We start from the raw sequence: 121,896 nt of genomic DNA on the forward strand, positions 1-121,896 counted from the left end.
TGGAGAACCTGGATACTTGGAAACACCAAGAAAAACATGGCATGAGCACCACAGTGGTTGTACACAAAGCCAGCTCAGGTTCATCACTTTGCCAGTCCAAGCTGGGCACTGATCCTCTTAGACCTGGACTATCTCCACAAGCCTCAGTGTTGTCTCTGGCCCAGGTTACTTAGCTTCTCTACATTCTAGCAAAGCCCATCAGTCTATGCATGGCACTGGATGAGGCCCTTAGCTAACTGGCAAAAAAGGCAGCCCAGCACGAAGAAGGGAGAACTCTCTTCTATACTACTAGGCAAGTAATTATGGTAACTAAACAGTTAATTTGGATTGGAGCTCACTAAAATTTTGGGTGGCTTCTGACGGCTAAAGAGAAATATCTTGGGGTTTTGATTTTTTTTCCCTGAGCTTCCTCTTTTTAATAAATAATTCACTTCTTGGACAATGTTCAGCAGAAATTAATCTTTAATTAGAATTTAACAAAATACATTCCTTATGCTGGCTGGCTGGACTTCCCTCAACAGTCTCATTATTCTTCCTTGGTGGAGCAAACAGTACAGCTACAATTTTCAGGAGCAATTTAATATTTTTCCTTTTACTGCTTAAGACACCTTCATATTCATTTCCTAGCTTGGAATCAATGCCTGCACCATGTAGACAATGCAGCTTTCCTGTAATAAGGTTAGTTGTGCCTGTGATGAATTATTTTTGGGTCTTAATGATCCTCAGCATGGTGTTCCTTTTCCTCTTGCTTCATTGCTTGGAATATTTGAGTTATTTTTTTCCCTTTCAACTGATGTCAAATATCACTGGTTTGGATCTTAATTAAAGCACTTTAATTGTTAATCTGATTTTGTTTCTTGCTAAGATGGGAGAAGACACTGTTAGCCTGTATTATTTCTCTCTTCCTTTTTTTTTTCTCTATCTTATGCCTTTTAAGAAAGAACTTTCTCATTGCATTCATTTAACTAGGATTTTTTCCTACTAGGAGTGGGTTTCTCTTTTTTGTCACATGCTCTTTTCAGTCATTCCAAATATAATGTCTCTAATCTACTATCTGGCATGTCTCAGTCCTCTGTTCAAATTACTTCAAAAAGGATTCCAAGCAGAATATTCAATTAGAATGACATGACTGAAAAATAAAAATGAAAGTTTAATGATCTAGTTATAGTCCATAGCTACCTCAGCCAGGTTATCTTCAGTTCTGCTTTCATGAGTCCAACTGTATTCAGTCATTTGGGCCACAAGCTGTTCTTGCTGTCATATCTTCATCAATGAAAAAAAACCTCAAACAAAATCCAAACCAAAACAAACAAACAAACAAAAAGAAATAGGAGGAGAGAAAATCAAAAGCAGGATGTCTGATCATTTATTTAGAAGAATCTGTCCTATAGAAGCAACACACCCAGACATAAGAAATTACAGTGACATGGAGGAAGGAGACTTCACATTGATTAGTGTTTATGAGATGAAGGAGAGTTAATTCCTCACTTTTCACCGTACTGGCTCTTTTAAATCAGCACAAATGAATAGCTCAATAGTCCCTGTCCTAGCACATGAGGCACTACATGGATTCTAGCTGTGCTTAAGAATACGGGGGATGAAACACAGATCACCAAAATTAAAATGGAGGGACCACGTCTCACAAATTATTTTCATTTTGTAACCAGGAGCCTCAGAAGACATAACACAAAGACACCCTGACTGGCTTATCATACAGACTTTCATTTTGCAAGGTGGTTATGATTATCTACCAGGCTATACTCTGGCAAGTAATTGGAATGCAGAGCTGTACATCTACAGGGCTTCTGGCAACAGTTTGCAATGGGATCCCTAGGGAGAATAAAAGAACACAGAATTGAAAAAAGAATTTTCTCCCATAACTAACTACATACCTTACAAATATCCAGCTATCAGTAGTAACTATAAATATGACTACTCAAAAAAAAAAAAAGGGCAAAAAGTTCAATGAAAACAAGAAAAAAATCTGTTCAATGTGTTGGTAATTAGAAGACAGACCAAATCCCAAAATTAAATATGGGGGTAAGGGAAAATTCATTAAATGTCTGAAACAGGCAAGTCATCAAGTCTGTGCTATGCTTCTGAGGTTTCACGAGCAAGGCAGAAAAAAATCTTAGCTAAAATGAAGTACCACTGGAGCCTTCTGCCAAATATAACAAACAGTGAAGGCAACAGTGGGAAAAGCACTCCTCAACAACAGGATACGGGTAAAATGTCCAGGGCATGATACCAAAAAAATCTCTATGCATCAGGAAAACCACAGGAAGTAAAACAATCTACCTTGCTAGAAGATGTTAAAATATCAGCCTTGACAGAAACTGAAGGAGAACAATTATCATTAAGGACACGAGAAACTGCCTACAAGGAAATTACCTAGCTTACCTCGCTTCTGCTTTTTAATCACACTGGTTATTAAAATGCTATTTAATGCATTGCAAGGATAAGGGTTAAAGGATACAACATGGGTACATAGGACAAGTCCAAAAAAGCCAATGTGTTGCCAGAAGGACTGTGGAACCACAGTCGGGAGAACCGAAGGTATGGTAAGTAGTGAGAAAGTACAAGGCTATGTCATAGGCATTACCAGTTCTCAGTACATCTCTGCATTATGTAAGCTCACTTGAGCTTCCAAAGAGTTTACATCAAGGGGATGACACTCAGCACTGAAGGAGGAGTTAGACAATTAGGCTACAGTGAGCAAGTAACCTGGAAATCTTTGATTTTAGCACTACAGTGGCAGAATATATTGTATGTGCTATGGCAGAAGCCGTTCGTAAGCTTAGGAACTTGATGGAATGAAAGCAAGAAGTACTTACAACGAAAAGAACTTCAAAACATGGTTTTGCTGAGGTGATAGTGGTGTGATGGACTTCATTAGGAAAAAACAAACAAACAAAAAACCCAAAAAAAAACCCAACCAAAACCAGAAGACAAAACCCCCCAAAACAAACACAAACAAACAAACAAACAACAAAAAAAATTATTTAAATGCTATGTGATTTCTCCAGAGGTTTTTTACATGGACATAAGACAGCTACATCACTAAATTATGAGAGAGGAAATATGAAAGAATTTGAAGGCCTCTGGCACTCATGAAAGAAGTCATTTGGGATCATATATGTTTCTACCAGAATATTACCCATTTTGCAGACAATACAGTAATTTCTACCATCAGGTTCAACAACCAGTCACTGACTGGGACAATTTACCAGCAGCTTCAGACTGCAGCATGCAACATTTTGTATGTATTTGTCATCTTTTGCTATACAAATTTTGTCCATTTGGGTTTTTTAACCCAAAAAGTACTATTTAGAAGAGGAGGGCAAAAATAGTTTTAAAGAGCTCCCACTGAATATGAGATCTAGTTTTCACCAAGAGAGGGGAAGAAATACTGTCTGAGCTTAGTTTCCATAATGAAACCACAGCACAGATGAAAATTTGGTCAGAATGGTTCTAGGTAGGTTTACCTGCCAGCAAGGTTTCGTGCTTTCCATGTTAGTGACACTCTGAACTCAGTTATGCCTTCAGAAATAAGCCTTTATCGTGGTAAGATCTAGGCTACTTCTATTTCAACTAAAATACGTAATTTAAAACATACATTTGACTTTTCTTGTGAATTCTATCCTTGGCATCTTTTTCCATTTTGCTGCAGACCAAGGAAGCCTCTCAGGCAGCCTGAGTGGCAAAATACTTCTGATTTCTCTACTCCTTGTATTCAGAGGGGAGAGGTCACACTGTAATGATAAAAATGTGCTGACACGTACAAAGCCAGCTATCCTAGAATTAGATTAGAATTCATGCTCATTCTCTCTGGAACAACCTGATGGCTTCTTTCCTCCTTCATTAGCAGAAAGAGGCTGAGAAGGGAATGTACATATGCAATGGTATAATTTAAACAGCAAATTTGAAGGGAAAGGAATGCGATAATCACAAGTAACCATTACAAAAGGTGACTATATGGAAAATGCCAGCATACAGAAATTTTATTTTCACACATTTCCCTTAAGGAAAATAATATAAAAATTAGATGTTCAAAGAACTTGCAGTTACAGAAAACAAAATGCCTCTTAGAGTAGTCACTGAACAAGGACCATGCAACAGCAAAAGTAATCTCACATTAACTTTCAACTTTTACTCTCTCTGCACCTAAGGAAAACTTGGAAAAATAACAGACACTTCTTCCTGTCTAAATCACTTAAGAAATCAAGACATACGGCAGGGAATGTCTAGGGAACGTAACCACACATCTATCTAATGAGAGCTTATCCATGAGGAAAAGGGCACATTTCTAGATTATATTTTATTGTGAATTTTGGGCATCTCTGATCCATTTCGGTGTATGACAAGTTGTTTTCTGTGAACACAGAAGATTGTTTTCAAATGGAGAAAAATTAATTTACACACAGATCTGAACACAAAATGGTGAAGCCCAACAAAGAACATATCCTGAAGAAATTCTTGGGAGTCTATTAAATAGCCAACAGCCTCTTTAGAACCTTCTCCTTGTTCTCCATAGGGAACTTCGATGTCTGCTGGCAAATACTGTTGAAGGCCAAGTCTCACAGTTGGAAGCTGTGGGCTTCCTACAGATCCATTGGAATTTGTCCCCAAGCTTGATAAGTGCTGCACAAAAGGCCATCAGCTCTCTGCGCAGCACATGGGTCACAGGGACTTCTCATTTTGGGAGGAGAATAAAATTAAATTTTAAAATGGGATCTGCCACAAGGCTTTTGAGGAAACAGTTTCTCTGATGTGAAAATGAGAACTAAAAGGACAGCTCTTGTTTGTCCGTCTCCTGTTCTTTTTGAGAGGGCAGATTGTGAAAGGAATAGGAAAAGTTTTGTAAAATATTATCAGTATATTCCCATCTGTCATTAGTTTTCAACACCAGTGATCTAAGGCTAACCAAAGGGATGAGCTACTTCATAAGGGATAATTACATACACTTTTCAGGTATGAGTATAAAACATTTCCCACTGGAAGGATGGCTACTTCCTTCAGAAATGTCATAGATGCAGTGAATTGAAACCTCTATTGTAAAAGCTGAATAGCTCTGTTGCACTCTCTCTTCTTCTCCACACTTACATGTATGTGTGTGTATGTATATGCCACATATGTTTTTATATCATATACCTATCTATGTTGCTTTGTTGTGGAATAGCTATGGTTGCTTTTGCCTCACAGTATTTCTTGGACAACAGATGGGATCATTCTCTGTATTTTACAGGCAAGCTAAGCATCTGCCCAAGGTCATGCATAACCTATGGCAGGGCTGAGAACTGAACTCTGTGCATAAAAGCACCTTTTTCCTGTTGAGTCCAAACCCAGAACATTCATTTTTCCAATTCTTAGTGAAGAATAAATGTTTCATTGTAGTTTTGATAGACCAATCTATGACATGAATCACAATAAGATTCAGATCCAGGCCAGGACAGATCATGTCCTCTCTACAGTTGTCAGGGTAACAGCAGTCTTAGGCATTGCAGCAGCAGAAGACCTTTAGTAGCTCCAAACTCTTCCCTTCAGGAAGTACTTCTTGGCTGGCCTGTGGTCACACTGTGATATACCCACTAATCCTGCTCTGAACACACTAAGCACGTCCAATTTGCCGAATAATGGAAGCACTGTCAGAAAACAATTCACAGACCCTACAGTATAACTCAAATATCCTACAAATATATTGTCTGAAGCTGAGAGTTACATGTATATTTGGGCAGAAACACGAGCGAGTTCACATCTTGCTAGAAAAAGCCTCTAGTCCTTTTCTACGTATGAAGTGCCAGGGAAGGATAACAAAACTGACAGAAACGTTACAAGCCTAGCACCCTCTGCAATGAAAGAAGAGAGACAGCTTTCTTCAGAGTGTCAGTTGGAGGTGAAGGCAGACACTGATGAAATAGAAAAATGAAAAAAAGGGTAGCAGTACCAGGACACCATGAATAGCCATCCCTCACAGTTATCAATATAGACCTAGTACCATTACCAAATCTCTCAGCTCTTTAAAATGGAAAATTACAGTCATGGTGTCTTTCAAAGCTTTATTCACCTAAAAGAGATGGGACAATTTGCTGGGGGAAGAAACCCTCAGGTAAATGTTAGGACGCAAGATGGTAAAAGGGACACATTACTAAGCAGTGAATAAGGGGCATACTGTATCCTCAAAGGATCTCCTTGACCCTGGATTTTGAGTGGAGATACCTAGTCCTCAGGTTGCTCTGTGGTCAATTCCTCATCCCATGACCAGGCAAAGCTGTTCAGCAGAACACAGATCTAACAGCAACTAGCACAGAGCTGATCTACAGCACTGCTATTGACCTTGCATCAGGATAAAACCAGACCAGGGCTCACTGTGGGATGATGACGCTTGTGCACAACATCTGGCTCATCCGAACCAGATAGAATATGGGAGAGGTCTACACCACTGATAGGACAACTCATAGGAAACAGATTTTTATTCATAAGCTGCCGTATTCCACATTCTCTGATACCTGTACAGTGAGGCAGGACTGTGAAACTACTGCAGAGTAGCAGTGGTGTTCAAGGCCTGTTACTCACCAAAAGGAAATATTTCCTCTTTTTTTTTTCTTTTCAAACTAACTGCATTTCTTTCAGCACAGATAGAAAATTCATTTCACTTCTGTTTGACACTTACTGTCAACACAGAGTCAGTCCTTTGTGCTTTGGATTTTCACACAGTTCAGAGAAATGCCTGCATTTGTTTATTTTAGAAAGAGAAGATTTTTTTCTCCCCTATCAGGCATAGTATTTTTTACAGCTTATTTATACAAGATGTTAACGATGGGTGAGATTTAAGCTGACAATGTCTCCTTAAGTTAAGGCTAGTTAATTCTACAATCTAATAAATCTCAACGTTCCTATAAATACATGAACTTCTCCTGCATGCCAGACCTAGCTTGACTTTGACAGTCTTTGAGAGAAGGTCATCAGATCCCTTTGCAAAGCTGATACAGGAATGGGGAGCCATCCAAAAGCTGGACCATGGTTTGAAGTGTATCTCACTAATATGATGAAAAGGAGCTTATTTCCAGCTAGCATCAGTATGAATGTCCCCTTTTCTCTTGCCAATAAAATGGTTAGTAATATATCATTCTTTAAATGGAGATAATTAAGCAGGTTAACAATGCTAAAAAAGGGAAAAAAAGTGGCTTAAGAGCAAGTGTGAATGACCGAATAGGCAGACCAAGTTACTAAGATACAGCTAATGTTTAAATGTGGCTGAAGAACAGGGAGTACTTTTTTGCCGCTTTAATGTTAACAGACTCTCTTAATTGTTTACTGCCATCATCACTAGCAATGGCACTATTGCATTCCTCCTTCATCCATGGATCTTTGACAGAGGAAGAAATTGAGACACATAGGTCATGCGAGGCCAGCATCAGCAATGCAAACAACCCAATCACCTTTTCTCCCCACTCTGTTCTCCATCTGCCTGGTACACTTCATGCCTCAGGTAAGAGCAAAGAGGGGTCTGAATTGGTTACAGAGCAGTTTGCCTTTCTTTGCATCCAGTCACACAGAGCAAAAAGACTACCACTGCCTGTTACTTCTCGGCATGTAGGTATTGAGATGCTGTCCTTGGTTAATTGAGTGTAAACTGTTCAGGTGACAGTGCCCTTTGGCTGAGTCTTCATGTTTTTGCATTCAAATCTGTCATTCCGCTCTAAATCTTACATGCAGCTGCCTACATCACAATGAATGAATTATTTTAACTTTCCAAAAATAAGTATTCACATCCTTTAAAAACATCTATGCTATTTGCACTGCCAAGGTCTTTCCCTATCTCCTTGACATCTCTTCCTGCATTGGGATGTAAAATGGAATTTTCTGCTCCTTGGAAAGAACTGGAAAGAGCTAAAATGCAAAGAGAGGAAGGAGAAATGCTTCTTGCTGCTTTAAAGGAGTGCTCCCCGAGTGTCCGTAATTTGTCCTTGTGTCTGTCCTTGCTCTTTTCTTCCAGTCCCCTCTGGCTTTAGCCAAGCTCTGCTGGAGAGCTTCCAGTCATTTACAGGAATGAAAAGTTTAAAAATAAAATAGGAGCTTTGATCAAGAAAGAAGTTCAGCTAGGAAGGAAAAAGGGAAATACAAGTGCTGACAACTCAGGCGGAAAGCAAGGCAAAAGCAGGTTCATTATGAGCTGACAGACATGTCTATGTCTGCTTGCAAAGCCAAAACCTTCCCTGCTGCTCATTCTTCTTTAAAATGCTCTGAATTAACAATGAAAAATATGTTTTGTTTTCACCTCTGGCTTTCCTCCATGTGCCAGCATTCTTTGCTTTTTTCAATTGCAAAAAAGTTATTTTGCAGGAGCCATCAACTGTAGTGACCTCTGTGCTTGTGCATCCACATGTACATGGCATGTACACGGCATGCACCTACAATCATTAGTTCTTTCATTTTTATTTATTCATAGCCCATTCTTCCTCCCTCTTCTCCATATGCTTATGTCTTAGTTTGCAATGGCCCTTTCAGCTGCTGTTAACAGAGAGATCTCTTCACTATTTTTTTATTATAAAGAAAGCAACAAAACGAACATGGAAAGTACCAGGCTCCTCCCGAACTTTTCATCATCATGCACACAACCTAGCACATTTTGGATTACATTGAAAAATATAATTCTAAAATATATTCTAAATATATTCTAAAATATTTCAAAATATAATTCCCCTAAATTCTAAACATCCAAAGCAAACTCCACACAAACACCTCGTTTGCATTTGTGAAAAAGACTGAAAAAGCCTGCTGGATACCTGCAGTCTGCATCATTCAAGACCTCCAAAAACATCAGTGCTCAGGGTATACCCTAAAATGCAGACAGGATGAAGAACAGAGCAGTTCTGGAGAGTGCATTTCCAGTAGTCGGGGTAGTTACACTGTGTTCACAACACTGGTGGGTTACCCAGCCGTTGCTGGGAAGATGGTGAACGTCTGCAGAACAGGTCTGATGGAGAAACCTCCAGGCAACCAGTAAAAGCACTCCTATCAGTTTATATTATTAACAACAAAAGTAGAACCAAGGTTGTTGCAGTTTTAATAGTTGCAATTTCTTAGCTTAAACCAAAAATCTGCAAATGAACTCCGGGTGCCCCTTCTTGAGCCCTTACATTTTTTTTTAAAACAGCACAATAAAGTCACTGACACATTATTAAAAGCACAAGTGAATCAGAGGAAGATTATTCTCAAAATCATAAAACTACAGGGCTCATGTGACTAATTCTTTTGTTTATTACACTCTCAGATCATGTTTTGATATTGAAAGAAAGAAAGTGCCCATAATCTAAAATGAATACACTGTTTGCCCTTCAGAGTCCTAGTCTTGAGACACTAAAAGGATGCCCTTTCTTCAAATTAAAATCCATGTTTTGACTTCTGATTATTTTTTTGCTTGGTTTTGTTTATCATGAGAAATCTAATTTGCAAAAAAGAAAAAATTACAGAAAAAATATCAATGAAAGCAACTATAGATGCTGGAAACCCAGGTATTTCTGAGTAATATCACATTTAGATTTTGACAACTACCTTTATACTCAAAAGTAAATTCTTTTTACTATATATGTAAATTAAATCAATAAAAATTGCATGTCTGCTCTGTACTGTGTATTTTGGAAAAAATGTTAAATATTGCAGAAATATAATCCACTCATATAGCTCAGTATTTACTATTTTAAAATAACTGCATGCATACATATGGATGAAGGAACCTGTTATGCGCACAGAACTCTGTGTTTTAAAATCAGAAATGACTACTAGACCATTTACTTCAATCTGCTATACAATAAAAGCCTGTCAATCCTGCTTTAATGTGACAATTTATATTTTGCTACAGTGCATCTTGCAACAAGGCATCACTTTCTTTTTTGAAAACTTCAAGAGTTTGTCAGTTTATCCCAGCAGTTAACCACTGCCCCTGTTAAAAACAAATGCATTGTTCCCCAAAATCACCTGTTTCTCTTTTAAGCAGAGTTTGTCTGGCTTTAACTCCCAGACCTTGCTTCTTGTTATGTTTCTCTCTGGAAGAGAAAAGGTCTTTTTAAGAACTCAGCATTTTCTTATAAAAGTACTTGTGAAATTCACTCATCTAGTCTGTGCAATAAAGCTAAACAAATGGAGTTCTGTAAGATGTATCTGGAAGATATATCTTACTTTTTCCAGTCATGCTTTACAACCCTATCTCCACTTTTTCAATGTCATTTTGGGAGCGTACGCAGGAAAGCCAAGCATGCTGTAACAATTATCTGAGTATGAAGCCCTTATAATCCTCAATATGTCAATAAACTCCGACCTATTTTAAAATTCCAAAACTGAGGCAGCGAAAAGGATTGGTTCAACTCTTGGAAGAGCAAGTATTAGAAACAGGATAGAAGTACAAGAATAATCTGCTCACAGACCTAATTTTTCATGCCTTATAGGTGCCTTTACTGCAGAAGCTCCTGGGTAACCTGGTACAGTTTTTCTTTCCCATATGAAGTTTAACAAGGGTAAGTGTTGGATTCTGCACATGGGATGGAGGGACCCTCGTTGTGTGTATAGACTGGGGAGCAGGAGGCTGGAGAGCAGCGCTGCACAAAGGGGTCTGGGGGTCCTGGTCAATGGCGTGTTGAATATGAGTCAGCAGTGCCCTGGCAGCCAGGAGGGCCAACCGTGTCCGGGGGGGCATCAAGCAAAGCGTCACCAGCCGGTCAAGGGAGGGGATTGTCTCCCTCTGCTCTGCACTGAGATGGTCTCACCTTGAATATTGTGTGCAGTTTTGGGCACCACAGTATGAAAAAGGTAATAAACTATTAGAGGGCATCCAAAGGAGGGCCATGAGGATGGTGAAGGGTCTGGAGGGGAAGCTGTTTGAGGAGTGGCTGAGGTCACGTGCTTTGTTCAGCCTGAAGAAGAGGAGACTGAGGGGAGACTTTGTTGTGATCTGCAACTTCTTCATGAGGGAAAACAGAGGGGCAAGTACCAATCTCTTTACTCTCATGACCAGTGACAGGACTCGAGGAAATAGAATGAAGCTGAGTCAGGGGAAGTTAAGGTTAGATTTTCACCCAGAAGGTGGTTGCGTGCTGGAACAGGCTCCCCGGGGAAGTGGTCACAGCACCAAGCCTGCCTGAGTTCAAGAAGCATTTGGACAATGCTCTCAGACACATGGTGTGACTCTTGGGGATGTCCTATACAGGGTCAGGAGTTGGACTTGATGATCTTGATGGGTTCCTTCCATCTCAGGACATTATATGACTTGATGAGCTGTATTATAGACAGTGGTAGAACTATGTTACAGAACTGGAGTGAAGGACTTTCCCTCCTCCTTGCTACGCTGCCCAAAAAGTGGGAGACTAGGTACATTGGGCTGGAGTTCAGGAGCAGTTAAGACAGGTGGTTGATAATAGCAGCCCATTCCAGACTCCAGCAGGTGCCAGCCCCCAGCCTTCCTCCTCTTGTGCACTTCTGAGGAGATCCTTAGCATCTTCACCTTCATGCATCACAAAGCAGCATGAGACACACCAACCTGCCTCATTTACCTTCATGCCTAGACCCCATCAGATTCAGTTATCTATATCTAATCAAGATGCAACCTCAAAATGCAAGAACAGGACACTTTCGAGGAGTTTTAAATGGCAGTCATTCAAATTTCAGTCTTGTCTAGATTTACATACAGTACAGAGGAAGTTTTCCTAATTAAAAAAAAAAATATATCTGAACTCCTTAAAATTCAAATATGAGAAAAATACCAAGTAGAAGGATCAAATTGTGAATGGGAAAACTCCAGCCTAACTAATTATCCATTATAAATAAAAGTGAAATAGTCATAAAGCACCTCACAGACTGGCATTAGACTCATATTGGTTGTGTCTAATTAAGGTTAAGGTTACAAGGAAACTTGTTGCATGTAACCCTGTTTACTGCCTGCCTGTGACCATCCAAGACCTGGTCACATGCACATTTTGTTTGCATTCAGATCAGATGGTTTCTACAGGAGACTGAAGAGCTGGTAGAGAAAGTTCTCACAGCCGAGGGACAGCACCTGCACGGAGTTATAGAGGGTCACAAGTGCAGCACTTCAGATTCCTAGGGCAATCACTCTGGATTTTTCATGTCTTTCCTTCAGCATAAAGTGATATTGCCAGGTAACAGTGCCCTGGTGAAGGAATAGCCAGTACATCCACACTGTTGCTCTCCAGTTATCTGACAGAAATGCTCACATTAACTAACAAAAATTAGTTGACTGCCAAGTATATGCGTGCCAGATATAGTCTATTAATTCCTCAAGATGAACAGTCCTAATACTGGGGGTGTGTCTGATTTATTTTTAAAAGAAAACCAATACTTGGAAAAGTTTTCATTCCATAACCAACAGAATAAGAATGTACATAATATTCTCACTACCTTTTTGCTACACAGCCTGCATAGTTGTGGTTGTAGCCCAGAAATTGCTCCTCCAGTTTAACAACCATCCAGCTCCATGGAAAACTGATACTCAATTTTCTTTTAGTCCATTCTGTTTGATTATTTACTCATAGCTAGGGTAATTGCTGTTCAAAATCTAGAACGAATCTTGTTTTCCCTAGTTTTCTACTCTACCCTTTTCTCCCCAGTCCATCACATCCCTCTAGCACACAGAGAACATGGTTGAACTTTACAATTCATGAAAGCTTATGAAATGGGCTGTAGGGTTTGTTTTGTGAAAGGGGTGGAGAAAAAGACATTTAGAAAATCACTAGATTCCTCTTCCTTTTAGAAATCACAGGGTCATAACACAGAATCTTGAAAGCTTACTACTTACAACCCAGTGATGGGACCGTGCCCCAGGACAATGACACACATCTTTGTAAGGCAGGGCAAGCCCTTTGTAAGGTGGGATGAGCCACAGAAAATCAACCTTCTGCCAAAGGGTATGTGAGAAATATATTTTTACAGGTTTTCAGGGAAGAAAATAAAGCATAAAGAAGAATGTGTCAAAGCAACATGCTGTTCAGCCTCTGGGAAGCAAAAGATGATCAGTTAGAAAGATAAGAGTCGTTACAATAACGACCTCTTGAAGTTCTCCACTTTTAGTTGAAAGATAGTTATTCAAGAGCTCACCATGGATGTTCTGCCCTCACTGGTATTTGTTTACAGGGTTCAATAATCATAATACTTAATGGAAGAAAGCAACATTTTTCAGAAATATTTGAAATTATTTCCTAAAATAACTGCCTCCAGCCTGGGGAGGAAGCCAAGTATTGTTGCCCAGTGTACACAACGGACCTGTATAAAGACCTCTGCACAGCTCATGGCACCTACAAATGAGGGCTTTTATCTCCCTCTGCGGTGGTGTCTCACTGATTTTCCCACTCAGATAAGAGACATGTTGCCCAAAGGCGCTCCAAGCATACTGGAGACTGAAATGAAACTACAGTCTAATTACTTTTGCCATATTACTTTCAGAACACACCAAGCCTACAGACCTGCATATGCTGCAGGTCCCTGTGTAAGCACTGCTCCAGCCACCATGCTACACCTTGCCAGAAAATGAAACTAGTGTTTATGAAACAGTGTTGAAAAATACACTGGCTACCAGAACCCCTGACCTTAGAGCTAAAGTTTAGCAATACATCCTCTGCAGGCACCCCATACGTGAGACAGAAACCCTGATTTTTTACCATGGTTATGTTAGTTCATGTGATAGAAGCCTAGCACAGATAGATCATGGAAAACATGGTATGTTCTCCTAAAACTAAAGGCTGCGACTATGCAAGTTGATCCATGTTTGTAAAAGGACTGCACAAGTAACCCTTCCTCTTGCATTCCATGTTCAACTCTACAATTTCAGCATTCTTTGAAAAGTTACTGGCGTTGTCCCAAGTGCACAGCTAATCACCTCTAAGCCAACTGTGTGTGCTTTGCCTGCTGGTCAGGATTAAATGCTGTGTCCATTTAGGCCAGTTAGTGGCAGGTGGATACAATATATTTTGTCTGTCTCGAAACTAGCTCATCTTTGCACTTCGCAGTAATTAGCAGACTGAGTAGAAGGGACCAGACCTACATGGATCATGGAGATTAAACTAATTACTGTTCCTAAGAAAATTCCTTCAACTTCCCTCTCCCAAAATTTATGTATGACAGTCACCTTTTCTAGTTAATCTTCTTCCACAGTGCTATCAAGAGGACATCTCTTAGCAGCACTACATCCATACTATTAAATAAAAAGGACAAAGAGTGCATGAGAGGATTATCATTAGTGCAAGAAGGGTATAATCATCTGATTTTTGTACTGTTTCACACACAGAGCTGCACATTAGCTGGCAGCCAAATTACTCCAGGAGTATTATTTTGGGGCTTGCGGTTAAATAAAGAGGTTCCCAAGAGTTCTAGAGATCTCCCCAAGCAGCTTCAGAGAAGTTTTGATGAGATCTGATCAGCCAGAACCAAAAAAGAGAGGCCATAAGAGGATACAACACTCAGAAAATACATCACCTAGTAAAGATACATGCTGGTGTTGCAGGTTCACCTTACCTGTAAAATTACTGTTTAAAAAAAAAAAAAAACAAACAGAAAACCGCCTCACCCACATCAAGTGTTGTTTCCTCCATAAGATCAACATAAGACAGGTCACAGCATTGCAAATATATTCATCTTTCTTTCCAGAAAGTTGGATATAATGGAAAAAGAACCCAGAAACAAACAAAAAAAAAAACCAAAACAAAACAAAAAACACAAACAAAAACAAACCATGAAAACCTGTAGATTGTAAAGAAAATTTCTAAGAACTGCCACATTTTAACCTAATTTATTTTTATGGACCCTAACCATAAATTAGACTATTGGCCATCCCACCAGTGATCTTTATTCAGCCTGAAATACTCCAAAACCTCCAGAAACACATGGTGTTCCTTTTTTATTTAGTTTTTAATCTATCATTTAAGCTGCAAGGTGGCTGCGAAAACAGAGAAGTTACATTTCAACTTACAGGTAAAAAATTGCTTAAATATGTCACAACACTTCCAGTACATTCATAACTGCTCTCAGGTAGATCTCATTTAGAGATGAAGTTCATTCTCTCATTTCCCTTCAACCAAAAGTAAGTGTGTGGGAAAAATTAATGTCTCTCAATGGATGATTGGTGAGCAGTTCACTAAGGATTGTTGTAGTTGAATTGCAAAAGCTTAGACTTAAATTTACACCCAATAATTGAGAAAGTAAACAATATTGATTTTAGCTCAAGTATCTTCTTTCCATCAAAGGCCAGAGAGAAGCAAGACTTGAAATGTTCTGACCAAATCAATGTAATGCAATTACCCTTGAAACATGACTTCTCCATCATGATTGTGTCATGATAATGGGAAAATAAGACTGTCAACCCAAGGCATATTATAAAAGAAGTTTATCATGCAATACAGATCATCATCACAACTAGTTACAACACTTATGCATGCACTTTTTAACAACCACAGTTATCTCATCAACCCCTCAATCCTCCCCAGAAGGATGTCACAAATAACTTTAAAAATAGTAAAAGCCGATCTACAGAGAGCATTTCTGAAAGTTGGTGGCTCACCTGCCAATTCGCCAACCCTCAGAAACAGATACATTTTTACACCTCTTTAAATATGTATAATAAGACAATAATCTGTGTCCCTCATTCTGATCTTGGGAGGAAGTCAATAGTGTCACAGAGTATTATTTTCATGGCAATTAAGCCTTACATAAATGTAAGTACAAGCAACTTGTGAAGCAAGTTTTTTCTTTTTCTTTTTTATTTTAAAGGAAAGAAACCAGAGCATTTAAGCCAAACTTGTCAGAGAAAGCCAAAACAAAATCTTCCCTGATCATGCCAAAATTTTTGTCTAAATAAAATACTACCCAAATCTAAATCAAGTGTGAGGAAATGAATACCCATCTTCAGAGTTATCCACCATGTAACAAAATATCCAAGAGTGATGTTTCTGAAGGTAACTTTGTGGCAAATTTATCTGGAATTTCCAAAAACTTTTGACAATGATTCTCACAGAAGCTTTATTTGGAAAAGTCAGCCAGTCAAACCTCTTGTCATTAGCTCACAGTATGGGGAAAAAGGCAGGAGACTAACAGAAACCAACCAATCAAAACTGAACCTGAGCAAAGTCATAGCAAGGCACACCAGGATGGTTGCAGTGACAAGAGGTAGTTCACAAAGAACACCAAAATAAATTTTTGGATGACATCAATGTTTTCTAGTTGTTAAACAGAAGTTTTGGAAAAAAAAAAAAAAAACACATTATATTAAAGTGAGCAGCAAAAGGGCAGAAAAAATGCTTTTTTATACATTTGTAGTAAATAGAGTTCTAACAAAAAATAGGCATTCTCCTCACAAATGTTGACATGCTTGGAATCCTCTGACAATCTTCAAGAAATGGCTGCGATAGCACTGGTAGGTCAAGAAGAACATTTCAGTGATAACCATGGACAACTTTGCAGCAGCAGATGAACACAACTTTAGCCTGAAAGCAACTGGGACCTTTAGGCTGGATAAGTGGACAATCAATGCAGAATCAGAAACAGTGACCAGAGCAATGAAAGAGTTGTCACAAAACGTGTTTCAGAGGGTTTGTCACAGTGAGCTAACCCTCACTAGAAGAGTGAGATAAAAATTGTGAATAAATTGCAAAGGTGAACAAGTACTGTTTCAACATTTTCATTCATTCATGGCTAGGCTTCGCGAACGAAGATTTGGGAAGGCTCTATCCACATTTGCTGCAGGCACGCTGGTGGCTTATGAGGCCAATACGTGACAGACAAATCCGATTGCAAAAGGCACAGCAGAAAGACTCCTTAGATGGGGTATTCTGCAATACACGGTTCTTTCTGTGTTGCCTTTTTTCCTCGAGGGTGATCCTGCGTGTGTTCTCAAAGGAGACAGCTGCGTTATAGATGGTGTGTCTCCAGGCCTCCCGATTTGAGGCCAGAGTAGACCAGTTATGGTGATCAATATGGCCAAGGCTGAGATGTTGCTTCAGGGAGTCCTTGTATCTTTTCTTCGGGGCTCCTCTCATGCGGCAGCCAGTGGCAAGTTCACCGTAAAGCAAGATCTTAGGGAGGCGGTGGTCCTTCATCCTTGAGACATGACCTGCCCAACGCAGCTGTGTTCTCATCAGCATGGCCTCGATACTTGTGATAGCTGCTTGCTCTAGAACAGATGTATTGGTCACATAGTCTGACCAGTGGATGTTTAGAATTGTACGGAGGCAGCGTTGATGGAAGCGTTCTAAGAGACGCAGGTGGTGGCGGTAGATGACCCATGATTCAGATCCGTATAAGAGAGTAGACAACACTATGGCTCTGTAAACACTGATCTTGGTGCTTTTCTTCAAGTGTTTATTACGCCATACTCTTTTATGGAGTTTTCCAAAAGCACTATATGCCTTTGCTAATCTGTTGTCTATCTCTCCGTCAATCTTACCATCCGAGGAGATGAGGCTACCGAGGTAATTAAACTGTTGGACTGATTTGAGCTCTGATTGACCAATGGTGATGTGGGGATGATGGGGGACATCCTGAGGTGCAGGCTGATGGAGGACCTCTGTCTTCTTTAAGCTGACCTCCAGACCAAAGAGCTCAGCAGCATCTGCAAAGCAGGATGTTAAACGCTGCAGAGCTGCTTCTGTGTGGGCAACAAGGGCGGCATCATCAGCATAAAGCAGCTCCCGGACAAGATGGTTTAAGGTCTTAGTGTGGGCCTTCAGTCACCTTAGATTGAATAGACTTCCATCAGTACGGTATCGAATGTAGATACCGTCCTGATCATTGAGGTCTGCTGTGGCCCTTTGGAGCATCATGCTAAAGAAGACGGTGAATAGGGTAGGAGCGAGAACGCAGCCTTGTTTCACACCATTCTTAATTAAAAAGGGCTCAGAAAGTGCATTGCCCTATCTGACTTGGCCATGCTGATCCTCATGGAGTGAGATAATCATTTTGAGGAATTTAGGGGGACAACCTAAACGTTCCAAAATCTGCCACAGACCTTTTCTGCTCACAGTGTCAAAAGCCTTGGTGAGGTCGACAAAGGTTACATAGAGACCTTTGTTCTGTTCCCTACACTTCTCTTGCAGTTGTCTGAGGACAAATACCATGTCTGTGGTGCTCCTGTTGGCTCTGAAACCACACTGACTTTCAGGAAGGATACCTTCTGCTATAGTGGGTATTAGTCTGTTCAAGAGTATTCTTGCCAGGATTTTGCCAGCAATGGAGAGCAGAGTAATACCACGATAGTTTGAGCAGTCAGATTTAATTCCTTTCTTCTTATACAAGGTGATGATGACTGCATCACGAAGGTCAGATGGTAGTTCGCCGAGTTCCCAACAGCGCACCACGAACTCATGGAATTTGGTGTGGAGTGCAGGGCCCCCATGTTTCCAGATTTCAGGTGGAATTCCATCAATCCCAGCTGCCTTGCCGATTTTCACCTGTTGTATGGCCTTGAGGGTTTCTCCTAAAGTGGGGGCAGTATCCAATTCATACTTTACTGGTTGTTGTGTGATGGACTGAATTGCTGAGTCTTGGACTGTGCGGTTGGTACTGAATAGAGTCTGAAAGTGTTCAGCCCATCGATTCAGAATGGAGGTTTTATCTGTCAGAAGTGTTTGACCATCAGCACTGAGTAGAGGGCTTTGTACCTGGTATGTAGGCCCGTATGCTGTTTTCAAGGCCTCATAGAAACCTCTGTGATCACCTGTATCTGCGCATAATTGAGTTTTTTCAGCTAGATCAATCCACCATTTGTTCTGGATGTCACGGAGTTTCTGTTGGAGTTTGCTGCACGCAAGACGAAAGGCTGTTTTTCTTGCCTGACAGGATGGCAGTGCAAGGTGTGCTTGGTTTCAACATTTATAGACTTACTGAATTAGAACAGGTTCATACCTAGGTGGTACACATAATGGAGGGGCAAAGAATAGTCTAAGGAAGTCTGTCAGGAGAAAATAAAGCCTCTGAGCACCAGAAGTTCTGAACAGTAAGAATGATGCTTGCACTGGGAGCTGCTGGCATTTTGTTCACTAGGAAATAAGAATGTACTGTGAGAAACACATTAGGGTACTACAAGCATTCAAGACAAAATAAACAAGCAAGAGAAAAGCAAGCCACTATAATTTGGAGCCCCAAGAGCTGCCACCAAGTCAGGTAAGTAATACTGTGCACAACTTGCAGAGAAAACAGCAGTTATTAGGGAGAAAAAAAAAAAAAAAGCCAGTCAACTAGAGCACCTGTGAAGTTATCATCAAAAAGGGCATGTCTGGAGAATCAGGTTACAACCCAAGAAGAAAACTAGACTCTAAAAAGTCTCAAACAAGCAACAGCCTGATCTTGTGAGCTTGTAATCAAAGAGAAACAAGGAAAGCTCAACTGATCCATGGAAAAGCACATGAGCCGTGTACAGATTGCAATATGATGATTAATTTAAGGACTGCTCAATAAAATACCTGATTTTATTAATTTCAATGTTGTTTGTGAATTCTTATTATTATCATTTTCAAACATACTTCCAAAAATTTTTGTTTGTTTCTTTTCAGATGATGTTAAAAAACAGTGACATAGCAATCACAAGAACAGGTAATGATGCCAGCCTTAGGAATGGAAGAAGTACAATTGCTTGGTTTGCATCTTTCTTTATTGACTTTTTTTTTTAACCTCCTATCTGTTACATTCTACTTCCATGACTATCTTTATTTCTGTCAACTTTCTATTACAAGCTCTATTACGGAGCTTTTGTACATACCAGATTTTTTTTATTATAAGGTCACAGAATCAATCTGCTTGTGTAACATCAAAGAACAGTGTCACAAATGCTCACAGGTCTCACCCATCCCAAGCTAGTGCTGCCACCTTTGAAAAGGTGTATAAAATCTCATCTCACAGCATTCCTCAAGGCATCCAAGTCCTGTGCAAAAATGGAAGACTGAGACGCTGATCACTCTCTATTGCAAATAGAATCCTGCAGGCAAGGACTAACCCCAAATCATACCACCTCTCTTTCTCCTTCTCCCATCAGCATCTTTTGTATATTCCAAGTTGGATAGAGTAGTTGCTAATGGATCTACAATACCTTCTCTCTCCTTTTTTTTCCCAGCAGCAACATAGTTGCATCCAGTCCTCTCTGCTTATTGAAATGCTCTCAAATATTGTATTTGGTACTATCAGAGGAAAAGGTACCACAATTGATGAGAAGTTTTGTCATATAAAACAGAGAATTGCAAAAGGCAAGTTCTTCTTAGCAAGGTGCTTTCTACTAATGATCAACTTATGCTGTTGACAAAGATATGAGGCAGCTGCTTCCCTAATAAGATTGACATATACCTCTACCCTAGATGCAGCATGTAAACTATTCATGTTTAACTCCTATTTCAAGGTTGACAATTCTTCTTTCTTTCCCTCTTTAAAACACATTAAATTTAAGTGATTTGAAACATATGGTCAGTCTTCCACTTTTCTCCACAGTCCTCCTAAAAAATTCAGGAACCTGGAAGCTGAGACATTCACCATACATATATCTTAAAAAAGTGAAATATTCTATTCCAAAGGATATAAAACATCCCACAAACTTTGCCTCTGTTCTTCAATTCTGAGGGTAACTCAGAAATGGTCTGGAATTACAAAATCCACTCATTTTCCATTTTTCCACCCCTAAATTCTGTATTTGTCTCTCACTCTGTATCTGTTTCCTCTTTTCCAGTCTCCACACCTGTTCCATTTCTCTCTCATCTGGCTGACATGCTGAAAATAATCACATATTGTCCCCTGCCATTGCTGCCACATCACTTTATCCCTTAACTCCATTATCAAACTACTTTTGCAATATGCCAGGCCTTAACTACTCATACAAGGCTCTCTGGTTACACCAGTAATGTACCAAAACTCATCTTTCAGAATTTTTCTTACACTCCACTGCATTCCCATTTTACTTACCCCTTTCAGTCACAATTCCATGGGGTTTTCCCAACTGGGCCCTTGGGCAGTGCTCCCACCAAGCTCCAGTTTCCTCACATCCTACATACTCAGACTCTTTTAAGTCACCTTGATCTGAATAGGGGCCCTCACAGCACCTGGCCCATCAGTAGGTTTGGAATGCAAAGCAAAAGGAAGGAGTGTGGAATTAAATAAAAGAGCCCATGTTCAGGTGACTGAGTAATAGCAAACGAGTACTGAATTAAAGAAATGCTTCCACCCGAGTTTGGCTCTATCTCTGCCTTCAATGACACTGTCCTTACCCTCCTCAGATACATCATCTCCTTATTCCAGCTGCACAAAGCTGACTGCAGAGGCCTCAGGGGTAGTGATCATCTTGCATCTGAAAAATACCAAGCAGATCTGGATTGCAATAAAACGTGAGAGGGGACAGAAAAAAAGATGTTCTTTTATTTAGCTCTAAGTCAAGTGTCTCAAGACCAAACTAGCACGGAAGTCCAAATAAACAGGCATGACAACCTGATAAGTCACTCTTCTTCATAAGAAAGTCTGTCACTGATCACCTGTCTTCCCTTTCACTTGCTAATACCTCTCCTCAGCACACATTTAAAACATGCTTGTTATCCCAGCATACAAGCATAAATGCAGCATGCAAAGAACCTGATCCTGATGGTTGATGTGGCAGAAGCTGGGCTGCTGAACAAGGCAGCCTAAACTTGAGACAAGCTCTGTCCATAAAGATTCCTAATTTTTACCACACATCTTCAGAGCAGTGGCAGGCTGAACCTTTAGACTTGAAGGTCTGGGGGTGCTATAAGAACCTGACACATAGTTCCTGCCATTGGGCATGTTACTCTCTTGCAGAGCTGTTCTCTGACTCCATGCCCTCACAGCCCCCATGCACAGAGGCAGAACTCTTCTGAAGAACAGCCATTATAGCCCTGAGTTTATACACAGACTAACATGCTCTTCTTGCTCTCCCAGATGAGCTCATGAAGCTGAATTTGCGCTCACACGTGAACAGCAGCAGCCTTTCTCCTGACAAGGGCAGAATCACCCTGAGAGCAGCAGTGCTTGCAGACTCCAGGGGAGGAAATCAAACACTTCAGATGCTACAGCACAACTGAAACATTTTAGAAACACAACTGAAAACAGAGATTGTTGTTTGGTTAAATATTCTCTTTCTCCTCATTCACTGCAGTGCAAAATCACTTCCCCTTGCCTTAAGCTCTTTTATCAAGTGTTTCCCTAAGGAAATATTTCTTATTATCCAAATCAATATGCACTGAAGTGGATTTAAGAACTTTAAAGGCCTTGATGCTTGCTATTAACATCAACTTGGATAGCTACTCTGTTAAACACATGCTTTCAGTGGTGATTCATTTGCAAGAGTCTGTGTGCCATGGGAAGTGAATTTATTTTTTGTCAGAATATTCTGTACCAGCTTCTAGAAGGCATCACTGGGTTGTCACTGCTTCTGACAGAGATTGTTTTATTAGAAACTAAAGTATTTGCCTGAAAACATTAGGCTTCTTCCATCTATCCTGTACCATCATCCTGAGACTCCTACTTACTTTTGAGATGTTGCCAAGAGCAAATCATTTGCAGTGCTTATTGGATCATCATGAAGCATTCAGAATAGCGAAGAAAGTCACAAATGCTTTACATAAGGTAAATATCACATTTCTTCACATTTCAAATGACGAAATACCTCATAGTTTTATGAAAATGTACAGTTGTTTTCTTTGTAAGCTTTTGTTCACCCAGCAAACTGGATTTGTGCCTGCATTTTCTCAAAGATTAAACAGGGTTTTATATGAAGTTATAGTGCCTCAGCTCCTGCAATTAGAATGTCTGTTAACTATGCACACTTATGTTAATAATGCCCAATATGACACATACCTTAACTCTTAAATAGCTTTGCATTGTATGCATACTGCTTCATCCCATTCATGCATCTTTCTTCATCAGTGAGAAGACGCAGCCACAGAGGGCTTGACTTCCTGAAAGGAGGAAAATACTCCTGGCTGCTATGGATTGCTCGGAGCTGCAGGTGCTCAACATTTCCCAGAACTGAGATCCTAAATCTAACAGCTTGGATTGATTCCAAGGAAAATATTATTAAAATTGAATCTTATTTCCACCGTCATATATACCTCCTCCTTCAGAATGTATAGGAAATCAAGGCAGTAAGACTATAAATGCAATTAACCTCATTTCACCTATTTATTCTGGGAAACTGAAGTGGTCTGTTGAGCTGAACATATTTAAATTGGTGGACTCCTCTCTGGGTTTAATCTTTTAAAATTTGCTAAGTTGTTCTTAAATGGTAGATGAATCATTTACTTCAATCTTTATACAAATTCCTGTCTGACAAGTAGATGTATAGAAGAAACTGAAGTTTTAAAGTTAAGGAATCTGATAATCCATCTCATGTGAAACATTCCAGTTGCAGAATGTGTTCACCATGTATCATACATGCAGCCACAACAGAGTTTCTAACTTGGTTAAAATTTGTAGAATTTCACATCCTTATGTTTTATGGTGGGGGTTTTGGTAGCTTTTTGTTTCTTTGTGGGCTTTATTTTTTTTTTCATTATTACTTACTTGAATCTTGCAAACTCTTATTGAATGCTTCCTTATTTAAATTTTACTGAACGTTTTAAAATCAAATATGAAATAATAATCACGTTGTATCTAATTAGGGAAAATGCACCAAATTCTTTTACACTAAGAGAAAAATGTCTTTAAATAAAAAAAACTAGTGTATTTACTTAGCCTTAACTATACTTTGCACTTGTATAAAAAAACAATTTCTAAAGGAAGTTTAACTCTTCATGACAGACATATTGAACAGTAATTTGGTTTTCTTCCACACAATCTTGTAGAAAATCCATTCAATCTGTTCACAAAAGTGTGGCACGAAATGTTTTGGGATACTTTTTTTTCTTTGTTTGCTTGGTTTGGTTTTGGTTTTTGTACTGGAGCACTGCTTTTGCACGATTTTTCAGCCTGAAGTACCTTCTAGTTGACATTTCATCAGGCAGTATGTGACTCAGTATTAGTTTCACAATAGCAAATGGCATGCCTATGCTCTAAAAATCTCAGCTCTTCATGACACTGACTCAGAGGGATGATTACAAATAACCAGTGGGAGGCACTAGCTGCGTTCAACCAAAACGGAAAAATTTGCAGATGTTTGGTAAACACACAGATGTAATTTTCACTTAAGATTTTTCAGCTAAAGCTGAATAAATTCTTTAGTCTTTCTGCAATGCAGGCACAAATACAGAATGGCTATGATATTCCTTAGACACTGCTCTCCAGCTACGTGCACATCCAATATAGAAAATTGCTTTAACTATTATTTTGGATAAACATATGTAATATTTATAAAATATTTTCATATTTATGTCACTGCTAAGAATGCAAAAAAAACCCATCTCATCACTGTTGTCCTTAGATCTCTTGTAGTAGGAGAGGCATAGGGAAACCAAGACAAATTAACATGTAATTCAGTTGGGCTCCCCTTTCTCCTGGACTTCAGAACTTCCCTTTGCTGAAGTACAGGCTGCATTTCATCTTTTCTGACAACATTACTGAGACCTCAAGACTATCATACACAAAGGATATCTTAGCAGCTCTAAGTCAGCTCTCACAGGGCATATCATATAGTTTCGAAATAACAGCATTTAGCCTTCATAGGGTACATTGCAAACAGTATTTAAACAAGTCAGACATTTGAAACTTCTACACTTTTAAAACCTAACTATTACAAAGTAAATCCAGTAATTTCTTAACTTTTCACCATTATTCCCGATAGAATAGAAATTAAAATGTCAAGTTTTAGTATATTTCTGTGCTTTGCTACACATGCAAGATTTATTTTTTCCCCTGTCTTTTCCAGAGGTGACACTCGAACATGCAACCAAGTTACCATGGGTCCTATAAGCACTAAAAATAGCTGATGGGCATGTTCTCATACCAGGGAAAAGGCAAGGTAAGGCAACTCTGCTGAGACACACTTTATTAAATCAACTTCCCTTGCATTTGCCCTGGGCTAAGACCACACACAGAAGCAGGTAGAACTGTTGTATCTCAGTCCCAAGCCTGAATGCTTGGCCTTGACAGTGTGACTGTGACTATCAGACATCTCCATGTTAACTGGAGTGGGAGACTGTGGAAAAAGGCAAAAATATCTCTGTCCCTGCACCCTCCACCTAAAACCTGCCATTAAAGAGGCTGAGGCCTCTGCAGCTACAGCAGTTCTCTGCAGCCTAAGTTGATAGAGACAAAAGCAGCTGATAGAGACAAAAACCTGTAGCCTGTAACTAAAGCAAAGAGCTGCACTACCCACCTGCACAAGAACTTCTCCCCCACTGATAGGCTCAAGCATAGGCCAGAGCTCTGCTCAAGGTTAGGAAATGCAGTGGTTGAAGACCACTGTTGTCTCAGGTGGATCTTTCTTCAAGGATACAAATAAACATGCAGTCAATGTTGTCTTTGTATTTTCATTTTATAGATCCAACTAAATCACATTTGGACACATACGATCACGCTCTGACTCATCTATAGCCTATGGATTCCTCACTTGTCTTCCTTGAGATGTAGCTAAGCTCTCCAAAGGTAGTACACTACTCAAAATTAAACTTTCCTATACAATTTCAAAAACGCCTACCAAGCAGTTTGAGTGCCTGCTCTCCTTTGTAGCTTTTCCTTTCCTTTGGCCAAAGACAAGACAAACAACATAAAACAGAGCAGCAAAATGTTACAGCAAGACCTGAAAATCCAATGGAAACTTCAACATCTAAGTACCCTTTCTTTGGCAGACTTCAGAGTGAAACTGGCAGCAGTGTCATATTTTCTATGAAAAAATGTACACTTGAGGTAGAAATGTTCAGCTGTCAAGGGAAAATTTATGAAAAGTTGTATAAGAATAGACTGAATAGCTGCCAGCTACATTATGTACTTGAAAGCCATAGTTTCAATTTTTTAAATATTTTTATTAAGACAAGAAATAAAAAATTATTCAAATGCATGCCAGCATTATCTGTTTAATGCTAAAGCTTTCAAATTACCTTTGCTTTCAGATGTTAATTATGCATCAGACAACACAGACTTCCAAGCTCCAGCTAAGAGAAAACCAATCAATAGATACTTTCTCCAAGAAATAACAGCCTTACTTTACAACAGTGAAGTCTGTTGACAGCATTGCATACTAAATTCTGAAATAATCCACTGGAAGTAGCAGTTTCTCCGGTACTGTTGGCTTAAGTGTTAGCCAGTATTGCACCTGATACTAAGCTGTTCCCAGGATGAAACTATTTGCTGACTCTGAAGATCATGAGATTGTTATTATTTATCAAGTATCAATGAGATAAAACTGTAATATATGCAAATACAACACATCTCTCCCAAGGTACTTACAGTACACATTAGAAAGATAATACAATTTATCACACCACAGAGGGTAATTAGATAAATGCACTGCAAATCAGGATCTTTTCCCTGGGAGTCACTGTTTGTTTTAACGGTGCAAATAGACCAGTTTTGCAAACCACACTTCTCCTGAACCAAAGGAACTACTTTTATTTTCTAAGGTCACTACTGAGATCCTGTTTTACAAAAGCTTTTGGATTAAAGAAGTATATCAAATATATAGTAGACTTGGAAAATCCTAACTTGGTAAACTACTACAACAAACAGTACATTCTAATTCTGTTTGTTTTTTTTTTTTAAATTATCTATTTCTAAGGTAAGGAAAGGATCAGTAACAGTGTCTTTATGCAAAAACGCTTCCATTTACAAAGTTCAAAGCCTATTTGTTGCTTGCTGATCTAGTATGTTTTCCCTTACAAGATGATGTTGTTCTCCCCAGAAGCACTGTTCTTTTAAGAAGAAAAATATACCACAGTTGCAAACTAATTTGCTTAACATTATCAGAAAGTGGCAATATTGACTGGCAGTAAGGACTGTGCATGTTAAACACAAGCCTTAAGAGAATTCTTATGATATCACTTGTACCTGCTTTTATTTACTGAAGTCTGTGCCTATTTCTCAAATACACATTTCTATAATCAATCATATTATACTCTTTCATATCAACCATGGCACTCATCACGTGCTGTGCCTACAATTTTGCTTACAAGTAACTCCATGTAACACGCGTAACTATTCATATTTAATTTCTATATTTTTTTAGCAGTTAACGTAAATACTTATTTAAGCTGCCGTTCCAGGCTGTTCTGAAAAGGAAGGTATTCTTGAATGAATTTGTGGGTTCATAATAGATAGGTGTTCCTCCCTACTGCTCACCACATTCTTTACCAGCATACTTTAACTCTCTCCTGACCACACAATCTTAGTCCAGGTCAAAATTATCAGGGTGGAGTAAAGAAAGCATAGAGTCTTGAAACTTCTTTCTTCAGAGTCTGATTTAGACTGTCCTCTAAGTATGAAGCTGCATACAGAGCATCTCTCCCATGGTCACCACCCACTACAGCAATAAAGATATGAGTAAAGTTGCTTGGGGCTGGTATTGTGCCTACAGGAACATTCCCCTAACGGAGTCATCATAAGAACATACAAAGTACCCTGAAGGTCAGTGGACCCAGCACAATCCCTAGGATCTGCCTTATCAGAAAGGACTTTTCAGAGCACAGTCAATGAGAGTTTTCACTTTTTGCTTCATAAAATGTGAAATGAGAAGCCTACTAAGAAAACATTCTTCCACATCTTTTATCTGTTGTTGAAGATAAGATGAAATTTATATTTTAATCTGGTGTGCCCCATAACTTGCCAGCAGTAAATTTTTCTCTGCTGGACTTCTTTGCTTATTCTCACATATCCTATGAACCTGGGACAACCAAAAATTTTCCATAAGTAATCCTTCTCTCAGAAGTTGTTAATGGATTTTTTCCCCCTACAGGAACATGACAATTCCCAGCAAACATTTCAGATAACTGATGAGGAATATTCAAGTGATAATTATGGATTCAATGCAAATATTGCTCAATACTGGGAAAAAATTTATTTGAAACTTGGTCAATGACAGGTGAAAGCAACTCTAGTTTTCAGGAAAACTATATTTTTAATTTACCATGTCAGGTGGGGAATGTTTGCATTTTCATTTTATGCTATTTTTCTATGGATTCATTTCCTGTTTTAATTAAAACTTCATTCTGAAACATCAAAATTCTTTGCAAAATGATAATTTTTCTAAAGAACTGCAGCTCTTAGAAATAGCATGATCATTAGCACAGCAGCAAACAGGAACATCAGAACCTGCTAAGTACAAAGATCTTGACAAGTTTCTATAATGTAAGCTGCCAAGTAGATCTTAGTTTTTAACTGTGCCCTCTCACCCTGCTGTAAGATGGCTTACTCCTCCATGAAAATGGTGTATACTACACAGCCAATACTAAGATGCCTTCGCTTTTTGGCAAAATGGGTATAATTCAAATAGCAGCGCCTGCATTTCATGAAGTTCTAACCCATTCAGGAACCTACTAAGTAGATGTTCTGGAAATGACAAGTTAAGCAGACAAGTCCTACAGAATTCAGAATCATACCCTCAGGGTTTTTTTCCTTCCATTCTCCTCCCAAACAGACAACAATACTCTGAGCACTACTTGCTGGGCATTTATGGCAAAGATGTGCTTTACGTTCATATTCATTGGTGCCTATGTTGGCACCGTTGGGGGACCACTGCCTTAGGACAAGAAGCGTGGGACCTTCTCCCAAAAGTATGTTTCTGACGGACACGAGCAAGGAATAATTCTTTTCTTAACGAGCAGCCAAAATGACGAGGGTTGCATCCAGCCTGTTTTTTACCAAATTATCAAGTGTTTGAACATCTGCCTAAGAGGGTTCAATTCTCTCTTCTACCTAAGAGACTAAAACATTACACCTTCCTCCTCATTGCTTTACCCATCTAGAGCTGGAATGGTGATTTCTTTCCTCAACTGAAGCTGTTCTCTTGCACACTGAATATTCAAAAATCTGAGTGAGCAGCAGCCTCTAGCCTAGGTATAAAAATAAATTCACTTACTTCACATGAAGTCCCTACCAGAGCAGCAGCAAGGAATTAGGATCCTCTTCCACACAGGCTGCTTTCAGGAAGAAGAGTAAGCTGATGTTGCATTCCCAATTAGTATTTAAGCCACCAGGCTAACTTAAAAGGGGAAAAATATCCCATATAGAATGCTTATATTGGCTGTGCTTTACAATACAGAGGCAGTAGGTTCTCCGTTGTGCCAAGAGCCCAAATTCAAACATGCAGAGTAGTTTTACTGAGAGTATGTGCAGCTCACAGAAGCAGAGGAACAACATCTAGTTATGGGTTCGAGACAGCTCAGGTGTGTGTCTGTTACTGAGTTGCTCAGCTCTTCCAAGCTGATAGGCTTCTAGGCTTATCTGAAACCAGATTTTGGGGAACACAATAATAAAAGCAGCAATCCTACACACTTTAGTTTCCTCGAGGATTAAAACAAACTCCATAGTTAATCATAGAAGTTATGATATTGGGCATATAAATCCCAATTCCCTTGCCAGATCTGACCTTTAGCCTGTGCTCCTACTCTGTGTCTCTGCATAGACATATAGTAACACACAAAACCCAGCTTCCCTTGCTTGTCAATATTTTATAATAGCTGGCACAATAAAGCAAAGGGTTGCCTGGAAAGAAAAAAAGGAATGAAACCCAAAAGACAATTAACACCCTCAGTGGTCAGAATGAGAGCCCAAAACTTTAAGTGTGAGAGAGTCTGAGGAAACCCTGACACAGCAACACTGCCAGAACCATGATTGTTTTTTAGCCTTTCAGCAGGGAAGAGGCAGCTGTAACTCCAATCTGCCATGGGCAACAAAGAAGATCCAACAGTTTACAATTGACATGAACTTTAAACAAGCCCACGGAAAAGTTACGAGAGTGCCCACTGAGTCAAAAGATGGCTACAGACCAGGTACAGGAGGGGGGTAGTCACTTCCCACGGGCTGTTCCTGCGTCACAGAGTGGAATGCCACCAGGAAACAGGCAACCAGGAGGCAGCCACATGCCGTCACCCCACACGCAGCCTCACTCCTCCAGTATTTCCCTTCCTGTGGATCCCACCTGAGGCATGGCTTCATCCAGTTACACCTATGGGGCTCCTTCCCCCATGTAAGACATCGACCCACATCACTCAGCTTCATCTTTACATAAACCCAGGTTGTCTGCTGGCGAGGTAACATCCCGAAGTCTGTTTCAGATAAAGCAGCTTTGGTGGTGGCAGGTATGCATAGATGTAGCAGATGCATGATTTATTCTGTGTACAGGTAGAGCACACAGGAATACGAAATCCCTGATCCCTTCTACTGCTGCTGACTTCCTCCACCTTCAAAGTAAACTATGCAGAGTGGGATTTTTCAAAATCACTTAGTATATGGGTTTGACTCTGATGCCTCTGAAGTATCTGATTAATCTCCCACTGTTTGTAATGAAAGCTGTTACATCAACGCTGTTTATCCCACCAAGAATTTCTCACTTCCTCATTTTATCTGTGAATAATAAACACTTAACCACAGTCTCCTGCTTCTCAATAGGCTGAGATCTGCTATTAACAAGATACCCAACCAAGTAGGATACTCTGGAAAGAAGCAAAAGAAAAAGAACTGTCTAGCATTAGGAATATCCATCTTTTTCTACAAAGGACTCCATGCATCAGCAAAAATATTCCACTAGCTTTTTGGTTTGGTTTGGTTTAGGTTTGTTTTTTTTTTTATTATGAGGGGGAAAATGGTTTTAAAGATAAAAATTAGTCATGAGAAAACAGTACATGAAAATGGTCTGTCTCTTTATAAAAATAGAACCAATGCCTCAGTATCACTTAACTGTGATAAAGAGGCTGCAGCCAGCAACAGTTTACCCAGTTCATCTTCTGAACTGGATTTCATAGGTATCAAAAAACAAAGCCAGCAAAAAAAACCCAGTCAGTGCCAGTGGGACTTTTCTATACTTTTACCAACTCAGCAAAGCTACAAGGTACACTAAAACACTATGAATTAGATTGCTCCTTCGCTAAAGAGCAATTAATACTTGGAGGATAGATAGTAACCATATGCCATTCCAGAAAAGGTACTGACTCTGGAAGAAAATGGAGCAGCACCTAAGCAAACCAGAAAACTTGACAGCATTTTCAAGCACCTCAAGCAGCAAATGTTACTGTTATGAGAGATCAAGCCAAGGCACCGTTTTTTTTGAAAACAAGACAAAACCCCCAGAATGTTTTGTCATTCAACATCACAGGTATTTCTTTGGAAAACATGAAAGTCAACAAGATAACATCAAAGTAAAACCATGCAGAGCTGAAAAATTTATCTGGCTTCAGCATGACTCATGAACCCAGTTCCATTCCTAAATCCCCAGTAAAAATGCCCTTGTGCAGCCACCATTTTTGTGTTATAATAAAATGATACATTAAAGTACAGAGATCAGTAGCATGTAACAAATTATCTTGAAATTTCAGATGCTGATCTCGCAGCTGGCAAGACAGCAGTACTTGCTTATCTTTTCAGACAACTATGCTTTAAATACAAAAGGGAGCTTAGCTGAATGAAACATTCCTTATTCCAAGTGTTCACAGAATTTTGTGATAAAATTATTCTTCTAGGCCTTATTTTCCAACCTATAAAACAGAGACCATAGGATTTCTTTCATTCAGAATCTCATTTGTCCTATATGGTGTAACAAGTGATTTTAAATCCTCAATGATGATTAATAGCTTCATCAGTTAGATTTTTTCCATTGATTAATTAGTGTTAAAAGACATGCTTTAATTCTGGTCCAAATTTGCTCGGAATAAATTTCCAGCCACCTGATATTGACAATTTTTCCTACTCGAAAGGAGGCCCATTTGATTTTTCAATTTGCTTTTCCTTAGAGTTTGATCAATCCAATGTCAATAACCTCTTTCTTGGCTAAACTCCAAGGATGAAGTTTCTTTAATCTCACATTAGTAGGAAAAATAGCCAGGACTGAATTACTCTTTTCTCATTTCAGAACTTTTTTTACTACTCAACATCCTTTTCAGTGCAAGAGCCTCAGGACTAGCCCGATTATTTTCTCTTATTGCCATAGACATACCTGGTGCTACCTTTTTTACAGACCCAAGGATCATAATTCACAGAATCACAGACTCAATTACATTGGAAAAGACCTCTGAGATCACTGAGTCCAACCTATGACCCAACACCACCATGTCAACTAGACCATGGCACCAAGTGCCACATCCAATCATTTCTTAAACACCTCCAGGGATGGTGACTCCATCACCTCCCTGGGCAGCCCATTCTAATATGTAATCAACTTTTCTGCAAAGGAATTCTTTCTAATGTCCAACCTAAACCTCCCCTGGTGCTGCTTAAGACTCTGTCCTCTTGTCCTGTCGCTGGTTGCCTGGGAGAAGAGGCCAACCCCCTCCTTGATACAACCTCTCTTCAGGTAGTTGTAGAGTGTGATAAGGTCACCCCTGAACCTCCTCTTCTCCAGGATGAACACCCCCAGCTCCCTCAGCCACTCTTCACAGGAAGTGCTCTCCAGACTCTTCACCAGCTGCGTTGACCTTCTCTGGACCTGCTCCAGCACCTCAATATCCTTCCTGAACTGAGGGGCCCAGAACTGGACACAGTACTCCAGGTGTGACCTCACCAGTGCTGAGCACAGAGGAAGAATCACTTCCCTGATCCTGCTGGCCACACTATTCCAGATATAGGCCAGGTGCCATTGGCCTTCTTGGCCACCTGGGCACACTGCTGGCTCGTGTTCAGCCTGCTGTCCATCAGTACCCCAGACCACTTTCTGCCTGGCTGCTCTCCAGCCACTCTGTGCCCAGCCTATAGCGCTGCATGGGGTTGCTGTGGCCAAAGTGTAGAACCTGGCACCTGGTCCTGTTGAACCTCACACCTTTGGTCTCAGCCTATCAATCCAGCCTGTCCAAGTCCCACTGCAGAGCATTCCTACCCTCCAGCAGATCGACACCTCAACCCAACTTGGTATCGTCCATGAATTTGCTAATAGTACACTCAATTCCCTCATCCAGATCATCAGTAAAGATATTAAACAGGACTGGGCCCAGCACTGATCCCTGGGGGACACCACTAGTGACCAGCTGCCAACTGGATGCAGCCCCATTCACCAGCACTCTCTGGGCCCGGCCCTCCAGCCAGCTCCTGACCCAGCACAGAGTGCCCCTGTCCAAGCCGTGGGCTGCCAGCTTTTTCAGGAGTACGCTGTGGGAGACAGTGTCAAAGGCTTTGCTGAAGTCCAGATAGACCACATCCACAGCCTTCCCTCATCCACTAAGCAGGTCCCCTGGTTATAAACCAGGTTGGTCAGGCAAAACCTGCCTTTTCTAAGGTTGGGTCTGATCCCTTGGTTGTCCTGTAGGTGCTCTGTGATTGTACTCAAGATGATCTACTCTGTAACCTTGCTGGGCACCTAGATCAGGCTGCAAGCCTGTAGTTTCCTGGATCTTCCTTCTAGCCCTTCTAGTACCCCTCAGTACCCCTGGATGAATCCCATTCGGTCCCATAGACTTGTGAGCATCTAAGTAGCTCAGTATGTCACTAACTGCTTCCTCCTGGATTATAGGGGGTCCAATCTGCTCCCCATCTCTCTCTATCAGCTCAGGAGGTCAGTTGTCCTGAGGATAACAAATCTTACTGTTGAAGAATGAGGAAAAGAAGGTGTTAAATACCTCAGCCTTTTCCTCGTCTTGGGTGACTATATTCCCCCCCATGTCCAATAAAAAATAGAAGTTTTCCTTGGTCCTCCTTTTGCTATTAATGTATTTACAAAAACACCTTTTATTATCCTTTACAGAGGTGACTGGGTTAAGTTCTAACTGAGCTTTTGCCTCCCTAATTTTCTTTCTGCATGACCTAACGACATCCTTAAACGCTTCCTGAGTTGCCAGCCTCTTTTCCTAAGGTGATTCACCCTCTTTTTTAGCATGAGTTCCTGCAAAAGCTCCCTGCTCAGTAAGACCAGTCTTCTTCGCTGCCAGCTTATCTTTAGGCACATAGGAGAGCCTGCTCCTGCGCCTTCAAGATTTCTTTCTTACAGTATGTCCAGCCTTCCCTGGCCCCTTTGTTTTTAAGGGCTGCTTCCCAAGGAACTTTCTGAATCAATGTCCTGAATAAACCAAAGTCCACCTTCTGGAAGCCCAGGGTAGAGGTTTTTTTGATGCCTCTCCTTACTTCACTGAGTATTGAAAACTCTCATTTCATGGTCACTGTACCCCAGACGGCCTCCAACCACCACATCCCCCACTAGCCCTTCTCTGTTTGCAAACTGCAGGTCTAGCAGGGCCTCAGTCCTGGTAAGCTCATTTGCCAGCTGTGTTAGGAAGTTATCTTACACACACTCCAGGACCCTTCTGGACTGCTTCCTCTCTGCTGTGTTCCCAGCAGACATCCGGTAGGTTAAAGTCTCTGGCAAGAACAAGGGCTGGTGATTCTGAATCATCAGCCAGCCACTTATAGAATGATTTGTTTTAAAATAGGATGATTTTTTTAAAATCTTCATCCAACACTAGTTTTCATCCTGTTAGATGTTTAAACTGAACACTAAACGGTTTAAGGGGATTGGCATCCAAAATATAATCCTCATAATTCTGAATGCATCACCTTGCATCTGGCTCTATTAATATATACATTGTTAGAATGAAAACAGTTTGATAAGTAACCAAGATTTATCAGAAATTGCAAATGCTGACAATTATTACATTTAACCTTCAAATAGTTACAATGTTTCTTCCTGTCTTGAAATACATCAACAATATTGTGATAGACCAAGCACAGTTTTTCACAGGAACCTACCACAAAGCTTTCTAGAACAAGTATTCTCATTTATTATTTCTACAGTCACTTGACTATTTTATAATCCATTTAGTTTCATGTGTGTTATCAATTTTTTAATCTTGATGTTATTTTGACATGGTATTTGTCCAGGTTTACAGGAGCCTACTAGGTCAACATAATTCTTCACAGTCAATCAAAATGAAAGTATTTCCTTAGGCAAGACTTGTCATGTGAATGACTGCCCAGAAGACAGGAATCCCCTTTATCATTAAAGTTTAGTCATAGTTTTTCGTATTTTAATTGAATTTCATTTTATTATATTTAATACAGAGTACTGCTATTTTGAAAGATAGGACACGGAAAACAAGCTGCAGTATCTAGGAAGAAGCAGCTGTCTTTGCTCTATGGCCATGGTGAATTTCTTCCAGCTGAGAGAACTTAAACTCAGAATAATTTTCTTTAAATATTTATTCCTGAGAGAGAAAGAGAATAGAGATATTTGAAAATGCACAGGCATATCTGATGTTCTTGTACAGATACTGAGAAATATCTGTTTTACTACTTACTATGTACTAGGGCGAGGTAGATCATTCTGACTAGAAAATTAAATATATCGGAAGCTTTTGTCACCACAGGACATTCATTTGTTCTCATAAGAGAGCAGAAGTGCTTTGAAGGCAAGGTTTTTAATGCTTGTAAACCAGTGGTGATGATAAGCAGAGAGTTCAAATCAGCTGAACTTTCCCAGGTAAATATGGCTAGGAAAACATATAGGACTCATTGGCAATACTCCAAAGAGAGAATCAAATTTATTTCATCTTTGAGGCAAAAAAAGTCTGCAGTTTAAACCTCCACGAAGAAATAGGCTTTACAGTGTACAGGCAGTTTATGGTTTGTTAGGATGTATTGAAAAATGGGAGTAGAATAACCACCATTGCAATAGTACAGCAATGACAGTCTAATTACACTTACCAACAGTATTTCATAAAGCAAAAAAATAACTTATTATATGTCAGATACAAACCATTGAGAAGCACAAGAAAATGCTTGACATTCCCAGTGTGTAAGCTGCTGAATTCCCCTGTCACTGACTCAGTTCTTGAATGTCTTCAGCAAAAACAGCATTTGACAAAAGCCAGTAGCCTTTGGTCTTCACAGAAGAGGATTTGTTTGAAAAAGTCTGTAGATTATTAACTTAAAAAAATATCTAAAGAAAACCTGACATGAAGAGAATATATACTGGTTTTAGGCTTTCCATCAGATATCTGAAGAGGAAGCTGTGACTTTAACCTGGTTGAATTGAGTAGAACTGAACTGTCTTGACCAAGAAAAAGTTCCAGAACGTCTCAGGGGAAGATGATTTTTTAGGACCTTTCTTTGACATAGATCTAAGCAACTATTTGCTTCGATAAAAATCAGATCTAGATTCCCTTTCTGAATTGCACAGACTGGTTTTGGGGTTTTCTTGAAATACACCACATTTAAGCAAAATCTTATAACAGAAGTCCACATCACAGTCCTCTCGCAGTTTCATATTGTTCTCACTGCAAGACTGATATCCCTATTGTCACAAAAAAACCCTGCAGCTGACTTCCAACCAGCAAATATAAAATAATCAAGTTATCCTTTAACTGTCAATCAATATTATTCAACTGTTTTGTTCTATTTTTGGACATCCACAGGCTTGTAACCTGTATGTGCACAGTGTTTGGTAACAGCTTGACATGTGTCATCTCAACATCTAGTATAAAAGCCTTCAAATCACCACTGCCAAAATCCCTGGGATGGTTCTGGCTGGTGGAACTGCCATTTTCTAAGTTTGCCACCATTAATTTGAGCAAGATAATGTATGATTTTCCGTAAAATCTGTCAGACAACTTCAGCTGAAAGATACTCATCAAAAAATTATGAAAGCCCCAAAGGTTCTCAAAGTTTTATCACAATGATCTTCTCTCTGCTGTTTGTCTTCTAAAGTAAACAAAAGCAGGTGTTTGCTCAAGATAATCTTGGTTTTATTTTTTATTTATAAAAAAGATTAGATTCTAGTAAGAAAGGTAAAATCAAAGCAAAGAGCCTGTTTTAGTTATGTAAGGCACAAGGATTCGATTCCACCTGTGAATTGGGCATGCAAATGTGTGCATGGCTGTAGGTCTGCAAAGAAAAAAACCAAAAAAAAACCACAAATACCACCCCACACAGCTCTTGGTATATACTTGGACACAAGCTTTCACCTGCATGCATTGCAAGTACCTTCAGTGTTTAAAACCACGTTACACTGAAGGGAGGAGGAATTAGCTGAGGGAATGGATGGAGATTTTTTACAGCTATTACTACAACACAAAGAATGGTGTAGAAACAGTGGAAGAGTCTGGTGTGCTTAATTTTGGTTAGGCATTGCACAGGGGACTGACACAGTATTCCTGCCAAGCAGACCAAGCTCTGTGGCATATGGCCACAAACAGTTTCAGACGGGGTGACAATCAGGACAATATCTACATGAGCAGCTTTCAGTAACTCTTGCTGCTTCCATGCATAGCTCCTATCCATCTTCTCGGCTCCAGGACAGCAGGTACCCATGTAACATATTACAGGAGAGTGCTCTGGAGGATCTAGAACAGTTAGGGCTTTATTTGCTTGAGGCCGACAGTTTCACCCTTATATAATTATACAGGTTGTAATTTCCAGGAACACCCCCATCTTTAGTTCAGTGGAGCCATGAATTAGCTGTTTCCTACCATTGCACACCTCCTAAATGCTTTTCTTACCTCTTCCTTAAACCATCATGCACCTACCAAACTGACCAAAACACTGAGCAAGTGTGCATGCTCAGAAATTTAGGGAACTGGATCCTCAAAGAAGTTGTCAGGGCCCATCACAGCACAGATAACTGCAGCATTAATACTCTAATATCAAGGATTACCTCATATAAAGAAGAAAAAAAAGGAACTACTTGTAATGATGTGAAATATGAACTTCCTTGCGAAAAGTAGCTAGCACAGAGTAACTTCTGATTTGGGACAGTAGACAAAAACTGTTAATTGTTTGATACAAAGCTATGTCAGCTGGTATAAACATCCTTCAGTCAAAGGTATAGAAGCTGAATTCTTTTTACATTTGATATGATTACATATTACAATTCAGTTGCAGCATGAAATTTTATACACACCATGAGATAGATACTATCTCAGTGCTTTTCTGAATGGTTTTCAACTTTGTTATCATCCACTGTGTGTATGGATTTATGTCAACTAGATGTATTTGAATGTCTAGGGTTTATTTTCTCTCAAAATGCCAATTGTTATTTTATAAATGGTAAAGCCAAAAGACTGAAATCTTTCAAATTGTATCTCCGGTCAAGCTCAAAAATATGTTGTTAATTAGCACATTTTTTGCATATGTATCTGCATGATAACTCTTCCATTTTCTTTACTCTCCCACCCAGAAAATATTGGACATATACCTTCTGAACTATTTTGAAGAAATAGTTGACAATGAGCAAAGAGGTTGTGCTACATCATTATAAAACTTTATCTGCGATGGGTATTGAACAGAACTTCTTATTATCTTTTTATAAAAGCACTATTATCTGCACATTAAAATCACTGAAGAAATATAAGAGCTAAGGAGTTCCCACAGAAGGGCATGTGCTTTGGGCTGCCTGATTGCAGATGTATTTGTCTTGGTTCTAACTTAAAAGAATTCTGAGCATCTGGAAAACTCACCCCAATTAAAAAAAAAAAATCATAATTACGTTACTAATATCAACTGCTAAAAAAACCCCACCTTGTATGCACTAAACTAAACAAGGTTTGATCCCTTCAGAAAACTAAAGAGATACTAGCTAAAACTGACTCTCCTATATGAATTACTTGAAGGGAATGAGTCTGGTCACAGAACACTGAGAGGGATGAAAACTGGAACATCAGCCATATCTCATTTTAAAAGGTGTGAGCAGTCACGCAAGGAGAATTTGACCACTTTTGCTTTATAGTCAATAGAATAATCTAAAATTCTGCTTAGACACTAAACAACCATTTCCAGTTCAGAGAGCAAGCCATATGGAAGTAACTTGAATTACCTAGAGCTGCCGAATGCAAGCTTTTGTAGGGTCTGGACATGTGGTTGTGTTACTTCAGGCAGTGCAGCAAATTGCCAGGTGCCAGCTGACCCGTAGTTACTCCTGAGGCACATGTCCTTCCTTACCCCACAGAAAACGTGAAAAAAACCCCAGAAGTACGGCTTCTCTCAGTGACATAAGTCATATACAAGGACTGCAGATCCAGCTCCAGCAAACCTGTTATTTCATCAGATTAACTGTGGCCTTTGTGGCTGATTCCAAAGAGCCCATCATTCAAATCAAACTCAGTTTTCTTTACGTTAACGGCATTTTATTTCAAAATATATTAACCATTCTGTGCTTACAAAGGACCGTGGTGTGAATACAGTATTAAGTTAAAAGCATCTTAAACCTGCTACAAAAAACATTTTTATTAGGATGAGCACTGGTGCATACAATCAAAATTATTTAGTTTAAATACCTCTGCAGTCTACACAAGTACTTCTCAATTTTAACTTACACATTTTATTCTGCCACAGGTGGACACAGGGGTTACATTTTCAATATTATACATGCAAAACCAGGTACTGTACCAAACCCAATTTTGATAACATTAGTTCCATTCTGAAGATGTATCACATGTACATTTACAGACAAAATTTGTGTCAACAGACAATAGAAGTTATTGCTCCAAATCCCCACGGGGCCTGGGTAGGAATGCATGTTTTAGAACAACCCATGCTCTGTAATGCAAAAGATCTGCTGTTAGGTTTGAGTAGGGTGTAGCCAGTCTTAGGATTCGATGTCAAAAGTTTCTTTGGATTTGTTTTGGTGAAATTTCCCAAAGGAGGAAAAAAACCCCCTGCCTTCCGAACCAACCTTCCCTAGTGTTCTGAGCAAAACATCAAACACTAGTTAGCATATATAAGTATAGGTAAGCACCTAACTATTGGTATAAAAAGTTGGTTTCCAACCATCACTGAAGCACAGAAAAATCTGTTTTTAAAGGCAACAATCTGAACAAATTGTACGCTTGCAGAATAAACCAGTCATGACAGATGACAGAAACTAAAAACATTGATCTACAGAGCCAGTAAGTTATGTACAACACAAAAATAGTTATTATTGACACTTTTTGAAAAAGCTCCTGTTTTAGGTTGAGACTGGCAGAACGTGAGTGAAATATTTGGGTTTTGTTTTTCCAGTCTTATGTCATCCTTTCCAGTCTGGATGTCAGTTCTTAAGCCTAATGAACTTTTGTTCTGTGGCTACTTTTTAGCTTTGTGATACATCTTACATTTAATCTATACCAATACCATGAAAAGTTTCTTTGATTTTAGGTCCTCATTGGATCACTGTGTATGACAGTCTGGTGGTAAAAAGTGAGGTCAGGAAAAGAAATCAACTTTTTGCTTTAAAATCATTATGAAAATTCTTCACACACACACACACACACACACACACACACATATGGATGTTAGAGCACTCACTCTGCTTTATCAGCTTGCAGATGAATCCTGCTGCAAGCAAATACGCCCTGCTTCTCACTCAAACATGGCTTTGGTGTCACCACATAGCACTTATAGTCAAAAAATAATCTCTAATTCAATGCAACACGAATTATAATTTTCCAAGTCCATCCATATGCAGAGCAGATCAAGGATGCAATTACTTCCAATTAGCAATTCCTTCCTGAGTGGGACATATTATTTCAGTATGGACATTCAAAGCATGCCCTTCAGGCCCTGGAATTGATTCCCAAAAGGGGATGAAGCAATACTCTCATGTACTAAACCATATTCAAAATAAGATACCAGATGAGGTGTGGAAGAGATTAAGAGTCTGGGGAACTGAAGACATACTTCATGACCTATTAATTTTGGCAGCTCTTTAGAGGATGTGTGCAAATACTTCCAGAAACAGTAATCTCTCAGCAGTGCATTCCTAGCAGCTTTTCCCTACTTTATATGAACTAACAATAAAACAGTTGTAGTTATCCTACCAGTATTTGCTTCGCTCTTCCTCAATCTGTAAGAAGTAAACATAAATTCTAGAAAATGTTGCTTGTTTTCACTATCTACAGGCACAAGTTAGTTCTCAGATATCATTAAAAAAAAAAAAGATAGCAAAAAATTTCAATTGAAGTCTGAATAAGACAGAAACTGCTCATATTTATTTAATGCTGCATACCAATATATACATTTAAAAATCCAGCGTAGAATCCCTGAATATGCTCATCACTTCTGGCATTGTTTCGGGTTTCAAAACACCAAATTAAGTTTCCACATTGCTGCTTTTTTAACTTAATTTTTTTTTAATCTCCAATCACTTAAAAGCAATTTTTGAAAATTTTACCACAAAGCACTAAGGTACTTTAGTAAAAGTGACAGATAAATGGTACCAGGTTAAAGATCAAGCCTCCTTTAAATTTGTAAGAGTTTTAGACAACCCTAGTTTTGTAGAAATAGAAATAAGGGAATTGCCAAAGTTTGCTTCAGCAAAAAATGTAAGAAATAATAGTAAGAAGAAACCCTTTGAAAAACAAGTTAATATATTGAGTTTAAAAAGTTGATGTATCCATGGACTTAAGAGATGCCAGTTGTCACTCAACAAATATTATTTGGGAAATCAATTTTCTCTTGTAAAATTGCAAACTTCAAGGCAAACAACAGCATCTCTAGAAGAATGCTACCTCTCTTATTAAACCTAATGAACACTAACTCCAATCCAAACACCTTTCAACACCTTCTGAAGGAAACTGTAGCCATTTCCAGAGGTAGTATCCAATAGAGGTGGTACTATCTGCAGTGACAAATTCAAGTCAATATAATATAAACACAATGTTTGAACAAAGGCAGTTGTGGAAGCATCTTCTGCCAGTGATGCAAAGCTATGGAGTCTCAGTAGAATAAGAGTATTTTCCCATCCTTACTTTATCAGGTCCACAGGAAGGGCGGCACCATTTGCAGTATTCTGTTGCCAGGACTAGGGATCAGCAGCACAGCAATTCAGCTGCTGCTTTTACTGAGTAACAATTTCGTTCAGTTTTGTATTTTCAGGTTTTCTGAAAAATGATGTTTAACATTGCAGCCATACATCTATTTCAGAAGTTACGCTGATACCCCCAAAGTATAAGAGTGGAAAGAGAATCTGATTTTCCCTGAACAATGCTTTTTTCTTATTGTGTTTAATTAAACATATTATGGATTTCCCATTCCAATAATTACTGACAAAATACACATCTCCAGTGCATCCTCCCCCCAAAAGTCCTTGAGAGAAGCCACATAGTCCTTGAAATCAGACATGCCTAAGTGTACCCTAGATAAACTGCACATACACACCATTGTGCACAGAATTATCTGACTGCTGGTTTCATTATTAGTTAGATATATGCTTAGCAAATTAATTTCTGAAAAATGTGTATTGTATGTATTAATCTGATGCTAATTTTTTTTTTAAGCAGTGTTTCAAAATAAGTCATTCCTGCTCCCAGCTGGTCACAGTACATCCATGCTGAAAGCCACTGTATTGTAGTAAGGCTGGCAAAATGAATGTGTGCCAGGTCCTTGCACATTGCAGTTTGTTGCTCTGTGCATCCAATTAAGCCAGTATTTACAGTGACTTGAAGTTAACATGCTGGGCTATAAACTGGCACACAGTCACTTCTGCTAACTCTGCCACAGCACAATAACATTCAGCTAAGGTATGGCAAGGGGTGGAAGGGCTAACTCAGACTCAAGTGCCAGAAACAGTCAGCATCAGCGTTTTTGCACTACACTTAATTGCAACAAGCCTGATTTGCTAGAAGAGAATGATAAAAATCCACCACAGTTGAATTTCACAATACCATGAGACCACACTGTCTTGGATTACTACAAGCATTCCCTTCAAAACTCTAAATTTTTTGTTCAAATTTAACACTACATGTACTAAATACATTTAGTAAATACCTACTTCTGTAATGAGTGTTTACAGTACAGCTAAAAGCCATCAACTTCTTCCCAATAAGCATTATGGAGAAGATAGTCTCTCCTAAGAAAATTGTAGAAAACTGCAGAAAAGTAAGATTTTGGTTTGATTTGTTGCCATTTGGTTATGTTTGTTTTTTATTTTTGGTTTTTTTTTTTACAAACTCCACAAGCCATCTACTAAAAGCTTATCCCATTGAGCCGCAGGTTGTTTTTGCAGATGAGGAAATATAACCATGAATAGGCTCTTTACTACAGTGACCAGAAGTCAAAATGACCAGTTTGATTATTTTCACATTAATGTGAGACTGATCTAAACTAAACCACTCTTAAAGAGGCTGAGTCCTCTCAGAAAACAATATAGATTGCTAAATATGCAAGAACTAGGTCTTCTATTTCTACTGTTAATTAGCCACTTACTAAACACAAAACCCATATAATCAAAGTACGCTCTTTCGTAATGTGGTGTTTTGTGTTTCTTTTCTAAACATGGTGACAATCAGTGAATATTTTCTATTCTAAGAAGGTAGAGGTTTTGTCTCTTATTTTGTTGTTGGGTTTTTTTTGGCAATATACTGTCACTGCACCACTACTGAACCATATAATTGGTTCCTCAATCAGGCACAGCCCACAGCATCAGCTCCTACAGTTACACTTACTAAGACACTACTATGGATGGTTCTTCATGGCGAGTCTCAGCTGACTTTGAAACAGGAAGCATCAATACAAAGCCTCATTTTAAAAGAGGGCAAACTAACAAGACTATAGCAGATATGAATTCTCTATACAAAATAATTTCTTTTGCGTTGGGAAAGCAATATTGCAAAATAGCTATGTCTCATCTCAGATGATTTTACTCATTTGCCATTATGGAAGATAACTGTGTCTGAAACATGATTTTAATCTTCCTAAGAGACTCCTCTTGGATCTAAGGTGGTCAGGCAAAGGGGGAGAAGGAAGAAATCTTAAAAGCAAACAATATGACTCTTTAGAATTACTTATATTGAGTACCATATGAATATGAAAGATTGTCTCAGAAAACGGGATAGCAAATGTGGACAATAAAATATCTTGACCAATGAGCACAGAGGTGCAATGGAAAACTGGAAATACATTAAAGATGCATTCTTTTTTTTGCTACTAATCTTCTTTATATGTTGTCTACAAAAAGCTACAACAAGAACACAACAATTCAGTGCAAAATGTGAACTAAACAAAAAGTGATATAATAAGGAAGTTTCCTAAGTAAAATGGTGTTCTTATTCAAACCGGTTAGAATGTTGCAGGAATACTTAGTGACACCTTCAAGCTTTTCATCATCCTCCACCCTAGCCAGTAAAAATTATAAAAATATGTTTTATTAAAGATTTTTCATGAGCCAAAAAGTCAAGGAAATAAAACCACAGGACACATACTTGAGTCAAGCAATACATTCTTCTTATTCAGTTAGTTGGAACTAAGGTGTAGATCTTTCAGAATTTAAAATATTAAATGGGATGTTTCCATATTTCGATGAACTCGAGTCAACCTACCAAATTAAGCCCGAGTCTGTCCTTCACACACATACCTGCAAGTGTGCAAACAGCACACTCAACCATTCTACTTAAATACAAAATTTCATCAGTAAAATTGCAGCAGTAAATTTTGAGAATCTGAGGAGCAAGGCTATTTGTGTCTTAATAGGCAGCCTGTTTATTGCAAACCTATAGCAGGACTTTCTTGCTTACTAAGTATCAGAGTACTTTCCAATCACTTTCCATGGAAATGTATTTTTAGAAACAATGTAAAATACATACAACCACGAAAGCAAGAACCTTCCATATCTATCAGCACTCCTGCAACTCAAGTAAAACAAACATCTTATTACTGACAGCTATTTGTACACACATCTCAGACATCCCTGGATAAGAATGGATTTTTGCTTCATCCATCACATTACTGTCAATAAATACACAGCATGCCTGTATTTTGTACAACTTATTATCAATCAAACTGAAATAAATTCAAGAGAAGTTACTAGAAACTGAAAGGTGGTTCTTTGGTTAAGCAAGTGCATCTGCTACTTAGTACCCAGGGCCTCATTGTATTTGTGGAAAAGCTGTGCAACTATGAAAAATATCTACCAAAAAGCCCACTTCCCTTTTACAAAAAGGATCCATTTATAAAGATCCATTGTGTCAAAATATTTCAACAATCAATACAAAAGGCCTTAAATGTCACCAAAACTGCAATTTAAGCAAAATTATGTATGGAAGAAAAACACTAGAGGATTTCATGCTGTGACCTAGGCAACACTTCATTTCAGAAATTTAAGAACTTTATTAATAAGATATACCTTAAGATATATCTTATGTCTTAGAAAGACATTTAGCCAGAGGCTTACAGGCTTAAAAAAACCCAAACTAAACTAAACCAAAATCTATGCTATCTCCCCTTTCTCTCTGGAAATAAAATTTGTTTGAAAAGTTAACTGAACTTAGTCACAGCATTTGAAAACCAACAATCCCCATTCAACTTCTTCCTATTACTGGAAGTACACATTACTACTGCCTGAAAACACTTAAGGCCTTGGATTAAATTTAGTTGACAAGATGACTCCACTGAGAGGGTGGGTAAGCAGCAAAATCTTATCAGATTTCACTGCAAATGAGGGCAAGATTTAAACTATTTAAACAAGTCCTCCTATTTCAGTAAGAGGAAAACCCACATCTAACAGTTTGCATTTCTGCCCATTTCAGGATGATATTAGAAAGACCAGTCTCCAAAACCACTAAATTTCGGTGCATATAAGAGGATAACATTTAAGTGTTATTATGAGTTACATATGATGGTTGAAGCCTATAAAGAAACACTTTGAGGAGCAGCAAATACTTATACTTTCATTTCACAATGAGTGGTTTACACTTCTTTCACCACCATATTTTGGAATTACAGCTTTCTTTAAAGCTACTACAATTTAATAAGACAAATAATCCAATAAATAAAAGCTAAGTTAGTAATTTCAGCAGATAACATAATGATTCCAGTGGATGTACCTGTCCCTCTTAATCATTCTTTTTATGAAGATAGAAGGTCTTCAAAGTCTTCAACAAGATAGTTGAACTGTGTGTTGGTATGCAAAGCCTTGGGAAGTAGACATTCTCTCTTGAAGAGGCAAAGTGCACAATAATGTAAGGCCAGCAGATGTTTGAGAAATACTTTCTCCTAAAACCCAAGCTATGCTTCCCTGTGAGCTGCCCCCAGGCACAGCTGGGAAAGGACAGAAGGCCATGGCTGTTGTGAACTCAAGATAGAAGACAGTGATTCCCTCACATTGTATAGGTGCAGGACAGCACCTTCATCACTCTGAAGACGGTTTCATCTCCTCAGGACTCTCTCGAGATGACCTGAGGGCAGGGGAGGGGAGTGGGAAAGAAAAGTGAAAAGTAAGACTCAAATCTGCCCAGTGGTTACAAATAACCAGTTTCCTACAAATTAAACAGGAAACAAACACATACAAATTTTTGTGCGTATTGTGGAAAACTCTGTCTATGGCATATATGGTAAGTCTTGGAATGCAACTTCTACAAGTCAGAGAGTACAGACAGGTCCAATTAGTGTTTTTTCTCCTAAGCTGCCCAGATGAAAGACAACATTATTCATGTGAATAAGGCAAAGGATTATTTCTCACAAGCAGAGAATCCCCTTTAAGATATATGTATAATGATTTAAACCTGTATAATTTAATAAGACAGTAGAGACATTTAAATGGCTACTGTCATTAACACCATCACTATGTGATTTTCAGCTGTAATTAGTTATTCAATTAGGAGTTTATTCATCCCATTCCTTAATGGTACAGTTTAAAGATGCATTTCTACATTCCACATTCAGTAACTTCAGTGATGACATTTACAGGATCATACTTTTAATGGTATAATGGTACAGAATATTATCACGTTTTTTAAAATCTAGGTATGTTTATTTATATTTTGCAGTATTGTAAATTAACACATAAAAATACAGTATTTTCTGGCAGGCCCTTTATTAAGGACAATGAACTCCATTAGATAGCCATAAAAATAGTTTTACATGAAAAAAAGGGTGTTCAATCATCTCCTAGCACACTAGCAACACATAAATTATAAGACACAAAAGTACTATCCGTGAATTTTCTAAAAGAGCCTTCTCTAAGAGGCTGAGAGACGTTAAACACTTCAAGTATACAAGTTCCAGTGAGTGTTTTACTTTACCATAATTTTCATTTCTAGAATATAGGATAGTTGAATCCTCTCCAAATACTCCAGTACTCATGAAGATGTGAATGCATGCTCTTATATAAAACTCATGCATTCATTCTCTATACTTATGCAGACATAACTGAATTGTGTAAAAACATAATGCATACAAGTAAGACGTTTATAGCTCACCGGTAAATCTGTAATGGCCACGTTGCTTGTGAGGGAGTGGGCACTGAATTTGTTGGACTCACCAACATGGCACTATATATGTTGGAAGCTACCACAAGTATACAAAGTAGAATTGGTCCTATGATGGCTCCTTCCAGTCCCAGGTAGTATGCTCCACCAGCTACCGCAAGACCTGTCAGGTAAGGATGACCACCTCTGGCACAAGAAGAATAAAATTAAATTAAGAACAACACAGTATTATCAATTATGAAATGTGAATTAATAATAAAGTTTTATTAAGCTTAGAAAATGACACAGCTAGCTACAGATATCCATATTTACACTATAAACTGCTGTTTGAATGACTGCGCAAATGTTCCAATCTGTATTCTGTGCTGTATTTGCACAACAGATCAAATGCTACCGTAGCATGTAATGCTGCAAATACCCAAAACGGAGTAGTTACTTAACAGACATCTGCTGAAGAATGTCTGAAGGAGTTAATGGCAAAAACATTTCCATTTTGGGAATGGAAAGATGCTTGCTTACAAAGACTGTTCATGCTTTATGGTCAAGAACTGCTAAATTTCAACACAATTAGCAACATGTACTATGAGCACCCCTGAGCAAAGACATTAATTTACACAATGATGGCAACTTGGATTACATCTTTCAAAGAACAGTTAGTATACAGCCTTTAAATAAATAGCCATGTCCTCTCATTTTGTTATTAAAAAAACCTTTCAGATGGAGTGCTTGTTATCATCAGCTTCTAATGTTTTCAGATGACAAACAAAACCAGATTTGCATGAACATATCAATATTTATTGGAAAGTTGGGTCATTTGATAAGCTTTTGATAAGAGCTATCGATAAGCTTTTGATAAAGCTTTTTGATAAGCTTTTGATAAGCTTTTGGTAAGAGCTATTATGGCAGCAACTAAACCAGGCCATTTTTATTTTCCATGTCTCAATTCGGGTGCAAAATGTGAATCCTACCAACAGCATTTACACAAAACCTGTTCACCGTCCTTCATTCTTTATAGTTAAAATAATGCTGGCAATATGGAATTGTATAAGAAAAACTACAGTTGATACTTAGCAAGCAATTTTCAGGAAGTTCCTCTAAATTTTGAGTGTAATGCATTGAAAATACCAGCTAGTCAGTTCAGAGCCCCAACAGTTTCTGAGGTTTCTACTGTGGAGCTGACTTCTACTCAACTTCCACATTTTAAGTCTTTGCCTTCATCACAACTGCGTGCAAAACAAGACCATGAAACATGACCTATTAAATCATACACACCTCAATCATGTCTCACCTAGACCAAACTTAACCTACTGGCAGGGTCACATTGTTTTTCTGGGGGGACAAACTTGACCTTAAAGGTTTATGTTTCTCCAACATGATTCATTTCTAAATCTTTAAAAACTTCAAATATTTTTTCCCCCAGCATTTGCAATGGTTTAAAGATTCTTCTGGCTAGTTTGCTAAATTAAACAACAGATCACCTGATGAAATATGAAGTTAATCCATTTAGAAAACCCTGCATAACCTAATTATAGCTATTTCAAATAGGTTTAATCTAATCTGCAAGGCAGCATGATGCTTACTGTTCTATTTAATGGGAAGAATACAATTTTGCTCCACTGTCAGAAAATCTATTCCTCCCCCCTGTATTTTCTGGATGGTAAACAGAGTCTGTATCCCCTACAGTCAAAAAAAAGCATTCTAGTAAGTAGAAGAATTATTGGCTGTTTAAATAGCTACTAGCCTTAAATTTATCCATGATTTACTGTTGGGAAAAAATGTAATTTGATTATACCTCACTTGGTAGCTCAAATTAATGCAAAATAATTATAGTAATAATCTTTGAAAATTAGTATTAATACTGGGCATATTGTCATTAGGTACTCTCTGTTCAGTGTAATTATATTTGGTGAACAAAAATATTAATTTCTAACAACACAGAACTTAAACATCTTATGTCCTTATTCTACATTAATTCTTCTGTAATAAAGATCAACACAAATGAGGGACTAGCACCAGCACATAACTAAGTCTGGACCATGAAGTCCTGGATTCAGACAGTAACTAGAGAAGTACACCTTTATATCCATATTGTACATGTTTGTGAACATGTCTTGTATGTGGAAAACTTGACAGTTCATATCTTTGCCAGCTCTGTTTAACTGTGTTGTTTTATCTTCTAGTCTGAGTTGAATAAAGGGATTCACAGACAATTCAGCTGCAGAAAATGTCAGTGAACATTTCTGTTGCATTCCACACACACAACTGCAAATGTTGACTTTGTCTTCATCATTTGGAGTTTGTTTCTCTGTGTACAAACTCAAACCTGAAAACAGGTGACATTTCAAGTCAAAAGAGGCAGCCAAACATCTACCAAGTTTTTTCAAGAAATCTGTGCCTACCCCCTACAATAGGAAAACAGCACTGGCTACTGTCTCAGGAGAAGCCTATCTCCAGTTTTGCAATTTCAATAGACTTTTGCACTGGACTATGGTAACACAACACAAAGGCTGGCTTCAAAAAAATCCTCAAAATTCTCACAATCCATTCAGAAAAATTAAAGTGTTTTTTTTTCAGGTCCCTAACTAGCTCATGGTTTTATTTGTTCTGCAGCATCATCTGACATTAGGGGATATAAAGTAAAATGCTAGACGCACCTTTAGTCAATGATTAGGTAAACAGAAAAGGTAAACTAATTCTAAGAATCCCAACTGAAACTGTTAATTTTGCTGATGCTGAGATCAAGACCTCTGAGATGTCAAAGTTCACAGAAAAGAGGCCTGGGAAAATAAAAGCACTTAGGCTAGTAAGACTTCTTACTGTGAGTTGATATCACTACACTTACTCCTATGTTTGAAGATACTGTTTTGCATGCTTCAGAAAAATTAGTTTAATTAAAGGCATCAGTGATTGTCAATAATTTTTACAATGCTAACTTTAAGAGGTCTTCAATGTACTTACCCTGATATGTCTGAATAAATTGCTGTATCTACAAAGTAAGTTGGCAAGAGGTGAAAAACCAAGAGCAAAATGGCTTTGCATCCCTGTCCTTGCACAAGCCACAAATCTAGGACTGCAGGGACCGCTGCCCAGTACGTCCCCAGAAATGGCACTGCTCCAAGGATTGCTGCTAATGCTAGAGCACACAGAAGCAGAAGTGAGAAAAAGACCAGAGAAACATATTTCAAAAATATATTTACAGTTAATTTCTGACACTTTTGCCACACCAGTAAGTCCCACTTCTATCAACTGCTCTAAATAAGACATTGAAAAAATACCACATGAGGCTCTTGGTGTTTTATAGCTGTGGTTTAGGAAAAAAGAAAATGACACTATTTCCCAGACACAAGAGCTTCAGCAACAGTCAGTCACAAGGAGTTACTTCCAAAAGAGGCACCAACTCAGACAAATTTGACATTATACCCATCATGCATACTTCAAACTGTTACAAAACTTCAAAGAAGTGTGTAAGAAAGTACATGAGCCCAAGTCTCACTCTAACTTAATCTCCTGCAGTCAACCACAATAACCAGGCAAACACAAAATGTATTACTTACATATTTCTGTATGCAAACATGCACACACAGGCATACACCCATCTGAAATACCTGTTGTAATCTAAAGCGATACAGTACTGCTGTCATTCTAATTTAACAGATTATAAAACACAATAAAGTGCATTTTTTCCCTCTTTTTTTTTGTTTCATTTACCAGAAAGCAAAAATTTTTAAGATTTTGCATGTAGTTGAAAGAAAAGGACTGATTACCTTCTAAGTATGTCTAATGTCAACCAATGCCTTTAAGGCAGTTGCACTTTATAATACAGCCATTTCCTGTTATATTGGGGTTTCTTGCTTTATGCTCCCCTTATGTTTCCTTGTAGACAAACATTTTAAAATTACTATTATTTTTAGAGGAAGGGAGTCAAAAGAGGAAAAGGGAAGAACATTTTTCATTGGCTATTTCCAAAGCAAAGATTAAAGAATAAAAGAAAACCAGAGGCTGGTAATACAGTCAGGCAACAGTACTGAGAATAAGGAGCATGCCTCTATCATGCATTTTCATGATACCACATCTTCCTGCATTTAGGCATCTTGAAAAATCAGCACCTGTCAACTACAAAAGAAATAGAAGCCAAGACAGGCAGAATGAAGCTAAAACCTGAAAAGACTTGGACTGAATACAAGGGAGAAAGAATTACATCCAGGAAAAGAAACAGACAGAAGCAGTAAAATAGCTGGCAGGGAGTGTGTTGTGAAAACAGGAAAAGGCAAGGCTCAGAGATAAGACAGCAATCATGGCCTTCTTTCCATCCTACCCATGGTCACATTCTCTAAGACTAGACTAAGCTTGTCAGCAACATTTAATCCTTCTAATTTTGTACAATAAATAATTATGTAATATTATTTATAAATAGGTTATAATTGTCCAAATTCTTACCAGATGGTATGAAGACTATGTTAATACCAAATATAGTATGAGTCAGCCAAGTGTAGAGTCCATAGAACCCAGCCATTTTGAGGGAAGCATCAAATACACCTCTAAAACAACCAAAGAAACTCTGTTAATTTTTATTGGCAATAGGATTTTGGGAACTATGAAGATATACACACAAGCTGCTTTGAAAAACTGAAAAGCCATTAGTGCCACAAATAACACAACTAAAAACGTAACATTGAACCCTTTATGCATTTGTTTCCTCTGAGAAGAATAAACATCCTTCACATCTGTCATTCAAGGCATTCAGACACAAAAAAACCTCATAAGACTGTTCTTTACTATACAGTAGGTTCCAGGGATAAATTCCTTGAAAGAAACTGCTCAGGCATCAGACCACATCCTCTATCAAAAATAACCTTTTATCTATCAGAAGCAGTACATAAAAACTACTCACTACTTTTTCTTTGCCTTTTTCCACTTCTACAGCTTCATTGATTTTCTTTATCTGCTTAAATTTCTGTATCTGCTCATTCTCATCGGATTAAACCCACTGATATGTGAAGTGAAATAGGCTATTTAAACTCTTACTACTTTCCTACATACTTACATGTCCTTCTGGATGAAAATAATTGAGCATCTCATATTCATTGCTAGATTTTAGCCTCAGTATCTTGAAATTCCTAACTTTTAGGCTGCTTACTAGGTTACATTACTGAAAACCAAATAGCAAGTCTAGTAATCTAATTCAGTCCTGCTGAATCTACATCCAACATGCTGGACACAAAGTGAAGTTCCCCTCTATTAAGTGTGACCAGAGCTTTATGAGAAAGCAAAGTGTTGTAATATTTTGCAGCCCTAGGGCACGTACATGTGTATCCCATGTGAACTGAAAACCCATGCCTTAGGCCTCCAATTACAAAAATCATAATTTCCAACTGGCATATCTCACCACTGCATTATGTCGGTTTTCCACTCGTATTTGAGACAGGCATGAAGTTTCCCAAGATTACTATTTTACCTTGTCCAAATAACTGAACTACCCCTGAGTTCCTCATTTCAAAGCAATCCTAAGAGTTACATCATTGCAGAAGTGGTAGCATATGCACCCTGTGAAGTTTGCTGATGTTAAGTTATGAATTTATAATTCATGCTTTTTATTACATTGATTGTGTCTTTGCAGTTTTGGGAACTCTGGCAGGAGGACAAAGAGGACGGGATAACATACAACAGGAATCATAGAGCCAGATGATATGAGAAGATTACCACTGTGCTTTGAAGGGCAACACAGTCTGCACAGAAAAACAGACCTTTCTGGATCTAAAGTCTTTGAGACCACAGTTTCTTTCCTCTCTTGAGTCCATAAAGCCTTCTAGGAAAGAAACCTTCTCTGATATTAAACTACTATAGGTAGTATAAATATATAAGTATATAAGTATATAAATACAATAGAATCTCTTCTGAACTACCATCAAGAATTCCAAGACTCCCAGTTTTTGCTTCTTTGGCTACTATCCTCATTATTTCTGTGGGCAGCGTGCACATTTTTGCCCTCCTTTCCTACCTAAAGGCTCATATAGATTTCCAAATGACTTCTGAATCAAAATTATCTTATTTAAAATTCACTCACTGGAAGTTATGAGTGCATGATAAACCTCACACATCAACACTCCTGTGAGATTCTCCTAACAGATTAACTAGGAACAACTGTCGTCAGCCGTTTCTTCCCCCAAAAGAGGGAAAGGGAAAAGATGGAAAACTGTATCCAAAATTGCCATTCTAATTTACACAGTTTTCACATTTTGGTTCAGACAAGCACATTTTTTATCCTCAGATTAATTTAATTCAAATTTAAATTCAAGTTCTGTCATGTCTTTTGCTTATGTAGTTATGCTTTAAGATAATTTTGCCCTGTTAAATCCAGTATTCATTCCAGATGCACTAGCAGAATAACAGAAAAGTTAGTCATGGACTAACAGGTATGTCTTGGTCTGATGTCATTCTGCAAGTTGACATGTAATATATTTCAATGGCAAAATAGCGCATCCCTCTAAAATTAGACTGCAGAACAGTACAGCATCTCTAGCTCCTTGGATCTGGCACTAATAAGCTGAAAGGAGAAGGCATCAGACAGTTCCAAGAAGTTGTGAAGCACCAGTGGCCAAGCAGGAAGCGAGAGCAAGCTACACCTAATTTCATTATCCTCCTCTCCTTCACCTGGGTTTCTGTCTGCATAAACTAGTCATAAAAAAAAGCACAGGCGATCCTACTCGGTGGCAAGTGTGGCCCAGAAGAACTTTAAAGTCTCTGAAAACTCATGTTTGTTACTTCTGTCACAAAAACTAAAAATCATACCTTAAGGTGTCTAGAAATTCATATCTATTTGGCTTCATGGTTAAGGCAGCAAAAAAATAATTCTGAAAACACTAACCAAAATCTTCATCAGCAGTTTGCTTCAGCTACTCTGCATCTGGGATATCAGATCTTAAATATGATGTGGTCTGCTAGAACAAAAGCTGAATGAATTAATAATCATCTGTAAAAGGCAGATCTTCCTGGTATAATGATGACAGTAAATAAATTTCATCTCTTAATACGTTATTGGCACACATACAGCTTCCTTTTATATACAGGAGTAATTGCATGCTTCAGACATCAGAAAATCCAATTGCTGCTCATGTCTCACGTTGGCACTGTAGCAAGATGAACCACTCTACTTGCAAGAGTTGCCATCTGCAAATGTGTAATTTATGAGCACTTCACGGCAATTTGGTGTAAGGCATACTTAGACATACATATTCCACTTTACTGAGCTTGGAAAAGCATGTTAAAAACAAAAAAAATCAGAGGACGTGGGTCATGCTTCACAATAAGCAGATTAAAGATGAAGAAATTTCTGTCAAATGTTTCTGCATAGCTGGCCTAATTTTTTTTGTTGTTATCAAAGTCCTTTTTATTTCACTGAAAAAAACCTAAGGAATTTGCTTGTAGATTCCATAAGGAAAAGTGTCACCTCTTCGTTTTATGGGGTTTGTTGGGGTTAGTGGATTGTTGTTTTTTTTCTCTTTTACTGACTGGCCATAAAAAGTCCAGAGCTTCCCCTTTGTTTCTACTGTAGTTTACATTAAATGTATGTCCACTTGAACTCAGGTTCACTTTGCAGAGCCTGCAGGTAATGTCTCTTCATTATTAGCAACACAGTGAAACTTCAAAAATTTCAATCTAATGCTGCAACAACCCCAGCTAAAAGGAGCTCTTCAGCTCTGAGCATTCACTTTTTGACCTTGGAGTTAATTTGATTTTCTAGATCTATCTGTTCCCAGAGCACTGGAGAAAAGAAGAGCATATGGACTGAAATAATGAGAATTGTAGTTACCAGAAGGATTAGAGTAAGCATATTGTAAATTCAGAAGAGAGATTTACTGGTTATTATACTAAATTTAACCTTGGCATATTAACCTTGGCTTGTGAATGGGCATAAGAGTAAAAACTACACAGAAGTGGTATTTGTCTCTGAAAAAGTTTGCAAGAATTAGCATTTCCCTAAATTCCTTACAAAACACTTTACAAGTCATACAGCAGTTTACAATTCAATTAAAACGCAAGTTTGTTAACAGGAACACCCTCAAACGAATATATTGCTAGAAAAAGAAATTTCACTGTTTTTTCATCTTCTTTACACCATTGTTTGATATTTTCCCATATTCTTTAAGTAGACATTAAAAGGATTGTACTGTATCATTGTTGCAAAATCCTTCTGTATGAACAGCTGACTAAATCAAAATGATTCTTCGAGAAACTTCAGCTCTTCAGTTGCTTTAGAGAATACAACCTTTACATCTTAAAAGTCGAGAGTTCAAGGTATAAATGGAATGCATTCCAAACTTCACAGCACAGTTTCACAATTTATTTCAGATCAGGCTATCTCAGAACTGTCCCAAGAACTGTCCCATTCCCCTGTTCTCAAGCATTCACTTCTGCCCCAGATGACCATTCCTCTGCCTACCTGCCAGAACAGTCTCCATTATGCACCATGACAGTTTTTACAATGAAATCAGATAATAATAATTTTTTTGTCTGGGTTAATTTTAACTAACTAGCTCAGGTCTCATCTCTACTACCCATCCAGCTAATAAGTAGTGGCATAAATAGCTGCATTCCCACCAGGAAAGAAGCCGGCACACTCGTGGCTGGAGAGCAAGAACTCTTCTTTGCAGAACAGTGCTGTCTTATCCCAGCTGAAACTAACAGTCACTGTCTCACTGTAACTTCAAAACCAAATAACTAAATTTCTTTCTTCAGACACCACCAGGATCTGTTGCAAAAGACAAGACGCTGGTGACTACCAAAGGACAGCTAAAAAATGGCAGTTAAAAAGGATTATTCTTCTACAGCGATCCCTCAGATTGCAAGTAATCATCATGAGAACACTGAAGAACGAAATGACTCAAAGAAGTCCTTTTGTAAAAAAAAACAAACTAACACTGTTCTTTGACTCTCTTTAAGAGTTCTGTTCTTTTAGGAATACAAAAAGATTCTCATAATTTTTCACTTTCATATTACCCATGAAAGTATGCAAAGTGCACTAAGATATATTCCAGCTATGAATAAAGCAGAATGGCAGTAAGAGAGTCTTGATAGAGTAAGATCATGTTAGGAGCAATATAAATATGCAAGTGATTTTCAGAGATGACTCCATGACAAGATTTCATCCTCGTTCTTTCCAATGATACAACTGAACAAAGAGAGGCAGCAGCTCCAACATATGCAGGCTAATAATGACACAAATCAGATAAAGTGATACAGTCTTGAACAAAGCATAGGTCCTTGAGATGGTGTAACATGCAAACACTACATACATCCTTTAAGGCAGGACAGGGCTCCAATGGCTATATCAAAACTTCACTAAAGAATGGCAACTAGTCTGAAGGACACAGTAGCACACAGATTTTCTTCTCTAACAGAGAAATGTCTACATTCCATGAAAAATAACAATTAACATGTAGTGCAAATTCTGTAAGAAATTCTACATCTGATTATTTCTTTGAAATACTTTTGCATTTGTAATAACTTTTTAATTACTATTTTAGTCACATGTACCATGTAAACTTAGAATTATTCTTCTAAGAACCACACTTGGAAGGACTAGTTATTTCTAAATCAACTATTTCTAACATTTCCAGATTTTTATCAGAAGTAGACCATGATGCTTAGTAAATGCAACACCTAACTATTCTTAAAACGGATTTTCGAACACAGCCAAACTTGTTCAGACTAAAGGTCTGTTGAGCCAGCATCCCATCTCCAGTGGAGTTCAGAAGCAGATATCGAGGGAATAAAGAAATAGGAAAAACCAATTTAAATCCCCCCTGAACATTCTCCCAGCCTCTATTTCCACTTCAAGGTGAAACCAGATGCAGGTTGTCTATTTAGTAATCTTCAATTAATATCTCTTCTTAGTCCTCGCGTTCATCCTGCAAGTTTCTGCAATTCTGACATTCTTTGGCAAAACCTTCCCCATGTCTACTGCCTGCTGCATGAACCAACCCTTTTTCTGAAATTTATTTTTTAAAACTTTTCAATGACCCCAAGATTTTAGATTGAAGGAGACCATAAGCAGTCCAATCCAGTCATCCTTTTTGCACTGGTTCTGATTTTGCAAACCTCAATTTGTGTAACATCCTTTTTTCCAGGCTGAAGAGTCCTAGCCAGCCCATCCCTCATACAGAAACTGATGCATGCCTTCATTCCTCTAATTCATCTTGTTCCCCTCCTAGCTTTTTGAGATGCAGAAATCAGAACAGCACACAGTAATTCAGGGTATAGGTAAACCATAGATTCATACAATGGGAGTAATATTCTGTGTTTCTGTTGTCTAGGTCTGTTGTAACAAATCTTCACATTTGATATGCCTGTCAGATGTTTTTAAGTATTACCAAGCACTAAGCTAGCCAGTCTATCAGAAAATATAGCTCCCAAGTGGCAACAGTCAGCACACTGGTAATCAGTTTATGTGTGAAGTTAGGACTGGTTTTCACCCCCATGCATCACTTTCATCTCTACACTACATTTCATCAGCCATTTTACTCCCCAGACACTGCCGTCTTCTAACTGAATTTGTCTACAATGCTGCCGCATCCACAACTTCTCTGGGCAACCTGTTTCAGTTTCTCACCATTCTCAGAGTAAAGAATTTTTTTCTAATATCTAATCCAAACCTACTCTCTTTCTGTTTAAAGCCAATACCCCTTGCCCTTGAAAGCCTCTGGAAAGAGATGCTGTAAAAAGCCTTTATGAAATTTCAGTAGAACATAGCAGATAGATCAACTTATTAATGGTCTTGCTTGCCCACACTTCAAAAAACATGAACAGTAAGGCAGGACTTCTCTGTGAAAATTTCACTGATTCTTTCCAACTAAACCACATCCCCCAGGTGCTAGTATGTCCTTAACTTTAGTTCCTACTGAGTTGCACACTACCAATACCAGCTTACATGTCTGTACTTCCTCGGTTTCCTTCCTGAAACTTTTTTTTTTAATTTTGCCCTTGCGTTTTCTTTAGTGAGTTTGCATCATCCACTCACAGCAATTTGCGATTGTTCATTTGATCTGGTTTTTCTACAAGGTCTTCTGAAGTTACTGTAACTTCTGAGAGATTCTGCTGTAGTTCACCCATAAGAAGGGTTTTACAATGTGACTACCTTCACTTACCTTCACAGCAACAAACAAAACATTATCAATTTACCTCCCCTCTGCAACAGCCTGCAGCTGCCTTGTTGTTGCTGAGTACTCCTTGTCATCCCTCAGCCCCCTGACCGCTTGTTGCTCCTGCTGCATACAAAAAATTATATTCTGGTTTAATAGCATTTTGTGGAGCTCTGAGCTCAAACTCAGCTCAAACTTAGAGCTGAATCAAACGCAGCACCACCACCACCACCCTCACACTTTAGGCCTATTTCTATCTGTTAAAGTTTATGATACTTCTGTTTATTTAGTGAAAACTTCAGCTTTTTAAAGGGTAGCTTCTCATTTCTATGGTCTTTGTTATTTTGCTGTTCAGGTAAGCAGTTTATCTTCCCTTTAGCCTTACTCCAGCCTTTCTTAGCTGTTAGCATGCACTGGCACTGTATGTTGAACATTCATTATTTTCTACTTGTAAGGATGTAATTCTTTTAGATCCCATTTTAACTTGAAAAGTCTATAAATGAGAGCAACAGCTAGTTAGAGTCAATATAGCTTGAGATCCATTGTAATCTTATATTAAGAAACTCCCAGACTGTTCAGCTTATTACTATTATAAAATTGTGAATCACAAGCATAAAGAAGGGTGTACTTTCATTCCTTACATTGTGGAGAGAATAAATAATGGATTGACCTTATAACTCACAAAAAAGCAAAAAACTAAAGCTGTGATGTTAAATCTTTGAAGTGTCAGGAAATCCTGAAGTTTTACATCAGACTTCATGTTGTCTTCTTACATTACCAAAAATTTGAATTTTAAATAGCAGAAATCTAAGGTTATAATAATATATACTGCAATCTTAAATACACACACAGATAATTATTAGATATGCAAGCATAGAATCCTGCAACGTTATACTAAAAATAATCCTCATAGTATACTTTAATTCTTAGAAATGCCTTTCAGCAACATTTTTCTTTCTATCCCTTCCAGTTAGCTATTAGGTCTGCTTTAGAAGCAAAGAGAAAAACTAAGTGGCTGAGCTGAATTCCAGATACAAGTTAAGTGTCACTCTTTTTACTGATACAGTTTATGTCCCACACCAACTAAATTTTCATTTAATTAAAGACTGTAGGTTCTGACACAGAAGTAGCTTTCAAAAAAATGGTGCTGTAGAAAAAGCAGTGTGTATATTATATATATATATATATAAGCCTACGTGCAGTACATGGTTAAAGGACTAGTATCTAAGATGCAATGTAGTTACATTATTTTTAAAGATTGCACGGAAATCTGCTTATGCTTTTAAACGTGTGTGCGCGTGCACACACACACACACACACACACACACACACACTAACCCAGATCCTCTACATGCTTACAGATAAGTTCAGCCTTAAAAAAAAAACCTGGACAGCCACAGAATTACAAACTACAAACATGCACTAAGAGAAACTGCTGTTAGAACATACAAAATGCACCATCTGGAATATGAAAGATGCAAATGGCAGAATATTGGCTCTGCCTCAAATGAAGCAAAGAGTCTTCAGTAAGCCCTTAATGTGTTTGAAAAGACACAGTACCAGTCTGCATGGCAGAGAGAACAGAACTGTCTGTTTCAGCATCATATTATGCACTTAGATAATCTCATAAATTATGAGCAGTAAGCTATAAAAGTCAGATTAAATTTACAGACTTTGTGACATGCTTCACCCAAATTATGTGTGCATAATAATGAACATTTTTTCATAGTTTCAGGTAAATTTTGGAGTAAAGATTAAGCATGAGCAAATAAATTATTTTCTGAAATTTTCTCTGAAGATCTGTTTTTCTTTGAATTGTTCTTTGAATAACTGTTTAAAATCATGCGTACATAAAGTAATATACAGACAGCTGTGTTTAATAAGAAGGAGCATTTTCAATATAAAAGAAAAAGGAAATAAAAGTAAAGACAAATTCTGGGGTTTGTTTTGCATATAAGAGAATATTAAAGACTAAAAAAGTAGTATGAACAAGTCATGTGTTCATTGCTACTACAACAATCATCTTAAAAATACTACTATCTATCCCACTAGGATAATCATGTTACAGTTACTGTCAGTTTGGTTCTGCAACTGTACTGAAACAAGGTGGCATCTCTTCAAGATTTACAGACCACATTTTTTTGTAGATCACCTTTTTTTCAATAACTCAATTGAAACTTTCCTTTCTTCCATGTAATTAAAAACAAAATGTAAGTATCTGTTATTCCCAGCTTTAGACTAGGTAAATATTTAATTACAGAATCACAGAATCATATAGGCTGGAAAAGACCTCCACGATCAAGTCCAACCTTTGACCAATCACCACCATGTCAGATAGACCATGGCACTGAGTGCCATGTCCAGTTATTTCTTGAACACCTCCAGGGATGGTGACTGCACTACCTCCCTGGGCAGCCCATTCCCATGTTTTACAACCCTCTCCATGAAGAAATTCTTTTTGATGTCCAACCTGAACCTCCTGGTGCAGCTTGAGGCCATTTCCTCTTGTCCTATCGCTAGTTGCCTGGAAGAAGAGGCCAATCCCCACTTTGCTACAATGCCCTTTCAGGTAGTTGTAGAGCGCAATAAGGTCATCTGAGTTTCATTTTCTCCAGGCTAAACAGCCCCAGCTCCCTCAGCCTCTCCTCATGTAACTTACACCCTAGACCCTCCACCGGCTCCACTGCCCTTCTCTGGACACGTTCCAGCACCTCAGTGCCTTTCCTGAATTGAGGGCCCCAGAACTGGACACAGTACTCAAGGTGCAGCTTCACCAGTACAGAGTACAGAGGGGTAATCACTGCCCTGGTCCTGCTGACCACACTGGTTTTGATACAGGCAAGGATGCCGTTGGCTTGAGGATTAAGGCAGAATCATTTTCAATTCTATTCCCATCTCATAACATAAGTAAAGCTTGAAAATTTTCAGTTATGCTGTTAAATGCATTCCTGTGACAAAAGAGATTTCCACTAGAGATACTCCTGCTACTAAAGAACATACATTGCATGCAAAAATTCAGTCAAAACTGAATCAGTTAACAGTTGTCTTTGAAAATTAATCTGAAAGACATTATTAATGTTGCAGTAAAATAAACAAGATCACACATTTTGCTTTTTCTGAGCATTAGCTCAACATGCTGGAAGATTATTGTTTTCTGTGGGAATTGTATCACTGTCTCATTTTCTCCATCATTACTGCCAGGATGCCACAGCAAACCAATTAGATGTTTAGGGAGCTGAGATATTTTTGTTGTTAATTTGTTTGCATGCTAGCTCATTTCAGAACTCTTTAGATGTTAATAAATAAAAGTTGAAAATTCATTAAGAAGCTATTTCAGCCATGAAGGCACTATAGGTCTTTTTCATATTAAATCTTTCTTTTGACTTTCCGGCCAACTTTAGCTAAGGATAACTATTTCCTCTTTAGAAACACATAATATTTTAAGTAATTTTTCTATAACCAATAAAAAATCTGATCAAATTTGAGGTGTACATGGCAAATGAAGAAAATGAAGCAAATAATGATAACCCTTCTCAAATTGAAAACAAACAGTACTCATCTTCCCGGCATTACAAAACAAACTTCCACTAACACATGTTTCAAGGCATCACTCAAAATACTGATCTGGGTTTAAGACCATTTCACGATTTAATTAGGCCCCACCAAAATTGAAAGCTGCAGTAACTTTAAGCCACAGCCATACCCGTGTGCATGCACTCATGTGAAAGTATCGCACACACTAAATTGCACTGAGGCCGTGAGAACATGCAACTTAGTAATGTGCAATATCTCCACCAGAGCAAGCAGAATGGGAGCTTCAGGGAAGAAGGGTATGGTGCATTCAGGAAGAGAACGACATGCTGCTCAGGGAAAGGAAAATGGTTCAGGCAAAGGTGTGCATGCTACTACTTCGGAAACCTGTGAATTGGAGAATTATTGCTTCATCCATTCAGGACCAAAAAAAAAAAAAAAAATCCAGACAGGAGCACCGCCTCCCTATTTCAGCGGAAAAGGACATAATTTTTCTACTTATGTAGTGAGGTAGGTGACTCATGAATCAACCTGATTTTACAGAACCTTTCTGAACAAAGCAAATCTCACACTGTTATGGGCAGATAATGATTTCTCTCAACCTACAAAATACTACACTATTAACTATAATTACAAAGAAAAATTTCAATAACTACTATTGAGAACTAGAATTATTTAAATACTGGTTTATACTGGTCCAAGTGGTTCTCACATTTCTAAAGCAAGTCATCTTCCTAAACCTGACAGACTGCTGCCAGAGGAATTCCTCCAGCTCAGCCTACGCTGGCATAACCCTTCTGCCACAGTCACCAGTCCCTGCCCTGTTCCCCTTTCTCCACTGGTTCCTATGGCTATCTTTTAGTAGTTTCAGTGAAAGTAAATTGCATTTACTGTATTCACTGGCAACTAAACACCACTGTCAGTCAATGGAGACTCTTGCACATGATGAAGATGCAATATTACCTTTGCAATTCACCACAATTTTGTGCTGATACCCACTCATGTAATATGGAAAACAGGAAGAAAATAAAAATAAATAAATAAAACCCCAAACCCACAAATAAACAAAAAAGACAGAACTGAGGAGGGGGAAATGAAAGGCAAAGGGTAAATGAAGAATTAACCAAGAAGAAGAAAGAATAATGAAGTGTGGCCATGCCAAAAACGTTAAAATCAGAGTGAGAAAAACCCATGATTGCACACCAAAGAAAAAGAGAAACAGATAAACCAACTTGGCACCAAAGACCAAAACTCTTAGAGAACAGAAGCTCTTTTGCTACTAATGCATTAGCAGTATTCAGGATTATTATAATGTTCCTAAATTTTTATTTCCCATCTCATTTTACAGGCAATGGCACATGAAATTCCAGCATGGAATTTTGAATTAGTTGGTTGATTTGAAATAGAACCAGTATTTCATACATCAGTCAGAAATCCCCGTGGTCACATACACTATTGGTAGTGATCTTCCTCCCAGGTTTTTCACTGTGCTTCAGGGAATCATCACACAACTACTGACCTTTCCTCACCCCTGTAGATTAAATGCTGCCTTCCATAAGAAGCAACCAATGAGGAGGAGCAAAGGCAGTATATGACAACAAGCACACACAAGTGTTTACTCTAAAACGATAGCAGCAGTTTCATGATGAAAGTTACTCAAAATTGGGAAAACTGACTCATGACCAGTTTGCAAAACTGCATTCCCTCAGCTTACAAACAATCACATTCACAACAGGTGAAAGATCCCTTGGGTTGTAAAACATCCCTTTGCCTCTTTGTCCCAAGAGAGGCCTAGAAAACAGTTATTTTGCTGACTGTAAAGGGTTGTGTGGGCCCTTCTTTCTCTCCTCCCCACCGTCCCCTGTGAAGAGGTGCCATCTCTTCAGTACTCAGGCCTGAGGGATTGGGGAGGAGAATGCCTGCTTTATATCAAGCTTTTGCCTTCCCCAAGAGGACAAGCCCAGCAGCTTTCCTGCCTTCCCCAGATGGGAAGGGACACCCACAATCTTGAGGAAGGTGACCTGTCCCACCATCACCCAAGCCCTTACTCCAGACCATCATCAGCATCAGCCTCACTACCGCCCTGAGCCACACCACCACTAGCAGCATCCCCACAGCTGGAATTTGTCCTGCTGAGCACACAGAAGAGCTCCTCCCCTCATACAGCAGTCCCCTTCTCCTGCCCATGCTCAACCATGCTCTGGTTACTGTGGGAAGCTGTCAGGGCCTTGCTGAAGTCAGAGTAAATGGCAGTCACTGCTCTCCCCTTGTCCCACTAGGACAGTCACCTCCTCAAAGCAAGGTTCATGTTGTTCCCAGCACAACTAAGTCCTCGGTGAAGCTGTGCTGGTTGGTGCCTCCAAGCCATCTTTTGTCTTTCGCTGCTCTGCCCTTGTACCAGTAGGCCTTCCAAATAAGCTCTTGGCTCAGGCATGGTGTGATACTCTTGTCAAATCTCTGCTCAATCCTGCCACTTGATACATTTTGCCTCCTTGCTGTCCTGGATGAATGAATTTCCCACCAAAGGCCAGAACATTCTGCTTCTTAAAAATTCCTGTAGTGTCACAACAGCTGCATCTATTTTCTCCCACTACTCAAGTGCAAATTTATAATCTGAGCTATTGTGACAGAAACAGATTCAACACTTGGCTCAAAGTAGGCTGAAAAGCTGCTCTTGCCCCCATACAGCAAATAAATCTATTTGTGTTAACAGAGAACTGATGCTGTCTTTGCAAACTCATCATCAAGGGAGTTAGAAAAATATTTATAAAATTTATAGTTATTTATAGTCCATAAAATAAAAAACATGACACAGTTCTGATGAGAGAAACTGCAATGAGAAAAGGTCTTGGTTTGATTAAGTGTTTGCTGGGTAACATCTTCAAGTTATGGGATTTTTCGAGCTACAGAAACCACTTGCTGATTGCCCTCCTCCTCTTTACTCCCTGCTCTTTTCCTCTGAAATAAACAGCAAGGGACACAAAGGAACAGACTTCCTTGATTATATCCAAGTTCCCTAGTGCCTTGCACAAACACATTTTAAGTAAAAGAGCAACAGAAGTGACTGACAACATGGAAGGTGATCATTTTTATGTCATTCGGTCTATGAGCAACAGAAAGACTAACTGCACCTCTTGCTAGGAGGATCCGTTCACTCCAGACAAGGACTAGTTAGATGCAGTCTTAGCTTTGTACACGTGCTATCTCCTACTGAAGAGTGGTGGAAGCTGGAACATAGCTGGTGACTTTTCAGATTTATTAACTTAATCTTTCTCTGCTTTTGGTCAACTTGAAAGCATAAGTATTTTGAGGGTGAATTCATGTTGTATAATGCTGTCATAGTCTAATAAAGAAAGCAACTAGAGAAGTTTCATTATTTGATAATTCACAACACAAATAGAGCATCTTCTTCCCATCCTATCACCAAGTATTAATATCCATTTTGCATGCCTCTTATAGACAAGGTGAACAAGCCATTTTTAAGTTCCTACCCCTGTAGCAACAACTCATGTTCAAAAGAAAGGATAGCTGCTACTTTGTGACAGAAGAAATGGCTTACAGTGGCAATTATTTTTCAAATGGAAAATTAGGCAAGGATAAACTCATGCAAAATTGTTAGCATACTCTCCTTATTTCCATACCGAAAATCACAATACGGTTTGAGTGGAATGCAAGCTAACCTAGAAGCATTGTGATAAATCCTTAGGTACAACTGAGCAAGAGAGAGGAATTTCTGAAAACCTCAGAAGTATCATTCCAAAGAATTCAAATGAGGCACCAAGTATAGGTTTCTTCAAACAAATATGAATGACTGATACAGACTACCTTAGTGAACATACAGACCGAATTCCCTTGCATATGACAAGCAGCTTCACATTCCACATTCTCCAGACACTGGCTTTTTCTCATCATATTTGCAGTTACCAATGCATGCTGGCTCTTTTCTACTCATTTTCCTGTAGCTTCCCTAATATTATTTTCTTTCTTTCCTCCATTCTAAACTCAGAAATATCTTGGGTCACCTGTGTCACATACTTAAAAACTTGCAACTGCACTTAATACAATCCTCCTTACAGAGCACCTATTCCCAGACAAACTATATCCTATTTTTTGACACTGTTTCCCTCTACCATGGGCTAAAGAGAACAATTTACGAGACAAATTTTAGTTTCTAAATCTGCTCACATTCTTCAGTAAAGATAGAACTGAGATACTAACCATGTGATCAATGAAAGCTCAATAGCAGTCACGGAAGAGAAGGGCTATTAACTTTTTCACAGAATTCCAAATTTGTTGCTTTCTACCTGAATTGCCCCTTCATTTTAAAGACTACCGCAGTTAGCACTGTTGTTCGAGATCTTACACAGCATAATATAACCTTTCCATTGTTAAAACAGCAAACATTTGGTAAAGAGTTTGGGAAGTAGCTTTAATACATCGACCGCTTAAAGTCTATTCATGTTTCGTAGATATGCACAAGATGACACAAAGCAGTGGTGTAAGAGGCAATGGTTGTACAAAGTTTAGCATGGAGTCTGCTCATTTTGCCCAAACCATCAACTTTTTTTAAAAAGTAAGCTGTGACTTAAACACCTTATTTAAAATCTATTTTATTACATTACCAACATGTTAGTGTTCCAAGCTGCTAACAGGTGAAAGTTGATGGTTTCATTCATCTGTGATGAACGAACATTACTGTAGCACCCCAAAAACTGCTTTATCATGAAATCTCAGTGAATCATATTTAAAAACACAAAAAATTCTCCTTCAGTCACTGTAGTAGTTTAGAGGTGAAACCTAAGAATGGCAACTGAGCATGAAACACTGTGCATGTACTCTGGAGCTGCAGTACAGTAGTGTTTTAAGTGCGATAAGGAGAGCACTCCACTGTTGTTCCTTTTGATGTAATTTGTTTTATGGAGATCATGAACTAGATTTTTTCAGATGAAACTGATCTGGAAAATACGCTCCAGGTGCATACATAGTACATTCCAGGTGCAAATGGGCACTTATTCTTCAAGCTTGGACTAAAAATAGTCCAAACTAATTAATTCTGAAATGTGTACAGCACAGATGTCAGGTCCTCCATTTCAACTGTTTTGCTGCGTGAATCTACTCCTACTGAGCTGCACTAGCTGTAACTGCAAATACACTGCTTCCTGATGAGTTAGGGATGTCATGGGTGTATCAGTTCTATAAAACACTAGTATTCATGACAGCACAGACCTCTGAAAAATTTTTAAGGCAAGTCCAATCAAATTGTTCTATTAACAATCATGGTGGGAAAATCATTAATGCTGGGTTCTTGAAAATCTTTGAGATTTGCAACTCATCTCTGAAACACAAGTTATTGCAATTGTTAATTGTTTGCAGTTGAACGTGAATTTTAAAATAGAATTTTCAAGAAAGTGCAAGAAATCAGCAACATACCTTATTGCTTCCTCCACGGATTGGCCAACTATATTTGAGGAAGGACCTGGCTGAGATAAAGGTGTCAGGCTTATCACCCATTTTACTGGTTTGTAGTACTCATCACTGGAGCTCAATAGGTAGAACAGTGTGGTCAGAAAAATCACCTGCAAAACAAATTGGAGTTTTAATTTAAAAGTCAATAAATACTTTCAAGAATTACAATGTGCAACTATGTTTTGGATATTGAAATTTACTGGAAAGGCACAAGATACTCTTCTACAAGTCTGGATTTAGAGAAACACACCAAGCTAAAAGAATAATTTTCTCCCTTGCCCCACAAAAGACTTAACACGTATAGCTAAACATTATAAAACTTCTGTCTCTGTTTAGCCTCTTCCCAAAGTCACATCAAGATCAAACAACTACAATGTTGATCTAGATCTGGAATGTTGTTCAACATTCTAGTTGAGGGTTTTTTTGGTTCTTTTTCAGCATGTATAACAGATAAAAAAATTGCTGAATAGTAACATCTATTATCAAAACAAACAAACAAAACTGCCAAATAAATTTGAGTTGTCTCAAGAGTCATTATGCAGCTGGGTATCAGACAGAAATTACACAAAAACTCACAAACATAAATTTTATGTTAAGCTGGCAATCCTAAATGAATACTCCTTCTGTGAGTTTGATGATGGGTCTCAGCAGAATTGATGGCAGTTCCATTGTTTCAGTTTAAAGACATAAAAATTACAATCAGATGGGATTAGTTTTCTGTATGTTGCAGTTGACTGTGTTTCTTTTATTTTTCTGTTAGTGGGTTTAGTAACTTTTTGGGATAAGCACAAATCACAGAACTGTGTCAGTCTTGAAACAGAATAACTCAAACAAGAAAAATCCATTCTGTATGCTCCAAATGTAAACTATGACTTATACTTGCTTTATCTACAAGACTTAGATATTTTTTCTTTCTTCTCAAGACTAGAAAGGATTCTTTCACTTTCCTTATTTCCAACCTACTTGTATGATAGAATAAGCCACATCTTTATCTTTTCATGAACCAAACAGCTCGGCCTCCCTAAGTCTATTACTTTCAAGTATTTTATCCAGTCTGCAGATACCTCGTGTCTTTTTCCTTCATTCTTGCTGAAGATGCTCAGAAAACAAAATGCAGATAGCACAACATGCAGTATTTAATTACCAGTCTCAAGAATGCCATCCATCTGCCTCTGTTCCTAATTCCTTTATACTCAGCGAAATGTTACTACTGCTACCCCCTACCCTACACTTCCACCCTTTAACTTGAAAGTCACATTTCACTGTTCACCTACTACGACCCCTTTACGAAATGTTACATATTGGTTTAGGCTGTATTCCATCTTCCCAGGATCTCTTGACTTGGGTGATAAACTAATCAATCTAATAAAACAATTACATTAGCACATTTCAACAGCATGCTGTTAACACTCATTTTGAGATTAAAAAATAAATAAATTGCTTTAATGGGAAATAGTCTAGTGCCAGTAGCAGTATCAGCTATGTTTTTTCACAGTTTCAAATAAGTAAATCTTAAAACTTGCCTTAGATTTTAACCATAATCGCAGCTTTGCAGAGGATGGTATCTTCTCCCTTGACGGGCTCTGTCATTTCTCCTAAACTACTGTCATATTTCCTGATTTTACTAGAAAACTTTACACTAAAGCAGGTACTCGGTGTTGTCTTCCTTCCACTGAGCACTGCCTACAGATCCTTCTTTTAAGTGCAGTTTTCAACACAGAAAGCAGCATACTGCTCCAAGTATAATATCAGCTCATCCTGACTGTTCTTCCCCAGTGTTTACAGAAGAAACTTGCTTTCTTAAGTAGTAACGACACAACACACACCTGAATTGTAAAAGTCAAAGTGATGGCTGGGAATGAACAGGAGTGGAGTAAAATGGTGTTGAACTGAACTACAAGCTAGGAAAAAATACAAACCTAATTTCTGCTAAGAGAAGATGGATGTAACCACAGCACCATACAAAATTTTAGAATATCTGCATTTTGAAAATTTTGCAAATTTCCTTTAGCACAATAGGTACAGAAACGCAAAAAAAAAAAAAAAAATCTGTCGCTGCTTGTTCAAACAAGTAGAATAGCCTCAGCAAATTCAGCAGCAAAATGATAGGCACTATCTTGTATCAACTGGAGCATGAAAGTTTTCAGACCTCTTTTACAGGATACCTGAGATACCTAAATTGTTTCCTAAGCAACAGTTCAAGATCCTGCTGATGACTATGAGGAGGAATTTACCAAAGATAAACAGCAGGAACTTTCCATAGTTAAGCAATTGGTGGATTACAATACCTTGCTGTAGAATTTGTACTGTAGCCAAAAGCATTAAACACTAATTTGAGCAGGGACAGACTGAATTCAAGGAGAAAGCTGTGGGTAAACACTCTATACCAAAATGATAATTCAGCATTTCCACAGATATCAAGAAACATATGACCTAATTGCTTGCGCGTCAGGTCCACTGACTCACTAAATATTATCCTATCTGCCTTTCATACTCAATTTTCTGCTGAAAAGCTTTTGGGTTTTGTTTGTTGGAGTTTTTTTTGCTTGTTTTGTTTTTATTTATTTGTTTTGTTTTGCTGTGTGTTTTACAGCATCAAAAATCTGCATATTCCCTTCAGGACTTAGATGCCCATCAACTGAATTTCTCTTCCTATCTCTGTAACAGAGCATGAGTAGAATGTGTGTGTGTGTGTGCATGTGCGAATATACATGTCTGCATATATATATATATATATATATATATATATATATATAAAAACACCCACACAAAGCCATTTACATACATCCATGTGCATGCGTGTGCAGATTGGAATTTGTATTCAGAAGTGAAAAAGAAGTGGTACTTCTGTAACTAATGATGAGTTTTCAAATGTCTGTTGAGGATCTGACTACAGCCTTACTGGATCATGGATGGATATACTACAAGGACTGACATTCCTAATGTACGTTTTGATGGAAGATATATTTTTCAAAATGGAGGTTCTGAACAAAGTGTCTATTACTTCTGTGTTTTAAAGAATAAATTTTTGAACCATTTATCAAAATAAAATTCACTATTTTTATTTTTATTCAAAATGACTAAAACAGGACTGAAATATAATCAGTTGAAAAGCTAACCACTTTGAGCATAATCTTGATGGAAAATTTAAGTTAGTTTGTGCCACTTCAAAATAGTAAAATTTTTTCTCTAGCAACTAAGAATCCTGCAAAATGAAAAAATAAGAGTACAGTTGAAGCATCTAATTTTTAAAAGAATTCCAACACAGCAAGACCCCAACTAGCTCTGCTAAACCAGCTGACTGCAGTGACCCGCATGAGGCAGGACCTTGCTGACAGATAAAAAGTCAGGATCATGCATCACAACAACAGCATGCAATGAACTTAATACTAAGTCATTAGGCATCTAAAGCTAAATTTTGTGTCTGAACACGAATATTTGGAAATCATCTGCAATTAGCATCCAAACTTGTAATTTTTAAGTATGCTAACATGTCAGACACTGTTTTCAATGCACCATCACAGGTGAAGTTGTGGACTAAGGAAGAAATTAAATGTTCTCATGTAATCTTTGCTTAACCGAATGACAAATAGAGAATAATTTGCTGATTTCCCTGTAACGATTTTTTTCCATCTTCTGAAAGCAATGGCCAATATAGGGATACGCTTATGAGGACAAGTCATAAGATTTCCCTAGTTGCATAGGTTATCACAAGTTACAGCTTAGTATCTTCAAGGCCTGAAACAGGAGTTCTTCATTAAAGGAATGACTGGAAGACTACCAACTCCCTAATGTGGGAATTACACAAATCTTGCCCTCTTGTCTAGAATGCCCCCAAACAGATATAGAATTTGCAAAATCTTAAAAGAATTTTGGTATTAGATAAATGTAGATGTTTTCAATACTTTAGGTTTGATTTTTCACTGTTACAACATGTGTAATTAGGTTCCTTCAGTAAAGCAGACCATGTAAAACCAATGACATACTACTTACCACAGAAAGCACAAAATTGAGAAGAGCTGTCCCACTGTGGAAGAGGATTGTCACTAATGTTGTAACTGTAGTAAACAAGAGGCTCACATTGCGACTCATCACTATCCATAGAGACTCCAGAATCTGGAGAAGGAGGAAGAAGCGAAGGCAAAGTCAGGCATTGGATGGTATTAGCAAGGACAGCGAATTGCTTACAGAGTGATTCATCTCCATCAAGTCATAAAAAGATGAAATTTTTTAAAAAAATCATCTTCCCTCAGTCCTACATTAGAGCAGGCAGTATTAAGTGAAAATGTCTACTTTACCAAAGACAAGTTTCTATGTAGCTGGTTGCAAGGTTTTAGAATTTTTCTCCCAATATTCAAAATTATTTCATTATGCAAAATTGCAAAAAATCTAGATGTAGTGACATCTGTTTATGGTCATTAACATTGCTGTCAAGCAGATCTTGTCTTGTGAGAAAAAATTCTTTTTTCCAAAAGTGGAAACGCTAAAACATAAAGAACAAGGAGTAACATCACAAGGTACAAATAAATCTGAAGCTTCAAATCAAATAATAAAATTACTACTTCAATAAATTTGTTTTTAAAAAGTTTCAATGAAATGCATTATTTTTATAATAACTGCAGCTGAATGCACAAGTTGTGATTTTGAATAGGGATGCAACAGTTAGTCAAGTAATTATGGAAAAAATTAAACACTATTAGACAATCTACTAAATTTTGTACTGGTTTGGGGAACTGATTGCTTATTTGTTACAGATAGTAAAGACTAGTTGTGAGACAAAAAAGGAGGCACATGGAGGCATCCTAAATGCAATGCAGAGTAGTTTCATAACAAATATTTAATCCAGAAGTAAGAATGTATTAACCAAAGTGACTCAAGCATATAAAAGAAGTAACGTCACAAACAAAAAGCCACAGTTTCTTTCAGACTAACTAATATAACTGGAAAAACTGTAAAAGCTCTGATACAAAAGCCCTTCTCCAGGTTCAAAGCTGTAAGTGAAGACTTCAAAACTAGCAATGGTTATTCCTCATTTAAGGAATAGCCATTAGACTGAATTAAAATCAAAAAACCCAAATCAAATAAACCTAAAATCAAATTAAAAAACCTAAGTAGCTAGCATTTGTAGAGGAGACAAAGGAGTGTGTGTCGTGATCACCTCTCCTTTAGAACTGAGTGAAACATATCAAAAATAATTTATTAAGCATGAACTTGACAGGGAGTAAGTGTTGGGGGAAATGACAGGGAATTACAACACAGAAAAATCTACTTAGTTCATGCTTATTACTATTTAATGGGAATTATGAATGTTAAAACTCATCATTTGTGAAGATTTTATTACTCTCTCTTGAGAATTCAAGTGAGGTTAGAAGTGAAGAAGAGGCTCTGCTGAAAAATGTTTTTCCACTGGTACCTGTCCCTTTCCTTCTAAGAATTTTTTTTAAGAATTCATTCTAGGGGTGCAGCAGTGGTATAAGTTCATGCAGCCTCCAGGTAATGTTACTAAATGTACATTATATTATGAGGACTGTAAACACAGAGGACAATGATTTTTGAGGGAATGGTTTGTAGCTAAAGCAGTTGGTATTCAGTATTCAGTAAAAATAGTACTGCTATTGCTAATAGCAGGCCTTGAGTTGTATGCTAACTGTGCAAGGCTCCAGTCTGAGATGTTTAAGTCTGTTACTAGAAGTTGGTGTGTGAGCAGGAGCTTGGTGCCATAACTCTTCTGTTATGATGTAGAGTTTAATGACAGAACAGCAGCAAAGGCCTTGAAAATACAGACACAGGTAGAAAACAAAGGCCCCTCAAACACACAGTTAGTTGAGGAAGAAGGCATTGAAGATGTACAACCTTAAGAGCTCAGAAGACTGCTTTTGCTTTACAAAAACGAGGTAGCAACTAAGAAAGAGGAAAAAAACTAGGCAGGCAAGCAACAGGACACGGCACTTGCTCTGACCTGGAAGAGTAATGCTTCTTCCAAGTATCACAGTACATAGTCTAGGGTAGAGGTCAAGGGCTGGGAGTTGTCCAAAACAAAAATACCTTAAGAAAGGACAAGTTTCTTAATTTGAGGGAAGATTATGTCCACTACAGTTCCAGCTTTCTGTATCTAAGAGCTCTTTGAGCCAGCTCATTTTGACTTCTGTGACTCAGATCATTAAGGACAGTGGCTATTGGTGCCAACTACACAGCATCTTCACGATGGTATTCTATACTCACAGCTCATGTAGGGCATGACCACTGAGGACTGACCACTTTGAATACATAACAATAACACTTAGGAGACTGTAAACCAAACCATTAGCATGAAGTGTGTTGTTAATGAAAATTGATCGAGTGAAGTTTTGTTTTAAAGAGAAAAACTAGTCTGATTTAACAGTCTTCCTAATACTAATCACAGCAATTGTTAATACTTGCAAGACATAAGTCAAGTTGATACTGGTGAGGGTTCACAATGAGAGGGTCTTGTTCCATCTGCTAGAAGAAAGCGCACACTTGGTGGGCACTGGAATGTTTCCTTCAAAATAGGATGCCCCTACAGTGTAGGTTGCATTTGTTTAACATTTTAGAAGCTGTAGCATGAGGAGCTGATAACTAAGAGTATACAACAGCAGGTAGTTTGAATGCAGTTATCAGATGGTTCAATCACCATGGAGAATCCTTGTTTGGTGGAGTCATTGATAAGAACTGTTGAACTAGTTATCACCAGCACGTGCTTTAGAGTAAGTGCAGATAGTGCCTTTCATACAGCTTTGGTATGTCTTATGAAAGCAAGTGCATCTTTTAGGACTTGTCTCCAACTACAGAGTAATTCCTCTTTAAGCATATGTATCATTAAAATTTCAAGATACACGCTTCTCATAGCTAGGATGAGAAGACAGACATAGCAGACATTAATCGTTACAGAATACAGTATTGGAACATGCTCAAATACTTCAATAACACTCACAGAATCAAAATACATGTACCTGCACCTAGGAGTTTATTATGCTGTTTGATTCCCAGAGCGTACTGCAGCTGAGTTGATGAGACCACTTACTATGCATAAACAATTTTTAACACCTTGTCAGCTGAGACAAGTTCTCCAAAACACAACTAAGTGTGAATATTTATGCAACAATGACACTTTAATATTGCCATTACTACATAACTGAAAAACACACCTCTTTCCTCAACTTTTTCCTGAAAACACTGTTTTGTAAGTAGCCTTAAGGGGTCAGTGTTTAAAGAGCTACAAAAGTGGGCAGAATTCAAGACTCCCTTATTCATTACACCATGCTGTGTCACCATCAGTATCAGTTACTATGCCTTTCCAATCTGTAACAGGCAAGAAATCAAAATTGCACCCAATGTTCTAAGGCATCTAAGTGTCCTATAGGCCACTTTTAAACTGGTATACACCTTAAAGCGAAGTTTAAAAGACACTTGACCAAAAAAGTAATTTTCTGAGAACTTCAACTGAACAAGCTTCTGGAAGCCAGATAAAACTATGTACCTAACTTGATTATAGAGATCATTTTAACAGATGTATAAAGGGAATAAAATGGGACACAGAGGTATTAGGAAAAAACTTGTCCTTCTGCATACTTTTAATTATTTTTCTGTTCAGAAAGATGTATTACCCTGACAACTCAAAAACGATAGCAAGAGAACAAGTCAATAAACCTTTAAGGTAAAAGACAAGCAATGGGCATTGTGAAGAAAAATACGTTATGCACAAGACTAAAAGCTCCCTGCTCCAATTAAAAGCTGATTTCTAAATAAATGTTTACCCGTAAAGTTCTGCGTTAACGCTTCAGGGTTCAACAGTTGATTTTTGAAAAAACGTCTTTGCTTGACCTTTATGTCAAACAGACAAAACACCAACAGAAAAAAGACTATCCTTCAGCATAATTTCTTTGACTTTCCGATGGTAAAGAAATTAACTCCTTCTCTAAAAACAGACACCAGGTCGAATTTTACCTACCCTGAAAAAAAACAACACTCATTATGAGGAAGAAAGACTAAATCTCTAAACACTTACCTTACTAGAAAAAAAAAACAAACAACAAAACAAGCAACAGACATGCTATTTTATATATTATTGAAAAATGGACTCAATTAGCTATAAACTTAGGACGATATTCAAGAAATTATCAGGGCTAGAGAAAATAATAGGATATGTAGTAACTCAGTGAAATATTTGAGAAACTTACTTGACTTAAAACACACAGATCAGTCATGCTAAAGGCACAGAAAGAGAAACCTAACTAAGCTGAAGCCCACTGTGTACATCGTAATGGAAGGTCTTCTGTCTTCCTGTCTGAGAAATCTCTGAGTGAGATACCACCTGCTGGTGGAATGATGAATATTCTTGTGCAAGAAACCAAAGGATCAATTTAAGGAGACATTAGCAATGTCTCATATACCATCAAGGGAGCTCTGAGTCATCATTCACAGATTTAGCCAGCAGCGATTTACTTTTTCAATGCTACAAGCATTCAAGAAATGGAGGAAAAGAGTATAAATGGAAAAGCAGGTGAGTGGGGAAAGAATGACGCTTTTTTATTTTTCAGAAATTACATCTTAATAGTCCAGCTATATACTGTATATTTCATTCATGTGATAAACTACCTCAGGTTAGAGCATGGAGTGCAAAATACAAGGAATAAGTGAGGATCCACTCTTGCCCTCTCCCCACTTCAGTAATACATCACTGCATATACTGTTTTTTAACACTATTGCTTATAATACTGGAAAAAGGCAGCAGTGCTGCTTACACCAAAGCTTTTAGGGAAAAAAGCAAACTGATGACTTGGAAAAGCTTATCTTCAGATTAAATGAAGAATTCAAGCAATTTCTATGTTTATATAGTAAATTATTTTAAAATAATTAAGGTCTGTCTACATCCAACTAGCACTAAGCATAACTGCTATAATGAACAGCACATTTTAAGGGGGGTACGTAAGTCTTTCAAGCTTTACCTGATATTCATTGTTTGAATACTGAATCCATGCATGTCGTTGCAAATTAAATGAACATAAGTAATTACCCAGCATAGCTACATCAGTTTAATTACATGCTTTTAACTCTAAAATGAAAGTTTCTGCCACAGGAAAAGCCTGAAGTGAAACACTTGCATCTGTCTTCCTTTAACGTTTTTCTTACAGCAAATGCTCCTTCTCTTATTAAAGAGGAAGAACACTTCCGTGATTTCTACCAATGGAAAAGAGCTTATTTGCTTGTGGTTGTAACATGACACTGTCAAATAGCTATATTTTCAGAGAATGCTGTCATCTGTACTATTCTGAAATATTTCAGTAAGCCAAGGGGCTAGCAAGACAGTTACTTTTTGGTAAACTCAATCTATGTACAAGTTTTTATTACACGGAAGAAGTGTAATCATACTCATTTATTCTTTTCCAAAGATGGAGGAAATCTCACGACAGCTGCATATCCACTTCTTTACAGCTATCTCATTTTCTTTAAATTATCTGTATGTTAAAAAACTGTCAAAGCAGTTTTGGGAATGTACTGTGTCTTTCTATATTTTTAAGAATGCAGGTTAGCATTGATTTGAAGTGTCCAGATGCAGAAACATCCTACAGTTTGAATTATAGCTAACCTGTTTAAACACTACTCTTAACCACACTTCCCTCATAAACAACACACTCAAGGAAAAAAAAAAAAAAGATAGAACAGTTTGAGTTGGAAGGGACCTTAAAGATCATCTAGTTCCAATCTCACTGCCATGGGCAGGGACACCTTCTATTAGACCAGGCTGCTCAAAGCCCCATCCAACCTGGTCTAAATCCCACACAAAGTCCCACAAAACATGAAAAAAAGTAAGCAAACGAACAAAAAACACAAACCAAACATAAAAAAATCTACCCTCAAGAAAAAACAAATACCTCAAAACAACCCCTCTCAAAAGCACTCACATAATTTAAAGTATTGGCCCTTCCTAATTCAGTATGTCATTCTAATAACCCATTGTTCCTCTTCAAAATACCACGAGAAAGATTTTCATGCTCCGATAGAAAATATAAATCCTGAATGCAGTAAGGTTCCATTGTATCCTAGGGTAGGTAAGAAACTTGTTTAGAAACACTTGACTTAAATCAAAACTATTCTTATTTTCATCGTCTCCAAGTTTCAAAGACCTGAACAATCACAGAAATCAGATTTTCACTGATTTTAACTTGAAATATTTATGCAATGCACTGCAGATGAGCAAGCCAGCAAAGAAAATGCTGCCCAGTAAGGATGTGAAATCAGGATTTAGAGTTATATACTGTGCTGGCTTGTTTACAGTCCTTAAGGACAGGATCGTATGGAGAAAAAAGACAGGTGTTTCCCCACAGCTGATGAGTAATGAGTTCATGGAAATAAACAGGAAAGCAAGTCAATTGCTGACACTTTTTTTTTGGTGAACTTTGAAACCAGATTTTAGAAGTAAAACAAGTATGTTAGCTAGATGAATATTTTAGTAATAATGTGTTTCATTCTTAAATATTTATTCTCTTTACTCCTTTTCACACATTTCTCTGGCCCATTTAGATTACTGAAGCACACTTTTCATCATGGATTTTGGGCAGTGCACAGCAATCCTGCAAATGACACAGGTAGCACTTATGTAGTTTCTCCTGTCCCTCTTGCCAGTTTGCCTAGAAGGAAATTCCATATTTATTTTAAATCATGATGTGCTGTGCATTTTCATAATTCTGCCTCAAGCATGCATGGTCAACTTTGAAAAAGTATTAAGCAAATTTCACTACTAACTGAAAAAACGTTTACTGCAATAATTCCTCTCCATTTTTTCTCGTCTCACAGCTTCTACGACAGAAACTGTAGCAAATTAAGCAGCAGTTGAGAGGGGATAGAAAAAGCACACATCCCTACCAGTCTAAATCAACCACTGTCTCAAGGCAAATACTCACTTTAATTGTATCCACAGAACTGTTGTGTTGCCACTTAGGTATAAATAATAGTCCTTCCTCCAAAATTAATGATATTTCTAGTTTATGATAACAGCTTAAGTCAAAGACATTGGGGATTGACTCTGTATATTAAACATTTTGGACTCAACATAATTTTTTAGTGAAACACTTCAGTTTGGATTGCTTCCAATACTTTTTCTTTTTCTCCTTATAAGGTGAAAGGTCCAGTGTATTAATTCAGGAATTCACACTGTGTAAAATATTAATTTCATTCTCTACAGAACTTTCATAAAAGAAGAGAGAAATAAGATGCTTTCAACCCCATGAATAATTTGAGGCAAAAAAAGTAAGACCAAAAATAATATACTTTCTTAGCTTTGTTTTGTTTTCACAAGCTCTTAGTCAACAGTTTCTTCAATTATAACCTAGACCACTTGGTTTCTTTTTTAAAAAGACTACATAATATAAAGCATTGAAAACTAGCTTGGAGGTGACACAGGTGATGCTGCAGTAACAATCTGTCTCTGGAAGATGTCTGGGAAGCTGGTATCAATGAAGATGCTGAAATCACGAGAGTTTCTTCATCAAAAACAGTTCTGTTTATTTTATGGTTATATCTAAAACAGGCTTACAATAATTTCTTAGGTTACTGTAAGTAACACTAACAGTGTTTCCCTAATTTTCCATGTTCTTGAATCCATAACCTTAGTGGTACTCCAAGGAGAAACTGCCATCAGCTAAAGTTAGACCAAGTTGGTAATAAGTGCAAAGAATACATACTGAGAGAAATGTTTCAATGTTATCATGAACAAATGATGCAACATCTTGCCAGTCCAGAATATCTCCAAGCCAGCTGTTTTGACGGTTTATGTGCCACTTGTGTCCTTTGTGTCTTCCAGAATGCGTCACATTCTGAAAAAGAGAGACAAAGACGTGACGACAACAGACATTCAAATAACTTGCAGATATGATAAAGCCAAAGGGCAATGTTTTAGACTAATGCTTTCCTAATGAGGAACAGTTCCAACATGCATCTAAATACCTAGTGCTGCTTTAACCGTCATCCCCAAAAATGCCTGGAAGTACTCTGTACACTGAAAAAACTAATATCTGTCAGAAAAGTGTAGTTAATTATGCCATATAATTACATTTCTTTATATTGTACTCGTTCACCTCTGTTACAAATTAACTTTACTGCAAGCTCTTAATGAAAGCACACAAGAAAGTGGTATTGATTTCAGGTACTGCCTACATAATTTACTGTTTGCAACATACAACCCATAAAGGAAAATGCAAGCAGAAGCCAAAACAAGTAGTTTTTCTCACTGTTAGTATCTGCTTCTCCACAGGCAATGTTCAGTCACACAAAACATAAAAGCTAAATTGGATGCATGAATGATTTCTTCTGACTACACACCTTTGTAACTGCAACACAACAAGACAATAGGACATGGCCATAACCACAACAGCTAATTCCTTAAATGGCTCCACCCTAATTATAAAGTTGCCTATTGTCCAATGAATCACACCTGATTACTATCTAGAATAAGACTATTTGTCTCAGTCTGGGACCGTAATAAATGTTTCAGAGGAAGATGTCAAAATTCTATGTAAGCAAGTTTAACCAAACCCACTGACACCAACAGATCCAAGATCTTAATCTTTAATAGTAAGAGACTTCTCAAGTTCTTAACTCTGATTTTTATAGTAAGCATCCCACTACTTCTGTTAAAATTTTCCAAACCTTTAGTCTTACCAGCCTGCATTCAAAATGACAGTACCTTTTTTGCCATACACAGCAAAGGAACGTTCCAAGCAAGGTTCCTGCACTGATTTATCTAAGAGCATTACATTTTCCACTTATTACCAATTTTTTCTAGATGCACACAGTTACACTTTGTGATGCACAGTTACCAATGTTCTTTAACAATCCACAGCAACACAGAGATTTTTCTTCTGAGCTGGCAATTTATTTAGAGCACAAACATATGAGTAGTCAAAAATCTCCCTCCAATAGGCCTTTTGTATCTGAAAAGTGTATGAAGACCTATTATCTGTTCAACTAGTTCTACTTTTAAAGACAGGTCTTTCCATTAACTAGCAGATTTAGATACCATTTTCAAATTTTGTAACATTATTATTCATACATATTTCAAATTCAATGTTATTCAGCACCTAAGGCCTTGTGTGTTGATAAGTAAGGTATCTGGAAGACATTCCTCCTCAACAAATGCACTAGAACTCAAGAATAAAACAAAACTCCACACCTGAATGGACTAGGAAGAGGAGATGCTTGTCCTTGGTTGCAGAGTTATGCCATAATTGTCCAAATGGTTTATTATTCTGTTACTCCTTTACTTCATTGTGTACAGAGATGTCACAGTTACTGATTTTATCACATCACTAGAACGTTTTAAAATATATACCATTTGCTGCCTACTGACCTTTTTATGAATCATAGAATCAAACAGGTTGGAAGAGACCTCCGAGATCATCAAGTCCAACCTTTGATCCAACACCACTGGGGTTACTAGACCATGGCACTAAGTACCACATCCAGTCTCATCTTAAAAACCTCTGGGGATGGTGAATCCACCACCTCCCTGGGCAGCCCATTCCAATGTCTAATTACTCTCTCTGTAAAAAATTTCTTCTTAATATTCAACTTAAACCTCCCCTGGTGCACCTTAAGACCATGCCCTCTTGTCCTACTGCTGGTTGCCTGGGAGAAGAGACCACCCCACCTGGTTACAACCTCCTTCCAGGGAGCTGTAGAGAGTGATGAGGTCTCCCCTGAGCCTCCTCTTCTCCAGGCTGAACAACCCCAGCTCCCTCAGCTCCCTCATAGGACTTGTGCTCGAGACCCTTCACCAGCCTTGTTGCTCTTCTCTGGACCTGCTCCAGCACCTCAATATCCTTCTTGAACTGAGGGGCCCAGAACTGGACACACCACTCCAGGTGTGGCCTCACCAGTGCTGAGCACAGAGGAAGAATCACTTCCCTGGTCCTGCTGGCCACACTGTTCCTGATACAGGTCAGGATGCCATTGGCCTTCTTGGCCATCTGGGCACACTGCTGGCTCATGTTCAGCTTCCTGTCAATCCAAACTCCCAGGTTCCTTTCTGCCTGGCTGCTCTCCAGCCACTCTGTGCCCAGCCTGTAGCGCTGCATGGGGTTGTTATGGGCAAAGTGCAGGAATCAGCACTTGGCCTTGTTGAACCTCATCCTGTTGGAATCAGACCATCTCTCCAGCTTGTCCAGGTCCCTCTGAAGAGCACTCCTGCCTTCCAGCAGATCAACACTCCCCCCCGGTTAATGGTTGAATCCACATTTCATCGGCATTTCTTCCTCAGTTCCACAGCTTTCATGGAATAGTATCACCTGAGTCTGAGTTCTTCAGTCACCTACAGACTAGAGCAATGCTATGCACACCTCAAAATGAAGTCTAATTATTATGCTCCCACAATTGAAACAGTGAGGAGCTTGAAAGCTGTACTCAGGTACAGATATCCTACACACCACACTGTCACTTAGTTTACCAGTTTTCAGATACATCTAAGACCATGCAAGAGTATTACAATATTACAGAAGGAAATAGCCAGGTGGAAAGCACTCATGTGAGATGTTTTACATGGATCTGGGCTATGATAGAAGGAGCAAGATTTAGGAGCAGACTCTGGAGCATTTACCTGTGGCCCGCAGATAACTGGTTGCCTCCCAGTATGTCAATGGTAACATAGGGTGTCTAGTTTGTAAATGGTGGCCAGAGGAGGAACAGACTTCAAGATTGTAGGCAGCGAGCATCAGTGCATTCCTGAAGCTCTTTCTACCATTTTGACTGGTAGCAAACCTGTTTCTTACCCTACCAGAAGAGAATTTATAAGATAGAAGCCTCACAGTATTCCCTCAAGTAACAGCTGCAGAATAGAAATCCCACCACACAAACACAGGCACTCCCTGTGCTGTACTGCAGCCACAGAAGCGCTCCTACAGCACAGGTAGTGACACAGAGCCCTATCGAACAATGCAATGCTACAGACCATCTGACATACAGGTTGTATTAGTAAAAGTAACAGGTTGATCAGTATAATTCATAGCTGCATCCAAAGTAGGTGCTTTTCTTGGTCAATCATTTAACACTGAATACTCTCAAGTGCTTAAGGCCAGAAAAATCTACTGCAGATACAGTTTTACTTTTTCCTCGGTGGTCCCATACTCCTGAACAGTGTTGTGTTATCTCTCAACAGGTCCTTCTACAGCATTATCTTGTCAGAAACTGATTCTTTCCACTTTGACTACTATACTGAAACTGTTACTTCTTTTAATACAGGAATCCTCTTGGAACTTTAGAGGTACTTGAAAAATGACTGTATAAAGAGTTAATATATTATAATTGCAATTATTTAAATATACAGAAGTATTTCAGGGGTATAATTTTTGGATTTTAATATTTCCATTGCATCATGGCTAATGAATTCCTTTTTCCTTTAAAAGGTAAACAGCATTGCCAGAATAAAAATTATTTAACTCTTATGAACTTTTCAAGATCCATTGTACAGAATCCACTAAGAGATGGCTACAAAAATGCACTGTAAGAAACTTAATGAAGGGACAATTTCTTTCTCCCAATTTCAAATTAATGAAAGTTAAACAAATCACGCAGAATACCAGTTTTCTTTTCCTAACACCTCAACAACACAAAAATTCAACAGAAACCTCTAAACTATGAAATACCAAACACATTAAGTGGGAAAAGCCTAAATGAAATGGCATACATAAAAACACACTTTACTACTTAAGTGAACGACATAGCTGTGGCTGTACTTAAACTGTGACTGTAGAATGATCTTACACACTTGAAATTTTTTCCCAGCTTTTTATTATCACCTTTACTCAGCATCCAACTTTCTACTAATCTCCTTCTCAGAAATGCATACTTAGCGTAATTATCTCAGAGTACTAAGTGATAGTTTTTATGAATACCATTTAAATAAGTTACCCACCTTCACAAACCAAGAGTGATAAAGTCTGTCCCAGAGCTCTAGCACTTGTTTTTCAATCACAGCGGTGTTATTCACTTTTTCTCCTAAAATCTTATGGAGCTAAAACATACAAAAACATTTTATTATACAGGCCAGAATAAAGTAGGCATCTACCGATGAACTCCAAGCTCTATGAATCACATAAGAGTGTTGGTAAAGGCATGGATCAAACCCAAATTATTAGAAAATATGAGTACCATTATGAAATACTTCACACAACATGGTTCATAATATGAAGACTTTGTTAAAAAACATTCTGCTACATCAAGCTGAGGACTTCTTTCTGCACTGAAAAACCAATGCTGTCTCTAAAATGCTTAATCCAAAATTCTTGTTCACATCTTTGGGGTAAACATATCAAATAATTTGAGATGTGTGCTCGATATCAAAACATACATATAATCTTGACAAATTCTCCTGAAGAAAGTTATCTTAACTAAGTAAATTATGACTGAAAAAAAACATCCCATCCACCATACCCATCCCACATAGAAATTAGAACACAGGGGGAGGGGGAGGAGTGGTGGTGGCAATAACAAAAGCCTACATCGTCTATAATAGGACAGGCTAAAGCCAGGTAAAAAAATATTACTCAGTTTTATTTGACGAATTTTCACTAGAAATCATTAAAATGATGACAGATTCTTCAGCTCTTAAAAAAAAATAATCCTCTGAGAGGAAAAGACTACTGAAATCACTCCCACTCTTCCTTCAAGACAAAAACCAGAGAGCAGAAAGATTTGTCAACCAGACGGTTAACCACAGAAAAGAACTACTGACAAATACATTTTTATTTCTTTCCACTTTTATGAAATACAAGAAATAAAAAAAAAAAATTAAAAGGTGTTTTAAGAGCTCACTCTTACCTTATGTGTAATCCATTCTCGGCCATATTGGTACACATTATTCGCTGCGGAATTGAGGGCCTTCTGAATTACCTGGGCTTCTGGGAGCCAGCTGGGGTTTTTTAAAGAAGAAAAACAAAGTTAACTGCTATGTATTGTACCGATTTCATTACATCCAAAACACATTGCAAAATGATATTCTGAAATAACAACGTATCATGGTTAAATACATATAAACTTATTGCAACTAGAATATTTCCTTCTACATACCAAGAAACAGATTTTCTCATAAGCAAAGCACAACTAAATCTAGGGCAAGTCCTTGCATTTGAAATTCTCCAAGGTTTCTGAAACCTTAATTAAATCGGTATCTCAACTTTTTCAAGAGAGATCTGCTCTTCAATCTGTATGTGTGCTATTCACACTACATTCTTAGCAATTTTCCTGGTGTTCTAGTTGTCTGAAAATACTATATGAAGCAGTCTCATCTAGCTGCAAAGACTACATTCTGAATTACAAGCTGAACATAAATTGTTAACATAGTTTCCCTGAAAAAGCAACCAGTTGAAAACAGGTTTGGCACCAGTTATTTCGGAGTCCTCACCAAACTACCCACTCGTGAATTTCTTCAGGGATTCACATCACTTTGAATGACTAAGCAATGGACCCTACTGAGTTGCCAGCATTCCAACACTTGTGAATACAGGGCACACAATACCTGCTTTGACTTTCTTTTTATATCTTGATTCAGTGACACTTTTTGGAGCCCTTCCAAAACAAAAAAACACCACCGTTCAGGACATTTGTTCACCTGACTGAAGATCAACATGGAAGCTCTTCTGTCTGTATAATCCTTCGGAAATGTTCTGCATTGGAATTCCAAGACATTTCAGTCACTCAGCTCTAAATGTAATGTGAGTATCAAGCTCTGAAAGCTGGTGAAGCTTGATGGATTTGGTGAGAGTTATAGTTACTCTTAATGAATTAAAATACCGTGGTTTGGGTGCTTCAAATTTAGATGCAAACACCAGAAGTAAAAATTTAAGCTAAAATTCTGCTAATTACTCAACTAATACTCCAGTATTTTCATTATGTGAATAAGCTTTTGTCAGTCAAATTTCCATTTTCATTAGTCCCACTTACTTCCATCTTATGGCAAAACAGAAAGGCCAAACAAAGAAATGCCAGGAAGGAATAAAACACATTTTAAGTGCTTTCCATTCTCTTGATTGTGATTACTTAAGTAGTGTTAAAACACATATTACTACAGTGGTTATTAACTATATACTTTTAGGTTTGTTTTTGAAAAATCATTTTGCTCTTATAATACAGCATGCACTTTCTTTACATACTGTTAAACCATCATCATTTTTGTTTAAAATGTGCCCTTGAAAAAAGTCAACCATTCTTGTTTGGGAGACAATTTTTTCTCCTGGTATCTCACCTTTACCCAATGTCTGTTTAGCTGCAGCAGAATGAAAGCCATCTGGAACATGCCCCCCTTAAAATCCCACCCTTCAATCTCACCTATTCCCCCTCTGGTGTTCATGCAATCACTTCTTTGCTCACCAGTGTGCTCTTGGTTTTCTCTAGATGCATTTCTCTCAAAATCTTTTCCCTCCCTTAGTATTTGCCTTGGCATTTACTGTAATCATTACACACACTAAACCTTACTGCATACTTCCCACTGCGTACACTACACACATCTACTCTTAATAGGAACAGCCCTTCCCAACTGATTCATCCCAACTCTCCCCATCCACCATTCTTTCCACCCTTGAACTCTTCTTCAATTCATTCCAAAACTCCTATTCCCTCAAAGGCATTCTGCAGCAAGCTCTCCACATCTCCACAGCTCTCATCTTGCAACCTTCCAGAGAGAGCATTCTTTGTCAGTACTTTTCTTCCACAGGCAAAAGGGAAAAAATATTGACCTCTTTAGTCTCTGCACCACAAAAGTTTCCTCTCCACAACTGTAGTTAGAGAAGTTCATATAGCTGTCCTTCTCCACCAAAATCCTCAAATGAGATATCACACTGACAGTCCTCCAGAGTAATGCATAAACATTCCTACTGCCTCAGAGTTCAGCTTTTACATCTGCCTGTAAGAGTCACCCCCATTTCTGTTCCCCTAGGGAATTTTTTAAATTAAAAACTATGCATAAGAGCACCTGGAAGTTTGTTCATCCACCCTATACTATTCGCTTAACTTCAGCATTCTTACTTTGCCCATTCTGGGTGACTGGCTACTGTCTCATTGATCAAGCTGCTTGTGACTTGAATCATGTGAACACTCTCTTGATGTACCTAAATTAAATATAGAGAGGAGAAATGTTATGTAATGCAAACTAGAACTTTTCCTACATTCAGAAAGACTTTGGTTTTTTCCCTTTTTTGGGGGGTGGGGAAGAGGATGGCAGGTGAGGGGGCAGTGAACAGTTTGTACATTTAAAGAATAATTCTTCCAAGCAAACAATCCACTAAGGAGAATGACGTGCCATTAACCCCAAAAAACTCAGACAATACAATAATCATTATGTTCTGACAATTTTTGTCACTAGTAATAGCAAATGGAAATTTAAACCTTATCACACCAGTGGAAAAAAATTTAACAATACAACAGTGCTGTCAAGGGAAGTACTAAAATACAAAGCACAGTTTTAGATAAGCCTTTTTAAGCCATGAATCAAAGAAGTGTAAAAATTAATGAATGCTTAGCTCTAACATAACCAGCCATGCTATGAAGTGCCTCACCAAATTAATTCTTCAGTAAGAATGATAAAAGACACCTTTTATAAATATCTTAATGGTCCTTTTATGAATATAAGGAAGCTTTAGGCAGGAATGTCTGCACAACTTTTAAAGCTTTCCATTTTAAGAACTCAACATTATATAAGTCTACATTTTGGAAAAAAGATATTGACATCAGAACCCATTGATTTTTGTTCTGTAACTGTATTCAAGTCAAACATTCAACCTCCATTGACTGTTTCAAGTATAAACACAGTTCTGTTAAGGAAAAATAAAGGAAAAAAAAGTACATGAGTGACCTCTTCTGGTAAGTAAAAAAAAAAACCCAACCACAAACAAAAAATCAGTATCAAAGAACATCTGATCATGAATCTCAGCACATTTAAGTCAAAACAGGATACCATGAGGTTATTACAGGCAATCACATAAAAAGATTGACAAATACACCTTAAGCATTTGGCAAATATGTTTCTGATGCAAGGTAATTAAAAAGAAAAAATTCTAAGTGGCTCTGCTGTTGACAAGGAGAGCGTAACAGGATGCAAAACAAATCCTTTCCCGTAATATATAAGCTAGTAATTCTTTTACCAGAATAAATTTTGTATTTCCAAGTGTCTATATATATTAGGCTTGTCATATAGGTAAATAAACACAGAAATCTAAAGAAATATAAATACTGAGATTTTGCTATATTTTTGTATGTTTTATGGTCTTGGAATGGTGACAAGTTCAACTACGGAGCAATTAGTTACTAAATATTTAGATCAATTCTTTAAACTATACAATTCAGTATAAATATCAACAACCTCTATTAGCATTGAAAATAAGTTCTGTGATTACATTTGTTAGCACACTGTACCTTTGCAGTGAGGAGCAGGGCTAGCAGGAGGGTTCCTATGACTAGCAAAAATATTATAAAAATGCTGATTATTTTATCTAGCATTTTCTCCAACCACACGATCATCTGTGCAGAAAAAAAATAAACAAATTATGGCATGTAAATCAATACTTAATGAAAGCAATGCTATATGACTATACAACAGTATTGTTATTTTTATTTACAATCACAGTAAAAAAATCAGGCTCTAATCAAACAGCATTTATGCCCAAGCTTGGAGATGAACAATTAACAAGCGATGTTAGCATGATTAAGGTCATGGTATGGCATGTGATTTTGCAAAAAAACATTTACACGTTACCACATGACACGGCAAGCTCTCTGCAAAGCAAGCAATAATTCAGCAGTTACTTACTAGACCTAAGGGAGCTAGCATTCATGTCAGCTAGAACCCAGAAATTTATCTTTGTTTCTTGTTCTTCATCAACCTGGAAACTTACAGATACTGTCTGCACAGGACTTCAAAGTTATCAAGGCATACTGTAAAGTACAATCATAACTTCCAGATTTGGATAGCTAAAAGTCATTTAAATGACAAATGAGGTATTTTTGCAAGTAATAAAATTTTTGGAGCTGCTTATCACCTTGTGAACTGAAACGGGACGGTGGGGTTTCTACATTATTGAATATCAGGTCAGTTATTCAGCACCCACTATTTCTATCCACTTCCAATCTCAAAAGGATGCTCAGCATTAAGCATGCATTAGCTAAACCTACTGATACAGGAAACAGGTGTGTATCTTGTTCTGAAAAGGCCCATTTGATACGTGCCCACAAACAAATAGTGATACCACTTAAGATCAGAGACATTCTGACTGTTACTGAAAACAATAAAATTGCTCAGTCACGTAACTTTGCAGCGTGCTCTACAATAGTAGAAGCTGAGCTTCATCTCATACACAAACTGACTGTTTACTTAAAAGGTGTGAAAGCCCAAGCAAGTCCGATCAAATACATTTTTCTAGCTTCTATTGTTCACATACCAACACTATTCCATCTGGCATTATTACAGGAAAAAGCAGCAGCAGTACAACTGTAAAATTTGTGCTTTAAGAGAACTGAGGTCAAAGTTAATGTGTAGTAGGTGAAAGTACTTTCGAGTACAAGTTATTCAACAATTAAGTTGGTAACTTTTTAGTTAGAGATCTTAAAAAACTACTAATATGCATGTTGATGGTTTACATTAATTCTTTCTTCATTGTTTACCCTATCCCTACACGTGAAATTGGCCCTGGAACAACTAACTTCTACAGACTGCTGTGTGATGATTGAATTGGTTAATATTGAAGTTAGATCTACTATTTGAAAAAAGTAAGAATTTTTTTTTTTTTGTGTTCATCCTGTAGTAGCTGAGCAGTTAATGTACATCAAGCAATTATTTTTAAACTTCAAGTTTTTACAACCAGTTCCTTGTTTGACCTAAATTAACACAAGGATTATATTCAGCATTTGAGAACCGTTATTCAAAATGATGACAAAAACTAAAAGAATGCAAAATCATTTTAAAAGTAACAAGGTGTTGAGCCAGCAAGTTTTTGTAACAAAATCTGCACTACATTAAGAAAGGATCAGAGAACATGAAGGAATGTGCAAGATCTTTTGTCTTGGATATTTTTAACACTCTTCAGCATTGCTGAAATATTTCAGCCATCAGAAATGTCTTGCCAGTGCTACCGCAGCTCTCTGAAAAACTTTGAATAACCTCTACATGGGGCAGTTACCTCCTTGGAAACAAGACTGAAACAGGATTTGCTGCACCCTTCCAAGCCTCACACACATCTATGGTTGTGCAAGATTATACAAGGGAAGCAAGAAATAAAAGTCCCTGCTTTAAAGGACATAAATCAAAAATACCACTGAAAAAAATATTAGATGGTCAGGGGATGGAAATTTTATAACATAGGCTTCAAAATGAAGCTGTTAAAAATTAAAGCTGCTCTTGTTACTTTAGACAAAGTTCAAAATAATTTCTATTTACTTTCTAAGTTAGGTCTAAAAGAAATCCAGTAGTCTTACATATAGCAGCTTAATCAGATTCACTGAATCCATGTAATTGGAAGTATTTCCAAAGAACCTTCAAAAAAATGCTAGCCTCAATGATTGTGAGGGGTAATCTCAACAGAGCTGAGATCAGGATGAGGACTCTCTCTGAAATAGCACATGATGAACAAGGTATCTTTTCCTGACACTCTGTATTGTGGGTTCAAATATGCCTAGACTTCCATTAAGGTGCAGTTGAAGCACATGTAAAGCCTGAATTACCTTTAATTTACTTAGTAAAACTATGGCAGCACTGATGATGTACTACAACAGGTAGCAGCCTCAGTCATGCAAGCCCACCTTGTCTTTATTCACTTGGACAGGTAGCCCAAGCAAGACACATGACAGCCAGCTTTGTTAAGGTGCTGCAGTAACATCTCTCAACACAGTCTTAAGGAGATCCAAGTTGTATAACTGGTACAGATGTATCATTGGAGAAGACTGAATTGGACTGAGTATTGCAGAAGTAAAAGCAGATGCACAACATTCACTTAGGGTTGTATTTACTCCTCTCTCTTTTTTTGTTTGTTTGGTTTGGTTTTTTGTTTTATTTGCTTTTCAAACTCCCTTCCTTCCTCTACATTAATACACAATGCTTCCTTAGTAAGCACTCACCTTTGCACACCCATGCTAAATAATGCATAGGTGCTATGTTACTGCAGGTAGGCTGCTCTGTTAAATCCCTTCGTGCTTGTACTTACCACTGAATCAGGTCTAGACTTCACTCTCACCCAAACCCTGCCAGACCTCCCTTTATATCCTTCCTGTAAACCATGGGCATGCACACAAAGACAAACATGTACTGACTAAACACTAGTCATTAGCCAGAGATCATGAAGTTTTTTATTCAGTTTCAAGCTTCTAAAGGTTAGTCAACAGCAGAAAGCTGATGCTGCCGCAACATCCAAAATTATGCAAAGGTAAAGGAAAGCCAGGCTGCTAAGCTACAGAAGGTCACACTTGTAAAACCAAACTGAAATGTTACTGATTTGTGATAGACTGTCCACAAAAACTAACCTAAAACTATTGTGACAGTTTTGAAGGGAAAGGTCATCAACTTTTTTTTTTTTAAATTTAGTTCACTGTAAAAAAGTTTAAGATGAGTTGCATTCTATTAGAAAGCTTCTCAATAATTTGCAAGTTCTCCCTCTTTCAACTTTTGGGTGATGATACAAACTATATTGCACTAAGCTGTAACAGAACTACAGTCCATGCTTATCAGAAATCCTACTATCTAGACTGATTCTCCATGTTATGCAGTATGATACATCATCTATGAATTAATATTTTCATGTTTCACACTGCATAGCCATCAGAGCAATAGTTTTTCTAGTATGCTTGATTTACTGCATTACTCACACAGTGAAGAAGACCTGAGCATCTACTTAATTTTCAATTACATCTACATAAAATTACCAACAAGGACGTTTATTTTTTTTCTGTAAATGGCTCCACTATTTATGAGGATTGTTTTTACAAGGCATTTCTTAGATTTGTTATTTCTCATTTGTTCAGTTAATATTTGAGGATATCATCTCATTAATATCATCTGATGAGAACAAGGGGAAGCCTGTAACCAGAACACATCCAAGGGTTATGCTGAAATGAGTCCGTTGAGTAGTTAACCTAGAAAAGGTAGGGAGTAGTTTACATGGGGTCTCAAGTCTATTTACACCAGTGGCCCTCCAACAACAATGGCAGAATTTAGCAATTCCTTCTAAAAAGTCCTGACATAGAAAATGTTATAAAGAAAAAAACATGCTAGCCCAACTGAACCTATTCTATATTTTGGGCTACATAGACCATGAACAGGAATTAACAAGGTTTGTCACCAGCAGTCACAATGAACCATTATTTCAAACTCTACCACAACCAGGTGATGTATTTGTAATTTCCTGCTGGATTATCAGAAATCTATCTAGGTGTTCTCTGAAGCACTTCCCTTCAAAGACAGGTAAAAAGGAGAAAGGTGCAAAAGAAATCAACCTTGTAACCGCATCCAGTGTTCTGTATTACAAATCCCCTCTTTTCTTTGCCTCTCGTAGTATATGACTTTTTTTTTTAATTATTTAAAACCAAACAAACAAAACACCAAAACCCACCTACAAGAAAATGAACCCACACGATCCTGACACTGTTAGCACATTTTTTCATCTTGATCATAATATTATTACTATATGTTCACGCACAAGAGTCAACACTGCATGTAACACTATAGGACTTTCAGGATTTCTACCTATGAAACTTTAAAGTAAACCAATAGTTTTCAAAAATAACTCCTAGGAACTAACAAATCCCAATCTGTTAAGAAACTATATCCATAGGGTTTTGCCAAATAATGCAAATCTTTAAATTTAAAATCCAGACATTTTAGAGTTTAAAGCAATTACACTGCAACCTATCAATTTTTTCAAACAAGGAAGCGACAAATTCAGAGCCAGAAAAAAAAGTAGTTGAGACTAAACTTTCATCTGTGGCTCACTGAACTCAGCTTTTCACTGAATCGTGCTAACAAACCAATACATAACAAAAAAAAAATTATGAAGGGTTATGGTTGCACATATTTACTAACCACGGGGCACCAACATAAGACAAACATTTCAAAGTTGGGAAATAAAAATGTAATTTTAAACCAGGAAAACTATAGTCAAGGACAAAAGAACATTCAAAAATTCCCCTCTTAGTGGACAATTATAACTAAATCATGAAGTAAGCAACTGTACCCTCTTGTTCAGAATCACAGAAAGCCCCCCAACATACAACCCTGGGTTCACTCATTAAATACTGAAGATCAAATTTCCTAAATTCATTATAGCTGCATAGCCTACACACTAAATGCAGCATTATTCCTAATCTGCCACCCACTGCAGACACCAGCTGTGCAGTCCCATTTCCTTGTTTACAAAGACCTTTTATGGGTATTTTATCACATACTAGATTTTGACCTATAAAACTCTGAGGTCCTTCAGCCATGCACACGCTATAGGCATCTCTTCCCAGATCTATGTTTGTCTGAAGCAATGCCACTGCCCAAGTCCCAGAGAGATATTACTGCATTGAGTACCTGTCTAGATTTCAGTCACACATAGCACCGAATCAGTTTTAACTTCTCTTGGGATGACAGTTCCCCAAAGAACAATAGTTAAACCTAGCTGGCTAAGATGAACCATGGGAACTGGGAATGACAATTCTTAAAAAACATGTCACACATATTTGAAAGTCACACAAAAAGAAAAAAATATTTTAACTATACCAACTACTTTAATTTTTTTTTATCATTTATTTTTTTATTTTATTTTTACTAGCCCTCACTTCCCTTCAGACTGTTGTTAGATTCAGCAGTTCTAAGGCCATGCAAAGTCTCATTTCACTCCCAGTATGCTCCATATCAGTATGTATGTATTTATTCCTGGTACACTATGTACTATGCCTGTGTACACAGGCAAGTTTGACACTTCAAAAGTAAAAGATTTACAGCACTGACTGAAACCAGTCAATGCACTATTTGCAACAGCTTACACCCATAGCTTTACAACTGTGCTTCACACCCTCGCCACTCCCATGTTAGTTCACTGATGCTTTTTCTGAGGGAGAACAGCTCTACAGAGCAGGAGAGAACTGGTTTCATTATGTGTACAAGTGGGGACTAGGTGGAGATCAACTGTTCTTAAATAAAAGTGCCACTAAATCAAACTGCTACTTGAAACGCTAATGTAATATTCTGCTGTACAAAATGTACATTTAACTATGTGCATTCAGTGGAGTAGAAGACAAGAGATCAGGTAGATTTATATGACCTTCAGTAGCTTATATCAAGAGCTGGAAAAGAGGCATTTGAGAGAGAAATCTACAAGCAAGGCATGTTAAGGAGTGTTCATGCTGCAAAATAAAAATAATTAAAAAAATAAAAAAAAAATCAAACTCCCCAAAACCACAGAATCCATTAGTTGGAATCACAATTTTTCTCTTTATTTACCTTCTTATTAAGCCAGTGCCACAGCTTGTCAGTGGCAGGGGGAGATGGAAGAAAAGGGAAAAAAAGACAACACAGTGGAAAATTACTGAAAAATGCAGTAATAGGGAAAAAAGCAATGACAGGCAGGCAAAGTCATCCACAGAATGAAAATGAAATTGTTTTAGACACAAAGGCAAATTGTAATAGGAAGAAAAGATAGTAACTTCTAATGCAAGAGTCTAGGTATTACTATTAACATGCACTTTTGAAACGAGGAGGGATATAACAAATAGGAACAACTTTAATGATTTGAACAGAGCTATCAGAATAACCTGGGCAATTCCAGTTCAGTTATACTGAGCTACCATTTCAGATTTCAGAGTAGGACTTGTAAAAGTACTTTGGGAAGGGTACTTTTAACAAAACACCAAAACTTAACATGAGATACTTGTTTATTGCATTAATACTCCCATTCAGGTAGTTTCCTATATATTTCAAAACACTCCTATTACATCAATTACTGTTAAACAAATTTTATATGTTTTTTTGGCACCACATTTATATTAAAACATTCACATTCAATGGCACAACATCAAATACATAATTAATTCTGATATACATACAACGGTAAACTGTAGATAAAATAAACGTATGGATTTCACATAATTCTCCTTGCACTTCTCAACAGTGAACAGTTAATTTCTCCTTTTGCACTACCATTATTTTTTCCTTACTGATACTCATCCATATGCTCAAGTACACTCATTTTAAGACCTAGTTTATGTAGCACTATACTCTTAATTCTAACCATTAGTAATCAATTAGCAGTATAATCACAACAGTGAAAAGCTTGAACGTTGTTATTCATCTGTGCTAGAGGTTAAGATCAAGTATGCAAAGTTTGTTTCTTCCTGAAAACAAGACCATTGAATGTTCAGTAAATTTAGCGTGTTCACCAGTTGATACTAATTATATTATCTCTCAACGAAAACAAAAGGTAAAAATATTTCAAATATAAAAAAAAAAATCTCATGTTAATTTAGTTAGAACAGAAGCAAGAAAAAGATTTACAAAAAAAATGAACATCAGGAAACATGAAAACAAAATATGCCATAAAGCATCCACTTTTGCTAGCTTTTACTATTCATGGAAAGAATCACAGTAATAGAAAGCAACGACAAAGCTTCAAAAAACTCAAATTTACACTCTTGAATTTGTTTCTGTTTTACTTCTTCACCTGTGGAATAATTTATCAGTGAAAACAGGTAAAGCTGTTTACTGATTCAACAACATACTTTTACCTTTAACTTTACTTCTGCATATTAAATACTATCTATACATCTATACCACTATTATATATGGGGTTTAGTTTGGAAAAAACATAGCTCTCATGGTACTTCTCCACTGTGCAACTCCATACGAATACAACAAAAGCTAGAGCTCTATCATCAGTTTAAGATTTTAGCAGAATGTGAAAGGAAGTCTTTGGTATTTTTCTATAATTTCAGCCTTCTGGAATTGGATGATATATACAATAACTAGGAAATAATACTATATGTTATAGTAAAATAACTAGGAAATAACACTATATGCTATAGTAAAAAATAACTATTTTCTTATTAATATTTAAGACAATACCTGAGAGGCCCTACCTGCCCACTAGCTTACCAATACTGATGTTTAAGTAGTTCTACAGATGTAATCAATCTATATTTGAAAATAGGCTACACCTTAATTCTAATCTTGAAGTCATCCAAAAGTATTAAGATCATAGCCACTCTTCCAGTATTTTATTGGAAAACTATTTATCTACAATCTCATATGCCTATGAAAGTATTTCCTATAATAATATATGCACTGATAAAGATTCTGCTCATTTTCTGTGGTTGGTTTTACCTACATAGTAAACTTGGTACCAGAAGAAATAAACGATGATTTTACCTGAAGTCCAAACATCCTGAACAATCCATATAAAAAATTCTAGTGAGCTACACCTAGAAAAAGCATATAACAACTACACAATTCACTCAAGTCCACCAGAAAGCCCATTCCAACTAGTAAAAGTGTAGTGCATGCAGCTGAGCTACTGTCTATGCTGCTGAACTCCCTCACAAACTCTATAATCAAACTACAGTCACCATATTGAAAGACAAGTCTTCTTCAAAATAAAAAATTATCAGTAAACCAAATTATTAATTCTCAATTGTTGAGAAGAATATGCATGATACCGTATCTATTAAATTTTAAGATGACTCAGTAGATGACAACAGAAAACCCCCTACTCTTTCCTCCAGGAAGTCTCTCACAGCTGAACTGCCACATCTGTTGACTTCATGCGGTGAATGCACAATCAGGGACTAAAGAATACAGTAAGGACGTCCTATTTTCATAGTCCACATTTAAAGGAGGTGTGCACATACAGGCACAGACTGACCTACTGTTTATAAGGAAAATGAAAAGCAATGCTCTACTTCCTTTTCTCTTGACCAGAATTTCTCTTCATTTCAAATTTGTCTGCATTTCTAAGACAACAGGGGTAGATGAGCAGTTAGAAAGAAGAGAAGCAGTTCTTTTCCTGCTGCTTTTATTAAAAAACCAGACATAATTAGTAAATCTCAGATTTGTATGCATGTGCAGTACTCTCCCATTATTCACAATGGGTTATTTTCCAGACTATCTACACTAGCCTCCTAAACTTTGTTTCGGAGAAAAAGACATGCCACTCTGTCTTCCTCATCCTCCCTACATTTTATTCAAATATGGAACTATTTCCTAATTGGGCATACTATGTTTGCCAGACCAGGTAGTACCACTAAATATTTGTGTGAAACAAACCTTGTCAATGGCTTGTCGTACTTTGGTAAGGGCCTCAATATGTTCTGATGCTGAGATTCAGTTTCCAATTAAATAGTATACAAATAAAAAACAAACAAACCAAACAAAAACCCTAAGCAGCTTCATCTCCCATAAAAACAAAGTATAAATAAAATATTAAAAAGTTAAATATCTAACTGTAAAGGAAACAATCCATCAGTCTTGGTTTCTCACACAGATGCAGAAAAGGTAAGCTGTAACAATTTACTCCCCAGATTTCTACTTTGTTTGCATATTTTTTATTTCCTCTTCAACAGCCCCTATTGAAGCCAAAACATTTGATAATCCAAATTAAATACAGTTCATCCATCCTTTCAAAACAATCTTGCAAGGATGTCATTTTCATTCCTCTTCTTTCCCTGCCCCCACAAAAAAGACAACTGCCAATATTCTGTGGCATTGCTTCCCAAATTCTCAAGAGATATGATGCATCCATGATTCTACACAGAATAAGCATAGCCAGTAGAACTTAAAGATATAGAAGCATTAGTGTGATAAGCATTGGAAGAACACATAATTCCAGCTCCCCATGATAAAAGCCAGCTGAAACAGAGTTAGAATAGGTACAAAAGATGACAACAGAATCATGCAGAGTAACAAGTGTATTTCTTGTAACAGCTAGGAGAGCTTAAATTGCTTTAATACACACAGTAAAGACTCAGAAGGAATAAATATGACTATAATTTGAAAAATGGGAGTGAAAAGGGAGATGGAGAAATGAGTTGTGGCAACACTGTTCTTTTGCTTAGACAAGAACAACATGAATATAAACTGACCTTAAATAAATTTAAGCTGAAGAGCGGGGAGTTCTGCTGCACATTAAAGCCCTACCTTCTTTAAGGAGAAAAGACTTAGCGGAATTAGGAAGCATACTATATCATACAGTTATACAATACAAGGATACTAAACTTGACAACTCATGAAATACAATACATTCAATATTGTGTCTAGAGTCTTCTTACTTACAAAACAAAACCTTTGTATAATGTAAGCTTTTATCCCAACATGTTAACACTTTTCACTGCCTTTGGAAAACTGCTTTATTGTGTTCATAGCTGCATTTTGAATGGTTTTTCCTTTTTCAAACTCTTCCTTAACGAACTCTGTGAAATTGGTACTTTTTTCCTAGAGCCCTTTCAATGCTTTTGTTGACCTCTTGACATCCATTTACCCATTAGATCCAGGCTTAAGCTCTTCCCTCTGCTGTAGGAATTCAGAGCTATAAACTGCAGACCGATCTGCCAAGGTATAGATGCTCTGACAAATGTACTTACAGAGTTCAGCTCTTCAGTTATAGAAACTGTGAGATAATGGCTTTTTCTAAAGCAGAGAACATTTCAACAATAGTTACAGAAAGCACATTCTTACACACCAGCAGAGTTATTACAAACAAAATAATCTATCAGTTTATGTGAAAACTTAAATTCTGAATGAAGAACACTTCATAAATTTTACAGAGCTTTCCAACTCTGCAATTTGCTATGCAAATGTGAGAATGTTTTGAGTGGGGGAGAATGGAGGGTAACACAGATGACTTATTCTACAGCACTTCCCAAATACTTTACCCCACATACTTTTCTTACAGAGGGAAGACTCGCTTCTGTGTGACCATATTACTTTGTTCAACAATTATACTTCCACACAGCATAAACAAATGTGTCCAAACTATCTCGGGCCCTACTTACAGAACACAATGGTTCGCTTTTTAAATTAAGTTTTCACAACAGAAGTAGGAACATCTTATCCTTCACACTAAAGCTCATTAAGTTTAACTTCAAAATCTTTGTGACTAAACCATGAGAAATCTGCCTTACTCAGATAAGGAAGCTTATAAAGCTAACTCAGTATTTGAGAAGTGACTTCTGTCAAGCTTTGCATGTAATCATTTAACAAATTTAAATGTATACTTAAGTGTATGAATAGCGACAAGAGACATCGTTTAAAATACACCATAAAACAGAGTTTCACATGAAAGACATATCCATTAGTGACAGACATTTATTTTAAAATCAAAGCATCTCAGCATATGGTGAACAGAGAATAAAACAAACTTTCAAGTTGCTTAAGGAAGTAAGTAGAAATACCTTACTGTCAAGCTTTAGCATGACACTTCCAAGTCCTCTGATGGGCCGTGGAGCAAGAGCTTCCTGACGTTCCTTCACAAAATTCTCAACAAATTGCCACCAACTTTTGCAATGGTTTGCCAAGAAGTTCAAAACTCCAAAATGAACCACAAGTTTTTTAAGTGCCCAAACTGTAACCACAAGAAGGAAATTAAGTATCAGAGATTTCAGACGAGCATTACAAGACTACATATCTAGTCCATTCTGAAAGACCTATGAAAAAGAAAGGAAAAGACTTTCGAGTTTTATTTCCCATTAGAAACCACTCTCAGAATTTTCAAGTGGTTTCAGTAGTAATCTCCTCACTCGCTTCACAGCTATGCTTATCCACATGGAATTTAGATGACAGCAGAAGAAAGGTGCCTGCACACTATTCAATAATGCAGCTAACAGACTTGAACAAGAGTTGGGACAAGAAGGTGTCATTCCATGATTCCAGTACAGTGGATTTCTCACATGTTCATACATATACCATGCCAGGTGACTCCATGTAAAATACCACATTCAGAACATCAGCATCAGAACATTAACAGCAGAACATAACTTTTATGTTACACATAAAAGAAAATTTTCAGTCTAAATTCTTAAGTTTTAGGCCTTTACACTGTTAAACTATACCTTTCCTTTAAGAATTGACAGGAGATTTATTTCACAGTAAAGAAGCATCCATTTTAATCTTCTGCAGAAGTACTACTGAGAGATTTTGCTTCTAAATATCAAAAAGCCAATTTTGAGATCAGTCTTTCATCTTGGCTACATTTGATACTGAACTTCCTCTCATTACATTAAAATGTATTTTTAATAACACTTTTCCTTTACTATGAAAGACTGTTCTCCAAACTAGATTCATTACTTACTGCCATATGTTAAGTCCATAGTAGTCAGCAGTACACTACCTCATCCTGAAAAATTCACACTGTGCTTCTACCTGGAGATGCATAAAATAACATACATAGCCTAAAAGGTTAACTTTCACTATCCGCAGGGCATTTATCAAAGTTTCACAACAGCCTATTTTCTCAAGCCACACCTGTGATAGTTTATGTCACAGGTGAGCCAGTGCATCAATTCACTGACATTTGGTTCACTTACCCTCTGGCACCACCATGTGGCAAATATGGGATTTATTCTCTTGAAGAAAGAATAACCCAAAAATTTTTTACTAAAATCATGTGTCAAACATACAAAAAAGGAGAAAATACAGTGCGAGTGCCAGCACCAAACTTATAGGCTGAAGTTCTGTATGATGAAATGCAACTCATGGTCAATACACAAACTACTGCTCAGCAAAACTGGGCAAGCTCGCACTTTACAAGGTGAACAACACACCTGAAATGACATTCTAACTTTCCACTAGTATTTGAACAATATCATCTAAAATAACTGAATGTACATTCATTGCAAAGGTGACGTCAGGAGGTGCTACAGTCAAGCAAATGTCTATAGTTATATTAGGTTAAAAAGAGATAAGAGAGAAAAAGCTAAAGAAGGACTGTTATTAGAATGTTGTGAGCAAAATTAAAAAAAGGCTGCTTAATAAGAAATTCCAAACATCCCAGGAAGCAGAAAATTACCTGAAGACAAAAGAAAAAAAAGGATACAACAGAACAAGCAAGGAAGCAAATGAAAGATCTTAAAAAAAAGCAAGACCAGGATTCCCAGGGTCATATCACTGAACAAAATGCTACAAGTGTTCCACAACCTGGTTTACTGCTTAGTTTTTAAATCCATAGCAGTCTTTTCAATTTTTAATTTTACGGTTTAATTACAGTATAATTTTTCCACCCTCTTCACTAAGCAATTTTAAAAGATTACCTCATTCCACCGAAGTACAAATGCATTCAAGGAAAAATGCCAGTGGTACTAAGATGTTTCTAATAATCTAAACATTACTTCATGTGAGTCCTCTCTACCAATATAAGGAACTCTGGTGAAATTAACACTTTTTTATTTAAGGTTTTGGGGAGGGGTTTTTTGGTGTTTGTTTGTTTTTTTTTTTAACATACTAGAAGCATTCTTTTTAAGGTCTCAGAAGTGCCTAAAGTTATTAGCCTCATTAAACTTGAACAGTTGTAAGGGAGCTTGCTTTATAAGCTTTCCTATTTTCCAAATATTTTTACTATTAACTCTCTTAATATATATAATATATATATAATATATATATAATAATATATATCATAATTCACCATCTGACATTTAATGTAATCCACTCATCCAAATTTGGCTTTGTGCATCATTATATTGCTTATTTGTAATATTTTTGTGATGATCCAGTTATATTCAGCTATATGCCAAGAAAAAGCACTTAATGGTCTAGTGTCACTGCTAAGGCAATAAGTCACAAATATTCCCCAAAGTAATTTCTCTTTTGGCATAAGTTTATTGGTTGGGTGGTTACTTCAGACGTAATGACTGGCAGCAGCAGTATTCATTCGTTTCATTTATAGATATGCACTTTAATCTAGATTTGTCTGGCTCAAGCTTAAAACCATCCATTGCCATCTGTCTAATTGCAGAACTGTTCCATTCATTTTTCCCCTCACCCAAGTAGGTATTTCTGAACAGTGGTTAAGTTATTCCTCGACTTTTCAATAAAATAAGCCACATAAGCTCTGCTTCTAATAAGTCTAAAATTCATTTTCTAATCCCTTTATCACTTCTGATAGCCATTTCTCACAATACCTAGACGCCAAAACTGGGAAGTTTCTTCTGTAGTAACTACACTGAAATGAAACAAAAGTCAAACCCCTCTCTCCTATTATCTGGCACTCAGCTATTTATATGCCTAGCCATCACATTACCCTTGAGCTGCTGCTACAGTGCCACAGCCAAAGGTGCAGCTGTTCCTTTCACTGTGCCTCCAGGAGTACACAGCCCCTTGAGCCCATAGGGCTCCATGGCCACGATTTCCAGATGCACAACTAGATGGTTTACACTAGCCTTGTGTATTGTGTGCAAATCTCAAGGTTTTAGTAGCATAGTGGCCTCTGGGGTGGCCTTCATGAGGAGAGACCACGAGGTATCTTGTGCGAGACGCAGTTCCAGGTGGCTCCACAACAGATTCATCACAGGCCAAAGCTGAGCCCTGCAGGCACAGATGTGTGGTGCTTTGGTGAAAAAGTATTTAAGAAAGGGCACAAAACACCAGACAATGAGAAGAGGAAGGAACATAGAAAGAACAAGTGACTAGAGAGAAAGAAGGAACAGAGGGATGAACAGAGGCAATAAAAAGGCCAGGGAAGCAGATATGTTCCACAATGAAACAGGCACACCACTCAGAGGGACCAGAGCCTGTGGAGGACCCATGTTGGAGCAGGTATACATCTTGAAGGGACTGTGGTCTAGAGACAGGAGGCCTGAGCTGGTACCTCCATAAGAAAGGGACTGCAGCTCATGGATAAGCCCACATTAAAAGACAGGAAGAGTGATTGTTTTTGTCAGTATTTGGCCACTTGGCTCGGCCAACCCAACTTGCCCACAGAGCCTAGCAACTTATTTTTGATAGAAATTAAAAGTTAACATGAGCAAAACTTCACTATTGAATAACAGCTGAAATATATTCTTTATTATAGGTGCAAAAATATGAAAGAGAAGACAACAAGAGGAAGAAAAACTAACTTCTCTAAACTAGAAGTATTTTTATGACATAAGGTATGGCACTCCATTATTTCAAGTAACTACAACAGTCAACAGACAAAGCAATTTTAAAGTTGTCCACTACATTGTAACAGACAGTGTACATCAATCTTCCTATCTGAAGCTAAAACTCATCTTAACAAGTCTTGAAAAAGTTTTAAATTAAAACTCATACAAGCCTACAAGCCTTTCCTTCTATTTTATTTAACACAGCACCTAAGGTTACTAAAGTCATCATTTAACAAATATTTCTAATAATTGGATTATTACCTGCAAAAGGCACTGGCAATAGCTGCACAATCCAAAAATTTAGCCAGATCTGAACAATGACGATGGCCCACACAAGTGTAACAAAGTAAATATCACTCGTTTTCTTTTTTCTAAGAAAAGATCCAATCTCAGGTCTTTGTCTGTTCCCAGAAGAAGATGAAGAGGAGGAGATAGATGGTGCAGCACGTGGAGGCTGATCACCTTCTGTTGCTCCTAAAACAAACACATGCAAACAAAGAGGAGGAAATTATCACATTAATATTCACCACGAAATAGAATAGCTCCCTATTCCTAAATTAACTTTTTTTTTCTGGGGCAAAGGGGGAGGGCAGAGAGTTGTGTTTTGCTGTTTGTTTTGGGGTTGGGTGGTTTTGGTAATTTCTGTAAAAGACAGCCTTGGCACTGATCTGCATTTTGAAAAGTCAGAATAGGGCTGTGTAAGCTCTCCAACACCATGCCAAGTAGTGCTGGGAGGAGGAAAGAAGAAAAGTTGCTACAGCTTATAAGAGGCCTCCGGTCACTGCAGACAAATTACAAGCCAAATATACTTTATCAAAGAACCATAAAACCATGAAAAACATGAAGTATAATTCACTTCTAAAAGAAATCTGAAGTCTTAAAATTAATCTTCGACTTCCCTTTACTTCAAGTACTCAAAAAGGAATCTTAGATTCGCTCAAAGTTCATTTAAACAAAATAAAAATTATAGAGCATACATTGAAGAGAAAGCTTGTACCTTACCAATTTCTTACTATACTACTACTTTTCCTGAACACTTACAACACAAATATAGCACTCACACTGTGATCATAAATTCCTTGCTTGTGTAACACACATTAGTAACACCAAGCATAAATTAGTGGGTAACAAATGTTGTCATCCTCTCACTCCAAAGTTAGCACACATGAAATTCAATTAGAAAATGTGTTAAAGACCCTTATACATGAACAGTAAATAGTAATTTCATGCAAAAATATTATGGTCAAATTAAAATTCTTGTATACAGAACATGGCAATTTATTATTTATTTAACTTTCTTGTTGGCGAGTCTGCCTAGTATGAGTGACACCAAATCCATCTTCAGCCATTCTACGTAGAATCTCTCCCTGAGAACACTAGTGTTAACTTTTGCTGAGTCTCCGTGCTGATGTCAAAACGCACACATTTCCAACACACCACTACTTGAGAAAAATTTGCAGCCATAGTGGAGGAACACACACAGAGGAAAACCTGAAAAGTCACTCTATGCTGAAGAATAAAAGGCAATTTATTATGCTGATACATACCACAGTTGATAAACAATGAACATAACCCTTTCACTGGATTTGTGTCACATCGACACATCTTCTCCCATGAAGAAAAACTGCTGTAAAAACTGTACTACAACACATGCATGCACATCAGTCAAACAATTTGTGTTCCACACGTGTTTTTAGCTGCAATGTGTCACTAAAACCATTTCTAGCCTAAAGCATGACAGCCTGAATGTGCAAAAAGACAAGACCGATTTGTCATACGTGTACAGTGGTGGTCAGTGACAAGCTCCGCATCCTCACACACTGGATGAACACTCTTCTTTTGCTGCAGAAGTCTGCACTGGTGTTCTACAAGTAAGTGGAACTACTTTTAGAGCTTATAAACACATTCCCCACCACACTAATACAATAATGCAGATCTATTGATTCACCCAACTGATGGACACTGGGATGATGACAAACATCAGCTGGTTGCTGTTTATGTATTTGGTGGAACTTCAGAATGCTGGAATTACAGCATGCAATGTGAAAGAAGGAACTCTGCAAGCAGCTGAACACAGCAGAAGCTTCAGCTGGGGTGGTTCTTGGCAAATCAGGACATGTCTCAAAGGGATGATGGCCAGCCCTACCACACAAACTATACTTTCGAGAAAAAGACACAAGTTAATTTTTCATAAGAGGAGAGAAAAAGTTACCTGCAAACAGAAATTTTTCTAAAAAGACAAACTGTTTTTGTCATATGGAAGAGGCTCTATGATTCCCCTGTACTTCTCAGCCTGTTTTTAATGAAGCAGAAGAGTACTAACAGAAACAAATGGATGCATTAAAGGAACACAAATTTGGAAGCAGTGTATCCATAACTATATCTCCTCTATCAATTCAACTTACTGAACACTTCTTACTTTTTTTCTCCAAAATTAATACAGTCAACACAAAAAGTAACATTCCAACAAACAGAAACTCAAATATTTATCAAAGAAAAGGAAGAGTTAAAAGCTAAAACAGAACAATAAGCTGAAGTCTATGCCTAAGATTAAAGTTATTCAAACTTTTTTTGCCCATCAAAAGTCCTTAGTAGAGTCATCTTCATGAAATAAAAAAAATCCCTTCTTTTGGTAATGAAAAATTTGATACACTTTTTCTTGCAATGAAGAAAATCTTAACTAAATAACAACAACAGTAATGTTTAGAGCAATAGCAATCAAACAGCCTTATTCTCTTATAGTTTCCCTATTAAGCAAACTGTACACAGAATGCAAAACAAATGGGAAAGAGCTTGGGGGGAGAACTAAAAAATCTTAGGGGACCTGAAGACATGAACACTTCTTCAGAATGCAGTTCCACAGCACTTCAAGCAGAACTAAACTGGCACTGTCAATGACTCAGTATTCTCCCCATGACAAACACACACCTGCATCAGAACTGCCATTCAGATGACTGTATCCTAAGTCAGTTCACAAAGGTGATCCACCCAGAAAGCCACCAAAATTTTTGCAAATTAAAGAAGTCACATTCTGTGGGCAACATATGCTCTACAAACCAAGGCATGAGTGCCTTTGTCAACACAAATGGGGAAAAAAGACCTATCAGTATAGTGATTCAGAGTAACTTTGGAGTCTGTAAAATTTCATTTAGTGTGCTTCATGATATTTTGAGATGAAACCTGAAAAACACCTTTCTATATTCCAACCAATGAAAGTATGACAGTCTAAAAAGTTAATAGATACTCAGTAAAGAATTATAGCAAAATCTGAATGCATGGTAGTTCTTTGAATATAATAACAACAAAAAAAGCAAATTTTCAGGCTGTCCTATTAAGACACATTCTTTTAATTTAGACAATACGTTCTTTGTCATGTCAACTTCTTGCTGTCATAGAATTTTGAATTATTCTCATCTCCAAGAAGAAAAAAAAAACAGCAGCATTAACAGAGAGTTATCCACATCTTTTCACAATTTCAAGAGAAAAATATTTTTATGTGCATTTTTTTTAAGAAATCAAAGAAGCAGAGGGCAAAAGGGAGAGTAAGAGTCATGAATACATTTAAGGATTTCAGTATCTATCATCGCCAAAGCCAACAAGACAACAGAATCTTTCCTAAAAAGTACTGCAGTGGTATCTGCTTCATAAGCTGCAGACTCCTCCTTTGCTGTATATTGTGGAAACTCCTGGAATACCAGGAAGGACCACTTAGACCACCTGCACTGGTATCATTAAACTCCTTGCCCCCAGTACAACATACCAGTATTCGACAACAAAATATGGAAAAACATAAGTGTTCAGAAAAAACTATAAAATCAACACAGCTTATTTCCCTGCACAGTCTTTCAATGAACAAATTTAAGCCACATGGAGAACAGTAAAAACCAAGTATTGATTGTTCTACAATTGATTTAGTATAGTATAAGAAGAACCAAAAAAGTTGTAGGTTCTTAAGCCTATAGGTAAAACCTTTTGCTGTACAAGAATAATGTTTCATCACCATTCACAAAAGATCCAAACCAAAGATGGCCAAACTTATGCTTAATATATCACAGAATAGATTGCTAATTTCCAACAGACTGTTGCAAAAGTATTTTAACTATTGTTAGGAGTTAACAGGAAACTCCACATTTGGTTCTTTTCCTGCTATGCAGGAAAACAATAACAGAATTTGCAAGACAAAAAGACCCATCTGGTTAACTGTTTCAAGAAGATAAGTCGAAAAAACATTCACTATAAAAGACACTTTTTTAAAACTGCTGTAGTTTTCTTAAAAACAGAACAAAAACTGTCTTAAAGAAGTGAAAAAATTAAAACTGGTAAGTTAAAAAAAAAAGCAAAAAAGAACACAACCACTTACATAGCCTGTTTTGGTTTTTTTTTGTTGCCTGTTGCTTGACCAGATTTCAAAATTCAACTCAAAAAAAAACGAAACAAAAAACTCATTTCCAAAATTAAAGATGATATTTTGACTATAGTCATGTAAAATGTAGAAACAAAGGTAAGAAAAGAGTAAGTTGTCTAAAGCTGCCCTTCTCACATTTAAAAAATAAGTTTTGGAATTTCACTTTCTCTCAAGTTGAATGATCTGTTTGGTCTACTTGCAGGAAATGGACGAAACTTTTTCCAGAGATCTCAATAATAGCTTAATTTTCTAGTATAGCATTCCATCAAAGACAAACCCAAAAATGATGGTAAGGTTCAAAAGCAGTGATGGACATCTAAACACCTTCTTTGCAACTCTTTCAAGCCAGTTGTGTTATTGCAAGTGAAAGTATAATGTGACTCAAGCTACAATGTCAAGTAAACTTGCTATAGGAGGGACTTTGATCACGCCATGGTTAAAGTGGGTTTTTTTCTCACTATGATGTATACAAAAATTATTCCAGTCTGTCTGTACCTGGTGGAAAAACCCAGTTATATCATGTAACTGCCAACAAATCAAAAGGCTAGGAAGACAAAAAAAATAATAATAAAGAACAGGAAAAAAATCACTGTAAAAAAAACCCAAAACCATAATAAATCCTAGTCAGGCCTTCAAAATCTACAGACAGCCACACAAACTATCCTTTGCAAGACAGCTTTTATTTTATCATCTTCTTAACATTTTTAAAAACAGATAAACCTGATTCATAAGGGAAGTTTAAATGTACTATTTTGGACAGAATTAAGCGATAGGGAATATTTTGAAATTTGTTCTTAATTCCCTCCAATTTCATGTCTTTAGAGCAAATTCAAATGTTTCTTACAGAGTATTCAGTCACCTGAGGGTTGGGAGGAATGTTCATTATTAGACTCATCTTCTGTCATTGAAATTGCCATGGCAATTGTTGAAGCAGCAATGGAAATCATCTGACCAGGAAGCTCTGCCCCTGTAAAATATATATGTGTATGTAAATGAAGAAAAGCTTAAGTCTTAAAATGTTTTATTTTCTGTTTGATACCCACTGAAGCTGTCAAGAAACAGAAATTATATGGATAGACACTGTTATTTTTTAGTATGCATTATAAGTACTCAGTATGACCAAACAGGAATGAGTGCCATTAATTTTAGTATTAAACACAATTTTTGGTGCCAAAACTCAAAACCACTTATTTGCTTAGTGTTTTTCTTGCTAATGAACTGCTACCAACCAAATAATTTGTGGTTGCTGGCAGTCTGATCATTCAAAAACTTTTTATACCAGTTAATCAATTTTACTAACCAACTAAAACAGCAAGACAGGAAAAAAGTTTTCTTCACCAGGAACAACTGACATTTATTTTTTGCAAAACTGACTCACAACAGGCAAAACCTATTCTTCCAAAGTCTTAACACAAACCAATACTTTAAGAAACTGGTATTTCAAAAATGAATTAATGGATATAAGAAACCTCCTGAATGGAGTTGTCTCAGTTTCTCTCATACTCAGTATTACAGGAGCTACTAAACCCATACTGCTCATTTCTTTCAAAATTATCCTCTGATTTCAAAAATCATGGGCTACGTTTATGCTTGAAACTCAGGATTAATAATGAGTCACTACTTTACCATAGTAAAGAAATATCAGTCCATTGTAATCATTTTCTGTAAAGAATTAAAGATTCACTTCATCTCTAGTAAACCACTTTGAAACAAACATACTAAAAATCTCATAGTAAATTCTTGAAATCCATGTGCTATTGAATTTACAGGGACACGGTCCAGATTCTTTCACATGACTTTACAGAACTTTTGCCTCCAACAATAAAAGAAACAGTGACTTGTCCTTACCAGAAGACTCCTTTCCATTCTGCTGTTCGTGCAACATGCCTACAGTCATCAGAACAACTATAACCAGAAATACAGGAATTCTCCAGGAACCTGCCACAGAAGCTGAAAGATACAGTGTTTGGGTTTTTTTACAAGAAAAATGACACCATTAATAAACTCTACATTCAGCAAAACCTGGAAAGGTACCACATCAACCAAGAACAACCTAGGCAAAGACTAAGAAGTGTCTTAAAACAAACAAGTTTTCCATATGCAAGAAAAGGAAGAATAGAAAACACAGGTGAACAAGTTTCTCAACGAATAAATCAAGTTGTTACTGTTCCTAACTTAAGTGAATTTAAACTATGCTGATACAGAAAACAACTTTAAAAACAACTTGCAAAATCACATGAAAATACACACAAAATGAAAATATTTCAGATATGAGGCAGATCAAGTTCCCCCCCAAAATGTGTATTCGTGTTAGATCTCCACAGAGTGGGATAGAGCAGGGCCTTCTTGGGCTTTGGCTATTCAGCCTGTACTTCCAACAAACACAAGACCGTCAAAATTTAAGCAAATGCAAAAAGACTATGTGTAGCTTAAAACCTCAGGAAAGCATCCCCACACGGTCAGAACAACCCATGAAACCTGCTGCTAAACCAAAGCAAATCATAGTACGCTGTGAAACCTTCTATCATGGTAGTCTTCTATTATTTGCACGATATTTCCACCATAAACTCTGCTATGAGAATATAAGCTGATAATCTCTTATATTTAATGTGCAACGTAAATCCAAAATATTACTATAACCTTATATTTGCATTAACAAATTATATAGATTACTGGCAAATGTATTTTATATTGCTGATATCATCTTGACAAGCTTGTTGACTACTGATAGAATTATTTTTTTTTTTGCTTCTACTACTACTATTAAATGCATTTTACAGCTTCAGCCTTGGTTAATAGCAGGTTGTCAACACAATAATAATAAAACCATCACAAGTGAAAGTCTAAAGCCACCCACACGTGACTCTAGCCTTTCCTCGATGTCAAGGAGTATCTGGTCCATCTACCAAATAAGGGAAAACCGTGAGAAGTACAAACTAGGTAGGAGGAGCAGAAGACATATGTTGCTCAGCATCTTGATACCTTCCCATTCCCTACTCCAATGTTCCCTTCTGGACACATGCAGCCAGAATTACTGAGCAGAGAAAACAGTGTGCACTTCAGCCAAGACTCCATTGTACAGATTCACCAGGAAAGCAGAGGAGGAGCTTTGTCGACAGAACCCCCACGAATGCATCAAAATAATGACTTCTAGTTACTCACCTAAGTGAAAGAGCAGCATAATCCAAACAGGAACAGAGACTGCTTTTAAGTAACGTTCAGTGCTTATATTCCACTTGAATGAAACCATCAGAAGGTAACCAACTACCAGTGTCCATATCTGTAAGAAAAAGATACACATAGGTATGTATACACAGATGAAAATAGAGCTCTGTTGTACTCATGTATGTGTGTACACACATGCACACCCCTCATAACTGCCATACAGAGAGAACTGAACTCAGCTTCTCAGTCTTTAAGAAGCCCACATTTCAATTAATTACAAGAGTTTTTTTCTCCATGCAGGAGAAATACAAACTCAGTGTGAAGCGTAAGGGCAGGCTAATACGGTTCTAACATGGGGGGTATAGATGCTTTGCCGGGCACAAACCCCAAAGGAAGGTGATCAAGCAACTACTCTGGAACTATTATCAAAAGGTGAGAATCTAAATGAAACAGGGTCATCAGTGGCACCCATAGGGCCACGAGGAGCACAGTACCACTCGTTTCAGCACAGAGCAGTTTGCCAGCTCCTGTGTTCCCATCCAAAGAGACAAAAGGGGCTTTAAGCCAAAGGAAGCCATTAGGAAGCAAGGGAAAAACTGCTGTTCCTCAGCAGTGTTGGTCCACAAAACAGAGATGTCTTTAAATTACTTATAACATGTAAATTTATCATATATTTAACTAAAAAAACCAAGGAGACAAGAAGGCATCAGCGGCAGCATATCAAGAAACAGAAGCGGTCATTTTGGGTTTGCTGCTTCTAACTGCCTTCTACAACTTTGCTTATCAGATAAGTCACAATACAGAATTCTAATTATGAATCCTGAGATGAAGAATTTGAGCTTGAAAATGCTGAAAAAAAGGAAGCAGTGGCAACAGGAAGTGAAAAGCTGCTACTCAGGAGAGGGTATGAAATAAAAGAAGTACAAAAATCTGTAAAAATACAGACTCAGTGTTGCATTCTTAAAATTAATAAAGACATTTCTGGCTCAAATTCAACAAACATTCCCTATCCATAACCAGTTAAGCCCACCTTCAAATTTACACTTATAAGTCCATAAATCCCAATGCATTTTTAAGAGAATTTCTATTAACAGCATTTGCTGAATCAGACATCACTGTAAGAAGTAAGAATGCACAGGCAGAGATACAGAACAAGTAATAAGGTAGAACACAAAAAGAGTTTTCACCTCTTTACCTTGCACTATCTGCCTCATGCTGAAGATGCAAGAGTCCCTGTGAAAAGCAGGTTTGTACAACTACTTCCATTTATTTAACTGGTGTAGAGGAAATCTTAATTGTACTGAATCAAACAGACAAGCAGTCATGGTCTCTGGTAACTTCAGAGGGAATGATCACACACGTAAAGTAATTTAAAACCGCTTAAGATATGTGAACAAAGGTATACCCTTTCCATACCAATCTTTCTAAGCAAAGCAGATCACTAACTTTTTTCACTGCTATCTAGCTCTAGCTTTTCATCAACACAGCTCCAAATAGCTTATGGCCAAGTGTGGACTCAAGACAAACGTTTAAAACTAATATAACCCATGGACATTAAGACTAAAGTCATAAACAAACAAAAATTTTTACTGGAAATGCACAGCAGCACTCCTTTAACAGCATAGGTTTGTAACAAATTCACTCACAAGGTATTTGCAGCACAGCTGTAATTGCAAGAGGTAACTCATCACGAAGATGCTATCCTACTTGCTAACATCAGCTACATAGCACCTTTGTATGATAAATCTTCCAGCATCAAGCAGATTTTTCTCTTTAGTTTTTAAATTTAATGACAAATTACAAATGGGAGACTCAGTATGTTCAGTAATTTAAACTGTCTGAATAAAACCAAGCCAAAAGTAGGAGGCTAAGAGGGAGTAAGACTGTTTAACAGCCAACAAAGCCAAACACATTGCACTTTTAGCCATGCATGTGGCTGAACATCACAGGGTTTAGGTATTCAACAATCTTTTGTGTTGTAAGTTAAAATAATTGACCAGTTCTCATTTCTAAAAGCTTAGCAAATGACTCAAGTAAAAGTATTTATTTCTACTGAATAGAGAGTAATAGCTTACTTTAAAATAAACAAGTTGCCTTGTTCCAGAGATCAAACAATAACAATCCTGAAGCACTGTAAAAAAGCCTATGTAGTCAACCGACTGGTGACAGAAGTTTAATTTCAATGACACTCTTTATTGGTTGATGTGATGGCCAAGCACTTTCCTACACTTCAAGAATCACTGCACAGGAACTAGGGTAGCCTACTTCCAACAATTCATAGTTGAAAGCAACTGACAAAGCAAATTAACCTAAATTGACACGGACTAGGATTTCATCCCATACTGACTTGGCAATAGCATACTTTTTTTTTCTTAACTCTTTAAAGGCATATTACATAACCTTTTCTACTTTTTCAGGATGGTCTCCAAAGGTTTTGGCTTCAAGAGTATGAGAATATAAATAGCCTCTTTACTATTATATGTCCTTCTCAAGAACTGACATAATTGAAACAAAAAATAGAAGATATTGACTACTTTCATTAAAATTAAGCTACTTCTATTATTGTAATGAAACTGGAATTGATAAAATTCTATGCTAGACCAAAATGTCTATAAATTTGATTTAAAAGATTATAGAGCCAACCAGGTAACTAATTCATACATTTCAGACTTCGCAGAATGCATTAACTACCATAAACTATTGATTTATCAAGCTGTAGTCAGTTTGCAGATGCCTGTTTCACCATGTACTCTGAGATTTTAAATCACTACTCAATCACAATTGTTATTAAAAAATGTTATCTTAATTGAGTGAACAGACAGTAAAGACCTCATTTTTCACATCTCCTTTGTATTTTGTAGCATCCCTCACATATTGAACAAAATGTTGTTTTGCTTTTGAAGTAAAACCGCCTGCTTCCCTGAACAAATAGACGTAAGACTGCAGTTCTTGGATTTTGGCATCTATTTCTGTGTTAAAGTGGCAAATTTAAGAGGCCAGATTTAAAGATGCCTTAGACAAGTCGGAAGGGCTTCAGTTCTCTTTAAATTGCCAACTGGAGGCAAAATTACACCATAGAAAGATTAAGTTTTTATGTTAAACACAATCATCTGCTTCAGTGATTTTTCTTTTAAATTTTAGTTTTGAAAAGTCTAAGATTCATCAGAATGACCATATCACCAACGTTACTGAAAGTCTGTTTCCCATTACTGTTCAAGCTGAAAGATTTGAAAATCTGAGCCACTCGTTTGGCCTTGGCATCAGTTTTCAAGAACAAACTCAAACTCAACTTTTGACAACATTTATATTGATTTATATTGGAGAGTAAAATCCTTTATCTACACGGTTCCCTCCCTTTCTTTCCTATCAACAAGTTATCTCAAAGAGGGAGGTTTAACAGATGAGCTCATTTAATAGCTCACTGCTACCGAAAGCGGCAGTTCATTCTCTCTTACTGCCAGCTGGGCGGTCCCACCTCTTCTGCACAACACTTTTCACATTCATCCAGCCAGCTCGAGCTCCCTAAGCTCATAAAAAAAACAACTATCTGTAATTCAGTTATAGCAAAACAGGCTCACAGAAATATGACAGGGCAACTGAAGCATATGTCAGAAGTGGGATAAGCAAGAACAGCTCTTCACTGGTAGCAAAGCTGCTGGAATGATTTAGTCTTTCTTGGAATGTTGCCCCAACAACGTAACATATGGCAGCAAACACATTTCCTACCTGCTTCATGTGCCTTTTCAGGCAAATGGTGTGATTTTTGGGGTGGTCCTATGCAGGGCCTGGAGTTGTACTTCAATGATCCTTGTGGGCCCCCTCCAACTCAGGATATTCTATGATTCTATGAACCACCCCACAGTAAACACAACAGTGAAGACTGAGAAGATTGACTAACAGCTACTTCTTTTGATATATGCCCTGCCAACTTTCCAAAAGTTTTTAACAAGTCAGGACCTACTAAATGAGGTGTTTCAACTCTCGTTTTCTAGTTGTCTATAATCTCCCTTGGCCATTTTGAAGTGGTATTTTTTTCCAGGCTGCTCTTTTCAAGTTGAAAATCATACAGCAAAGTTTTTAGGGTTTTGTTTATGTTTTGGTTTGTTGTTTGTTTTTTAATTGAGATTTAAATTTAAAACTGCTTGATGAAACTACAGATCTAATTAAATTGCTTTCTATTTTCCAGTTTCTTTCAGCATTTTGAACCAAGAAATAGGCCCTATCTACCTCATCACTTCCCTTTAGCATTTTAAAATAAAATTTTTATTTGAAAATAGAGATTTTCATTGGTTTTTCTTAAAATAGAAAATCCTTATAAACACATTGACTACACATTAACACAGTGCTTTCTCAAACTTTTAGAACTGTGCTGTAGCACAAAGCTCGTTCAAAGAAGTGATTTTATGATAGAAGTTCATCATTTCTATATCTTCCTCCTCAGCAGTGATGAAGGCTGGCAAAGGAAAACAAACCTACCACAGAAGCTGAGCAGAATACTGTTGGACTTGAAAAATGCAGCAACACACAGCATTAAACCAAACTGTGTTTGCCTTCAAAAAAATCAGTGTTTTCTTCAGCTTTCTGTTCATTTGAAAATGATTTTATAAACAATATAAAAGATAATAAAGAGGGGGGTGATGAATTATGAAAATGTCATTTTTACTCCAATTTTCAGAAAGAAAATTAATTTTAGGTGGCTATACTGCATATTCCTTAGTACACAAGAGGAAATATCCCACAGTGTGTAGAGTCTGGCAGAGTAAGAATGTGTAACTGTCCTTCATTCAGCATGGAGAAAGCCTTTGTCAAACAGATCAAACATGCAAGATGTTTGATCATCATCATTTTTGTTCACCTCAGAGCAAAGCCAACCACCTCTTTCCTTCACTAAGGAAGCCATCATTTACCTAAAGCAGGTTCTAAGTAAGTTATTTCTTGCCCCAGGTCCAAAGGACTAGAATAGTGCACCCATTCCGTTTGTTCTAGAACCCCCAACTTTGACATATACCCATGTCAATATGTTTGGCATTAAAACACACAGACTACTAAACCACAGGAAACAGAAACATAGTGTTGACTGAGATCACCCTTTTTTGAAGGGACAAAAGTATGAACCCATAACTGAAACCTGGGGGGGGGGGGGCAAACTGACCATTAAAATCTACACCGGCACACATGGGTTAAAAGTATTTTCAATGTGTCCTGCAACGTTTCCTACACTGTGAGTTTAAGAAAGAAAATATTAAATATAAGATATCCAGAAGATTGCAGCTATGGATGTTGAAAATATTTCTCCCTTAGTTCACTTCTCCTGTCTTAATATAAAAGTTACTTATGAGAAACTCACAATAAAAACACTATTTAGAAGCTTACCAAGATTCACTTGCAAAAAGAGGTTTTACGAAGTACATCAAATTCTTTCCCTGCAGACAGATACCACTCTCTGATAACCTTTATGGTGACACTTTTGCAAGAGATGGCTCCTCAACATACACAACTTCTTCACTTTCTTGTTTTATTACATAGAGTACAGTTAAAATTTTGCTGGACAGTTCCAAAATGATCATTTATTTCAGAGGTGGTAGAAAAAGAAACATCATTGTGTTCAAATACATATAAATACCAATAACTAATATTATGTAGCATATATCATTAGGCTTTAGGCTAGTGTCAGCTTAGAGTTTGGGGCTACAGCTCATGCATATAAATCAAAACAAGCTCCTAAGCCTCTTCAAGAAAGGTACTTCACTGCATGCTCCTCCAAAACTGAGGGTGGGTGTGGAAGGGAAAAACAACAGTAGAAAATGAAACATTATCAATATCTCAGACTTTCCCTGCCGCTCCTCATCATGTTTTTAAGTAGGTCACATGTGGTCTCTACTCAGTTTATCTCTACCAGGTTGTGAAAATGAGCCAAAACCTGTGTTTTTGTTAAGATGTGTTTACAGTCAGTACCTGTCTGCATGATTTATAAGCCAAGATACCATAATAATAAAGGATTATAAACAGTGGAAAGAATACTTAAGAACTTTTTCAGGTGTTGTTTGGGGTTTTTTTATGCTGGGCAAATTTTAGAAACCTGCAAGCCTGCTTTAAGAAGAAAGAGAAGGAAAAAAAAAGCTACCCAAAACACTCAAAAAATAGAAATTGTATGCACATCAAAAATCAGAACTGTGTTTTTCCCATTTGTAGCTATTCCCACATTATGGTCAAACTATGGTCAAACCCTTTCTTTTGCTAGAAGAAAAACTGCCACATTAGGCGAACTTGACAAGACATAGATGCTTTTCTGCCTCCACAGTAAAACTGTGGAAGCCAAACATCTCAGAGCATGTGACTCAAAGCATTTGCCAGGAAGTACGCTTGAAAATATCAGTGTGGAAGAGCTACTTAGGGACTGCTGACACCTAGTGCCAACACAAATGGAGGCTTCCCCGGTGGATGTCTTTGATAGATTCCTTCATGAGGAACAGTCCGTCCATCGGCCAAAAGAGACAACACATACTTCGACAATATTCCAGTGTGGAAATAACATGGGAAATGGTGTTACAAGATTTGCCCAGCACTGTAGTAAGGATAAGATTGTTTAAGTCCTCTAACTGCATGTAAACCCTAGAACAACACGAGCTGTAGCTAGTACAATCAGAGATATAAAAATACACTGACACACACATAGGAGTACACAGTTCTGACTCTGACCAATAACTTCTGACAAACCAAGGAAGAAAGGCTGGCCAGCAGAAAAAGATTTTGACAGCCCTGTAATCAAGTTCACTACAGAGAATTCTGCCCATTATGATTATATCAAATTTAATTTACTAAGATGAACTTCAGAGGCCACACAGAGCAGCTGTATAATTCTTTACATCTGCTTGAATCTACTAACTATCCATTTTCCAAACAAATATGAGTATGTGAGCTCTTCTAAAAACAAAACAAAAAATACAACTAATAGCTGTCATTTGCTAAGTGTAAAATGTAAGCCTAAAGGAGTTTAAACTCTTGCCACAAAGCAGAAGAATCTCCCATACCTTAGATACAGTGCTGGACATAGGCATACTTCCTACAAAACTAGGGCAACAAGGCCATCCCAGGTTAGTCTTCAGAAGGTATGCTACCTGTAAGGGTAACCACACTGAAACTGCTGCAGCATAAAGGCATGTAGGGGTATATTCAGTCCACTATAGGACAAACTCCTTTCCAAGAAAGAAAAGAAAGAGTAAAACATTCCCATTTCCTGTTATATGTAACTGAAGTTCGTGTAGGGCCCTCTACATAAGACTCCTGCAAACAACCCATAGAGAAGGCTAGAGTCAGAGCAAGGAAATCATCTGGAATTTTTAACCAGCCTCTAAATTTAAGGCCTAGCAGACTACTACATTTCTTGAGCAAGCTTCTTCAAAGCTGATGGAGGAACTGTAAGGCACAAAGGGAAAGAAAAGGAGACCATGAGAGTGAGATGCTTGTAAACTAGCTTAAGATCTTGTTCTTCAACTGCAGTGTTTTGCAATCACCTATCAAACAATCTAATCATGGAGGTACCCAAGATTGCAAATTCCTAAACTGCAGGTGAGACTTAAGAACCACAGATAGGACAGTAGCCACTTCCAAATCTTTCACTCGTCAACACTATGAGGACAGGACAAGAAAGCTCTTTAACATACTGGTGCCAAGATAGTTTACCATGTCATTATCACATGCAATTGCTGCATTTGAAGAACAGGGGTTTTTTTTCCTGGAACTTCAGAGGAAAATTTCTGTCTCTGTATCATGGCCTAGTAGATAACATAAAAATACCTTTCATAAGAGAACACCAGAGTAGTATTCCAAAAACGCATAATTCCCATGATAGGCATCCACTCACTTCTCTAGTACAACAGAGGGAACCAGAAAGGAACAAGACAATCATGCATACAGAAGGAACTGTGGAGGATTCAGATCCCAGAGAACAGTACAATGGAGCAACCAACTCATAATATTTGAAATTCCTATGCAACTAACAAGCAGAACATATGCATGTAAATAGCATCCTGCAATATAATGTGGCAAATAAATGGCTTTAAAATGCTTAACTGAAGTTAAAGCTGATAGTATTAACTGATCCAGCTCAGGGCTCCTCAGCAGAATTGGATAAAATTAAGTTATCCTGCTACAGCTCTGAGATAATGCAAATCAAGTAACCACAAAATTAAAAAAAACTGGAATAGGAATACACTGCAAAGTGTATAGATGATGCTAGGCTGAGTTGAGGTTATTTACAAAGAAAAGTCCACAGTTTCTTTCTCATAAAGAGAAAGAAACATAAGCAGCTTGCTTAGAAAGCTACTGCAACTGGTTTGCTTAGGGAAGTCTATGGCCAGTTACCTGGACACAAACACAAAATTTTCCGAAGGAACTCAAGTCGGAAGAGTTCTGGGAGCTTACTGTCTTTGGCCCGGTTAAAATCTTACAGCGGTTCAATGAACACAAGCATTAAATCAGAAACACCAGTGCAAAACCAAAGCATCAGAGACTGTGAAACAAAGTTGCACTGAGCATGCACAGTGCATTACAATCATAGTTATGAGGTTAAATCAGTGCAGCTTCCTTTAGTGCCCTGATATTTACTCAGTGTAAGCATGGCTTAATTAACAAAGTTTTAATAAAAGCCTGGACTTAGTCAGGTCAGTTAGTGTAGCAACATCACCGATTTGTAAAAAATAAAGCGGGTGGGTTAATGCAAAGAAAAATCTTAAACTTATCAAGTAAATTGTGTGGCAACAAATCAGTTTCCCATCAGTACCAAGCCACGCTTAGATTCTGCCACTACTCAACTGAAGATAAACACAGTTGTATCTTGCCTCTTTATGAAGACAGAATGTGTCTCTACCTACTCACTCTCAATTATACTTCTGAGGACAAAACAGACCATAAACACACATCCCCTGACATCTTCCAGCATATGACAACACTTCAAAACAGAAAGCCAAGAAGATCTCTTCCTCCAGGGTCTACCTTCAAGAGACAAAGCACATTCTTCAGCCTATTCTATTCACACTAGAAATAGTTCAAAATATCCTCTGTCAGTACATTCAGAAAAACTATTACCCAAGGGGGTGGGAGTATTTTGTTGCTTTAAAGAATAGAGCAGCTTTTAAAGTCTTTGATACCAAGCAATCTGAGCATGCAATTGGACATCACTATTTAAGAAGAGTTCATCTTACTGATCTTCAATGCTTTCACATATCCATTTGCTTCTGATACGTAGTATTTTTTGCATTTTCAATTATAACTAGCAAAGTGTAAATGAGTTCTGCCAGAAGTTTTAACTAGTCTACCTACTGAACAGAACAGCGAAAAGCAGTCTCCCAGACTTTGTTACCGTAAGTAACATTTGACAGTTAAACAGTTTTACTTTTTAACGTCCAACTTGAGCTTGCACCGTTTAGTATTTTAAGAACAAAGAAAACCCCCAAACAACCCAGTACACTGAGAGACAAGCCTTAAGGTGCCTTCCCCGCCGCCAGGTCACTTGTGGAGCTGAGCTGAGCTGCCATTTCACAAAACTTTAATATACACCTTAGAGCTCAACAAGCCTCGATGTTTGCCCAAGAACTGGGCTGAGTCACTTTTGACTTAACAGCATCTCCAAACTGGGGCACGACTAAACCACGGGTGCGGAACGCCGACACTCACTCACCCACTGGCTGCTGAAGTAGTCGAGCCCCTGGCAGATGAGGCGGGCGGCCTGTGCCAGCAGCACCTGAACACCCAGGGAGCTGCCCAGGCAGTACAGCCCGTAGAGCAGCGGCCCGCCGGCGCCCAGGAGCAGCAGGAGCCGCCGCCGCCGCAGCACCTGCTCGCCCAGCGCCTCAACGCCGTAGTTGGCGAAGCAGATGGGCAGGAGGAGGGCGGCCAGCAGCACGGGGGTGCGGGAGCGGTGCAGGCGGCCGAGCCAGCGCCGCCCCAGCGCGGTCAGCGAGGTCTTGAAAGGGTGCAGGAAGGTGCCGCAGAGCACGGCCCAGAGCAGCGGCCGCAGGAACGCCTCCAGGATGAAGTACACCAGGACGGCGGCGCCGCAGCACAGCCCCGCGAACAGCAGCGCCCCAGTGTTGTAGAAGGCCTGTTTGATCGGCTTCTCCAGCCGCGGCAGCGACATCCCCGCCGCCCCGCCCGGGCCGCCCAGCGACAGCCGCGGCATGGCCGCACCCGCGCCCTCCGTGCCGGGGGACCCGTCCGACCGCCGCTCCTGCATCGGCGAGGCCGGAGGGGCCGCGCCGGGACCCGCGTCGGGACTCGCGGCCGGAGCCGCGGCCGGAGCCGGCGGGGGCTGTGCTGTGCTGTCAGCCATGGCACAGCGCGGGTACGGGCACCGCCGCCGCTCCGGCCCCGCTGCCAGCGGGCGACGCGCAGCTGCCGCGGCGGCGGGCGAGGGCTTGGAGCGGGGCCGGGGCTGCCGGGGCTGAGGTGGCGGAGAGACGGCCGCGGCTGAGGTGCCGCCGCCGAGCGGCTCCGGGCACGGCGCGGGCGTGCACCCAGCCCGGCGGGAAAGGGGCGGTGCCGGCCGGGAAGGGTGCTGGGAAATGTAGTTCCGCTGCGGGAGAGCTGGCGGCCGCGCTCACTTCCCCCGGCGGCAGGACATGAGGGGCTGTCCCGGGGGCCCTTATCCCGCCGAGCGCGGGCCGGGGCTTCCCAGCGTCTTCCTGACGTTTGCTGAAGAAGGCGGCCAAGGGCGGGAGCGTGGAATTGCCCAGCAGCTTGCTGCATATCCTCATCCCCATCCCAGAAGCGCAGCCCTGTCGCTGCTGCTTCTTTAAACAGTTTCCTATCCCTACTGCTGCTCTAGTCTCGGGGAGCAGAAAATTCGGAGCTTTGGAGTGTCATTCAGAGATTTGGAGTGTCAGTTGGAGAGCAAGACCGGTTAGACTATCTGGAGAATTCTGTCTTGTCTGAACATGTTCTGGCACCAAATCATTTAACAAGGAAGCATCTGTGCTTTCACTGGGAATCAGGCCCACTGAAAAGGTAGTTGTTCTGTCTGGTTTTTTAGATCTGACATTTGTGATATTTGGCTGCATCAAGTGCTATTTGCAAATAATCTAGTGAGGAACTAATTTCCTGCAGCTGGCATACACCAGATCTCTGAGTCCAGGCATAATAGCGACAGCTAACATTTTACAGGTGGTCTAAATGCCTCTCTAATAAATACACTTGGTCTGAGCAACTTTTGCATGGGTTGAAATCCGTGATACTTGAACTAGCTCAGTGCTGGCACTGTGCTACTCAAACAGTTTTCCCTTTACAGCTTAACACAACCCTTCAGCAGGTACTAAAGCTATTGTTAATGCTGCCATAAAACCCTCAGAGGGATCTTCCTCTTTCTTTTAAATGAGAGGCAGTGTCTACAACATAGTACTAAGGTCACATACCTCTGAACACGTAAAAAGTCCACACAGGAATTTGTGTTGGTTTTTTTTTTTCATTTTTATACTTTTGGGGATTTACATGTATGCTTAACCTTATGTAACTTAATGTTAGATCAGAGTCCACCAGGACTTTGATGAAGCATTTCTTGCATAATGGATATGTTCAAAAGCTAACATTACCCTGAACACAACTGTCTTTAACTTAGAAAGTGGGAATACATCTATTCATACCCAAGCTTTTTAATGCAGAGCAATACAAAGACAACAGGAAAGGCAGAGGTTTTTCCACACGCTTCTTGTAACTCTGTTGCATCCAGAAGCCCTAGGTGGAACTGGGTCCAGCTGGTTTCCTAGAGCTTTCGCACTGCAGTCCTGGCTTGTCCGTGCTGCAAATCCTTTCCTGCCAGTTACACAGAAGTTCATGCTTGTAAAGGTTCCTCTTAGCTCCTGCAGCTACTTGTTTTCCTTTG

General features: G+C 37.9%; 1 protein-coding gene across 2 annotated transcripts; it reads right to left on the reverse strand.

Moving 5' to 3' along the window:
* Window positions 1-39,145: 39,145 nt before the first annotated feature.
* Window positions 39,146-120,558, reverse strand: TMEM245 (transmembrane protein 245). Of its 2 annotated transcripts, XM_027715746.2 has the most exons (18): window positions 119,701-120,497; window positions 110,019-110,136; window positions 108,705-108,806; window positions 107,716-107,823; window positions 102,713-102,925; window positions 98,768-98,937; window positions 93,831-93,854; window positions 87,776-87,880; window positions 86,390-86,472; window positions 84,188-84,278; window positions 83,283-83,381; window positions 79,060-79,191; window positions 71,351-71,473; window positions 67,322-67,467; window positions 51,660-51,760; window positions 50,181-50,355; window positions 47,214-47,408; window positions 39,146-46,190 (listed from the first exon to the last, which is right to left on the reverse strand). In XM_027715746.2, exons 1-18 carry the CDS (start codon window positions 120,349-120,351, stop codon window positions 46,145-46,147), a joined length of 2,682 nt encoding a protein of 893 aa, XP_027571547.1. In that variant the 5' UTR covers window positions 120,352-120,497; the 3' UTR covers window positions 39,146-46,144. The 2 variants fall into 2 exon arrangements, with proteins under 2 accessions (XP_027571547.1, XP_027571548.1); XM_027715747.2 differs by lacking the exon at window positions 93,831-93,854 and having other exon boundaries at window positions 119,701-120,558.
* Window positions 120,559-121,896: the final 1,338 nt, after the last annotated feature.

This window comes from Pipra filicauda, unplaced genomic scaffold (genome assembly GCF_003945595.2).
Source record: "Pipra filicauda isolate LSUMZ 115617 unplaced genomic scaffold, ASM394559v2 scaffold331_size1881853_pilon, whole genome shotgun sequence".
In the NCBI taxonomy this organism is placed as follows: Eukaryota; Metazoa; Chordata; class Aves; order Passeriformes; family Pipridae; genus Pipra; species Pipra filicauda.

Bases quoted from the DNA above. Each gene is read 5' to 3' on its own strand.
- TMEM245 (XM_027715746.2), bottom strand. From the start codon at position 120,351: ATGGCTGACAGCACAGCACAGCCCCCGCCGGCTCCGGCCGCGGCTCCG. The intron at 84,279-86,389 runs GTAAGAATGCTG...AAAAAACCCCAG, and splicing joins AGTCACCCAGAATGGGCAAA to CTGGCTCCCAGAAGCCCAGG. The intron at 51,761-67,321 runs GTATGTTGCTGA...TGGTTGTTTTAG, and splicing joins TCCGTGGAGGAAGCAATAAG to AGGTGTATTTGATGCTTCCC.